Below are 144,179 nucleotides of genomic sequence, written 5' to 3'. Positions count from 1 at the left end.
AATCCTTCCTATAGAAGTAATAATCAATGGTCATAATAGCTTTGTAGTATTTAATATCATTAGATTTCCCTCTAATCCAGTCATTTTAGGTTTATTGTGGTTAGAAAATACAATCCTCAAATAGAATGGATTTCTCGAACTCTTACTTTGTCTAAAAGTATAACTACCAATGTAGTTAATCAAGTAGAGAGTCATAAGTCCAATTCAATTAAACATGTGTTTATAGGTGCAAAAGCTTTCTTACATGTTGCTATGAAAGAATCACCATATATTATTTTTGCCACATCCATTTCTAATGATGCAAAGACTTCATATAGTATTCTAAGCCAATATCATGAATTTTAAGATGTATTTGAAAAAAAAGTATGTGAATACACTCCTGAAATATCGTCCCTATGATTGCTTAATTGACCTTCAAGAAGAAGCACAATCGCCATTCGGACCAATCTACAGTTTATCACAAAATGAGTTGACTGAACTCAAGGAGTATATTGAAGAAAATCTAGCCAAGAATTTTATACGCCATTCTAAATCTCCGGCATGAGCTCCAATTCTATTTGTGAAGAAAAAAGATGGATCATTGTAGATGTGTCTTGATTATCGAGGACTCAACAAGATTACCATCAAGAATAGGTATCCACTACCTTTAATATCTGGACTTCTTGATCAGCTAAATCAAGCTAAGATCTGTACATAAATAGATCTTCAGGGAGCATACAATCTAGTACGCATCAAAGAAGGAGATGAATGGAAGACTGCATTTCGAACTAGGTATGGACATTTTGAATACAACGTCATGCCTTTTGGACTTACAAATGCACCAGCAGCTTTTCAACATCTAATGAAGGATGTTTTTTGGGAGTTTTTGGATGACTTTGTAGTCTGTTATCTAGACGACATCTTGATCTATTTTAAGAATCTAGAAAAATATGAATTTCATGTTCATCGTGTGTTACAAAAATTAAGAGATGTAGGACTCTATGCTAAGATAAAAAAATGTGTATTTCATACTATTCAAGTCGATTTCTTAGGTTACATCATTTCAAATGATGGACTTATGATGGATCCTAAGAAAGTTCAAACTATTATAAATTGAAAGATTCCAAAAATGGTAAGAGATGTCCAATGCTTTTTGGAATTTATTAACTACTATCGGATCTTCATCAAAGACTTCTTTTGAGTTGCAACTCCACTTACACGTTTGACTTGTAAAGATAAACTCCAATGGAATCAAGAAGCGGAAGTTACTTTTGAATCTTTGAAGACAGCATTTATTTTTGCACCAATCTTATATCGTGTTGATTTTTCTAGACCATTCTTTATAGAAATAGATGCATCAGACTTTGCTTTGTGTACGATATTGTCACAAATGGGAATAAATGACAAACTTCATCCAGTAGCCTTTCATTTAAGAAAATTCTCAGCAACAAAAATCAATTATGAGATCCATGACAAAGAACTTCTTGCTATTGTGGATTCTTTTCAAGAATGGCATCATTATCTAGAAGACGCTTCTAACCTAGTCACCGTGTATACAGATCACAAGAACCTCGAGTATTTCATGTCAACACGCATATTAATTCATCGTCAAGCTCATTAGAGCATGTCTTTATCAAGATTCGAGTTCATCATCACTTATCGGCCAAAAAAACAATAAAGTTTATCTGGTACCTTGTCTAAACTTTCTTATCTTGTACCAAAAGAAAGACATGCAACTTTTGAGTAACAAAGGATGGTTCTCTTGAAGCTAGAGCAATTTCATCTTCGAGCAATAAAATCAACATTGACTGTTGATTTAACTTTTCTCAAGCAAATTCAATAAAATATGTCTTCAAACCCTCTTGTCCATGATATCAAGAATAATTCATCTAAATTTTATGATCCCTCTAAATTCGAGTTTAAGAACAACCTACTCTATTTTGAAGGATGCCTATATGTTCTAGAACGAGAAGCACGTTTACGTGTTCTTCAAGCTCGTCATGACTTCCCAACAGCAGGAAATTTGGATACAATAAAACTTTGGAGTTGATATCTAGGGATTTTTGGTGGCCTCAAATATGGAAGGCAATCAAAGATTTTATACAACCATGTGATATTTGCTCAAGATCAAAAACTCCTCGTCATCGACCTTTTGGACTTCTTCAGCCATTATCCATTCTAGAACAACAATGGTCTTCTGTTTCTATGGACTTCATTACGGATCTTCCAATCTCAAGTTCTTATGACTCTATATTTGTGATAGTAGATTGTATTACCAAGATGGCACATTTTGTACCATGTGCAAAATCTATCGCACGTGAAAAAATAGCTCAGCTCTTTCTTGACAATATCTATCGCTATCATTGATTATCCAAAGATATTATATCAGATAGGAGAACTCAATTTGTATCAAGATTTTGGCTGACTCTTTTCAAGATTCTAAAAATGAATATAAAACTATCTTTGATATTCCATCCTCAAACTAATGGACAAACGGAGCGTGTTAATTAAGTTTTAGAGCAATATTTAAGATGTACTATTAACTACCAATAAGATGATTGGACAACTCTTTTATCATTGGCAAAGTTTGCTTACAATAACATGGTACATTCTTCTACAAAACAAACACCTTTCTTTACTAATTATGGTTATCATCCATGACTTGATACTTTTAACTTTTCAAAAGTTGATAATCCTGCTGCGAAAGATTTGGTGATTCATTTATCAAAGCTACATGCAACGATGAAGGCGCAATTAAAAGAATCTCAAGAACAACAAAAGGTCAATGCAGATGTGTATCGAAAGGAAAAACCACCATTTCACATGGGTGATAAGGTATGGCTACTTTGTCGCAATATCAAGACCGCGCGTCCTTGTGAAAAGTTGAACTATCGAAGGCTTGGACCATTTTCTATTTCTACACAAATCAATCCACTTACATATTGTTTACATCTATCGGAGTCAATGAAAATCCATCCAATATTCCACGTGTCTCTTCTTGAACTATAGAAGACAATGGACATACCAAGAAGACGACAAGCTCCACCTCCTTCTATAAAAGATAATAATAAAGAATTTGAAGTAGAAGAAGTCTTAGATTCAAGGCGATGCCAAAATAAATTAGAATATCTTATCCATTGACACGGATATGATATTAGTGAACACACATGGGAGCCAGCAAAGAATCTTGCAAATGTAATAAAGGCGGTGAAGGCTTTTCATCGATGACATCCATCAAAATCAAGATGAAAACCTTCTTTATAAAAGAAACAACATTAGGCAAGATAACATTCTACTTTCAATCCTTGTTTGTAGCTTCTTTGTAGTTGTGACGCTCAAAAGATGGAGAATCAATAACCAGTGGATTTGACTCAAGAGCCTTCATTTGCTGACCTGCAGGATGAGACATTACGATTGTCACAACCTTCAAGACGTCGCAATCAAGATGAAGATCTTTAGAAATGACATGTTCTTCCTCAAATAGATGGCGAGGTACAACGCATTTGGTATCACGACTTAGGAAGGGACTCCCAATGTTTGGTGATTTTACTAGAGGTAGGAACAACTCTTGATGGTATTCCAAATGTTCTAGTTCAAGGAAGTTATGAAGGCCTCAACAATGATCAAATAATTGGATGGTCTTCTTGCCCTAGTATGGGACACTACTGATGGTTTAGAGGCCCTATTAATCATCTTCAAAGAGAACAAAGATCAGAATATGTAGCGAATATAATTTGTCGCATCATAGATTTTCTCAATATATGATGACCGCTCCTCATGGAACTCATCTCTAAAAAAGGGGTAATGTCACGGACATACTCATGTAAGCCAGTAATTATATGTATAAATAGGTAGAAGTAAATAAAAGTAGATAAAAGTAGCTTAATTCTATAGTATTTGCTTTGGAAGCTTCCTAGAAGGTTTATAGATGCTACTTTGACTTTATAGGTATCTTTAATTGACTTCTTGGATAAGAAACGTGGTCAACAAGTTGGCTATGTACCAAATATGTTGTTAGCTTGAAGGCCAAGCTAACAATGTGATCCACACGTAGAAAAACTTGCCTTGTAAATCAAGGCATGTATCCTACAAAGTCAACACATATTGGAGGTCCTATAGAACGTCGCCACGTAGCTCTTAGTTAGATAGTATATACAGAGACAAGAGTGAAGCCTTCTTCACTCTTGTCAACTCCTTTCTTGTTTCCAGTCTAGTTTCAAGAGTCTTCATGGTTTCTAGTCTTTGGTAATAGCCATTCCAGTTTCTCTTTCAATATACATACTTGTTTATTTATATTTTGTTACCTTTCTTTGAGTGAAGGCTCACTTGTCTGAATTGCTTTTTCATCAAGTTCTTGTCCTTGACATGTAATAAGTTAGACTATCAAAAATTGGGGCCATTTTGGATTCAAAAGCAAATCAATTCAATAGCTTATTAGTTGGAGCTACCTATATTTATAAAGGTGCATCCAGTCTTTCATGCTTCTTTCTTGAAGGCTTATTCAAAATCAACTATTTCAGAAAGAATACAATGATCATTGCCTTACATTGAAATAGATAATCACATAGAATATGGAGTAGAAAAGATCCTTGATTCTTGATGAAAAAGAGGCAAGTTGAAATATTTTATTCATTGGCATAGCTACAATATTAATAAGTGTATGTGATAACTAATAGAAAATCTAGTTAATACATTGCAAAAAATATGGAAGTTTCATCAACACTATCTTCAAAAACCTATACTTATTTTGAAATGACTTTTTTCTATAAAGTTACTAATAAGATGTTGTATGTATCAAAGAAAGTAGATATGAAATCAATACTCTTTGAGGAACTCAAAATTAGAAGGAGAGGTGATGTTAGAGACATCCAATAAGAGGATTTTAGAAATATTCTTAAAATTTTCTATTAGATTCTAAAAGGTTTCAAAAGTTTCTAAAATATTATTAGAAGATTTTTAGAAGGTTTTAGAAGGTTTTTAGAATATTTTATTAGGTTATAAAAAGTTTTAGGAGGATTAAGGAAATTATTTGAAAAGCTTCTTAGGATTGCTTTATCTACAAGTAGCATAGAAATTTCTTATGAAGCTTCTTAAGATTGCTTTATCTTTAAGCAACAAAGAAACTTCTTGAAGAACTTCTTAAAGTTGTTTCATCTTCAAGCAACAAGAAAACTTTTTGAAGTGCTTTTTAAGGGTGCTTCATCTTGAAGCAATATGGGAACTTCTTGAGGAGCTTCTTAAAACCTTATATATATTAAAGTTGGAATTGATGAGATTCTTAGTCTTGAAAATACAACTTTTGGAGTTTTAGCTCACCCCTCTTGATATTGATCTTATACTTATTTGGTTAAATTAATTTCTTGTTAATTGTTTTATTGAAAATCTTCTATTCTACTTCTTGTTTGGTCTCTTGCATAGTGTATTTGTGACATTGTTCTGCTTCTTATCTTGTCCTAAACATCTTACTTGACTTTTTTAAATGCTTTCATTTTTGGCTCATAATTTGACCAAATCTTGTAGATTGCAAGATGAAGTCGACATTCAACAAATACTACTCTTCTAAACCACCATCAAAGCATGAAGCAAATCATTGTGCAACCATCAAACCTAGCTCTTTGACAAAAAGTCAAGAATTTAAAGGACAAATGTGCAGAAACTCATGAGCTTCATATGTTGGAATAACATTGTACTGTCCAATAGCCGGAGCCAAAGAAGGAAACAATCGGCGCTCCAACAAACCCAATATTCAATTACAGATACTTGAAATGAACAACTTTTGTGCCCGAAGGACAAGGCTGAAGGATCAACACTACAACACTGGAGAATTGCAACGACTCTCCAGAACATGAGCTATTGCTTCACATTGCAAACTAGCCAGAATGAAAGAAAATAAAAGAGCTTGGTGCCGAAGGTAGGAAATATTTTTCAAAACCCTTCATTGTTTTTTAGAATAAGCATTTTGGAAGTACAAGCGGGTCTTACCCTTGCTTGACAGGACGACTTTGAAGCCACAGGAGCATGAACATTTTTGGATTTTCACCCCTGTGACTAGGTATCAACCCTTATTCCGGGTCTGTTCTCCAGTTACTAGGTATCAACCTGTCCTCGAGGTTAGCAATTTTGTATTAAAGGCATAGCTCTCTACTTGAACAATCGTGAGATGTGGGCACTTGTACCGGTGACTCGGAATTACATTGAGGGTCACAGTTTTCACATGCTGCTTGAGTTTTGTTTATTTACTGTCCTGTATGTTGCCATGTGATGTAATGCTAACAGTATACTTATTTGATGCTGTGGTGTGAGGAAATTCGTTTCAGTACTCAGCACTGAATCTGTTATTTATTCGTTGCAGAAGGCTTTGCTTCGAGCTTCCACGCATGTTGTCGGAGGGGAAGAATTTCCTCTAGAGACATGATCTACAGCCACCGGGTTCGCAATGGAATTGATCAGTGAAGAGGATCTTGGGAGAAACGAGGCCTTCGCTAGTGTTGCTACTCTCATGTGTGGTGGCATCATGCACCAGAACGGTGGATCATTGCATGCTATTAATGGAGCTATTGAGAGCTTGGAATGCTGTTGTCGTGTGCATTTATCATCATGGGTTGCCTTGATTACCACTCATATAGTCAGTTCCACTTACTGTTCATGATCCTCGTTTTAATTTTTGTATTTTTTAGAACAGAAGGGCGTGTGTCCCTTTGCATTTCCTCGGTTCGAGGTAGTCGTAGAAATAGACACAGTAGCTCATGGAATTTGATTGCCGCGAATCTGAGGTGTAAGATTTCTCAAAGGTATTGTGCAACGAGAAAGATGAAATTCAATGACAGGCACTTGATTGAAGAGCTTGAGACTTGGCCTTCACTCAACAAATCTAATCAAGTTACGACTATCAACATGCAAAAATTCAGTTTTAAGGCTACCTTGTTTCCAGGTACGACCGATCACGTTCTGCCAGTCTTGGCGCTTCTGCTCAGTCTACGGAATGAGCCAAAAATGTATCGATTAGCTTCCACCTAACTCTGCTGCTCATCAAGGCACCAACATTGGAAGCGAAAGAAAAAAGGAAAAAAGAAGAAGGAATAACGGCGATAAAAACCACTATAAGAATTTCCTACCATAGACGCACCTGCTAAATTGTTCATTTGCATTGTGGACATCCCCTTCCAAAAGGGATCTCTTTTCTCCAGACCTCCTGCAAATCCTGCCGCTTCTCGTCATACCGAAACTCTTGGCTGAAGAAAGCATCACTGAAGCGTACCGAACTAGAGAAACAATTGGACATTTCTGCTCTCGCAACAAAATTCGACAGAGAGCCTGGTAAACTTCAAGTTCTCAAGGATATCAAGATGTATCACATCACACAAGCATCTTGATGTATATTTCCAACTTTTTTCCATTCCCGTACGCACGAGCACGTATTTGTAACGACGGGGTATTTTTCCCTTGTAACACATAGATTTTGTGTGAAAAATGAATAAAACTGTACTAAAGGTCAAATTTCTAAAGCCGGTTGCACAACGTCGTTTCCACTCCCCAAAAATGCGTACGTTAATTTCCAATAGAAGGATGACACACTTTCCTAACCCTAGTTTATGCACATTTCTCAAAACATTCCACAACAATTGACAATAAAATAATGAAACGCAGTTGTAGACCAATGGGAAGCCGTGCCTTGAAATCTCTTGCAAATGGTGGGAGGTCCATATTGGTTGGCCAGCTATTTTAAGCAACCAAGGCTAACAAAGTCACGAACAGAGTGTAGAGGGGCCTGTATATTGCATGGCGGGAGATACTGCAACGGCGCACGCCGGTAAAGGCAGCGGCAAGGGCAAGGCAAGGCAAGGCGCGTCTCCATCACAGGGAGAACTTGGAAAGGGAAAGGGCAATAGGGCGTCAGTGCGAAGGCGCGGGGAGAGTCATGCTCCACCTCCCTCCTGGACAGCTGAGATCGATCGGCGCTGCAGATCGACGGCCCAGCGCGGGCTGTCTTTAGGTCAGTGTATATAGCATCCGAGGTCTTACTGCACAACTCCTCCGCTTGCAACTTTCTTCTTGAAGGTTACTCTTTCTCCCTCTCTCTCCTCAGCTCCGCCTTCATTTCGTTTTGTTTTCATTTTTTTCTTCTTTTTTTTCTGCTTCCTCTTCGCAGTCCCCTTTCGTTGCGTCCGCCATAGTGCTCGTGTTCCACTCTGCAATCATGGCGCACGACGGCGAAGCCCTGGTGACGGAGGATTACGATCAGGCGCCTCGCTTGGAGAACAAGCGTAAGTTCGATGAGACGGCGGATGAGCCTGCGCCTGGCAACTTCAATGGGAACAGCTTGGACGGCGGGGAATCGGCCCCTACTTCCGCTGTGACGTACAACAGTGTGCCACCCCCGTTGTCGGAGTTCGAGCAAGCGAAGCAGAAAGCGGCGCTAATAGCCGCGAGGTTGGTCGGGGCTGAGGTCAAGCGTCCTCGGACGGAAGAAAATAGCGCGGAGGATCACAACGGGTCTGGGCGGACTAATGGTCTGGATCTGGGTCAAACCTTCGCTGGTAAGTATACCATTTTGCACAAGTCGGTTTCGCTTCTCCTATCTCGCTCTCTTATCTGGAGCTTGCTTTCATCCACAGCCCTCACATGTGCTCTGTGTGAAGTCAACCTGTTTGTGGATGACTGATGTCTGACGTATTGGTTTGAGCATACACCAATGCTTCTGAGGTAGGGTTGGTGTTCCTTAGACCACTTCTTGGTGTCTTTGGGGATGACTTTCTTGTGACACTGTGAGTGCTATATCCATATTTGGAAACGGTGAGGATGGTTCTTCTAACATGCGAGGAGTCTATTGCCTTGATCAGATGACAATTTAAAGCGCGACCACGACCAGCCTCCGGAAGACATTCCTCCTTTCCATCAGCTCCAGCAACATCAGGACTATCAACAACATAGTTCACAGCAGTATCATCAACCTCAACATGGTGGTCAAAATTTTTACAGCCCAGGGGGTCCTAATCAGTCCAGGAAGATCGATGTGCCTAACTCAAAGGTCCGTTGCCGTAAATCTCTCCTACCCCGAGAATAGTGTTGTCCCGATGGCGATTGCTCAAGCAAGTCTGGAGTATGGCCCTTATTCCCGTTTCGTCTTATTGACAGGTTGGGCTTGTTATTGGAAAAGGAGGAGAGACTATTAAGTATTTGCAGCATCAATCCGGTGCTCGAATTCAAGTGGCTAGGGATGGCGAGTCAGACCCTCGGTCTTCTACTCGACAAGTGGAGCTCATGGGTACCCCTGAACAGATTAGTCGTGCGGAGCAGCTCGTTAAAGATGTTATTGCTGAGGTCTTCTTTCAAACCCTTTAAACTTGGACAATGTCACTAGAAGCGTAATGCAATTTGAACCATCAAATTGATGCTAACATTACATAGATAATTCTGGTTGTTTTAATATCATGGAGAGCGAGCATTGTGGGAGTGAACGTCCATGAGTTGGTTTTAATGTTTTAATGTTGGATTCTCAGCAGGCCTCCGCGGGAACTCCCGGCGGTGGAGGACTCGGTGGTCGTGGTTTTGGCGGTCCAGTCGGTCCTGCTGGAGAGCAAGTACAAGTCAAAGTTCCGAATAACAAGGTCATTTTCCTGACCTGACGCCTATTACAAGAGATATGTTCGGGGAAAAATTCTCAATGCTTCAGACAATCTGATCGACAATATTGCATGGAATTTTGTAGGTTGGCTTGATTATTGGACGAGGTGGGGAGACGATTAAGAACCTTCAGAGTCGTTCTGGAGCCCGCATTCAGGTACAGTGTGGTGGTGATAGGGTGAAAATGCAAGCGCAACCGAACACATCGTAAATACATATGTATCATTGTAGTTTTACCATCGCGGCAACGGGAGCCTTTTTATTACGTACATGGTAATAGTGGATGGATTTTGTATTGCAGGTGCAAAATGATTCTGAGACTGAGCCTGGAGCTACAGAGAGGATGGTGACCTTAATAGGCAATAAGAAGGCTACGGACATGGCGTATGAATTAATCAAGGAAGTAATTGACGAGGTACAGTTGCCTTCAGTTCATTTGAAGTTCAAATTATATGTTCCTGTTTGTGCCTGCCGGAGTTGGTATCTGTGGTCTTTGCTACTGCGTTCGATTGTGCAAGGGAATTTCCTGATCGTTCTGTCACTTCACTGGTGCATATTTGCGAAATATTATCGTTGATTCGCCTTTTAAGTCCATGTAGAGGAAACTGCCGTTTGAGAAACCTATTCGTCACTTTGCCTTGGCTCAGCTTGCGGTTCCGTTGAGGATAATTGTATTGGCCATGTTTTGTTTGCGATGAGTTCTAATTCTGACAGCTCACTAGTTATCGAGGGTGTGTTGCGCCATCTGGAGCATCGGAAGGTACTGAACACAGCTACATGTCACGTGTTGGTTTTGGAGTTCTTAGAAGAACTTTTGCTGTACATACAGTTTCTACATCTCGCTGAAAGATAACTGCTAAACATGGTAGAACCGTTCTGAATCTTGTAGAGGTTAGAAACCTGTTTTTATGCACTGGTTCATTTAAAAATTGTTTCTTAGGTTCTTCATTGCTCATCAGCATATCTTTAGGACAACTAATTTCATCATAGATCAGGGCGTATGAGTTGTCAGACTTGAAGGTCCTGAAGTAGGGTTACTTGTGTAACAAAGCTGTCACCTTTTCCATGTTTAGCCGCATGGGACTCGAGTTTAAGTTCTAATTTTCATGAATTGGCCGCTGAGAAAGGGATTTGGACTTCAAATGGCATCACTTCTGATCTTAGGCCTCCCCACAGTGAAAGTCGAGATATGGGGAATGATGCTTTTCAGGTAACGATGGCGTGATATTATTTCTAAGTAATGGAGATGTATTTTGGCACAGTCTTGCTTATTTAAAATACGCAGAGTGCCAAAATAATGGGTCTGAAATATATCGTCTAGAAATTAGGATGTATATTCTAGCATATGAATTTCACGTACTACGACTGGGAGGTGCATCCTCTGTGGTTCTATAGTTATCATCGTATGTATGTATGTAAGGGATGGGCATATTTAGTCAAGCCTGGAACAGGTGCACTTTAATTGCACTGAGCAAGGATGGGGCTTCAATGTGTCGCCGGTAGCTTGAACGCTCACTCCCAAATTTGGATGAGGTGAGAGTAATTTGTCCAGCTTGTGCATATTGACTAACCTAATGATATCTGTGGTGTGATGACATTGAACTGTCAGCGTTGCCCTACTCGCCCTGCCTCTTGAACTTTGTATGCATAGTGTCATTGTTGGGCCGTGTACTTGCTAATCGCTTCGTATGCGGGTTATTACTCTTTAATTTTTACAACTTTCATGCCTCTAAAGATTATGCGGGTTTAGTTACGCAAGAATGTATGTCTTGGTTGTTGCTGGTTGCCATGTCGTGAGAAAGTGCATTTTGTAAGGTTCTATATTGCTGGTTTGGCGGATGCTTGAGCAGAATCGAACATCAAGGCCTCTAGGTGGCTACAACCAACAGCACGGTGGTGGATACAGGCCTTCTGGCCCTCAGCAGTGGGGCCCCCCAGCTGCCCCTCCACCTTACGGATACCAGCAGCCACCTCATTATCCTGGTCCCCCCCAACCCTACCAACAACCACCTCCCCAAGCCTATGGCCAATTTTCTCAGCAGCCTGCTGGAGGTTATTCCTCTGGTTGGGAGCAGCGTTCACCTGCGTCTGCTGCACAGCCTCAACAGCAAACCTCTTTTGACTACTATGGGCAGCAAAGTCAGCAGGTTCTAAAAAATGTTTCTGTTTATTTGACATTCTTTCAAGCATTTTGAGAACTGTTTCAGAGCATGTCGTTAGTTTCTGCTTGGTCGAACTGCGAATATTTTTTTTCGTAATTTCAGGTACACCAAACTCCTCAGGGGACAGCTACTCCAACCGAGTCCTCTGGTTATGGCTACAATCAGCAAAGTTATTACCAAGGTTATCAGCAGCAGCCTGCTCAAAACCAAACTTATGGTGACCCAGCCACAACGTATAGTCAGCAAGGATATCCCCAGCAGGGATATGCTCAACCTGCTTACAGTGGCTACTCGTATGCACAGCCTGCACAGGGTGATCAACAAGCGTTTGGTCAGCAAGGATATGGTTATGGACAAGCTCAATCTGGGTATGCTGCTACAACTGGAGACACAACGACCCCAGCAACAGCTACTGGGTATGATTATAATGCAGCTGCTGGAAGTGCGCCTGCTGCTCCAGCTAGTCAGCCTCCTGCTGTGTCAGCCACTCAAAGCTAGAAAGGTGGTAAATCACATCCCGTGTTTTGTTATCTGTAGTTTGTGTAGGAAAGATGTTATGTAGTCAGCTGCTCGTTTGTGCTGGATTTTAGAATTGAACAATGCAGATTATCAGAGCATGAGACGTGGTTTTTTATCCTTTTGAGATCATTTTGTCAGGACGTTAGTAGAAAATGGGTCATTCTTGCACAATACCAGCCAAATGAGATTTGTTACTGTTGGTTGAGGTAGAGTGTTTTTATTATTTGTGGCCCTTCGGAATTCTGCTACTTTTTGTTCTCATAGAATGCATATAAACTACTATTTGCTGTAGTCTGACGTAATTGATGCCAGTCTTACATTTGTGTCCAATATATTTTCTAATTCTTGAATTGCGTCAGTTTCACTGATTTTACTGTGTTGCCCGCTTCGGTGTAGCGGCCGATGAATGTGCCCTGTCTGCACATTCGTTTTAGTGTATTAGTCATAAATGACATTCTGTTTTTCCATTTACTGAGTGTGCAGTTGCATTCAGCAATGCTGTCTTGTATAGAGGTAAGTGAGTTAGCATTCTTTAAATGCCTTCTCAGGGTATTGTGCCATCATTAAGTGCGTTTAAAGAATTGTAACTTCATTATTTTCTCTTAAAGAATTGTGCCTTCATTGATACTTTTTCTGATACTACGCAATTATGTTAAGATATATGACTAGACGACGTGCAATGTCGGATAAAGAAGAATTTATATCGTTCGCTGAGCGTACTCCCTTAATACTATCTGATATCATGAGAATCTTCGAAAGTGTACTTCTTTCCTGTATACTTATGCGGACAACAGAAAAAGTCAAGAATCCTGTAATCATACAGTATGATGAACGAATAAGTAGAGAAGTTTTAGCTTAGCACGTGTAGTCTTCAAACTTTCCATTAATGATCAGAAAGTACTGGAAAGTTTGTTGCATCCACTCTCACTTCACATGTGTCAATCGCTTGTGTGCTCCCAACACATGTACTGAGACTCCCAGAGAATGCCTAGGGATCAGACCATCTTTACTCACTGTATAGCTTTGAGGCTTTCCAATCGAAACCTTGACCATCGAGTTGATCATGTCCACGAGACTCAGCAATACCGGCTAGCGACACTCATCCCGGGGTGATATCCGAGACATACCTTTTCTGCGTTCGACTTAATGCGGAACAGGTCATGGCATTCAGGTGAAAAACTGTTTATCTGTACCTCCGACGCGTACATCAGCTGTGAAGTAATCAATCACAATAAAAAGCTTTAGTGTCGCGAGGAAAGTGAGTTGTTTGATCGAGCTCTAGAGATCATTCTCGGAATATCTGCGCATGCGTGGTTTGCAATCAAAATATCCCATACCGAGCGTTTCGGATGTCTCTTTCTAGTTGAGAACCTTTCCTCTCGCTTTCTATTGAGCTCAGTTTTCCACGTGGATACATCTTCTGAGGGGGAACAGAAGGATATCTTGGACGTGCTGTAAAGGATTCTTCACAGTACCTCGCTCTTGGTTAGAACTCCTGGAGTGGCAAGACGATGGTCTTGACCTTTCGGCACATTGATTACAAGGGGCCGCACATGTCCATCATTTTCATTTCTTATCTAAATCACTCCTGCACACTGTGCCAATGCACTCATAGACGTCCGTCTGGAAGAAGAATAAAAAAGGAAATCCGAACACCTCATAAAGAGCAACTGAGAAGCTACACAAGTTCTGGTGCAAATGTCTCCGGTTTACATCAGAATGTGTACAATTACACAAAATTTACGAAGTGGAAGGTGCCCGATGCTCTCAGCCTGCGCAGAATTTCTTAACAAGAAATCCAATTGGCAAATGCCACCTGATCTGCTCATTGTGTTTCGGAGTGCACAAATCTCAAAAACGGTGTGACGGAAAATACCTACCATTTTTTTCTCATGGTGTTGACACCAGGATGTCGGCTCACATGAATTTTGCGATGAGGGGTTCAATGATTTCCTTCTGTTATCTTGTGCAGGGATCTCAATCGTCCAGACGGAGACAATCCAGAGTGAGGCGCCCTGCTCAGAAGCCTCATCGTGAAACCGCCCTCGATTTTTTCAATGGACAGCATCCTGCAGTGTCGCCTTGCCCATTGAGTCCAGTCATGTTCAACTTTTTCTCGCTTAAAGTTAGCGAAACACTGAAGGCAGGATGCAACAATGTCAGAGAAAGATAAACCAAGACAACATTCCTAAGTCGGATCAGCAGGCTCCACTTTTGGCACGAAACTCAGGTGCAGTGATTCCGTCACAACATTCATATCTAAAATTCACCAAGAGCAGGGTACTTGCATGTCGACAGCACGCAGTTAGTCCTCAGAATCACATCTCTTGATATGTGATTACTGTGCACACAGAGGTGCACCGTGCACTTTCTACAGATCGAAAGTCGAGGAACCCAACTTGTGCTAGACGTCTGTGGAGTCCAAGAGTGCGGTATTCATGGCCTTCCTTGTTGACATTTGCAAATCAACTCGCACGCCCTCAATTCTCACTTCGTGAAACGCACGAATTTATAGCAGTGATTCCCGCAGATGTTCGCCTAATTAACCGAAACCTCCCGAAACCCTTTTGAAAATCAGAAATCTCGTGCCACTACTAAATCACGCAACAGGACCAGGAATGCACCACACCCCCCCCCCTCTTTCCGTACCTTAAAGCAGAACAGCTTTGTTCACACATGCACACACCTTCACCGCATCAATCCAAGCAACAGTCCTCATTTTGCAGCCAATCACACGGCCTTCCACACTCAACACTGAAACACACACCAGATCAGACCCCAGCCGATCATCACGCTGCACATCCTGCCACTCCACCGATTCTCTTCACCCAGAGTCAAAGCAAGCTGCGCATGGACCATATTCCGGAACACAAAATCCATCCAGGATCTATCCACCACTGTAAGTCAATCGAGCGGCGAAATTCGTGCACTACGTGTGAGAGCGGGAAGGATCCAATCCGGGAGGGCGATGCTCCCTGCTGTTGATGTGTCGAGATTTTCATTCTCAAGCCCGACCCAGACCCCCCCCACCAGAATGCCATCCACAGGCATCGAGTTTGAATGTCCACTACTTTAGATTAAGCTTCCTTCCACCATCAACGATGGGAGTACATGTTCTGAATGTGGTCATGTGCCACACATGTTGTTAGCTTGAACGCTAAGCTAACAATGTCGCCCACACATAGAAAAACTTGCCTTGTAAGTCAAGGCATGTATCCTACAAAGTCAACACATATTGGAGGTCCTATAGAACGTCGCCACGTAGCTCTTAGTTAGATAGTATATACAGAGACAAGAGTGAAGCCTTCTTCACTCTTGTCAACTCCTTTCTTGTTTCCAGTCTAGTTTCAAGAGTCTTCATGGTTTCTAGTCTTTGGCAATAGCCATTCCAGTTTCTCTTTCAATATACATACTTGTTTATTTATATTTTGTTACCTTTCTTTGAGTGAAGGCTCACTTGTCTGAATTGCTTTTTCATCAAGTTCTTGTCCTTGACATGTAATAAGTTAGACTATCAAAAATTGGGGCCATTTTGGATTCAAAAGCAAATCAATTCAATAGCTTATTAGTTGGAGCTACCTATATTTATAAAGGTGCATCCAGTCTTTCATGCTTCTTTCTTGAAGGCTTATTCAAAATCAACTATTTCAGAAAGAATACAATGATCATTGCCTTACATTGAAATAGATAATCACATAGAATATGGAGTAGAAAAGATCCTTGATTCTTGATGAAAAAGAGGCAAGTTGAAATATTTTATTCATTGGCATAGCTACAATATTAATAAGTGTATGTGATAACTAATAGAAAATCTAGTTAATACATTGCAAAAAATATGGAAGTTTCATCAACACTATCTTCAAAAACCTATACTTATTTTGAAATGACTTTTTTCTATAAAGTTACTAATAAGATGTTGTATGTATCAAAGAAAGTAGATATGAAATCAATACTCTTTGAGGAACTCAAAATTAGAAGGAGAGGTGATGTTAGAGACATCCAATAAGAGGATTTTAGAAATATTCTTAAAATTTTCTATTAGATTCTAAAAGGTTTCAAAAGTTTCTAAAATATTATTAGAAGATTTTTAGAAGGTTTTAGAAGGTTTTTAGAATATTTTATTAGGTTATAAAAAGTTTTAGGAGGATTAAGGAAATTATTTGAAAAGCTTCTTAGGATTGCTTTATCTACAAGTAGCATAGAAATTTCTTATGAAGCTTCTTAAGATTGCTTTATCTTTAAGCAACAAAGAAACTTCTTGAAGAACTTCTTAAAGTTGTTTCATCTTCAAGCAACAAGAAAACTTTTTGAAGTGCTTTTTAAGGGTGCTTCATCTTGAAGCAATATGGGAACTTCTTGAGGAGCTTCTTAAAACCTTATATATATTAAAGTTGAGATGAAGGAGATCCTTAGTCTTGAAAACACATCTTTTGAAGTTCTAGTTCACCTCTCTTAGTGTTGATCTTATACTCATCTGGTTTATTAAATTCTTGTTAGTTGTCTTGTTAGAACACTTTCGTTCAACCTCTTATTTGGTTACTTGTATAGTATATCTATGACAATTGTTTTCTTTTAATCTAACCTACTTAATAGAATTTTGTATTTTTAATTTAAAAAAAAGATTTAATATAAATTTGTTTTATTGAATCTAATCTTGGAATTGATTTAGATTAATATCATAGTTTAATAAATATTTTTAAAATTTAGAAATATAAATATAAAAATATTCAAATTGACTTATGATAAAGTAAAATTTCATATGTGGAGATTATTGTTTTTAAAGTGGTTGGAGGCACTAACTTTTTTCAAAGTTTGTAATATAGTTTTTGCTTGATAGAATGCAAGGTAAGAATTTAATGCATTATTAGGTAGATTTTAATCATAAGAAATTAAAAATCCTATCATAAAAAATATTTGAAGTACCATATAAAATAGTTAGAGGATTTATATGAAATATTCACACATTTGTGTCATACTTCTCTAGTTTTGTTTCAATTTTTTGACCTTATGTTTTATTTATGGTTTGGAATGAGTGATCAAATAGGAATTATATTTCATATGTTATATGTAATTGGATTTGTAACTATTATTCTAAAATTAAAGAAATATTAAATATAAAATTTATCCAATTAAAGGAATTTATATAAACAAAAACTTTAGATGTATTTATTGTCTAAGTTTTTAAAATGACAAATATCTTAATTATAATTTTTCATATTTTAATCATAAAGATAATATTTTTAAATATTATATATAAAAAAATAATAATAATAATATAATTAGAAGAATATTTTTAAAATAATATCTAATATAATTTTTAATATGGTTCAAAAGAATTATATTAATTTTTTTAAATCATTATGAATATAGTTATTTTAAAAAAAATTATGGTGTGAAATGAAGGTATGTATTTTTAATTTTAACTTGTATTATAATTTTTCATAAGTTAAAAATAAAATTAAAATAAAATAACTAAAATAATATTGTTAGTTCTTTTTATTGATTATCTTTAATTATTGGTTGTTAATTTCAAGATGTGACTATTAATTAGGTACATTAAAAAAACAAAGATGTGTAATTTTTGGATTCATTGAGAGGTTTCCATGCTTAAACCCTAAATCAGTGTAAAGGAATAGAAATGTGAGAAAAAGGGTGTTTTTTCTCATAAAGATTGTTAGCATTGTCTATATATATATATGCATTGTGATATTCAGGAATAATGATATATATATATATATATATATATGCATGGAAATGATAAAGTGTCCCTAATTTTTACTAAATAGACCCCACATGTTTAAACCATGATTGTATCCTTTCAACCCCATCCCCATTTATATATTTAAATATTTAAAATTCTAATAATTATTTACTTTTACTATAAAAATTTTAAAATAGAAATGTGTGTGTATATATATATATATATATATATATATATGATCTTCAAAGTCAAAATTGTAATACTATCCCAATCTTCTATCAAAACTCATATTGTATCTATTTGGTTTAATCTATAATTTATCAAAAATAAAATTGGTACATATTTTAAATTGTACAAAATTTTAATGATCATTTTTATTTTTAAAAAAACATCTATTATCTACTAAAAAGTTAGTTCTTTTTTTCTTCTCTCTCTCTCTCTCTCTTCATATATATATATATATATATATATATATATGTTTATTTATTTATTTATTATGCACTTTATAATTTATATTATATCTATGAATGAGTAATAATTTTGTTTTTAAATTGCTTCATGAAATTAATATATATATATATATATATATATATATATATATATATATTTCAAATCAATAATAATTAATAGAAATAGGTATAAACTTATTAGATAGATAATGTTGTTTTTAATAATAAAGGTTAGTTTTTATAATAAAGATTAAATCTTTAAATTCTTTTAGATATGTCAAAATGCTTTAGAAACCTCTTTAATAATTTTATCACCTTTAGAAAGATACTTTGAAAGCAATTTACAACTTGTATTCTTCGGCCAAAACCTTGGTAGTTCTTAGTATGCTTCTACATGCTTCATTATGCAACTACTATTACTCTAATTATGGGTAATTGACTAAAATCCAAAACTTAAACTTACCTTTTTTGTACATGAAATAAAATATATACATTATGCACATAGTATACATTTGTACTCATTTAAGTATCTAAGATTCTTTTTAAGTACCTTTAACTTTAGTTGTACTTTAAATCCTTGATCATACATTCAAATCTATAAAAAAAACATAAATTTTTACTCTATGAATACTATTTTTTAAAGTGTTTTCTCCCTCTTTCTATATTTTGTAACTTTTAGCTTATAAGAAGCTTTTAGTAAAAAGGTTTTAAAGCTCCTTTCAAATATAAAACTTTGTTGCTTGTAAAATCAATTAATTTTCATTATGATATTGCTAAATTTTTATATTTTTAGATTTATTCTTAGAACTTTATTTATATATTACTAACAAAATTAATTATTTAATTTTCAAGCCTTAGAATTAAATTTATACATGATCTATATATATAATCTATATACAATAAATAACAAATTTAATTCTTTAAGTAAGCACAAGGTGGTAGTTTAAGTTAATTAGTTTAAGTTAATTAGTTTAAATTGATAATGATAGTATTTATAAATTAATTAATTAAAATTATAAAATTATAAAATTGACTATATTATAATAAATAACATACAAAAATTAGTGAAAGATGCAAAATTTTTATTTTTTGATAATACATGATTTAAGTTAATAATATTTTTATAATTTATATATAATATATAATATAAGTGTTGATGATTTTATATTTTATTCTTTTATTCTTTTGCAATCACCTCAAGCTTTATTAATAAAAATGTTGCTTATTACTACAAATTTCTATATATACATATATTATAAAATTACATATAATTATATTTGAATTATATATAAATTACAAAATTACAATCTTTGGTTGTAATTTAATATTACTAATTTTTAATATTTGATATCTCAAACAAAAATTATTAAATTGTAAAGGAAATCTTTTATTGTCACGGACATAGAAATACAGACTCGAGATCTAACAAGAAGTTCAAAAAGAACTGACAAGAACTAGATTAATCAGATGAGAACAACACCAAAGAGGTTAGCTAGAGCTCCAAGAGATGTGTTGTCGAGACTGAAGAACTCTTTAGCCTCGATTCCAATATATACTCCTATTTAAGAAGCTTCTCAAGCAACTTCTACCAACTAGGAAGCTTCTAGAAGGTTTTAAAGACTTACTTCTAGAAGGTTCTAGAAACTTATCTCTAGAAGGTTCTAGAACCTTGTCTCTAGAAGGTTCTAAGGATTATGTCCCTAACATCACCCCTTCCTTTAGCTTCGAGGTCTCTAAGAAGCAACGTTGTTGTTAATGAATTCCAACGCAAGAAAATGAAGATCTGTTGCATAACATCTGCTATGAACTCCAACTGTTGTTTACGAGGTAAGTGGTTCATCGACCCTTGAAGTCAACGGTAGTGGCCCACTCCTTCAACTTCTGACCAAGCATGAACTTCCGTGTCCTCATTGTGAAATTGTCCTGCAAACACGCCTTCTGGTTGACCGTCATAAGCAAGGTCGGACTCAAATACAAACACCAGTGATCGGTTACTCAGTATCCTCTGTCGTCGTCGTGGTGTAGTCGGTTCTTCATCTCGGAGTCGCCTTCGTGAGCTAATCGGTTGAGATAATCTGACTGGCATAGTATCTATCTCTTGGCTATCCATATCAAAAGACCAAACTATAGCTACTGAAAAAATTCTATTTTATCTTGGAAAAAATAACTACATCAATTACGAATTTTGGTGGTGCTCTCCCCCTTTTTTATATTCTTGGGTGAGCAAGCTTTGGAAGGAAGCTATCGTCAAACTGGCTTAGGTTTATGAGGATGTTGTTGATGAAACTCCTATAGCTTTTGTGGCGCATTGGCGAGATTTTCAACTGGCTCCCACATTCATTCTTTAATGTCATAACCGCACCAATGAACAACATACTCCAACTTGCCCCACCTTTGCCGTGAATCCAGTATCTTTTCAACCTCGTATTCCTCGTGGTTCTTGATCTCAATACTAGGTGGCGGACATTGTATTCTTCCAGAAAAAGACGACTCTCAATAAGGCTCTAACAGAGAAACATGAAAGACTGGATGTACCTTCATAAAAGCCGATAGTTCCAGACGGTACGCCATTGGATTGATTTGCTTCTGGATGATAAATGGTTCCAATCTTCGATAGTCCAACTTATCACATGGTCGCTTGGTCTTGATATTCCATCAAAAAAGCCATGCTTTATCTCCAATTTTGAAAGTAGGTGCTTGATTCCGAAATCTATCTGTTGACGCCTTGTAGGATTCTTGAGCGGATTGTAATTGAAGCTTCAATGTATTTTGAAGCTCTGATAGTTGTTTCGCAAATCCTTCAGCTGCTGGATTGTTATTTGTTGACGGACTCAATAAATCAAGCTTCGGATGATACCCATAGTTGGAAAAGAATGGTGTGTATTGAGTCGATGCATGGAGAGTGTTGTTATATGCAAACTCAACTAGCGGCAGATATGTGGTCCAATCGTCTTATTGATAGTTGATGCTGCATCGTAAGTATTGTTCCAAGACTTAGTTCACCTGTTTTGTTTGGCCGTTAGTTTGAGGATGAAAAGCCGAAGAAAGCTTGATATCCACCTTTAGTATCTCAAAGAGAGATCTCCAAAACTTTGATACAAACTGGGTTCCTCAATCTGATATGATATCATCTTGTAGTCCATGATATCGATACACATTATCGAGAAAGAGCCTTGCTGTGACTTCACTAGAAGATGTCTTCTTGCAAGGAACAAAGTGTGCCATCTTTGTAAGCTGATCTACCACGACAAAGATGCTATCAAATTAATTCGATGATGGAAGGTCCGTGATGAAGTCCATGGAAACTGAAGACCATGGTCGACGTAGAATCGGTAATGGCTGTAGGAGTCCATAAGGGCGATGTCGAAGATTCTTCGATCTTGAACAGATGTCGCAGGAGAGGACAAAATCTTTCACATCCTTCCACATTTGGGGCCACCAAAAATCTCGAGAAATAAGCTCCAAGGTCTTGTTGAATCCAAAATGTCCCGCAGCTGGATAATCGTGGCGAGATTGAAGAATTCGGAGTCGTGCTTGTCCTTTTGGGATATACAACTGTTCTTCAAAGTATAAAAGATCTCTTCCCACCTTGAATTTGTCGTCATTGGCACGCTGCTTGATATCAATGGCTACTGAATCTTTAATGGTCATGGCATGTACCTGATTCAAGAAGTCAGCATCAATTGGCACAATAGTAGCGCAAAGCCGAAATTGCTCTGGCTTCAAAAACGTCGTACATTGTTGATCAAACATTGCTTCTCCAGCCTTTGGTACAAGATACGATCTCCTCGATAAGGCATCAGATAGTCCTTGATGCTTTCCAGGTCGATAAGTGATAACAAAATCGAACCTAGATAGTAACATACTCTACCAAGCTTGACGTCAATTTAGAACTCGAGCCAACATGAAATACTCCAAATTCTTGTGATCTATGTATACGGTCACTAGGTGTGCAGTTCCTTCAAGAAAATGACGCCATTCTTCGAAAGAATCCACTATTGCAAGAAGTTTCTTATCATGGATCTCATAATTGATTTCAGTAGCAGAGAACTTTCGAGAATAGAATGCAACCGGATGGAGCTTCTTGTCTTCTCCCATTTGTGAAAGTACAGCTTCCAAAGCAAAATCCGAAGCATCAATTTCTAAATAAAAGGCCTTTGTAAAGTCTGGATGTACCAAGATTGGAGCCGTAGTAAATGCGGTCTTTAGGTCTTGAAATGCCTTCTCTACTAGAGGTCTCCGTTCCAACTTATCCTTGCATGTCAACCGAGTGAGAGGAGCAGTAACTTGAGAGTAATTCTTGATGAAGATCCGATAGAAGTTGGCAAAGCCGCAAAAGCATTGTATGTCTCTCACCGTCTTCGGAACCTCCCAAGACATGATTGCTTCCACCTTCTTGGGATCCATCTTCAAGCCTTCCGTAGTCGCAACGAACCCCAAAAACTCCATCTCTATTTGGTGAAATAAACACTTCTCTAACTTGACATATAATCCTTGCTCACATAGTTTCTCCAAGACCAAACGAACGTGCTTTTCATGCTCTTCCTCATTTTTGGAGAATATCAGAATATTATCCAAATAGATGACAACAAAATCGTCAAGGTACTCTCAGAAAATGTCATTCATCATATGTTGAAAGACCGCTGGAGCATTGATAAGACCAAAGGGCATGACATTATACTCAAAATGGCCATACCTTGTACGGAACATTGTCTTCCAATCATCTCCTTCCTTCATTCGTACGAGGTTGTAAGCTCCCCTTAGATCAATTTTTGTAAAGATCCTTGCACGTCCAAGTTGTTCTAAGAGACCAGAAATCAAGGGTAACGGGTAACGATTCTTCTTTGTTACCTTGTTGAAGCCTCGATAGTCCATGCACATCCGCAATGAGCCATCTTTCTTCTTCACAAATAAGATGGGTGCTCCAGTTGACGATTTTGAATGACGGATGAAGTTCTTGGCTAGATTCTCGTCGATGTACTTCCGCAACTTTGCCAACTCCGTTTGCGATAGATTGTAGATTGGGCCAAAAGGTGGTTGTGCTCCTTTCTGTAAGTCTATGGCGCAATCATATGGTCTGTGTTCCGGTAGCATGTCGGCATTTTTCTTTTGAAACACGTATTTAAAATCCTTATATTGCTTCAGTATACTTGTTGTCGAGATCTTCTCCCCGGTAGTTGGAGCCGCATAAATGACAAACGGTGTGCCTTCCTTGGACGATCTTATAAACGCTCTTGCTCCAATAAATAAGGATTTCTCTATTCGGGGTTTTCTACTAGGCTTGCTCTTGGGTGGTTTTGTGGGAAAGGTCATCTTCCGCAACTTCCAATCTATGGATGGGTTATGTTTTTTCAATCAGGAAAGACCAAGAATAATAGAATTTGATGGAGTTCTAATAATATTAAAAATAACATGACTACTATGGCCCTTAAATGTCACTTCTATAGGTTCTAATTCATAGGTGATACTACCAGACAATAAAGATCGTCCATCTATGACCTCAACATGAACAGGTTTAGATTTTTGTACTAAAGGGATCTTATGATGCTTCACAAATTCTTCATCTAAGAAACAAGCAGATGCTCCTGAATCTAATAATGCTAAGGTTCTCAGTTTTTGAGTGCCAATAAGCAAAGGGATTGTAAAACAAAGGGCAGGTTGAGCGGAAAAAAAGGAACCTGGTTGTTGTTGCGATATTTCACTGTCCAGCCACACGGTTCTTATTATGGCCGGGCATCCTAGTTTTCCTGAATAAACGCACTCCTAGTCTTGACAATACGTCGATTTCGCTTCTTGGGGCAGTTTCCAACTTTGTGGCCTTCTTCACCGCAACACAAGCATAGATCTTCCTCCATATGCCGTTTTTTTTCTTCTAGAGTAAGGAATTTGAAACGTACCGCATCAATTTGCATGTCTTCTACCTCTGAATGTGAATTCACGTTGTTTACTGACATAGTTGGGGCGTGGCGAATCGTATGTTGTCTTGAATGTTGGTCTGTGCGACATTGAAATAGGCAGTTATCGCACTTCACAGCTTGGCTAATAGCTTCGTTGAGCGTTTGCAGATCAGGAAGAATTAACAGCAAATCCTTCACATCGTCCCTTAAACCCTAATAGAATTGACTCATCAACGCTTCTTCGTCCCAATTGATGTCGCATGCTAATTGCCTGAAGTCCGATGCATAGACTGATGTAGAGCGCATCCTTTATCGTAGTGACCGGAACTTTGTTGTAACCCATCGAACCTTGTCGTGTTCATCAAATGCTTCCGCAAATGCCTCCAAAAAAGATTCAAAGTTGTTTAGTATGGACGATCATTTCTCAAACAAAGGAGCAAACCATGATAGAGCTTGTCCTATAAGTAAGGTTCCAACAAGCCCAATACGTGACTCCTCCGTTGGATAGCGTTCGAGCTGTAAAACTGTTATCAACCTGATTTAGTTGACGAATCCTCGAAACTTAGAACGCGTACCATCAAACTTGTCCGGAAGACTAACTCGGGGCTCCTTATATTATAGAACCAGCTGTGCTTGTCGAACCTGAGGCAAAGTTGCTTCTCTAAGTGCAGAAGTTTGAGGTTGGTGCAACCTAGATTGTGCCATCTCAAATGCTCCATCATTATGAAGCCTTGCCACGACTCCTTCAATCTGTGCAGTTCTTTGTGATAACGTAGCAAGGGCATTCATGATAGCATCCAACTTGGACTCCGAACTTTTTGTCATACTAATGTCTTGGCCCCTGGCCATTCTAAGAGAAGGACAGAAATGACTCTACAAGAAGAAAATATTGGGTTAGAGGAGGATACTCCACAACCTCTAAAATGCCTTAAGAGCTTTAAGAAAAGGGGTAATCCACTCTCTCCAAGAAGAATAAGACTCCAACATTATAACAAAAGAAGTATCAGTTTAGAGGAGGGTAATCCGCAACCTCTAAAATGCTAGTACACTTCTAAGCAGAGGGGTAATCCACACTCTAACTAAGAAGAAACTAGCTCTGATATCTGAGGTGAGTGAAGTCTCGACAAACTGTCACGGACACAGAAATACGGACTCGAGATCTAACAAGAAGTTCAAGAAGAATTGGCAAGAACTAGATTAATCAGATGAATATAAGAACAACACCAAAGAGGTGAGCTAGAGCTCTAAGAGATTTGTTGTCAAGATTGAAGAACTCTTCAGCCTCGATTCCAATATATACTCCTATTTAGGAAGCTTCTCAAGCAACTTCTATCAACTAGGAAGCTTCTAGAAGGTTCTAGAGACTTGCTTCTAGAAGGTTCTAGAAACTTATCTCTAGAAGGTTCTAAGGACTATGTTCCTAATATCTTCTACCAACTAAGAAGCTTCTAGAAGGTTCTAGAGACTTGCTTCTAGAAGATTCTAGAAACTTGTCTCTAGAAGGTTCTAGAACCTTGTCTCTAGAAGGTTCTAAGGATTATGTCCCTAACATTTATATGAAAGATGATAAATTGTATGAAGCTATACATCTAGTTTTGTCTTTAGTACAATGCTCTATATAGCAAATGTCTTAATTTAGATTTTAATTTTGCTTCAAAATTGCCTCAAAATTTTAACATGATTTGTATAGACAAAATTTTCTTTGATAAAGATGTGCTTGTAGTTGTAGTAGTTGTTTGAATTAAAATAAATCTTATTGATTTATTTGCATTTAAACTTTTATTATAAATTCTTGATACATCTAATGTAATTCTATGGCTATTATTGACTTAAGCTAATTATTTAATATCTATTGATTAGTTTTGGAAAGTACAAACATTATGTTGCAAGCATTATAGGGTTTGATATATTAAAGAATAAATAGATTTAATAGGATCAAAAAGTATGATGGCTTAATTAAGATCAATAATGTTTTTTTGGACTAAAAAATTCAACTTCAAAGTCTTCTTTGTCATCTCCATTTGCCTCCTCTTTTACTTCACCTTTAGATATAACTAATGCTAATAATTATTTCTTCAAAAAAATTATATATATTAGATCGGCTTTTTTGATAAGATTAAAGAAGATGTTAATTGATGTGGGATTTGTTATGTTCATATGTTGATTGGTGCCAAAATCTCTTTTATAGTAGCTTGTTCATTTGCAATATTGTTTGGCCTCAATAAAGCAACTTTTATCATGTCTTCTATGTCTTATATCTTGCCAAATAGCCCAATGTATCAAAAGTAATCAATAATAGTAATTATTAAGATTCTAGTTATTTTAAAAAATAATATAACTTTTTGAAATGACCAATGATAAATAACTTAAATTTGTCAAAATTGTCTACATTGATTATAGTGCCATAGTAAAACACAACTTGTCTTTTCTTAAGTCTTTCAATATAATACTATGAAATATTACAATTAGCATCATTGAATTGAAGAACTTATTCTTATACATGTTATAAATCTTTTGGATGGTTTTTGTTAATATCTTTATTTGAAAGCTTGATAGATGATCAACCATAGTTGTATTATTAGCATAATCACTTTAGCCACATGATTTGAACTTCTTTAATCTATAATAGTATTAAAACTTCTACGACCGATTGTCAAAGAAGGTTGGCACATTTTTGTCTAGTCTTAAGAATGTATCAAGAAATTTGGTGTATTCTTTAATTAAATTGATTGAAATCTTGACACAAAAGCTTTATATTAGAGTATCTAAAGTGACAATGTTCTATTAAATTGATAATTGGTAATAATGTGTTGTGTTTTAGAACTAAACTTAGCAAAATTGCGATTTTCTAATGAGTCTTTTTTAGTTGGAATGTTGCTATCTTTTCTAAAAAGTTCTTTTGAAAGATTAAATGTATTCTTGGTCCAAGCACAAAATGACTTCTAATTAATTAATGACTTACCTTAATTACACTAACATTTATCAATATTATAAACAAGTGTTCAAAGAACTTGTGTTGTTTAGAGATGAAATTATAGCAAATAAATATGAATAAATAAGAATTTATATGAAAAACTTATAATTCTATAAATGCAATACATTCTATTAATATTGTAAAGACACGAGTAATAAATACAACTACATTAGTGAAGTATAATTAAGCATCAACAATACTTGTAACACCATAAAAAAAGTGTAATTTTAATTTAGGTACTCTACTTCCATCAAAAAATATAATCTTCAATTCAAAAAATAAAAAAACTATTTATAAGAATTTTGTGAAATTAGTTAAAAAAAATAAAATAAACAAATAAAAAAAATTTCAAGCTAAGATCCTTTATATGACATATGTATTTATTGTTGTTATAATTCAAGAAAAAAAATATGATAACTTATTTCTTATAACAAATTACCTAAACAACAAATAGTCAAAGTCTTTGCAAAATCATGATTAGCACAAAGTATTTTAAATTGTAGTATACTATATAATATTTAATATCAATTTGATGAAAAAAAATAAAAAATAAAAAAGGTAGAGAATACCCTACTATATCTCCAAGTTGGTTCAATCTATATTTATAAATTATATTAAATAGTATAAGTTCTTTATAATTTGATAATCTCTACTATTGAATATAATTTTTTATTATAGTTTTTATTAATTTATGATAGTAAAACTATATAATTTTTTATTTCTATAATTAACTAGTTTTATCAAATTAAATATGTACTTATATATAGATATAGATAGAAATATCAACTACAAATGATTATGTGTGTATATTGGATATATTTGTAATTTTGCTAGTTTTTTCTTAATTAAAATAATAATAAAAATTAATGTGAATTTAAATGATGTAAATAATCCAATAAAAATCACAAAAATAAAATTCTTTAATATAAAAGTAAAAATAAAGGATAATGAAATGTCTACAACTAACTTGGATAAGGCTTTTAATTTGAGTTCTCTTAGAATTCTAAATAGTGTGGATAAGAAAGTACTAAAACCTTATGACAAAAAAATGGATGTGTTGAAGTAGTAAGATGCATTTACCATGGAAATAGAGGCTGGAGGGCAAACAATAGGAATGAATGAAAAATTTTAAAAGAAAACTTTACAAAAAAATTAATATCTATCTTTATTAATATAGAATAATTTTTGAAGAATCTTATATGTTGAAAGAATTATATTAATAATAATTAGATAATTTTACCTATTCATATTAACTTTTAAATTTTTGATTATCTAATTTGTATACAAGATTTATTCTAATTTAATATGTAGTGTATTGAAAATCTATAAGAAACTTAAAAGAAGTTTTTAGATGATCAAAGTTGAAAAATACTAGTAATTTCTTTAACATGTATAAATGTTAAAGAAAACTAAAATAATATTTGTAAAAAAACTCAAAAGATTTATTATTTAAAAAAAAATAATGCACATAAAGACAAATATATTGGTGCAATTTATCTTTGACAAAGAATTATTGTTTACATTTTTTTTGTGCTAATATCTCTAATTTCTCTAAAAATGCTTAAAATCACGACAATATAATCTATCTCTAATTTTAAGATGCAAATTGAATTTGTAGATGTTTGAAAAGTGACACATAGCAATTTGGTACAATGTAGGATGTTGTTGATGAAAAATATCAATTATATTAAGAATATTTTTCAAAACTAGTTTTAGAAGTTTTTGTAGAGATCAAAAATTTATACAATACATATTTTATAAATATTGCATAATTTGTCTATAAAGTTTATGATACAAAGGCAATTTTTCAAAGTAAAAAATTAGTAATACTAGTGGTATTAAGTAACTTGATATTAAAAGTGATCTTTATCTTCAAAAAAATAAATAGTTTTATCTAATTCAGTAGCAAGAATTTTAATCCTTAATGTCAAAAAATAGACTTCCATTATTTGCAAACCACATGTAAACAACATATCAAATATAAAAAAGAAGTTATTTAAAATATGCTTTAATGTAATTAGAAATAATATATTATATATGATAGAGTTGTTCCTTTTAAAATAATTTATTATATTAAAGGATGATTTATCTAGAAAGTTTTAAAAAGACCAAAAAAACATTCTTTTTAAAACTTCTATAACCATGGTTTAAAAGTTTTACCATTTAAGCTATTTCTTTTTTTTTAAAAAAATTATTGCTAAAATTTCAAAGTGTTCAATCTTTTATTTAAATTAATTTTTGATTTAATTTTATGTAATTATGTAAACTGAATTTTACTAAATAATTAAATTTAGAAATATTGTTAAATGCTATAAAAAAAACATTACATAAGTTGAAGCACTAGTAATCAACATTACAATTTTTGAAGTTTTGAGTTAAATATTATGGGTTAATATTGTTATTATTAATGTATGGTAATGATTTTTTTAATTTTAGAGATATTATTTTTTAGATATTAATTTTTTTCTATTGCAAAATTAGAATCTACTTACAAATTTGATCTCTATAGTTTTTTTACATGTTATTGTTTATTATAACTTATTTACAAGACTAAACCAAACTAATAGATCACAAAGTGAAGAAAATAGGAACTTTTTTATAATACTTGTGTTAAGTTAGAAAATAAAAATATTAAAAAATTGTATTAATAAAGCTAAAAATAAAAAAGAAATTTCCAGTGAAATTGCTATAAGTAGTTTGATGTATGAATAATATATTAAAACTTGTGCAATATTTTTAATAAATATTATATACATTGATAAGTTAATCTTAAATTCTTCTATTGTTTTTATGTTGAGAAAATAATGGTTTTCTATTGTAGATTCAATTTCTACCAACATGTAAAACAATTGTGCAACCTATTACATATAGTCTTAAAATAATCCTTCAAATAACATAATGCTACTTTATTAATTAAATTTTAAAATTACAGCTTCTATCAAAAATTTATAAAATATTTCTTGAAGTTAATGCAATAAAATAAAACTTACTATAAATGAATTTATTTCACAATTAATTATAACCAAATTATATGCAACTAAAATAACTGGCTGTCAGAATGACTTTTTATTTTTATTTTTATTTTTAGTGGATACTTTGCAAAATATAGTTTTTCACGAAGCATATAAATAATATTTTTTTTTTTTTTTTGGAGATAAAGAGAGTTAGATAAGACATTAAATACAATAAATACATTATATATTACTTATATAATAACTTGCTTTGTTGATAGTTTCTATAGCAAAACAATGGCCTCTGATCCTGATATGTTTGTAAGTATGTTTGTATGTATGATTGCATGTGTATATACATAATTTTAATATTAAAAAACCAAATGTATTGTGGTTATTGTTCAATATTAAAAAACCAAATGTATTGTGGTTATTGTTTAATATTAAAAAACCAAATGTAATAGTTTCACATTACATTGCTGTGAATTATGTTTGTGGTTCGGAGGCGAACGAGAGAAGGCCGAAGGTTCCGGGGTGCAGGAATAGGCCACCAGGGCTAACTGAGTACGGGCAGGGCAAGGGGGGCGGGCAGAGGGGGGAGCGGGCAGGACAGGACGGAGCAGGACAATCGACGCCATGGCTGGCCTGCTTTTCCCGACGGGGCTGCCTTCCCGCTCCGCTCGCTCGCTGTGTTGCCAGAAGAAGCGTTCACAAACCATCGTTTACCTTTTTTTCTCTTTCTCTCTCTCTCTCTGAAGCATTCTCTGTGTCTCGTCGTCCTCCTCTCCAGCCCAGGCCAGACCCGGGGGTTCCTCGTTCCTCGCCTCCCCTTCTCCTTCCCTTCCCTGCGTTGCCTTTCCCTTTCCTCGCTGTGCCGCATTGCCCAGGGCAGCCTCGGCAGCATCCGCCAACCGCCCCACGTCACGTTTCGTGCAGGTTGTGTGCCCTCTTCCTCAAAGCTCTGGGCATCGGGGTTTCTCTCTTAGTGAGGAGCACCAGCGCACGGTTGGAGCCCCCTGTGGAATGAGTCAGGGACGTCTAAACACGATGCACGCGGCAGCGTAGAGCCGTCGGTTGTGAAATGGATGCCCTAGTGTGAGGAGAAGCGGGTCATTCGTCTGAAGAAAACCTTGGTTTCCTCGTCGGGCGCTGTTGTACGGATTCTGGAGTTTCTGGATGCGGCCAGCTGATTTGCGGAGAAAGTCCGTGATTGTTGCTCCTCTTTTCTGCGCTTTTGGCATCCTTACATGTGTCCCTTGAATCGATTTAATGCGCTTGGAATATTTGTGATTTGTCAGGATTTTGTTTCGATCTCTGTTTTATTGTGGAGGTAGAGTGGTTTTTGAGTCTACAGTTTCCTATAAATACTGGGAACGATAAAAATGTTTCTCGTTCATGAAGCGTAGATCCCATAGCGCTGGCATGATTGTCAGCCGCACATGTCTTAGCTCTTCTTACGTGTTGCAGAAAGGGTTAGAATTGTCCTCCACAGTACCCGCGAAATGTCTTCGATGTATTTTCTTGGCCATCGGATTTTCTCATAGATTATCAGCGTAGATGGTGACTGGCAGCTTCTCTTTTTCTCTCGAGATTCTACATCCAGCTACTGCTTCTGTGTCTGAATCATCTGGTCACTTCACTTGCAGCGCCTCCCACCCTTAGGCCCCTGAGTGGAGTAGTTTTAGAGGAATGTGGTGAAGTTGAATCATCATCACAGATTGCAGCATGACGATGTTATGAACCATTCAGATGCTGGAGGAAGTGGTCGTGTTTACAGTGCCCTTTAAGATTTGAAACACACTGGTTTGGCTCAGTTTCGCTGAGCCGAGTTGTGAAAAGTTACTTGAGGATTCCAAGAAGTGAGACGGGTGAAGCCATTGCTCTTATTGTTATTCGAAATTGTCAGACGCGCAGACGTGGACGCGTTTGTGGAAGCTGTTCAATTCTTCCAAGTATGTTTTTGGTAAGACAAGTCTACACATGGACCACTGATAGTTGTTGCATGTATGCAGGAAATGGCCGATGCGGAGTTTTTTACCGAGTACGGGGAAGCCAATCGCTACCGTATTCTGGAAGTCATTGGAAAAGGAAGCTACGGGGTTGTCTGTTCGGCAGTCGACACACTAACTGGTGAAAAGGTGGCTATCAAGAAGATCAATGATATTTTCGAGCATGTGTCAGATGCAACACGCATTCTTCGGGAGATCAAGCTCCTCCGGTTGTTGCGACATCCTGACATCGTGGAAGTGAAGCACATAATGCTTCCTCCATCACGGCGTGATTTCAAGGACATTTATGTAGTATTTGAGCTGATGGAGTCAGACTTGCACCAAGTTATCAAAGCTAATGATGATTTGACCCCTGAGCATTATCAATTCTTTTTGTACCAGCTACTGAGGGCTCTCAAGTATATCCATACAGGTGGGCGTCACATTTTGTAGTGTATTGACTTTCATTTAGTTGTGGAGAATATTTAACTTGATCTTCGTAGGGCTTGGTGTCAGCAACCTATTCCAGCTTAGTGAGGATGCAACAGGTGTATTAAAGTGAAGCATACTCTTGAAATTACCTGGAGGACCCGCATTCTACTGTAGTCTTTTAGTGCGTAACTAATTTCTTATTATTGGTTACGTTGGCAGTTCCTGCAATTATAGTTTTACACGATCGAAATTCGTCCTAGATTCAATTTGGAGGAACTCATTGTTTTAATTAACTGTCCTTTCAAAAATACCGGTACGTTTAGGAGGTATGGTGTGACATCAAATGCAAATGTAGTCTTGAAAATGTAACTATATTTCAAGAAGAATAGTGGATTATGATCTAATGAATGTGTGTCTCGTTTGGATGTTGACGTGCTTCTATTTGGGTGATGCTTTAGCTAATGTATTTCATCGCGATCTCAAGCCAAAGAATGTATTGGCAAACGCTGATTGCAAGCTGAAAATTTGTGATTTTGGACTTGCTCGGGTGGCTTTCAGTGATGCGCCAACGGCCATTTTCTGGACGGTATGGTTTAACCCTGTTAATACAATTCGAAATAGTACGTTCGGAAATTGTACTTCTTTGCACCGAATTAATTCCTTTTAACTCTAAACTCTGGGTCAAATTTTATCGGAGGTAGAGTTTTAAGCTTGTTATAATATGTGTATATCCTATTGTTGAGTGCTTCAGGATTATGTGGCCACAAGGTGGTATCGAGCTCCGGAGCTATGTGGTTCATTCTTTTCTAAGGTAACACTAGTGCGCTCTCGTTCAGTGGAGGTCGTGGACCATGACACAAGTTATTGGGTAGAACATATTTGTGAGTGATTTTGAATAAGTGTTGTTATGTCCCTTTTTTTTACAGTATACTCCTGCGATCGATATCTGGAGTATAGGCTGTATATTTGCGGAAGTGTTGACCGGAAAGCCACTTTTCCCTGGGAAGAATGTTGTTCATCAGCTGGATCTTATGACAGACATGCTTGGAAGTCCATCTTCAGAAACCGTTCAAAGGGTAAGAGCACAGTCCTGAAATACTTTAACTTGGTGAGGCTCAATGCAAGTGAAAGAATCCTATGGAGAGTTTTAAGCGGCATAAATTCCTGATTCTGTCTGTTTTATAGGACAGTTCTGGATTGTTGTTTGCATCTAACTTGTAAGCAACGTATGGATGGTTGGCGCATCCCTCAGGAGTATGTTCTAGAGCTTATTGCATATAAGTTGCTAATGTACTGCATTGCAGTTTGCGTCGTAAAATCATTCTCAATGAATTTGGTCTTTTGTTACAGGTGCGAAATGAGAAAGCAAGGAGATACCTTAGCACCATGCGAAAGAAACTCCCCATGCCCTTTGGGCAGAAATTTCCAAATGCTGATCCCCTAGCTATTCGGCTGCTAGAAAGAATGCTTGCATTTGATCCCAGAGACAGACCTACTGCAGAGGAGGTACCTCATGGATTGTACAACATGGGATCGAATACAGTTAAATGCATGTTTGGACGATTTTGAAGTTCTTTTCAAAGTCTTTTCTGTTATTCTTAATGGAACTGAATTCCTTCTTTTGTAGTCATAATATGTCGCTTTGTATCTAAACTATATTGATGGGTGTAGGCTTTGGCAGATCCTTATTTCAAAGGTTTGGCAAAAGTGGATAGGGAACCCTCTGCTCAACCAATTACGAAAATGGAGTTTGAGTTTGAAAGAAGGAGAATCAACAAGGAAGATGTGAGGGAGCTTATTTATCGGGAGGTATGTAGCTTCAGTGGAATTCGTCATTGATTTATGGACTGGAGAGTTCATTTTAATTATCGGTGTGATATTCAGTTATTATGATGGACATCTCTGATATAGAAGTTTTGTTGTGTGGCAGATTTTGGAATATCATCCACAAATGCTGAAGGAGTATCTCAACGGTTCAGATAATGCTACTTTCCTGTACCCCAGGTCTGATTCAATCAACCATTAACACATTTCCTTTGCGAGCAAGCTTCATTAGAATGTTGAGGTTGAGGTTGTAACTGCATATTGGTGGTTGAGATTTCAGTGAAGGCTTGCTGATAATGTTTGTTTGATGAATAGTGCGGTGGATCAATTCAAAAGACAGTTCGCTCATCTCGAGGAACACTATGGCAAGGTTGGCAATAATCCTCCCCTTGAGAGACAACATGCCTCACTCCCGAGGTACCTTTTTTGTACTCCTGCATCTGAATTTACGAAGTGTGAAAGTAAATTTTTCATCTCAACGATTTGTAGAGTTATGGTCAGAGTCTCTCAAGATAGAAATGAAGTCTATTACTCGTTTGATTCACGGTGTATTTAAAATGCTAGAATGTTTGGAATGCTTTTCTAGGGAACGAGTCTTGGAGTTCCGTGAAGAAGCCGCGAAGTATCAAAGAGAGGAAAGTAAGTTGCAGGACAAGCATGGAGCTTCTGGTCAGAGGAACACATACTCTCAGAACTCTAAATCTCTAGATGGTAACTACAAATTTTCTGCTTTAAAACCCTAACGCTTTCAAGTTTTGGGACGTCTTCATTAATGCCCTCTGCACACCTTGGTTGTTTCGAACTTGATATTTGGAAGCTGTTCTTAGTTGTTACGATAAGGTCTGAATGATAAGGCTTAGGTTATTAATTACTTCTAGTTGCAGGTGGACAGAACAGTGAAGTGTGTAGCATTGAGGAGTAATTTCGATGCGGCTTCATTTGCTGGTACTGTTGCGGTTGATGTGGAGAAAGCTGCTGGACTCACTTATCGTGACCTCATATTTCCTCATTGCAGGTCCTGTTGGAAGAGCAGGTAATCCAACAAGTTTCATGGGCCTTTCCAACAAAGAGTATACGGATCCCCGCCGCGTGACAAAAACCGCTGCAATGAGTGCAACAAATTCTTATTCTGCTCCTCTTAACCCTTATGGAAGACGACACTCTACAAGCAAAAGTGATCGGGATGATCGTGAACTCAATGCTGTGCAGTCCAAGACGGAATCCATGGGCCTTGGATCTTCCCGAAAAGTTCCTGCAGCTCAGAGTGTTGGACATTAACTTACGACAAGGATCCTGTAGACTCTACCATTACTGCTTCCTGCCTTCAATTGCATAGATGGAGCATTCTAGTGGGCATGATGTCCATAGCTCTCGTGATGGTTTGGGAAAGCTTATGCTAGTAGGACCGATCGGGAGCATTATTTGCAGATTGTAGGTTAAGTAGCAGTGTGTCAGTTTTATCAGCATTCGTGTTGAATTCTTTTTCATATCTTCCAGCCGTGAATGGGTCCTCTTCTTCAGTGTAGTGGTTGTGAATTCAAATCTGAGATCCACATCGCTACAGAAGCATAGGGTGACACTCCTGTAGGTACATACAAGTCATGTAGATTGCAGCAATGATCCAAGGTGTTAACATAGCTCAAAACAAGGTCCCAATATCGGGCATTGGATGTACTAGTGACCCCGACAAGGTATCTAACCACCATATCCTGATTTCAACTCATAGTAGGCCAGAGTCTGGATATATGTTCTGACTTGAGTAGTCTTGAGTTTCTCATGTGGAAAACTTTTGCGGATTTGGTAAAGCATACTAATTCTGCTTGATGAATTAAATTCAATATTTTGAACTCAGCATTGCAAAGACGATTTGTAATCCTCTTACTCGTCGATTTTTATGCCCGACTTATTTGCGGATAGGCTCTTACACGATGTCTACTACCCTGTAGCATATACACTACTCCCAATCTGTGACAATGTGTGCGATCATGTGAAGGAGAGAACACGAAAGAGTTGTGAACAGCATTGACCTTTGCACATGCAAACTCTCCCTTTAGCTCTACGTTAACACCGACCACAGGGGCAGGATAGTCAGCATCGGAAAGAGACGGGAATGCGGGGAAATACAATCCCACGCTCTTGCGATGACGGCGAGCACGGGGCCTCGCAGAGAGAGAAAGAGGGCCGGGCCGGGGCGGGAGGAGGGGGGGGGGGGGGTGTGTGACCAGATCCCGTCCATATGGGGGAGTGTCTGCCCATCTTCCTACTAGTACAGAATATGATTTAAGCCGCGGGGGGCAGAAAGCCTATGAGAGAGGCGGAATGCCCATGGGAAGGAAGCAGCAGCACCTGGGCTAGAGGAGAGGGAACGGGGCAGCAGCAGCAGCGGGGAAGAGAGCCGAAAGCTAGCTCCCCTCGCCCTTCCCGTCCCACCCCACAACTCGACCGCCTCCCACACTGGACAATAGGGGAAGGGGGCGACGTGGCCCTCTGTGCTGCTCAAGTCTCCCAACTTCTAGACCCTGTTTGCGAGTGTGTTGTTTGTTGGTGTTTGGTTCTGCCTCCCGCTTTGCATCGTTGTACTCTCACTCCCAACCCTCCTCTACCACCGACCCCCCTCGGCATTGCTGTGTTGTTGCTTTGTCACCAGTCCCCTTCCCATCTCTCCTTCACTTCTTTCCACGAAATCATCGTCGCTTTACGGAAGCCTGCCCTGCCTCTCCCCCCCCCCCCCCGCTTTTTCTCAGGTTCATGTCATCACTTACACCGAGGAATATGTGTTCGTCTCGTTTCGGTGTGTGGAGGACAGGAGTGGAACTTGGGAGAGAGATACAGTGAGGGCTGTGTAGGGTTTGGTGATTTCTTGGTTGTTACTGGCGTGCTTGGGGTAGGTTTGAGTGAGGTTAGTTTGCTATCGAGAGACAGAGAAAGACAGGGATGTTGCTTTCCTTTGCTGAGTGTGTCAGATTGTAAGGAAGGATGGATGTCTGAGTGAGGAGCTTTTGGCGTTTAATAGCCGTGAATTTTTTTTAATTTTATGTAGAGTTTGGTGGTCGTTGGGCGGGTGAGCTCGATGCTAGGTCGGTAGACCGTCCCTTGTGTGCAGAGTTAGGGAGATTGCGTTGAGAAGAGTTGTCTTTTTATTTATTTAGTCTCCTAAGCCGTTTCCTTCTTCTTTCTTTCTTTTCCCTTTCTTTTCCCCCCCGGTTCCTCCCTTATTTTTTCCTTTTTCTTGGAGACTGGAGGAGAAAGAGGTCAGGTTTTCAAAGACTCAGGGGTTTTGAGGGTTTGAGAAAGGAGTACTAATGACAGACTTTGATGAGACCCAAGGTGATTCGAAGGTGCACTGTGAAGCAGATTCCGAAGCAGATCATCCTTCTGATTGTTACTCGTCAGAATCTGGTGATGAGACCGATGCTGAAGTGCCAGACGTGACAGATCCTTTGGCTTGTGGCTCTAATCTACTGCAAGGTACTTACTCGTCTCTGGGGTAGCTGCTGGTATGATTTGGCACCCGGACGTTGTGGAGGCCAGTCAATCTATGTTAAAGTTTACTAGTTGTTAGGGTGCTAGGATTGAATGTTTGTTTGGCTGTAAGTTGCTCTAAACCTTTCGAGCAGAAGATGCTTATCTTCACGAGGAATGAGATGGCTTCTCGTTTGATCCATGAATTATTAGGCAATTTTTGAATACTTATCAGGACTCGTATTTTGGACATCTAACGTCGCTAAACGATGCCTGGCTGCAATGAGTCATATAGCGTAGTTTAGATGTAGATTTTTTGTAAAATACTTGAAGTTTGACAGATTGTCCCCTCCTGTCTTTCTCTGTGTCTCTGTCTCTGATTCAAATTCTGGCGATGGTCAGAGTCTTTTCGCACCCTCCTGTTTGTTAAAACAGTTACGCTTTCATGCTCGAAGGGTTGAATTTCATATCGCTACATTGGTTCTGTTATCGGAGTATGTAGGGAACACGTAGTTTGATTCTGCTGTTTTTCTATTATGTTCGTTATTTCATTGCTCGGGTTAGCTCAGTCTTTTCTACACAATGTAAATTATCCAATTACTAGTTAAGTGAGATTTCCGTATAGGTACTGCCTGACTGCGATTTATGAGTGCGCTGCCCTGAAGACTCTGGATAACATTTATAACTTATCAAACAAGGATTCTGGGGGGTATTCATTGGACCATGTCCAGCATATGTTACAGTAAAAGTTTCATGGCTTCCTGTCAAAATATGGTTTACCAAACAGATGAAACATTCCATTACTTTGGACTTTATCCAGAAAGCCTAGATTTATGCTGTATGCAAACACTGAGTTTATCGAAGTGCTTAGGGTCCCAGTACTTGCATAAGTTTAAGCTACTTCTACACAAGTCAAGGGTACCTTGAAGTCTAATATTAGACTTTCATCTTGAAGTTTATTATTCATAATTTAGGGGTCTGTTGTTGACAGTGTGAATCTGGCCTGGAAGCTTATTTAGACATTAGTCTAGAGTGCATAGATTATCGAGAAGTATCTTACTTGATTTAGGCTCGGCATCTATTGTAGTCTCGGGGAAATCTTTGTTTCTGCTATAAACAGTGTAGTCCTTATTACACCTTCTCTCACAAGTCGGCATCCCATTCTGTAGAATCACATCTTCGAGCCTCACAGAATTTTAAAGTGATCACATATGAACGTGAGACTGGTAAATTTACTCAGTTGGTATTAGAGGGGGTTGAGGAGATCGTCTAGGCTAACAGTATCAGGTTGCTGCTAAAGCTTGTAGAAGTTCATGGTTAATAACAGTACAATGAATATTTGCAGATTAGTGATAGCACTTTAGTGGATGTATTCGATGTTCAACGTGCATGTTACTTTCATGAATTTACCTGAGTTCAGACACTTGTTGTACTTCTGTATATATCTTGGGACAGCAGCTTAGTGGCTGTTGAAATGAGAGGGTATCACTTTCATGTAGCGAGAGTTTTCGGCTATATATATTTCCTTGCAGTCGGAATCGAACAGTGTTGGAAAGATAGACAGTGCAACTGAATGAGCAAATGGGATGTCAGGCGCAGGAAATGGAAAGAGATTTCCAAAGTTGACATCGGTTGTTGGAAACAACAGTAGTGTTGCAAACAGTAGCAGGAGGGGTTTCAGAGAAGGCGTTGACATTGGCCGGAACTGGAAACCTGTGAATTTTGGTGAGCACCAAGGCTTGGAGGGAATTCTACCAATGCAGGTCTCTAGTGTGGGTCCTGGTTCGTCTCCGGCTTCTTCGAAGCAGCAGACGGGCACTGACATGTCAGTGTCACCTCCTTTGGCCAATGCAGCCGTTGACAAACTCATGAAAGATGGTATTTTTTCTTCTCCAATGCTTCAGCACCTGTAATGACTTCGGATGGTGTGATGCATTGGAGGTTTTTTAATCATTTGGGTTCGGAATGGCAGGCAATGAAAGCGATTGTGATGTTAGGAGAGTGCCCGAGTTGTCTGCAAAGACAGGTGGAGGGGTTGCTGGGTCACACACCCAAGAGAAAGGTCCAACTGGATCCTCTCATCGGAAAAGAGGCGGCGCTTCTGCCGATAAAGAACATAAGCGCCTGAAAAGGTTGTCGTTCATCTATTGAATGCAAAGCTTTTTTTGTCGTGCTCTTCGTATGTCTAATGGTTTCTTATCTACAACCGTTGCGTGTGCGATGTTTTTGTGTTTTTTTAGTAGTCAATGCTCTGATGGAGTAACTCCTTTTTACTTTTTCTAAAATGTTGTCTTTATTTATCTTTTAGTAGTTATCTTTGTTTTTATAGATGAATTCTACCGAGAAGGATGCGAAATTTCGAAACACGCTTTTGAGTTGCGAATGAAAAGTTTGCTGTTATTGATCTCAACCATGTTAGTTTTGTAACATTGCTGTTTAGAGTGGTGAAGTTTTCGCGTCACGAGCATACACGTAATCGAGTGTGTTGTATGTTTGGGAGCAGGCTGCTTAGAAATCGTGTTTCAGCTCAGCAAGCTAGAGAAAGGAAAAAAGCATATCTTAGTGAGTTGGAGATCAGATCGAAGGAATTGGAACATCGAAATGCAGAACTTGAAGAGAGAGTGTCCACCCTTCAAAGAGAAAACCAGATGTTGCGACAGGCAAGAATTTCTGACTACACGCTTCTCTTTATACAACCTCTTGTAGAATCAACTAGTGACCTGAGGAACTTAAGAATGTGCAGTTGTCATCACATGATTAATTTGAATGGTTTTAGGGTAGATCTCATGGGTATTGTTTTACATGCTGCTGTTTAGTCTTCTTAAACACAGTTGGAACGGTTTTCTGTTTGTTGATCGTTTCTTTTGTGGGTCGGCTGCAGATTGTTAAAACCACTGCTTTGAAAAAGACTTATAGTGGTGGAAACGCTGAGGGAGGTGCACAATGATGGGATATTCAGGGCACATTTTTCTGACCGTTTTCTGTTCTTCAAAATCAATCATTTAGTATAAAATACTAATGTAGTTTTTATTTCAAGTGTGCTCCGTTTCGCCTTGAGTTCTAGGTTAGTTTGGTCGATTACTCCACGTCAAAAATCTCTCAGCATCATCGTTCACTTCATTGACTTCTGCTCGTTTGTGGAATGACTATTTCTTGGACACCGCTTGTTACCACAAACGCAGTGTCTGTATTTACGTTCTGGGCGAGCTTTGCAATCCACATTGAATAACAGTTAGCCTTTTGATGATCTCTACTAACTGAAAGTTTATTGAAAATAGAAGTTACTCTGATCCTTAGCACACTGAAGAAACTAGAAGTCGAGATGCCTTTTTTGTATCTTTTACTTATAACATTCTTTTGCCGATTTCAGGCTGTCCGCCATGCCGCATGGTCATTAATTTAAACCACCTTTTCTGTGCAGTGTTCTGAGTGAGGTACCTTGGGTTGCACTTGGAGTGCTCCTGGTGAGGCTTGATTTTTTAAAATTTGTAAGAATTGTGAGGTTTTGATCAGAAATCGAAATTTGTTGTAGCTACTGAGCTGTAATGCTGTAATAATTATCCATCCTTGATGACTAGAATGAATAGTTTACTTCCATAATTAGGAAATCGAGGATTGTATCATATCGCGTGCTCAACAGCGATCCACCTCGGTACAATTCACGTACTGCTGCAGGTACGTGAACACATGACAATGGCCTTGGAACACATGACACGTGCACCTCAAACCCCTTTTGAATGGAATATAAACCGACTCCAGAGAGTGTTCTCAAGTAACTAAAAGAACCCTGAAACAATTTAAATTGTTTTTCGTCCATTTTCAGATAATTGTTCATCTTCTTTCTCTTCCATCCCCTTATTTTGCACCGAGATTGTACCGAAGGATCACATTTTTGAGAAATCAAATAAGTACACAACCACACAAACTTCAATTAATGTCTAAATCTATTGAATATTACATGTACAATTTATAAAATTCGTAATTCGCATTATAATTTTTCGGACACAATTTCTTCGTGATTTAGTTCGACATGGGAACTTAACTCTTTTACTAACGTTACATAAATCTTACACACTTAAAATAGTGATTCCGACCAAAAGTTAGGATAGATATATACATATATACAGTAATAAACTGCCAATTCACTGAATCTGAATGCAATTATCAAATTTTTTTGTAGGATTGTGGGATAAAAGAGATTATAAGTGGCACACCCTATGAATTAATCAACATATAGACTAACATGATATATGTGAGGTTGCTCTATTTTTTAATCATTTAGAAATACTATAACCTAATAATCAACAAAAGACAAGTAATTAATATATAGTCCAACATGACATATGTAATGTCATTCTACATTGTAATCATTTAGAAATGCTATAAGCCTAATAATCAACAAAACACAAGAAGCATGATGTGACAAATTATTACAACTCATAATGAATATAAGAGAAATCTATTATTTCATTAATAGAAAAATAATGTTGCACAATATATTATTTTGGAATGAAGTAATCATTTAATTTTTTTGGCATAACTAGATTTTAAGAATTTTTTGGATTTTTCATGTAGAGAGAAGGTAAAATTGCAACAGAGAGCATGTCTGACTTGTGTTCAACAAAATCACCAAATTAACATTGTTGCAATCGTTTTAGCATTTGCAATTTAAGTGCTATGTATGAGTTGTTGCACTTAATCAAGGTGACTAAATTTATACAATTTTAAATATAAAGTACAATAAGGTAATACACTTTTAAAAAAATTAATCTATTGTTTTCCCTTGTGCATAACTTGATTACTTTATTTTAATTGTACTACCAACCCACATTTGGAACATATTTAATATTTTACATCATTATATCAAGTCTTGAGCTCTTTTTATGGCATACCCAGTTACTGCTTTAATTTTAAAATTTATTTTATCAAGAACATTGTGCTGTGGATATGCAGGAAATATAGTGTTATCATGTGTAAGCTTGTCTTAGGGGCTGTCTACTTATGCCTAAATATATTGGGATTTAAAAACATACACTACAAAAACACCATACATGCTAGGATGATTTATTATTTAAGAATTGAATGCTACCTGTAACTATAAAATTATGTTGACAAAAGATTCTTCATTGAATGTTCATGTCCATGCTTTAAATATTCAAAACACCAAGTGTGATGTATTTGCATAGGTTCTTTTTAACGATTATTTCTGTCTGTGCTGACAAGTAAAATATACTGAAGAAACCTGATACAAATTCTGATGGAGTATGCAAGTTTCTTTACCAAGAATGATATTGGACAAGATGTTTTTAATATATATATATATATATATATATATATAATCAAATATAAATATAATCAAGCACTTATTAAAGAATATGATCAAGCATAAGTACAAGTAACTTCTTATTTTATCACATAAACATGTGTGAGTGTGTTTTTACTTTACATATATTTACTTGTTTTCCAAATGAATTGTTGTTGCATTTTTATTTTTTCATACAAGGATGGAGAGGCTAGCTCAAGAATGGCGCAAGGAATATTTATTCTATAAAATAACTAACAGAATAACTAAGAGGAAACAAAAACCATCTCTAATTGGGTGCATCTCTCATTCTTGTCATTGAAAATTTTCATACAAAATGAAGCAAAAGTTGACTTCACAAGGCCTTAACAAAATTCATACTAAATAAGATAACTTGGAGTGATTTTTGAGGGTGATTTTTGATTTTTTAGAGTTATACAGAGACAACTTGGAGTGATTTTTTGACTAACTTGACTAATTTTTTTTTCCTCTCTGGGCATTGATTCAACTGTAGGATTTGGTTTAAATTCCATTGTATTGGATGATGTTCTGAGTTTTGCTGTGCAAGGCTAGACGTGCTCAACATTTGAAGGTTCTTGGCAATGTTGATGGCTTTGCCATTTTTGCTCATATGTTGTGTGTGGAGTTTTGTGGGAATTAATTGCGAAATGAATTGTTCATCGCATTGAATTATTTCGGCCTGTTTATGTTGATTTTTTACATGATGATTTGTTTATTTATTTATTTTTCCATCTTTACGCAAATCAATTCAGCTAAACAATCTGATGCATGTGTTGAGGTGTTTGCTTATTTATAGGTTAAAATAGTAGAGAGGTTTTCTGGAGCCAATTTGTTGTAGATAATTTTGTTATAAGGTGTTAGTGATGAGTATACAGTGATAGAGAGGTGAAAAGAAGAGCAAGAGGAAGAAGAGGAGGAACGTGTTATAGACAAAAAGATGTGCATTGCTATCAGGAATAGCACCAACACATATATGGATGGTAGATTGGAGCGTTTTGTTGAAAGATTCATGTTGAAAGATTCTTGTTGAAAATTAGCTTCAAAGAAAAGAAAAGATAGAATGTTGAAAAGATTTAAAAGTAAGAAACGATATAGATCCTTACTTCTTCTACTCTTAATTAGTCAAATTTATGCTTCTCTAATATAAAGCATCTTAAGAAAGTTGCACGGTTTCTAGAGAGATTTTGTAGTAGTATATTGCCTTGTCATTATGACTTGGTACATGTAGGTGACTTTAGGCCTAATTGTAATAAAGGTTTAATTGTGCACTTTTGAAACCGAGTTCTTTGTTAATGTTGTTCATAGATAAGGAATTATATCATAGGCAATTGTGGATAGAAGTAGGTCTAATTCACATTGTAACAAAATTATTGTATGTATGTGTATACATATATATTTTTTCTTACTCAATTTTTGACTTAGCAATTGCTAATTAAAATTTCACATCTTTTTGTGGCCAACCGCATGGGTTTCCACTTGTATATATATAATTGTGTTGGATGTGGTTAGGTTTAGTGTAAGCAAAGATGAAGGCCAAGTCGGGCGGGGCCGGGCAGGAGGAGGAAGAAGAACTGACGTGGAGTACCAACTAAATTGTCAAGGGGCTCGTCTGTCCGTCTGCATGTCCGTCCGTCCGTCTCTCCTGGGAGGAAGGGGAAGAATGCTCCTGCTGTCTCCGCAGCCCCCTTCAGTCCTTTTCTCTAGGGTTTTGTCGGTTTATTCCATTTTGCCAGCGAAAAATGTTCTTTCCGGCAAGAATTTGCTGGCAAGGCGCTCTTGAAATCCCAGCTCCAGCTCTTTTTTCCTCTTCATTTCATTAATAGCGTCTCGTTACGTCCGTCGCAATCTAACATAGTTCTGACACCCTAACGCTGTTCACTCGGTCCGACATCTTTTCTTGCTAGTCGCTTCCCTCACGCTTTCATTAGGGTGTCGAATTTTTCTTTTAGGTTTGTAAAGTAGATCCCTGTTTTCTTTCTTTACGTTCTGATGCATTTAGTAACTGCTGCTGCTGGGCTGGGTCGCGATAGGTAATATGGTAGAGTGTGTTGTAGGTTTGCGACGAAGACAAGCTTAGAATTTGTGTTGACTAAGTTTAGAGTCGTTCAACGGCTCCGTGCGCAAGTTAGAGAGCATCGTCTGCTGCCATATTGCATTTGGGAAACAGCCGTCTGGATTTGTAAGTATTAATAACAATGCGAGGAAGGACAGTGGACACCACGAAGGATTTTGGAGTATTTGTAAGCACTTGCATCATCGCAGGCAGAGAAGTGCACACATAAGTAGATATAAGTAGATGTATATTGAAGATACTTGAAGGAGGCTCTTATCGTCGTTCACGAAGGGCCTAGGGTAGTAGGACACGGTGGCTGGGTCCAGTAAGAGGGCGAGGCTGGACCTTCTACGGCAGTCCTTCATGAGTGATCCTGAGGACGAAGAAGACAGCTTGAGACTTACACTAGGGCCGCCTGGCTCATCGTCTCGGCTGTCATCTTCGCAAGATCTGTTTCTCCGCTCTCCTACTCTGCAACAACAAGGGCCACTACTGTCGGTGGTGACATCGCTCTCCGAAGAGGATGAACATTATCGCCCGCGACGCACTCCTGTGCGCACTTTGCCCCCTGGATCAATATGTCCAAGTCAGTTTCATGTCCTTTACCTCTCATTTTTCGTATTAGTCTTCTTCTGTTGTACTCTAATAATTTGTGTTGGAGTAGATTGCGCTCAAGCGATGATATGATAGAAAATTTATGCTATCTAGTTTGTCTTTTTTTCCCTCCTCTTTGTGGAAATCCACGATTAGGTCACCGTGCGTTCCTCAGATGTTTTAATATTTTTATTTCATGCAGTAGATTTAGTGGTAAGAACTATGATTTATAATTGCGTTTCGGAGATGATTCTCTTGACTTCTCGAGATGCTACATGATGCGCGCATTCTCAATGACTTCCCTAATTTTCGCTCTTTTCCGTAGATATTTTGCTGATAAAACCACCTCGAAATGTGGTGTGACGAGATGAAACTTTGGGTCTGCACTGTTGTACATGATGAGTTTTGCCATACAGTCTCCAAAGTTAGTCGCGACTTAATTTCTTACTTCAGAGATATTCTTAGTGTGCGTTTTCCTGCAATGACTCATTAAAGGGCCTTGGTTAGTGTTCAGTTTGTGAGGATGACGCACATCTAAAGATGATTTTGCGAACGTTGGATAATTGTTTATGGAACGCTTCGATGTGATCATGAGAGCTGGGATTTTGTTCGTTTTTGGTTTTTCTTTTTCTTTTTTGTGAGCACTCGCTAGTATGCGTAGTAGTTTGAACTTATACAGCTTCTCCGGTCGGTCTTGGAATAGTCCTGAGCTAATTCAGCTTTATTGTAACAAGTAGAAACGGCATGCTGTTGGTAGATTTAGGATGTTATTTATCTCTTATCCACTTAACTTCGTGAATTGGAATTATCAGATCAAATAATCTATTTTTCCAGATTAGGTCGTAACTTGAAATTGTAAACGAATGATGAATGTCTGCGCTTTGTGTCTAAAAGCTTTCTTGAGTCTCTCCTACTTGGCAGTATGCAGGGGAGACGATTTCTCTAGTGCATGCCTTGTCTCTGATTTTCATGTATGGATTGTGGCAGGTGAACGGTTGTCAGCAACTAGTGGCAACCTAACGAAGAAAGGTCCTCATGTCACACCTCCGTTTCTATGGTCCACAGAGTATCGTGCGAAGAACCACAGCCTTGAATGGATGTTTAGACACGGGTTAACCAGTATCAGTGGTGAGGTGCAGTGTAAAAGGTGTGATGGGATGACCACCGTCGAGGTCAATCTACAGGTATTTATTCCTCATTTTTTCAATTGTATTTTCAGTAGATTTTTTTGCCTTGTAACTCTGGTGACTAATTTCTTCGTGGTTGCTTCTTTGTTTTGGAAAATCTAGAGCCATAAGTCTTGCTAATTTTGATGTTGGATGAACTCAGGCAGCATTTGTTCAGCTTGAAAGGTACTTTCTTGAGAACAAGCACTCTATGCATGATCGCGCACCAAAACACTGGATGGTCCCACGGCTTCTTGATTGCACACTGTGCCATCAAAATGACTGTGTGAAGCCAATCATAGCTGAGAAAAAAAGGGAAATAAACTGGCTATTTCTCTTGTTAACTCAGACTCTTGGTCTTTGCACTCTTGACCAGCTCAAGTTTTTCTGCAAGCACAATGATAAACACCGAACAGGGGCAAAAGATCGCGTCCTTTACTCCACATATGGGGGCCTGTTGAAACAGCTCAATCCGGCCGGTAAATATTTGCCAAATGACTAGTTAAACCAGTTTTTTTTTCCTGTACCTACTTATGTTTGCAAAGTATCTCTCTGGGAAGCGATGGAAAGCTTACAGCATACCAGGGGGCTTTCTGTTGGTGACGTCTGATGAGATTGTGGAGGAGAGAACGCTTGTTGGTACATCAAGTTGTATGTCCTTTTAAACCTGTTTTAAGGTCATGTTCCTATCATGCTGAACGTGGATATAATAAAAGTGTTTCAACAGTAAGATGATAGTCGATTCAGTTCTTAGTTCAGGCAGGCTTGACAGCTGGCAAGTGTCGAGAATCTCGTGTAGTTTTTCAGCGATATCTTAGTGATGTAACTAGCGAGTCCGTGGTGATGGTGCAGTTAGATTTTGGTCTGCTCTTTTCACCCTACGGGCAGCTTTCGTACTGTCAGATCTGCTTTGCAGTTGACGTGTTTAAAGATGCTTAAGAATAATAAATTTCTTGGATGATTTTCAGGGAATATTACTTGTTCTTGTTCTCGACGTAGTGTGATCCTTGCTTGTCTGTGTAATGCATTTATGATCAGTATGCCTGCATTGCCTCGCATATTTGTGAAGTTTCATATTTCCTAGAATGAAGTCTATTGTGACTTTCGTGCACATATATAGAAGAAAATCCTGGAAAAATCAACAAACCATCAAAATATATATATATAAATATATACATTTTGTCTTGAATGGATACGTAAAAATACGTTAAACAAACATATCAAAAAATAAAAATAGAATGAGTCATATCGATTGTAATCAAGGTTCATTCTCCCAAAGCAAACCAATCTCATACCTGCAGGTTCCATGCGAGCACGTTTCTGAAGCATTCTATATCTATTTAATTTTGTGCTATTAATTATTATTAGAAAAAATAGACAGTTTCATAATTTAAAATTAGCAAGAGGAAATGCCAAATAAGTAGACGGAAGTGTTATCCATGTTTAAGCCCGGAAACAGATTTCATGAATCGACGTTGAATAAAATAAGAAAGGGATTCCAATACCGTGACACGGTAGTAAGAGGCTTCTGCTGCTGCTGATGCTTCTCCAGGACACGTGAAACCGTGGGCTGGCATGAGGACCCGATCACCTCCGAAGCATCCCTCCCTCCATGTTGATGCTCACCCTTGAACTGTCCCGCTTCAATCCCCCCCGGTTTGTTGTCGTTCTTGGTGTTGTAATGTTGCAGATACTGAAGGTCTTGCCGAGTGCCGAAATGCTTATCGCCGTTGAAATTATCGAAGCTGTTGCCTGTGCTTAAAAAGCCTGTTCGGAGCTCGCAGTGAAGGACCATGTCGGATGAGCACCGGGTAGGATCTAACGGAGCTTCGGGGCCTCTTTTAGACGTGCGCGACCACAACTCACGTGGACGGTCTGGTAATCTCGTACTTCTTATCTCGTCGTCGCCTGCATACCTTTCGGAGACGTCCGCGCTGAAAATTGCTGTATACGAAACGCGTGATGAAAGCTGGTCATGTAATATTTGTTCCGTGCTCATTCCCAAGACACCTGCACCATTCTTACTTTTTATATCTATTTTTTTCATTTTCTAGGACAGTATAGCATTCTCGCGGATGAATCATTACTCGTGTACTTCTTCTCCTTTTCAATCACATCATGCAGGCACAGCAGTTCCAAATTTGACATTGCCGTTGGAGCTGTCATGATTGTGTAATCAAAGTTGGCGTGGTTGGTTCTGCTGGCTTATAGATGAGGAGGTGAAAGACATCTACGTATATGGAGCGGGTTTGCACTCCACGAATGCAATTATTGGACTGTCGGATTTTACCAACCTGCAGACCTTGAGTTTGCATGGCAATCAGATTGAGCTGATTCAAGGGCTGGAGGTGCTGCACAAGCTGATCTCTCTGAACTTATCATCCAACAAGATCACTTTGATGGAGGGTCTATCCCAGCTGAAATCTCTTAGGGTTCTTAACCTGTCGAACAACCGAATCAAAGAAATTAAGGGATTAAAGGGATTGGTGTCCATCCGAAAGCTTATTCTTTCCCACAATCAGATCAGCCTTCTTGGTGGACTATCATCTCTGCAAGGACCCTCGTAAGTCCCTTTCCTTGACCTTGATACGTTATTTTCAAAGAACATGTTCTAGGGTTTATGCCCCAGCACATGTGGTTTACAACATCTGTTAAACATGCTCGCAGGTATTCATTGCAGTATTTGGATCTACGGGACAATCTTGTCGAGTGTCTTAGCGAGTTATGGATGTTGGGAGGTTTATCGCACTTGGAAGAGCTGGTTTTGCAGTGTGGTGGTTACACCAATCCTGTTTGCAAAGCAAATGAGTATAGATTAACTCTATTTTCTGTTGCTCCGCACATACGTAGTTTAGATGGTAGCTCCTTCCTGGACAGCAGTGCTCCCTTAATAAAACTAGATTCTGTCTCTCCCCTTCGAAAAATTCAACATTTATATCCTTGCCACCAAAATCCTGCTAATCCGGAGCCTAAAACGATACGATTTTCGTTAGGTGATCGACATCTTTCCTGCACTCTAGGTACAAAACCAGCACCAGTCGTTCAGCACGAACATACTGAATTCCCTGTGAGGCTAATGTTTGATAGTAGCAAAAACGACACTGGAACCGGCCGGAGTAATTGTTGTGAGAACGGCTGCATTCTCCAAAACCAGAAACCGGTCGGTTGTTATGTACTTCGCCACAAATCTTCGCAGCATGAATCTGATCCTTATCAGGTTTACTATGTACAAAAGGGTCATGATCCAGGCGGCAATCAAATGCAAGGATCGGAGGGATCTGTGCATACCAACACGCAGAACTTGACGTTCAATGCAGACTGTAACGCATCACTTCGGAAGGGGAGCAGAGAATACGAGGTCGTGCTCAAGGAGCCTGGAAATTCGGTCTTGAATTTTGGAGCCCAGCATCCTGAGGCAACTGTGCCCAAGGATGAGTTTCGCAATAAAGGTGTACACTACAACACACATCCACGGAGTATCCCAAAGAGTGTTGAAGACCGCGAAAACTCGTTCGCAGGGGCTGCTACCAGGGCTGATGCTGGTCGGTATGTACGGTTTGTCGATCGAAGTACTAATTCACTGCTGGTATATTCGCATCTCTTTCTAATTGAAGCAGTTCTAATCAACAGTCGAGTATATTCCAAGGAATCCTGGTATCGTGCTTCAGTTCAGCAAAAACCAGTGTTTTACTTCTCGAAAGTACTCGAGGAGGGGGTTGTGCACATGTCGATGATATCGTTTTTTCAGACGCAGATTTAATTTGTAAATAGCCTACAGTAACAGCTTTAACTCAATATATTAGACACGTATGCCTTTGTAGTGCAGCTCTACCATTTGAAAGTCTTAATCACAAATTTTTCATATACTTCAGGAAAAAACAACTTGTACAATGAGGGACTTAGCGACCCAGACGGAAACAGAGATCATGCCTGCTTTGGATCAGGTTTGTCAGGTCTGTTGTCTCGTGCGCTCATTCCCAGTTTTATTAGCTCTTTTCATGTCTCTGCTGGCTGCATGACTTTCATCAAGTTAAAGTGCAAATTAGCTTGTGTAGGTCAACCTGATCTACAGGATATTTACGAACATGCGGTCATGTACAGGTCGAAAGCTGCTTTTTTGGCTTGCTAAAACTTGTAATGAGCAGTTGGCATGACGAAGACTCGAGAAAACTCTGCCACAAAAAACTGAGCTCATCTGTTACTGTAGTGATTGCTTTTTTACGTATTTAATTTTTCATAGAGGGGCAAAGGTCATTTTCAGTCATTCAGCACTAATTGAATTTTGATGTATTGTTTACAGACCAACTGCCTGCAATCCAAGTTGAGTAAGATTAGTGTGGGAATAGATGGAAACTCGTCCTACACCGAGATTGAGAAGCCGCAATATCCAGCAAGGTTAGATATTTATGAGAAGGATAATGAAATACTATACTGCATTAAAGAGAAGAAATTGTTAGAAGATGAGTTTGCGGCATTCAAGCTACTGGTGGATCAAGAGAGGAACAATTGGCAGATTCATGACGAGCACAAGTTGATGGCTTTTGCAAGTTTAGAAATAAATCTTAAGGTAAACCCTCTGAATGTGAGTTCTAGGTTTTCCGTTGTCTGCAATGTATTTTGTACTGCAGTTCATCCGGAGTCTTCTTCTTGTGTGGTTCCAAGACTTTACCATTTGAATCGAAGTACCAATATGTATGACCAACTTCGATTGATTTCTAAATTGACTGCATGATGTTAGATCATATTGTTTTAATGTGGTATATTTGAATGTAATGGACTTGCTGATATGAAAGAAATGAATTGTATGAGATGAATGCAAAAAATTTAAGCATATATCATTGCGTTGGTACTGCAGGGTTGCCAGTTGGAGTTAAGAAATGTGCGAAACACAGTGGCGCAGACTGAGAGACGATTGATTGCAGAAGTGAAAAATGTTGAATCCAGCCTTGTATCGGAGGAGACTGTAAAGTTTTGTGCTTTAAATGCTGAGATTATGGCCTCTAAGGAGGCTTTGAACTCTGCAATGAATGCCTCCCAGGTTATCAATGCTTCATATCACTTCCTTGAAATGCCCTTCGTTGTTGGATCCAGTAGCATGTGAATCCTGAACGGTATGTTGCACAGCAGATTGTTACACAAGGAACACGTTTAAGTGTATTTGTTTTCAAACTCTGTTTTGTATTATCACGGAGAACAAATGCAGAAGACAACTATTAAAATCTTTTCACCAACTGCTTGCAGACAGTTGGCGAGGCATTAACTGATGCGAATCATCAGAAGGAAAGAGCTAAGCGGGCACTTGTATCATTAACAGCAGCTCTAGACGAGCAACGCAGTAAAGTCAAGTTGGTTACAGAGCTGCTGGTACCCCTTTGCTTTTCTGCAGTTCATAATTGATTCCATTTCGAGGAATACATATTTGAAAAGATCTTCCATGATCTTTTTACGAAGTCCAATGTGGTTTAGCATGTCGCATTTTTTCTCTTTCGTAAGTTTATTTGATCTTGCTTCTAATTTTGTTTGAGGATCCACGCTGTATCTGCGAAGATACCTTGTGAACCATTCTTATCGATTGTCGAGTACCAGTACATTTTGATATCCTCAACACGTAACAACTCTACTTTCAAATTTGATAACACAAATTCACTCCCGTATGAAGGTCTGCTAATACTTGTGATGTTGGTTATGGTTGTTGATGTTCAGGATAAATGCACCCAGGAAGAAAGAAGGAGCAGACGAGAATGTAGTCGCCTTAAAGAAGAGTTGAATTTTGTGTGTCAAGAGTTGAGGAAGTGCGGAACCTTCTGATTTTCTGTCTCTCTGAACCTCTTCAATTGTGTGTCCTATGTCAATATTACAATGCAATGAAGTTAATAATCATGTTGGTTTTTTTTCTAACTAGGAGTACTGCTCATCATTACTGACATTGGATTTCCAGCTTGTGTACTTTGAACTAAATTCTCCGAGCACGAGTTTTCATCGGGAACCCCTTGATGGAATACTAGTGGCCAAGATGTTGGTTACTAGAATGGTTTGTTTTTAGACAGAAATAAATTTTTCCAAATTAACATGTCCATTTGTGAAATTTCGGTGCAGAAACAAGCAAAGTGGTGTAAGGGATCTGATTCAGGAGAAAGCTCGTTGCTGGGAGGAAGTTGAGAAGGAATCGCAGCAATTTGCGGATGAGTTGCATCATCGGCTTGTAATTACTCACACCATGATTTGTCTCTTCCGACAAGGTGTGCCAAAATGTTGATCTCGGATAGATATCTTTTCTTCTTAGTCTCCTTGATTCTCAACTGAAGCGCATGAAGTCAGATAATGTATGTTCAAAAAAAATCAGTAAACGGAAGTCCTGACAATGAACTCATTTAACAATTGACAGAAAACGACAAAAGTCTGTCCAATATGAGAAAATTGCGGGATATGATGAATGAGAAGATGGAGGAGCTGAGGAAAGGATTCGAAGCAGCCATTGAAAAGGTCACAGTGCATCACACTTCATCTGTTTCGCAACTTCTAACGGAAAATTATGTCTGATTATTCAGATATTAGGTTTCTGCTGACTGCTGTTAACAGAAGTCAATCTGAAGGTTAGAGACCACTATTTTTAAGATGGAGGTACAATACCAAAAATGGAAATCAAGATGCAGGTCAATGAACTTAATTGTGTCTGCCACACACGTATGTCCCAAACTACTCAGTTAGTACCGACATGTTTGTGTGTCTATGAAAGATGGGATGAGTATACATATCACTGAACAATCTCACCCTGTAAAGATCATAAACTTGCCGTGTTTAGCAGCTTTATGAATGAAGTGATAAAGTGGTTGTTATTTAGGTCTTAAAAATTGTCCAGAGATAAGTTTGATCAATCTTCTGAAATCTCTTGGCTTGGCAAGGCCCATCATTGTGCAAGAGATCCAAATATTTCCACTGAATGTTTGTGTGAGCAGGAGAGAGGAGGTGATGATCTAATCGCAGAATTATCGTACGTAGTTTCTGCTCAGGTTAGTCCCTTTCCTCCATTTTGCTAAGTTTTGTTCGCTATAGTTTTCTTTCCTCGTTTGATTTGAGAACTTATGTGGGCGGTCGAGTTGCTCGTGACTTTTAATTTCCCTGTTAACACATGTTCGTGCGGACGCAGAAAAATAGGTTGGAGCGCATGCAACATGAATTGGCCTGTCTCGTTGCAAACAAACAGGTGAGGGATTTGTCAACTTTGCAACTGCTAATGCAAAAATAAATTGTCAGCCCACGACCGATGTTCTCTAAATCTCTCAATCTCTTTGCTACAGTTTTAAAAAATCTAGCATCTTGTGCGCTTCATCACTATATTTACATGCCCTGCGTGATCATCAGGCAGTTGAAAACCTGCAAGCGGAGATAGTTCAGTTAAAGCAGAAGATCAGTGCGTCAGAACAGAGAGCAGTGGAAGTTGAGGCACTGAAATGTGAACTAGTAAATGCGACTAGCATTGCAGAGAGAGAGCGAAGAGCCCTTGAAGAAGCAACTTGCGCGCGGTTTTCATCCCTAGTAAAGGAGAATGAGAGGCTTGCTGCCAAAGCTTCTTCCTTGGCTCTCAAGTTCCAAGAGACTCAGAACGTTATCAAGGTAGTCATTGGCCTCAAACTTTGGGATTTTTTACAACAAGATTGAAATGTGGATGCAGTGAATGAAGAAAATTTAGAGCTTACTTAAGAGTATAATTTCTGTTTCAAATAATCCCGTATTTGTCCTTAAGAATCAACTGAAACGTGCAAGAACCGCCGTAATAAGTTTATTTAATTACTGTTGACATGCCAATCATGAGGAGTTGATTGTTTAAATACGTGGCTGTAGGTAAAAATTGAAGTTTGTGAAAGTCAGGAGGCCATGATACAGCAGCTGAAGACTGAGCTTGTGGAGGCCAAGAATGCAGCCCGCATATCAGAGGCAAATATCAAAGTAATTGAAGCTGACTTGGTTAAACGTCTGCATGACGAGGTGGAGCAGGTCAGTCCTATTTTTGATGAAAAATTAGGGAAATGAGCATTGGATTGGATGCTTCTTATAACAGGAAGACTAAATTCGACGTTTTTTGTTATCTTAGTGGTTTCGACCGCCACAAATTTCTTAATAAGGGATATAATTTCAACTGATTGTTACATTTTCAACATTAGGGGATTCAATTTTTTTTGTCATTACGTTTAATAGCTCACACTTCACGTTGCCATTGTTTGCAGAAATGTGAGTTGCGTACTGAACTGACTTCTCAAGAAAATACCATTTCAGATATGGAGGAAGAACTGGAGTTAATGAAAAGTGCAAAATGTGCAGCTGAACATGCCTGTAAATCACTTCAACATAGAGTGAAGGACGTCGACCTATTACTGAGGTCATTATCATCCTGCTAATACTCAGTTGAAGCTCAGTCTAAGGCTCTGTCGATTATATCTGCTCAGAATACGAATGCACATTTGTAGGTTAAGCCCACGCTGAAAGTTCTTCAGCATCTAATCTTACTTATTTTGTGCGATTTCTATTCTCACTGCATAATTTTTAACTTCAAATTTCACAGTATTATTCAGCTTTATCAGCAAGGTACGTATATGACAGGCATGTGGACGAGGAGATCAGTAGTGTGAAGTCTTTATACGAAGACAGAGAGAAATCCATTGCTTTTGAAAGGGATAATGCCCTCGCAAAGGTTACAGCTATACAGAAGGTTTTTCTCTAGCTACGTCTGTTAGGTGATAGGAAATGTCAAATTAGTACATCACAGTATTCGCTAGTCCCGCATCATCACACCATAAATATAGCACCTAACAGTGATACATCCTAGTCTTCTTATTGCGTGTAGCATGCTATAATAAGATTATTTGTCAAAGATTATAGTAAAATTGCTAACATATTTGCAGTGACCAAATTATGTTTAATGCTGAATAGCCCTGACAGATTAATGAGATTACTGTGATGAAAATTATATCGTATTGGGGTACATCCAACTATAAGAGCTATTCAATACAGCTTTAGTTAAAAAAGCGTTCACTTGTCACAAATCAATAACAATATGCATGAGCATTGTGTTCGCAGAAATTGGAAGAATCAGAGGCAGCAACTGCGGCTGCAATGCAAGCACATTTTGAATCAACCAAACTTATGGAGGTTTTTTTTAATCAAACATCTGAAGATCAGACTAACTTGTCATCCTAAATTTTCATAGATTATTTGAGTGAAACTATGTCATCTATTTGAATTTTATATCTTGCTCAAGAATTAGAACACTTATTTAATTGTTAATTCTTTATTATTATTTCCTAAAGTTTCGTTTGTGATTTCGCTATTTTGGTTTTGCCAGTGATACATGCTAAAGCTGAACATTATTTCTTAAATTGCATCTCAAAAATCAAGTGTTTCAATTTATATAGAAGTCTTAGATTTTAAGACCCGCTTCTTCTATTTACTTGGGGGATTAATATCGTTGTTTGCTATGTGCATGGGTGAAGGCGAAAGAGCACAAGACTGCGACCTCTTTAATCCAGAAGGATATTCTCATTGAGGATTTGAAGAGAAAAGTTCTTGAGGCAGAGGAAAAATTGCATGCTCGTGATTTGGCTTTAGAAGCTCAGAAGGCAATATCTTCTGCTAAGGTCAGCGTACTAATCTCATCCTTTGAAACGGAACTTTGACCATCTTGTAGCAACATTGACAAATTCCATTTCCAATTTACTCATTATAGTCTGAATACTTACCTTTCATTTCTGAAAAAATAACCTATTTTTTGCAAAAAATATGCAGTGAAGGGTACAGAAAAAATGTTTTTTGAAAACAGGGTCAAATACATTCAATCTTTTATCTTTATAAAGATACTGACTACATATGTCTTATTAACGGCGCTTCTATTTATAATTTTAAGAAATAAAATAAAATAAAATAGAAAAAAAACAAAATCAAGCAGTAGATAAGGAGTCCAACAGACGTGATTTCCGTAGCTCGAAGTGCAATCTAATTTTTTGCAATATTTAATTTGTGAAGATAAAATTAGCACAATTTTGGTTTTAGAAATGTCTTGTGCCTGCAGAGCTTGTATTAATTGTTTGCACAAGCCAATAAGACAAGATTATACAGAAAATTTTAACAAGCGAAAATAAAAAAGATAAGTAATATTAGGGAGATGAATGCATGGAACTTTTGAGTCAATAGATGGAATTTGTTCTTTTCGATTCATCATTTTTGTTTAATGATTGCCTTCATCTTTTAATCATAGAAAAGCGGGCTTCTTTGTAAATATACTCCAATATGTGCATGTGGAACTAGCATAAGTGCAATAATAGTACATTTGCTTACAGTTAGACTTCCTTTGGGTATATTGTTTGTTAACAGGTGAACCAGTTGGGAAAAGTTCTCGAAGAACTACGAAAGGTGACGTGATTCAAAAAGCAGACAAGATGAGATGCATTCAACGATTGGAACACCTTCAACGAGATTTCAGTATGGGTACTTCCAGTTCGATTTGGTCGCCCAAAGAGAAAATGCTCTCACAATAGTTTCTTTCTGCGACCAATGGACTACCTAGAAGCTCTGAAAGAATCTGATCTGGCGAACGTCTTCTCTAAAGCTTTCAAGCCAGTCATGACCATGGAAAGTTTTAGAATCCAAGGCATATGAAAGGAATTCGACATACAACTGGGCTGAAGTTTTGGAACAGACACCAAACGAAAATCAACAACAAATGTATGTAGATAAATGTTACACGGCACGTGTTTTCACTCAAGGCGCAACACTGAGCATCTCATTTTGTAAAAATAAACTAAGAAATAAGTGTACCTATGCACTTCAACAATGCACTGAAGGAACGGAAATGAATTCCTCAAAAGTATCTTTCCACAGATCTTTTAGATAGCCCGATTCCGACCCTGAAGGCGAAGAACTGGCAATGGACAAGGTTAACTGAATTCGGAACTAAATTTCGCAAGTCCCTGCTCTAGAGCGGTTGGCTAGCAGATGAAAACCAGTGAAACAACCGTGCAATAGATCCACTGACCTCCATGGGAAAATCTAAGTAGAATTTCAATGTCGGGATTTTCTTCCTGTGCTCTGACGGGGGTGTTTCATACTAGCACGACGTGCAATATCCCACGACTTCGCTGGTGGAGGCACACCAGATTGCTGAGCGAAGAAAGACTCAAATCCAGGCGAATCAAACGAGAAACCTGTGTGTTTAGATCTTTCTTTTGGAAGTTGTGCCATCTGAATTCTCCTCTGTTCTTCTACAGTTGATGGTCGATGATCAAGCAATGTACGGCTTTCATAGTCGTCACTGTCAAATTTACCATGCTCTTGCAGAATTTGAAAGTCATATGGAAAGAACCAGCGTTGAAAACTGCACACAGCCATCCATGTCAAAGTCAGAAGCCTGCAGAGCAATGACACTTCCATTCAATGCACTCCGTTCTGTCACAAAACCATCTAATATATAAAATATTAAGACATGACAAACGACTGCGGGCCAAAAACAACAAAGAATGCCAACATGAAAGTACATATCAAAATATAAAAGATTCGAAGTGCAAAATTCCAGACACATTGAAACCTAACGAAGAGGTTTGTTAGGTTTTTGTTAGGTTTCAAGGAGTAACTTACAGTAAAACAAGAAGATCCAAAGATAAAGCAACAACGGGAACCAACAGCAAGAGAAACCAAAAGAACCAGGTGCCTAACAAAGTAAACATCACCCAGTAAATGTTCTCCTGCACATGAAACGTCAATTAGATTGCGATTCCAATAAAGAAATATAGTACGCATCTCCATTCAATGCTAACATAAATACACATAGTGACGTATACACTTATACCAATGTAAATACCATAGATATCATATACACCGTATATACCAGCGCAACATTTTTTTCCAAAATTACAACGTCATTGATGATATGTTCTATCATCATTTCTATAAGCATATGGATTCAGGAAGTCTAAGCAATACCCGCGCCACACTAAAATAAACCCCTCGTTTCAGGAATTAAAATTGAAAATCAGAGACCTCGGTGAACAATCATTACCTGTATGAAGCTAACCTGGATCCCAGAGTACACAGAAGCAAACACAAACCAACCTCCGATACTGCCACCAACGCTAATAAGGTGCCACTTAGTCAGAGATGAGGAGGCCATCATAAGACGTAGATTAACTGTCATTAATATACAAGTGTAAGCCAGAGTAGATACGTCCCAGACTCCAAGCATTCTTGCTGAATAATTCTGGGCACTCTGGGCGACAGAAATCGGAAAATAGAAGAACACCAGCGACTGATAAGTAGCACCTACAAGCCACAGCATAATCACACGCCACTTGAAAAACAGATTATATATTCCTGCTTTATACAACTCTGGAAATTTGATAGATGTCTTCGCATTCACGTCCTGCCAGAGGTAGAACAGGGTAAATATATGAGATTAGTTAAAGGAACAGGACAAAATAATCAATAACTACAATCCGTCGAAAATTTAAAGCCTAGATCAAACATTCCTGGTAAACCAACACCTAACCTAATCAAGTCAAGATATGAAGGAATCACAACGTCAGTCCGCTCGAACAAATATCAAAGGAACAAATGACTACATTACCTGGTCGAAGATACCAACAACGATCACTGGAAGAGCGGTGAAGAGAACATTGTAGAGGGACTGAAACCAGTCATCATAAAAACGTTGGCCCGAAAATCCCGTGTAGAGTGTAAACCAGAACTGAGTAAGTGTAAAAGCCAGATTCTTATAGAAGAAATACGCAACCACCTGTTACCATAATCACCAAAACCGAGATTAAAAACTGGCATAAATTTTGGTAATCAACAAAGTGGATACCAGTTCTGTTGACAGTTCCTCAAGCTGACATATTAACTTCAAAAACTAATAGAGAGCAAGTAATTCGTACAAGTGAAATCATTCCCACCTTTGTTATTCGAATATAGGACCATCTCCCATGCACCAAAAGCAATTCCTTCAGATATCGAAATTGGGCAATTGCAAAGTCGCTTGCCATCACAGCTTGCATTCCCTCTTGCCCACTAATTCCTACTCCAATGTGAGCAGCCTGAATCATACTAACATCATTGGCTCCATCACCAATGCTCAAGGTAATCTTCTTAGCATCGTCCTTGATGAGTGTTGTCACCTGCATACAAAAATGGAAGTGCAAACGAATAATGAAAATTACATAACATACCTAAGCTAGAACTTGAACTACACTTTTCAAAAGTGTGAATACTCAGAAAATATGAATTCAACCGAGAAACATTTTTCACAAACTCCAATAAATCCCAGAACACGAATGGATGGCAAACACAAAGAATATATTGCAAGTCAGTAAGAACTAACTGGAGTTATCTTTAACACTACGCAAACGTGATGTAAAATCACATCTCGTTTGTTCAGTCTTAGCAGTGGTATTTATTTGCAGGCTGGGCCTAAGAATAGGCCAAGAGGAATACCTGCGCTTTTTGCAAAGGTGAAACTCGGCAGCATACTACTGCTTTGCACAGCATGCACAGCTTGAGCAATGTTCCTCGACCAATAAGTGGATCCAAAGCATACATAAGACATCTTCCATCAATAACAAGAGCCATATCCACATCATCAGCGACCCTCTCAGCCTCATCAAGATATTCCTCCATGCGCTGCTTTACAAGAGAACTCACAGCTTGAGCAGTCATCACAGCATCACCCTGCACTCAAACAGTTCGAGACTTTGAAAGGCCGAGACGAAAATTGGTAACGATGAACTCGAGTTAATCATTATCTACAATACGGGATTGATAGTAACATGATAATAAACTCCCAACTTCACGAAGAGATGGCAAGGCAACGCACCCTGTCTTCAATGTCTCGGATTTCTTTCACATCTGAGTTCAACACGAACTGTTTCGTTTCGTTGTTGACAAGACTGCAAGCTGGACACTCGTAACATTAATATTCAAAACCCCTTCAACACGAAGCTAAACCCACAAATAAGTTTTAACAATACTAATAACATAAGGCGTGATCTAGTTTGAACATGAAAACACCCTTAACACCTTGGGTTTAGTCACAGAGAGTTAGAAATAACCATATGCGATGTTGATGGCCGTTTCCAGCTTGTCACCAGTCAACATCCATATTTTGATGCCAGCTCTTGACAGGGTTTCAATGCAGTTAGGAACTCCTTCTTGCAATTTATCTTCAATTGCAGTACAACCAAGTAAAATTAGATCTTTTTCGATAAGTTCTGCAACCTGCAAAACATTTCATGTGTCGGCCAGAAATCAAAATCAGCACAACTAATATTGAAAAAAAAAAAAAACTAGCAGCATACGATAACGTTCTAGTGAACCAGCACTTCAAAACAAACCCTTGAATGAATACAGACATCATATCAACTTCATCGACAGGGAGTAAAAAATAATATCAGCAATCCAATAAATAACAAAAAAAATCGATAATTTAAAATCTTGGACTGCAAATTTTGGAAAAACATTATGCACTACCCACTAGACGATGCGCTCCTCAACAAATGAACCAAGACTCTTCCGTCGTAATGACTAACCCTAGATAACCATTGATTCCACCCTCTTTAAAGGGAACAACCCAAGTTCATTACTGACCTCATCTATTTTCTTTTCCCTGTCCCGTAGTGCTGATTTGGCCTGAATGAACTTTTCATTCCAACTTTCGTAAACCTCAGCAGTCAAACGACGATACGCCAAACATAGGGTTCGAAGCCCATCAGCACCGAACTTTTCAAGATGGTCACGCGTGACCTCCCTGTACTGGTTACTTGCACCTTCGGCCATTCTTTCGTATATCACTGTATCAGCACCCTGTAAGCAATCATTAACAATATGTCAAAATATACCACCTCCGATGGCTTCCCAATTGTTCCAGATGAAGTAATAAGGACTAGACGCGACAGATAAGAGAGCACGCGTTGCTCTAGGTAATGAGAACTGCGAAGGCATAGACAGCACTCATACAATGCGGTAGATATTTGAGATTCGAATCCAAATTCTTACTGAAAAAGAATAGTCGCATCAGTACTCGCAGTTGTTCAAATAATGTATTGCAATAAAACAAATAAGATAACAGACAACTATGGTAGAACTCAAACGTTAATCTATCCATACAATATCTTCCAATTCTAGCGACCATAGGTAGTGTATAAAAACCAGCTAAAAAGTAGATATGAGAAGCTTACTTTGCAATACAACACAAGTTGACCATCTGGATATCGGCAAATCACAGATTGCCGCTTCCGAACGCTGATACACCAACAATTATAACACGTATAAGGACGTTGTACATATAATATGCAGCTAACTATCGATTCATATCAAAAAGTACGATAAGACTTGTAAAACCCAATAATACAAGCCAAACTAAATAAGGGAGACATTGACGTCTCTACCCGTTGCCATAGAATCGGAAAGGATGACAACCCAAGAAATAGTAAACAGTGCAAACACACCTGTTGAACTCCAAAACATTCAGAATCTCGTACTCTACATCTTGCAGTTTGTGAAGCTTCTCAACATGAGCCTCACGCACACGAATTGCGGTTGGTGACCGCCTGGCACATTGAGTACAAAAAGTGCTATATGAGACTCACAATAATCAATTAGAAACGTTGTACTCAAGAAGCTCTCTGACACCAATACCTGTACTGAACATAAACTCAAGCCAAAAAAGCGCAATTGCAGTAGAAACAGGACCAACTTACAGGATGTTTCCCATCATGAAGATGGAAGCTTAACGCATTCACTATACGTATTTTTACACGAATGTCAGCACTGAAAAGAGAAAGGTTCTAAAGCTTACAAAATATTGTGCACACAGAATCTCTAAACTAAGAAACTAACTGAACGTTTACCGAAAGATTGAAATTCCCGCCAATAATAAACAATACATTCAAAAAGAGAAGGCCTTACAAATAGAAAAAAAAACCAAAGTTTTTGGCGGCAGTGACTAGAGCAGCTTCGTCAGGAGAGGCTGCTTGATAAGTGGTGCTATCAGGAGTGTCTCCGCCCTCAGGAAGCACAGTATGACAGATGGCCAAACATCTGAAGAACTCCTGTGAGCACAAACGAGTATACTCTAGCTATTTAAGACAAAATCTCTTTTACTTTTCTTTTATTTTAAAAAAGTAAGCTACAAAAATGAAATAGACATTATGCAGCATTACTCCAAGAATGACCATAAATGACGTGTTACCAGGCAAACATCTGCGTTACTCTCATTACGCCATTGGCCTTTCATCAGCCTCCTGTCATCGAAGTTAAAGCCTTTCTCACATATAGCATCTTCTGATCTTGAAATCTTAAATATAATCAAGAAAGAAAAATATCAGTCCCAAAATTTGTTATAAACTCTAGAAAACACACATTGTTAAGCAATATCTTTCAGCTAGAACATTCCCATTCGTGGTAGGCTTATAAATGCCAACGAAAAACAGTATTCGATCGACCCGAATAACTAAGAAGAAATATATCAGTTTCAAAACGCAAATTATCATCAATTCCAAGGTCCATACTTTGTCTCTGATTTGACACAGGGAATAGAAGAGCCAGTATCAAGTAACTTAGGAGATTTAAGGATATCGAAACCAAGGAATGAGATCATAAATACGTTCATAAATGTTCAAAGATATGTATCCTGTAACTTTGACAACAAATGACAGCCACGGGTTGAGCTACTTTTTAAATTAACATTCCCCTTATAACGAATTACCTCTTCGAGCAGTGAACCATTTCGACGTGCAGCTGCTCTTTGAATTTCTGTAATCCCCGTCCCGTACATGGTCCCAGCTATGGAGCACTTGAAAAAATCCATCAAATTCCTCGTCAGAGTACCTGTCTTGTCCGAAAATATATATTCAATCTGCAGATCAAGTAGGACAAACGCAAGCAGCAAATCGACTTAGTAATTTTACTTGTAAATCTAAAAAGACAACAATGACTACAAATGAGGTGAATTGCAAAAAAAGTTAACCTGGCCGAGCTCCTCATTCAGGTTTGATGTGCGTGCCAAGGCAGGTGTGTTACTCTCTTCATGATACATAGAAGCATCGTTATTGATGAACCAATTTGACTGTATGAATTTGATCATCTGAAAAACAGCCAAAAAGTGCACACTTACCATCGTTCGAAACCAAAGAAATATTAAGTGGAGACGAGAAGAAAACTACCAAGACGCAAAAACCGGCCACAGAAGATTGACGACACCCAATCACATAACATAATACCAGTGAATATAGGATAAGATGATGCTTTGAAAAACATGATCTAAGGAATAAAAGAGAGGAGGAGTTTAAAACAGGACTATGCAGCTCTGTGTAACACGTAAAGATAAAATAAAGATAATCATACCTCAATAGACACGTATAAGGAAATGGGAATGATATTTGCATATAGGGTCAAAAGAGTAAAAAATGTCAATATCACCACCTGTTCACCGCACACAACACAAACTTAGACAACGAATTGGGTCCATCACGTTGTCCATTATACTCTCTGTGGTCTTGAAATTGCACGACTCACACGAGTCTACAACCACTTTCAACAACAATCAAAATAAACAAATCCTCAAATTTAAAAGCAGCTCAAATCAAAGATACAAAAAACAGACCCTTCAGGCACAAATTTTTAACGTTTGAGGAAGTAGCTAAGAAACATGATGGGAAAAGAAGTTATCATACCAGAAACTTATTCCCAGGATCATACTGCCCTTCAATGCCAGGAAGAATCAATCCCAAATACCAATATTCCGTGCTGATAAACACGCCGCTGCATAGACGACGATCAACCCACTTTTAGAAAAAACAAAGAAGTGGAAAATAATAAAATAAAAATAACCGAGTATTACACTTAAACTGCTGAACCACTTAAACCGCTAATAAAAACATGATCACTTTCAGGAGCTAATCTAAGCTTTTGAAGTCACGTGAGACAAAAAATTCTAGCAAACTTTGTCAGTGTCATTTTCCCGGAGAAGGGTTCGAACAAGGAAATGTTCGGTGTTGAATAGAATGTTCCAGAGACGTCTTCAACAAACAACAAAATCACAGAAGCTACTAATCAGCGAATAATACACTTTTGAGGTGCTGAGTAGTTTCAAACGTATTAAAGATCTTTAGGTCATTCGTATCAGTCCTTACACTCATCCCTCGAGCTTTGAAAAAATTTAAATGACACGGTTACTTATTCAAATTAAAGTGGAGGCAAGCTTTAATCGAGATTCATTAATATATGCCCCCATTGCAAAGAAAACCGCAGGTATTTAACATAGACTGAACAAGGGTCTACTTCAAATTTGACTTTGAAACTAGAATCGGAACTGATTACGTTTTCCGTTGTGTAGCATGAATCGTAATTAGCATATGAAACAAATCGTAGTCAAAAGAATTAAATAAGATCCAACCTGCCAATTGCCCCAATAAAACAAATCGAGAATAGTATCCCGAATAGCAGCAAAATTAACATATCCAACTTTAGCTCCAACGTGCTGCGCTTTGATGGCACATCCATGGAATTCATCATCACCTGCCACCAAAACGAAACACAGTTAAACTCATTGGGCATGTCGAAGGGAACGTACTTCAAAACTTAGATAACTGGGATCACCTTAACATGAAAAGGAAACATAGATTCTGAATGATACATTGCTGACATAAGATATCACTGCAAATGGAGCTCAGAGCTCCTCCATCTAATAATGTGATATTGAACAAAAGAGAAACAATTCAGTGGTTTTACACGTGTCTCATTCGGAACTAACCTTTGTCTCATGCCCAGTGAATGTCACTGCGCCAACAATAGATGCCGTGTTTCGTAAGCTACATCCCTGCCAAGCACCCACGACAAGATAATCATGACTATAACAAAACAAAAAAAAATGCTAGCAGATAACTTTAACATACCTAACTGCAAATGAAATAATTGAAATAGCTGCAAAATTCAAACTTACACGAAGAAGAATCTGATTTGGAGTAATTGGAATTGTTTGTTTGCTGATTTCGAGGTTGCCAGTAAAGGTGTAGAGCGAATTGTTCGGGTGCTCGCAGACAATTACACCTGCCTCATGAAGAATAACAATAATCGAAAGCATTGAAAGGTTATTTACACAAGCAAAGGTGTCGACCATATAGAGCACTTATGAAAAGAATATTACATTCTCAGACGAAGTTAACTAGTCCCAACGTGCACACGGGCGCAGACTGCCGTTCGTAAGTGGTTCTTCACAAGCTTCACAATACCAAACAAACCAAAGTAGTATCTACCGTGGCATACACGGATCAGGTTAAAAAATACCTCTGAAATCCACAGCTTTCTTTTCATCAATATAATCCCAAGTTCGCTCAAGTGCTTTTCTAATCTTGAGGTTTGTTTCTCCATCCAAATTTGAAGTCTGCTCCCAGGACAATAAACTTAGCAGAATACAACAGTTTCAAAACTAGATCGTACTTTAAACAAGAGTAACTTCGTTTGTCATGTTTACAAATCATGTTTACTTGATTTGACCCAAATCACTTAGATTAACTTGTTATTAAACGCTCTTAGCAACCGAAACCGGTGGCCTATTTCTCAAATTCAAAAGTAAATTTTGAAGTGAAAATACCTCGATGTAGCAGACACCATCCGCGTTTGTGCTTGCAAGTAGTAGCAGGTCCGCTGGGAAAAACTGGTCTTGCGTTACCTGTCAGGAAAAATCGAACAGGAATAAGGAAAAAACTAGATACAATTGCACCTGAAATCGAACATACTGTTCCATTCAATGCCAAGTACTCCCAATACCAACAACATTAGAGCTACCAAATATCCAATGAGAATTAAATCCAGATAACAATATAGTAAAAAGCTCAATAAGCCAAGAGGCATACCCGAACAAGATCCCCAACTTTAACCTCGCTCCATGGAACCCTCGCCCACATCCTCCCCTCGAGCCTATCAACCAAGCTCGAATTTACCACCTTGTCATTCATCCATCGTTTCTGGAATTAAGCAAGAAAATTAGTTTAGCGATTCATATGTAGCAAAGTATAAAGCACAATGCATGACAGAAGCAAGACCATTTATGCTAAATCGATTCAGACTAGCGTCATAAACAGATTCACATAATTACTAATGCAGACGGTTATGAAAAGGTTGGCGTAATCAAGCTCTTCTACAATAAAATAAGTGGACCATCGATACTGACATGAAATGAAGGGGCGTCAAAGAACATGTTCTATTCAAATGAGACAATAATTCTCTAAACTAACCAAAAAATTCAACCTTCTATGGCTCAAGTATGATTAACTGTAAAAAACTGCATCATAGAGGATAACTACGACACGATTCATTACATGAATCGAGGAAAAATGCATTCTACAACTCCAGCCTACAAGAATAATTGCTTACGTGATCCTCGAAGGCCTCCTTGATAAGTGAAACAGAAAGAACCAAAACCAGCGGAACAATATTGGTAACTGGCTGCACAGGACTACACATGGACAAAAGAGTCATAAAAAGCAGTCTCTTCAGGATATGCCTTGTGTGCGGTGAACAAAATGCCTGGTTAAAGGTATGAAATTAACAACATGACCCAACTTGATGCTCATAAACCCATCAACAGCACTAAAAAAAGTTTAACTCCATATTCCTCAAGTTACGAGTTCAACTTGGCAGGGAACCAAAGCAATAAAAAACTTGTGCACGACTTACACGAGGCAATAATGCTTTATCAGAAGAAACTATTGTTAGTATACGGTGCATTTATCATCTAGTAAGATATAACTTTCTTTTTCTTTCTTATCATTGAACCTGTTGGGTAGCATGGTGCGTCACCATTAGCATACTAGCATAATGTGTATAAACACTGTGATTGTAGTTTGAAACACCTTGTCAAATAACAGAATACTGAACTTCACAAGTTCGCAGCTGACGACGGACGGTTCTAAAATTACGCCTTCACCACCGATTTCACATATTCGGTCCCAGAGAGATCCAGTCATCTTACCTGACAGGAGTTGATGATAAAATTGCTATCATCAGAAAATACAGATTAGCCACACGCCGAAACTGCATAGGAGAGAGCATCAACAACTACTTTTAATCGAAGGAAAACCCGTAGGGCAGTCTAATTAACGTACATATCGGCCCACTATCTTCCATGGATGATTGAAATCTATAAAAGATCGTAATCAACATTGTCAATGAGAAATGACCTCATAATGGGCAACACGCATCAAGAAAAATATGCTCATTTCATACATAATATCCTACCAGGAAGCAGTATGTAAATACCTGTTCAAACAGACCCTTCGGGAAAAAAGTAAATATATTGTATTTCGTTGTCGAAACCGAATTGTTCTGCAAGAGAATCACAACGGAAAATATGATAAAAAATAATATAATGTACCCAGGGAAGCTTATTATAGTAAGAAATCCAAGACAGAGGTCAGAGTACAAATTCCAATGGAAATATTCTGGAGACATGAATAAGGTTAGGGCTGCAGAGTGTAAAAATAATTTCAGCATAGGTTTGCGATTGTTGGAGTATATGATGTATCGAAAGAAAGGATTCACGATGTTTTCAATTGATCACCCGATCAAGTGCCCAGCAACTTTGTGACAAGTAAACCTTGCAAACCCTTTCTCGTAGAGGTGGTCTGAGGTTCAAAATAAATTACGCCAGGATCCCAGATCCAGCAACTTTTGCTATTGTATCCCACTCTTGTTCTGCTAAAGTAAAGAAAAGAATGCAGTCCTTGAGGTAAAATCTGACTTGTGCCACTGTCTTCTCGTTGTTTGTGGCTTGAACCACTAGAGCTTTGGAATAAGACTCTCTAGGCCCTAAGGGAGCCAGGATGTACCTATCATCTAGGACTATGGCAAACTAACGATTCGAGTAATACGAGTGGAGTGTAAAATTAATCCAAAGAGAAAAATTATAAAAGTCGATGCACGAATGGCGTCAGTAAATCATGGACTTCTCACGCCATCCACACTGTTTAAGTTTATACGTTCCCAATAAACATGCCAAAACATCAGCGATTTTTGGGTCCAATAACCTCCACTTCCTGATTTGGTATTCACTGAGATTAAAACCCGAGAACTGTTTCTATAATACTCAAAACTTCACCATAAAAGAACCCTAAACCCTCGTCATATCTCATCCGACTCTTGCCTCGACTTCTCATCATATGCACGCTCCCTTTGAGATCAAATAGTTTAGCAAGAATCGTTTTGCAACTTGCAATCACCTACTACACTAGAAGTTCACTCTCGTCTTTGCATCAGGCAACAAGTGACGGTAAGTGATAACAAGATCCGTGAGATGACCCCACGGGTCGTACCACAAATTTAAATGGCTTGTGGCGAGCTGGATCCGGATCATTGCAGTAGAGCGTGCGGTGATCCGCATATCCATCATCTGCGCCCGCCATCGACATAGCGACCAGCTGCTGCTGCCGTGCACTTACAGATCCTGTTCCACCTCCCCCATACTCTCTTTCCCAAACCCTAATGAAAATGGATCACGCCAAGTGCGCAAGTGGCCTGCAGCATCAACACACCTCCTGTGCAGCACAAGAGTGGCACAGGGGGCCAAACAAACTCAGAAAGAGCAGCGCAGAAGGGAGAGAAGGAGGAGGAGGGGAGAGGGGGAGTGTGGGCTTGCAAGGAATAATCTGATCAACAACACTGGAATTGATGGAATGGAGGGGGGAGAGAAAGAGGACGAGGAGGAGGGAGTGAGGTAAAGGGGAAGCCGAGGGGGGAGGCAGGACAGGGCATGACGACGAACGGGGGGGGGGGGGGGCTAAATATAAGCAATATATAAGTGGGAATGAATGCGGAGGAACAGTGGTTGAAGTGGTAGTAGGAGTAGTTGTAGTAGTGCCAGTACCAGGGGTACCAGAAGGATCAGGAAGAGGGAGGAGGAGGAGGCTTGGGTTAACACCCTTGGCCAGTTGAGGAGGAGGAAGAAGGAAGGAGAAGCCAAGTTGGGCCACCCCCACCCCCTCCCAACCCTGGTTCTATGGAAACCCAGCATCAACATCACCAACTACATCATCTACTACTACTACATCATCATCATCATCCCATCGCGCCGCACGCAGCCTCCCCCTCCCCCCCAATCCCCACCGCGCGATCCCCCCCACCCTGCCCTCCCTCCCGTGTGTCTGTGTGTGTGTGTGAGAGAAATCGATTCCTTTCTTCCTTCCTTCCTCCCTCCCACTCCCGCGCTTGCTCGTTGGCTGGCAGGCAGGCAGGCAGGGAGGCCAGCCGGGTCCCTCGGGAGATCGTGTTACCGATCCGAGAGAAGAGAGAGAGAGAGAGAGAATTTCGGAAACGGCGAATGGGAATCCCCCCTCCGTCCCCCTCCGTCCCCCTCCGTCCCCCTGGCGCTCCAACGCCCACCTCTCATTCATCCAATGACATGTTCATCCTTCGCATCCTCCTCCCGCTTTGTATGTTCTTACCCTTTCTCGCTTTCTTTGTCTCTTTTTCTGGCTGTTATTCATTTATGAGGCACGTAGTGATTTCATTGTATGCTTGTTGGCAATTGGGGGGAAGGGGAAGAAGAAGGATGAAAGGAAGATATACCCCCCCCCCACCCTCCCCCCTCATATTTATTCATTTGTTCATTCATTCATTTATCCTGCCTTCCATTCAGCATGATTCATTTTCTCATGACCAGTTTGGGGATGGACTTGATAAAATCAACAAATCTTACATATGTATATATATATATATATATATATATATGCCCTATTACTACGCAGCAGTTTCAAACTCTCTTTCAGGCGGTGTCTACACATGGTAACATTGGTACCAAGTTCCTCATTTATTTGTTGGTTTATTTATCAGTTCTAACATTCATAATATTATTATTTCTTACATTCTTATTCTAATTCTTATTATTATTTTTATATGTGCACTTACTTGACTGTGTTTTGTAGCTGGAGTATAATTATTATTCCATCATTCTTGGGAACGATAAATTTCAAAACTAAAATGCATCTATAAAATAAAAGCACTTCAGTAATTAATGAAGCCTCGTTTACCCAATATTAGCATAGTAATTAGAATAGTGATGTTTTTTTCATATTAGATTTTATATTTCTTAATCATACATTTTATTTTTCTTTTGATTAGATACAATCTAATATATATATATATATATATATATATAATTTAAAAATAAAATAAAATGCAACATGATGTTTTGTGTATATCATGTTTGTCATATGAATTGAAGTTCAATAATCTTTATTCAATTTATAATAGAGAGCTATTGTTTCTCTCGAACTGCAATCTTTTGTTCAGATTTCAAGTTCAAAGTGGAAATAATTGTATCATGAAATAATTAGATAAGAGGATGTGTTAAGTAAAAATTATTTTTACAAAAATGAAAGTTTCTAAGATTTAGCCAGCAATTATGCATCTCCTTGTGCATATTATCACCTGACAGTACAAGATAAAAACTTATTTAGTAAGCTAAATGATTGTATAACTGTTGCAATAACCTTAAATCACTGATATTTGTATATAATAGAGATGTTTTTGTGATAAAAATGTATCATAAGAATTTTACCAAAAAATATTACAATCTTTAAAAGTTGTACAAATTTTCTTTGGTTGAGAATGAAGTTTTTATAATAATTTAAAAAATATCAAAAATTCAAATAGATGAATAAACTTACATAAATAAATAAAGTCTATTGAATCTATTTTATTTTATTTTTACATGAATTTATTTTTTAAAAAAATTGTTAAAAAAATCCAAATTCATACACAATATATATGTATGGAAGATATATTAAATAAAAAGACAGAAAAGGGGGGTTGGAGATTATATTTGTATATATTTATATAAGAAAATATCACATGTAGATTCATATATTATTTTTCACCAAGAAATAAACAATATATATTTTTTGAATTGCAATATACGATCATGTCTAATAAATCTACTTTTTAAAACTTAATAGAAGGGGAAGTAGTATGAATTTTAACATATTTTCTAACAATGAATTACCACTAGTAAATTTGTTTGAAAGTTTATTTAATGCATACTAAGTTAATCAAATATTCATATAGCGTGAAATAATGATTTAATTAAAGTTTAAGTAACTTTTATAACAACAGTAATGTATAAACAAAAACATACGTTTATGATTTTAAAACTCTAGTTAGTTTTCTTAAATTATATATATATATATATATATATATATATATCATCTTGAGTACTCTTCAAAAAACCTTGAAACAAAAAACAAAAACAAAAAAGAATCCACAAAAGCAATTATGCATGATATTTTCTTTTAACCATTTGTATTTAACATTAATGATGAATGCTAAAATTCTCATTTCATTTAGATGTTGCAAAATAATGTTGAGTGATGGAAGTTTGTATAATGTTGAAGAAGTTGGAATCTCACATAATTTGTCAAAAATCACAAACATTTCTACGGCTTCAAAGGCTATAATAAAACTCTTCCTTGCACAATGCATCTATGATTTGGATGGTGATTGTGCTTGCTAACTCCTTTGGCATCCACAATTAACTTTGCACCACCGTATGACCACTTCTAAATGGTAAATTATTTGATTTGAAAAAGTATTGAGAATTCTTACAAGAGTTTTTCATAAAAGAATCATGCAGTGGGTGTATGTACAATAATTATTCTTATTATATATATTTTTTCAAACTAGACATTTGATTCATAATAATTTTATCATACATTGGAATTTTTATTATTCATTTTTAATACTTTTTGATATTTTTATACTTGAACATAAACTACCATTCATGAAAAGTAAAAAGTAAAAAGTAATAAAGGGTAAAGATAAGAAACCAGAAGAATAAATAAATATATAATTGAATAAAGGTTGATGATTTGAAATTTCTTATGTTAGAAATTTATATATATTCAGTTAATAATATGTGAGTAGGAATTCAGTGAAGGAATTAACTGAAGTTAACAATTACCCTTTAAGAATTAGAATTTAGCCAATCAGAGAATTTTACAATCAGACATCATTTTTTTAAAATACATATGTAAAGTGGATATATATATATATATATTTATGTGTGTGTGTGTGTATGTATGTATGTATGTGTAAGAAATGTATATAAATATTTATATTTACATGTATTATCTTCATGATATTTTAATAATAATAATAATAATAATAATAATAATAATATTTAAAATAATGTATGTCTTGCATGCATCATATTGTGAGTAAAACCATTCAATTTTACTCTTATTTATTGCAGTGTGATATATTCACATTAATAATTTGTAATTTTAAAATTAAATAACAGTATAATTCTTCAATAATTTTCTTTGAATAAATGTATTTTGAAGACATTCACATATTGAAATTTTAAAAATCTTAATGCATCCAAATTGCTGTGGGCATGAACCTAACTTTGGTGGATGAACTTTTTTATTTTTATCATCCCAATGGAAGTATGACTAAAGGTTGAATGCAAGTGATGTAGTTTTAAAATAACAACAAAAATTTGTAAAGAAGAAGAAGAAGAATGGCAGCACAAGCTGATTTGTAGTCTTGTTCACAACCATGGTTGCCAAAAAAGGTCCCAACAAAAAACCAATAGTCTCCAACGTGTTGGTAAATAAATCTGAAGGTAATGTCACTATGTTTTTAATTTTAATTTAAAAAAAAATCCTTTCAAACAACCTCTATTATTGTTCTTATTAGATAGGATTGTAATCATGTACATAGAGTGAGGATTAAATGCTAGTTGGTATGAGTATTGTTACTATAATTTGATTCTTTGGAAGTCATGCCCTGTTCCTTGACATCATATTCTCAGGGATTATTTACCTCACAAAACCCTAATATCTTTGGGATGAGTTCTGATAAAATATCAAAAAATAAGATTTGAATATAGTTTTCAAGTATTAAACTTGATGTCAGTATTTACATGATGTTTTCAAGCTTTAGAAACACTTTACAAGACTGTAATGTTTTTACCAAAACTTGAATTTAAATATCAAGAGATTACTGTTTGTGTTTGTTTGATTATAATGTAGTTACTGTACAACATTTTATTCACACTGTATTTACAAGAGATTTTATCTTAAACATTTTTTTCATATCATTCACTTGAAAAGAAAATCCCTGAAAAATCATTGCATTTTATTAATTATATATTAATAGTGTTTCTCAAAACACATTATCAAATTCTGTACCCATTTCCTTTTCATTATACAAATTTGATTACTCAAGATTTGTATGTAAATAATAAAGTTATTCAAAATTTTCCAAACAGCTATATATATATATATATATATAGGACACATTATGTCCTCTTGAAATTTGACGAATGAATTCACATTATCAAGCACATGAAAATTGTTATCATAAAACTCCTCCATATTATAATTCATATTATAATCTTTGAATGTAACAGGAGAATGCATCTCAGGAGCTGGGAAATTTTTTTATCCAACTGGTGCAACATATGGTAAGCCCAAACTACTTGAGATGAACTTATTCTTAAAAAATTTAAAAGGCAATGTATTAATTAGGATGCAATTTTTTTTTTTTTTTTTTTTTTTTTTTTCCTTTTACCATCAATTTTCTATCTTGCAAAAATGTGTCAATTTACATTGAAAATTCTATGTACAATCTTTCATTATGGTGATTGCATGACATGAACAAGTTTACTGATATGAAATTACAAATACATTTTAACAAGGTTTTGACTTAATTGTGAACTTATATTTGATGAAGTTCAAACCAAACCATTCTTTGTCACAAAAGTTGGAGTAGATAGATTTGTATGTTTGAAAATCTTGCTTCTAATTTTATCTACATTGTTTTAAGCAAATTTTAATACATATTCAATTATTTTAATTCTTTAATGATAATTAATTAATAAATTATATATTTATAGAGAATTGTTAATGCTATATTTCAATTTCACATTGCTACACCCCATGCACCCTCTATAAGACTTTCTATGCTTAGGGCGCATTTGAGAGTCTAACATTTAACTCCAATATTGACCCAAGATTAGAATGAATTAAAAAATGTATTTTTGTGTGTTTTTGGTAGCCAAATTATAATGATAATAATAATAAAATCAAAATTTTAGTTACACTAATTTTAAGGCAAATATATATATATATATATATATATATATATATATTTTAAAAATAGCTTGCAACTTGTTTTTTCATAAATTATTCACTATCTCTCTCTCAACCACTCCCCTTTCTTAAAGCAAAGAAAGGAAGAAATGCACAAAAGAAAGAGACATGTTATTAGCTAGTTGTCTACACAGAGATCATGGGGTATAGCAATATCAATTGGGGATTTAGTGTTAACAATTTTCTATTTATATTCTAAGCTTGTACTTAAACAAAATTTATTAATATCTAATTTGCGTATGGATAATTTTCAATATAAGTCAAAAAAACATGAAGTAGAAATAATGCTGTCTAGTGATGTACTTAAACTTGTTATTCTATTAAGAATCTTGTAACTGCAAAATAATAAAATTATATTTAAGTAGTTGACATATTTTGATTTAAAATCATGATGAATGTTATATAAAAATGCACATTGAACATTCATATAGAAAACTTTTGATTTACAAAAACATTAATGCTTCATAAGTACTATAAGATTTACGTGCTGAGGATTATGATAAATTGTAGGCCGTGCTTCTTGTTCTTCTTCTTTTTTTTTTTTCTTTTTTTTTTTTTTAATTTGCTATTATTATTTTTATTTCCATTGATATTGATTAAAACTAAAAACTAATTTTTTTCATATAGCAACAACTTCATTTCAACTTTCACTATACATAACTTTTTTAGAGGTATATTTATAGTATAAACAATAGTTTCAATCAAGTAAAAGTAAATAAAAAATATATACTTATTTTTTTACAAGATAATACATATCTATCTATTCTAAAAGCACAAGTTGTGAAAGAATGTTTAATCACAGCTGTTTGAATTTTTACAAGGTCATTTTTTCAAAATCAGTTGTTTTTTGAAAATCACATCAAAGCTTCAAAACTGCATGGACACTTTTTCAGCAAAAAGAGTTCCTAGTACTGGATTTAAATAAGCTCTGCTGAGGTGGCAACTGCAAAAGGGAAGGGAAAAAAATTATAAAAGAAAAATAAAATAAAATGTACCAATTGAAAGAAAGACTTGGTATGAATTAAAAATGAACCAGTGCCAAGGAGCTGACATGGCAGTGCTGACGTGGGTTGCACAGAGGGAGATTGGGTTGTGGTTGCAGAGGTGGACGAAGGGGTCCCGGCCACTCCTCCTCCTCCACCTGGAGGGGGGGCTCCACCTCATCCCCCACTTGGTGAGTGAGTGAGGAGTTCCACATTTTTAATGAAAATTCCTTTTTAATTTTATTTTTTTTGGAGATGAATCCCATTGAATAAAAGATTATGAATACCCATGATATGTTATAAAAAAGGAGGTATTCCAAACAAAACACAAGAGAAGAGGAATAAGGTTGTTTTATTGAACATTATTATTATTGTTATTATTATTACTATTTTTTACAAACAATGTCGTGTTTTGAACTCATAGAACAAATGCGGCCAAATCGGCAACGTCATGGGAAAGGTGTGTACATTGATGGAAATTATCAATATAATGGGGAATGGAAATATGACAAAATGCATGGTCAAGGTGTGTTTCTTGGTTACAAGGATATAACACATTATTTTTTCCTTTAGTTTAAATTAAAAAAAATCTACACTAAAAAAATGTCTATGTCTAAAAAATTATTTTTTTGGGTCACTGCTGAGGCATTTTGTTTTTACTGTTTAGCACAATGAATAAATAGATGTAAGTTTTCAGATTGTAATCATAAAGTCCACATTGCAAGTTAGTATTTCAATATTATCATCTTTAATTTTTTTTAAGTGATAATAATTTGATTTACTGTAGATACATGATGTAAGTTGAAATGATAATAATTGATTATACTTGGTATGGAATTTATGAACATTGTTTAACTCACTTACACACATACATTGCAGACTTTGTACTGACATAATATTCTCAAAGTTGGACCTACTAATCCTTTGGCATATTTATTTATTTAAAAACATTTTGGTGTATGGTAGCAGTGGATATTCTTCCATGTCCTTTATTTTTAAGATCAGGATTATGATTTCTTGAATTGTGTAAAACCATATCAGATACATTATTTTACAGGATATAGTCATAAACATTTTTAAAAAATAAAAAAGGAAAAAGGAAAAAAATAAACTGTAACAAGTTCAAGTGTTGAACATGATTTGGTGGACAATAGGTTGCTTCAAGTATGAGAGTGGAGCATCATATGATGGACAATGGAATAACAATGTGTATACCGGACTTGGAACTTACATGGTTTGAATCCACACATCCTATTCTTTGTTTAGTGAAGGTCATTATATCTTTAATCCTTCTCTCTCTCTCTCTCTCTCTCTCTCTCTCTCTATATATATATATATATATATGATTATGGAAACTTATATCTGTCATGTTTTCATTGTAAAAATTATATTTTCAAATTGTGTAAATAAATATATATATATATATATATATATAATAAAAAATTATAATAGCTAGTGTGGTTATTATCTATTTTTGAGGATACACATGAATTATATAGTTTTATGTATTTAACTCAAATATGAAATCATTATGTTGACGTGTTGTATATTTGATATCTTTATTTTGCTCTCTTTAATGCCTTCTAAATAAATGTAATTTCATTGCATCTTTATAAACACAATATAAAATAAATTAAATATATATATATATATTTTTTCATCAAGAAATTATATACATACACTGAGATACAAAAATCATTTCAATGTCTGTTCTCTCAAAACCTACTCTTATCTCCCAACAATATATTTTCACAATCATTTCAATCTACTTCTTGCTAAATTGTTTGTGCATTTGCATGTGTGTATATATATATATATATGTATATTTATATGTGTGTGTGTAAATGCATATAATTGGTTGATGCTATATTATGATATTTTGTTAGATCTCCTACATAAAAGTAAACTCTGTTGATTTATGCAAATTAGCATTTCATGTCCTGAACAACAGACATCCATAGATTTCGATTTATCAAGAAAATCAAAAATTAAAAAATAACATAACATTAATTGTTCTTTTACATGGAATGTTTGGGAACTTAAAAACTATATAGTATACATGTTGTTTATTTATTGATACATATGCACATATTTTGATACAACTTGCTGTTCTATATATACATAGTCTTTAAAAAAAGTTCTAAAATTTATAAACGATTTAGTGAACATTGTGGTGTATGAACAGTGGCCAAATGGGGCCAAATATGTGGGTGGATGGCTTGAGAATAAGATGCATGGTGATGGAATGTACAAAGACAAGGATGGAAACTCTTGGACTGGCCAATTTTTTAATGGAATTGGACCTGGCCTCATTATGGAGATTCAATAACATCATAACTACAAAATGAAAAATGAAAAAAAAAACAAAACAAAACAAAACACAACATTGATCACAGTTATAAATTAAACACCATCCTTTGACCTTCCTATGATTACTCTTTTTATTTATTTACTTCATAGATATCAATTGTGGGATCACAATTTTATAGAGTTGAATTTGTATGTATGAATATGTGCTTGTAGTTATGAAGTTGGTGATTCAATGAACCCAAGCTTTTTGATTGTTAGATGATTCATAATTATTTGTGACATATAAAATTTCCACTTTGGACCTTAAATTTAATACCCAGAAAATCACACCAAAATCTTGTTTACATCTTGAATCACTTCTATTTCACAAAAGATAAAAACAAAGTGGATAAATGTGATGCAAGGATGGATGGAAATATCTACTAGAGCTTGTCCAATTTATCATGTATTCTTGTGCTTCTCAAGTTTCTTGTTGTGTCTGCTGTGGTTTCTATGCATTAACTAAAACTTGCACAATCTGCTATTCATAGTTGCTAATGTGAACAAAGTTCTTAAGCATTTTTATTTAGCATTAAATGAAGAGGTATCTGATGTTGTCTGGATTTATTTATCCAGACATCTTTATTTCCATTTATGCTTACATGCATTCATCCAAATTGTACTATTTTTTTTTTTGTTACATTCCAATGACTTGTTTAACATATTATTCTTGAAGCAAACTGAAGGTCTTCTATGCTAGTTATTTATTGTATACACCAAAGGGTGGTGCTACTAAATAAAATATTTAAAATTAAAATTAAGAGTTCAAAAACTTGTAAATATATGTTTAAAATATTTAATATCTTCAAATATTTTTCATTTGAAAGATATAATTTTAAAATCATTGTTAATAAATCCCAACATCACTTAATGTTAAAAAGTATGTAAGTAATGAAGAACATACTTTTATAAACTATTGAGCTTTAATTGGTGTAATTAAAAAAAGATTAATTTTTAATTTTTTTTAAAAGTGAGTTATTTAACATGGACCTTTGTTTATAAACATATAATCAATATTTTAACAAATACAAGGAAGATTAATACTTGATTCCAGATTTAATTTAGTTCTGGATATTTTTTTTAAATAAAAAGATATATTAATCTAATAATAGATATTTTTCTTTAAATTTTGTACTAAGTCACATTTGTAGCCTCACAAATGTTATGTACATTATTGATGATGTTATTGCTTCAACATTTCAAAATAATCCATTTAACACAAACACATGCTTTCCTACATATGTAATATATTTTGATTTATTTTACCTAATATATATGGTCACTGATTTTCTTTAAATTCATATATATATATATATATATATATATATACATATATGATTTCTTAGTGCACATAATTAGAAGTCCAACTGAGTATTTGCTGTGTAGAACATTGTTTACCCAAATTTTGTACTCAACATGCAATTTCTGTTCTTTGCATTAAGCTGAGTATGTTAAATGATGCATATGATTTGTTCAACATTAACAGTAATTAAACTTTGTATGAATTGGTTGCTTTTAAAAGCAATTATGGTTGTTACTGTTTGTGATTTTTGTTGAATTTTGTATTCAATAACATAGTTGCTTGTATTTCAAGTAAATAGCAATAAATAATGTTTTTTTTCCCATATCATTTATATTCATTTTAAAAAGTATGAATATTAACAGACATAAATTTTTAATATATTTATATGCAGTACAAACTTTTGGAGTCACTAAAAGTGAAATGTATTGTGGCGTTATACATTTTAATAATAAGCGACAAACTGAAAACAAGCAAGCAAAAAAAAAAAAAAAAAAAAAAAAAAAAACATAGTAAAACCAATACAACAAAAACCATCAAAATAATAAAACCAAAGTTGTTAGCAACTCACAAATGTATTTTTTATCGTATAATTCTTTCAAAGAAGTATACCTCAGACTACGTATTTGAACTGTTAAATATTCAGTACAAATTTGTATTCCATAATCTTGCATACAAATCTAGTAAAGGAATAATCATATCCGTATTTAAAATTATTTTGAAACAATATAAAAAAGGAAAAAACAAACAAACAAACACACACACACACACACGTGATTAATCACTGCTGGAACCAAATCGTAGTGGAAAGATTTCTTCCTCATTCTTCACTATGCACGTATATTATCATATTACAACTTTTCAAGTATATTTGAATTATTCCAGAGATAGCTCAGACATAGTGCACTGAAAAATGAGTTGGGCATTGATACAAAATTTAATTAGTTAATTCATTAGTATGTTTTTTTAATCGATAAAAATTGAAGATTGGTTTAATGGTTGTATGTGCATGAAAGGGTTTCAAGTTTTTGTTTGTAGTATGTGGAAGTGTGGGAATAGATTGGCAGATCCAATATAATTTGTTTCATTATTTATGAAATTCATATGTTTTTGTAATCACCATGCTAAGACTTGGAATCAATGGCTTTTTGGAACATGCTACTTGTAATAAAGAGCCAGATAGATTTAACTCTGTCTCAATATAATTAACAAGGATATTTATAAAGCCTTGAACATTTTATTTTTATTTTTATTTTTTTTATCCAAGAAAAAAAAGAAAAGAAAATACTGTATTATCTTGATTTATGTTAAAGGTAACGATATAGAAGAATATATCTGAAACAAAATGGTACAAAGCAAGTTGGTGTCGAATATTGGTGACACGTACCCCTTGAGGAAGGAATTTTGCCTCAACATTATTTTTGATACAACGTACTAAAGTATTATACATATGCTGGGTTAACTGTAGGGCCCATGCCTCAAGCCTAAAATAACAGTCCGAGTGAAGTTGGGTGAGCCTCACTGGTAATAATCTAATCTCTATTCATTTGCGCTCAAAAACAGTTAGCCAAAAGAACATCACCACAGAACAGAGGTATTTTATTTCCAGACCTCAGACTGAAGAAACATTAGTGAAAAACCAGACTAGCTCTAAACATTTCATTTAGATCTATACCATGATGTGATAAAACTGGAGACAAATTCCTAAAAATTAGTTGTATGCATCGTTTCGTTTTGATTGAATTCAAGTAAGTCAACACCTTATTTTCCACAATGATAGGCTCATAAATTCTTATCAAATCACCTGGACAATTTCTTCAGTCAAAATGTTCGTCATGCTGCAACGTGCTTGAAAGATTAGAATATTATGCTTCATTCCATTGTGCAATGTGAGAAGGGAGGTCAGTTTCGTCAACTTCACGCGAAGTATGGTGTGAAGTGGATAGATAGTGCTCAGAAAAAAGTATTCCAGTAGTCAAGGTTATGTAAACTAGTTCTTTCAAGACTTGAATGCATTGTGAGACGCTTTCTAAGATCGAAGGGTGAAATACCCTGGAGGGTATCACCTGATGACATATCCTCTAAAATGGAAATACTTTGAAATCGTGCAGTTTAAAACAATTTTAGATGGTTTAAAATATCCAAATGGTTTCTTACTCCAGCATATTCGAGATATGTCAACATGTTAGGGAACACATTTCAAATGAATCTTCCATTTAACTTGACCGAACATTCAAGAACTACAAACAACATTCGACGATTGCAATCCACTGCATGGAAAAAGAGAGAGTATATTTATAGAAATGACAAGTGGCCAACCATTGCACACACAGCACATCTCAGTGTATACTAGCTTCAAAAAACCATCTCTCAGCCAAACAATTTTCCCTGTGAAACCTACATCAAAATCACTTAAGATATAAGACACTAGAAGGCATACCTCAAGCTTCTTGCACCAACTGAAGCAGCACAGCCTGCTACAGTCTGTCTCTTATGAGCTGACAATAAATAGAATCTGAAAGCAACTTAACACAAAACAATCCAAAGACCCCACATGAAAATTGAGGTCTTCACTAATTCATACAGAGAAATTTCAGACTGGCTACGTGATTACGGCCTACACCACTCATTCTCCTTGATACCCTCCTCCTTGAGGAGCAGGTCTTGCTGACAACAACGGTTGCAGTGCCTTCACAACAATGCTCATATTGGGGCGAAAATCTGGCTCATACTGGACACACAACGCCGCAACAGCTGCCATCTGCAACTCAGGTTAAAAAAACAAACCATTACCACCATTTCCAAAACAAAATATAAACATGGCAAGCATACCTCCACTACATCGTATTTATATTTACAGCTCTATAAAGTACATGATATGAAACTGACCTTGGCAACAGCCTTTGGAGGATACTCCGACCTCAATTTTGGATCCACGCACTGCTTCACCTTATCTTCACTCAACCTCGGTGTGGCCTGCACGTGAAAACACAGCAAGTTACAGTCCTCTGAATACACTGTTGTGAAGGTTGGAACTGAATTTAGTCATCTTCACCACGAATTAAATGAATATAAGCACAACAGGTATATATCAAATCTGCAAGGCACGACTACTTCAACATCACAATTGCACCGGAAATGCGGATTGATCCATTACCCAGGTAACAAGACTCTGCTGCCCGCGGGGCATCGTAGGATCCACTGGTTTCCTTCCTGTCAAAAGCTCCAAAAGTACCACGCCAAAGCTGTACACATCGCTCTTCTGAGTTAACTGGCCCGTCATTGCGTACCTGAACACAAACCAGCGCGTCAGTGCTTCAAATCAAGCTCATCACGTCATTTTTTTCCAAAACCTATGCACTCGTTCCCAATTGCTCTACAACGTGAGTACCATTCCAACTGGGCGCTTGGTTTCACGTTGTATCATAGCACTGCTTGCTTCATGCAGTAGGACAAATAACCGTAACCGCGTTCATTCAAAGCACACAACGTTTGGCGTCTATAACCTCGCTTCTTTGCTGCAACTCGACTATTGTTTCCATTCTTGTCTGCCATCCCAACTACCAAGCACCCAATGATACTACATACTATGAACACCGACTAGAAAACTCACTCCGGTGCGTGGTAGCCGAAGGTTCCAAGAACACGAGTGGAGTGTAGACGCGCAGCCATGTCGGGCGCCTGGTTCGACAAGTTGAAGTCGGCTATCTTTGCCACATACGAATCAAACAGCAAAACATTGCTCGACTTGATGTCCCGATGAATAATAGGTGGCTGTGCCTTCTCGTGTAGATATTCCAAACCCCTGGCAGCTCCCACTGCTATTTTTACTCGCTGCATCCAATCCAACACTGGCCCGGGCTGAGCACCCTTCACACCTTTCCGTCCTGCAAGTCATGAATCTCAAGTTCCCACCCATGTCAGCTACCAATTCTCACTTCCTTGCGTTCCAGGTACAAGCAGACAAAGTACTCAGTACTCCACACTCTTGGAAGAACACCGCCGTATGATCACTTCCACGATATCCGGAAAGTGAACACACCAACAGGCTCTTCTTTGTACCTCTTCAAAAGAGGGAAATGAAGAAAAAGGACTAGATTATGCTGCGCAAACAACAGCATTTACTACACGCGCTTGCTCGTTCACGAAATCAGATTCGACACTTCACAGGTGCCTACTGCAAGTCGTCCATCGGTTACTCTCTGCTATTCATCGGAGCACGCACCGTGGAGAATATCGTGCAGAGATCCCATGGTAGCATATTCGTAAGCGAGCACCCGCAGCTGCCCATCCAGACAGTATCCAATCAGCTCAACCACGTTCTCGTGCTTGAGTCTGGAAACAAGTGACACCTGCACGTTCAAGAAGGCACGTTCAGCCTCGAACTTGGAACACGCACTTACACAAATCAGTGAAAGAGGCGACAAAGAACTGACACACATCCTAGTCCATTCCGGCACTAGCACAACATGACCTAGCGGGTGACGCATGGGGTCTTGGTCCTGAGTGAGTGATATCACAGATACTCCAGTATCGGACTCCCAACCTACGTTATTATACTTTCATGACTACATCCAAATTTTCCAATGGAAACATCCTGAACCTTGACAGAGTAAGAGTTTGGGAGAAGAATCAGTTACCTGCGAAAGAAACTCCGAATCCGGCTGGGAACTTACGTCCAATTTTTTGATGGCAGCAACGCGGTCTGGAAGGGATGCATAATATACCCTAGCGTATGATCCTTCCCCGATCAAAGACTTTGGACCAAAATTATCTGTGCAGTCTCTAATTTCATCGAGAGACAACTGTGGAGCAGAAATAGGTTGAACCCTGGTAGGGCCCTGCCCAGTCCTCTGTGGTTGTTCGCCGGGAGTGGATCCCGACATACCTTGGTGACCTAACAGACATCATGGATTGTGAGATGTTTCCCCTCATAGGACTGTGACGAACGCAGAGTGATGAAATGATACATTGCATCGCAGTGAGTTTGGCGGAAAAGAATAGCGACTGCATTGAAAGAAGAAAACAACCCAGAAACCGCATTGAGAGAAGAAATCGAGTCCAACCTCTCACCTACTTACACAAGCGTAACTCATTAACTGTAAAAGATGGAAGACGTATCCGCTGACACCAACTTACCCATGTTTCCATTGTGAGGAAGGTAATGACTGTGCGGATCAGTAGATTCATTGTGGGGTTCCTTGTCGGGCCAACACCAACAACCCATTTCTAATCCCAAAATCAAAACTGCGCACGTTGCTTCAGCACACCAGCTTCTTCACATGCCCTGCAAGCGCAGCAGATTCGAAACCTTCAGAACACGAACGTGAGTGCGAAGACATTCCAGCTCCCCAAATCACAACCCTGGTCCTCGAGGCTCTCGGACTAAAAGAGCATCTACACTGAAGTCCGTTGCACCGATTGATAAGCGCTATTCAGAGGGGTCAACGGCATTATCAAACAATTTGAATCCGACCCTGACCGGCAAGGTGATGAAGAGGGTGGTGTCCTGATGCCCCTTAGAAAAACCTGGTAGGGAATCTTATGCAAAAATCCCGTTATCCAAAATCGGTTGCAATGAGGAAGGACCCAGAACTTTGAACGTCCATATTTTAAACTACTTTGAGAAACGCTTTCAGAATCTACTAGCTCTCTTTAATTACAAATATTCCCAGAAAGAATAAATTGCATCACGAAGAATGAACAGTATGGATAAACATCACAATTTCGTGGTTAGCATCACGCGACACAGGTTTTTGCGGTGAACAGTTAAGCAGGTATCCCTGATAAAGACTAGCGATCCAGCAATTCTTGCAAAATAGCAAATGAATTCCGCACCGACTTCCGAATTAATTCTAACGGCAAACGTAATCACTACCGCCAGAACTTGATGCTGATAAATGGTGACAACGTTGATTAACGTCATTAATGTTGGTTATCGGCATTTCGAAAATCACTTAGCTGAAATGAAATAAAAGACATAACACAGTTCTCGCAATCGACAGAGACCCTGACATCCGCAAAACAAGAGCTTTCATCACTACGAACCTTCCGCTGCAAAATAAATAGGCAGCATGAGTACACCCCTTCAAATGGAAGTCATCCACCAGCTAGACAATTCCTTTTGATGATTCTATGATTTTGCGAGCCGTTAACACCTGGGCGAACTCCTCTCACGCCCCGTAGAATCGTCGCTCACCGTATAATTCTCTGCAGCTGCTCTGAACGAGTATGAGAAATGTACGCCCTCGAAAATGTCGCAGGAAGAAAGCCCTACGACAAACGGCAGCCTACGAACCATGTACCAAAAACAAAGTTCCGTACGGTAAAGGCGGAACAGTAGCTCCAAGGCTCTGATCGAAAACGATACACAAGTGTCTATCACCAGCGCCAATCAACCGAACTTGGACCAATAAAATAGGACAATGAAGCAGAGATACACTGCAACGAGTAGAGAAAAAATTATCCTGAGGGTATACGACCGGAACCACCTTGGTAACCTTGAAAAACGCGAGCACAGAAAACGCGGATCTGAGCAAGACGCGCTTGCACTCGCGACCGAACGGCAAAGCTAGGTGAGCATGGGAGAATAAGCGACGTTCTTGCAAGCAAACGCGACAAGGGGGAACGTAGAAGCCATAGCGAGAACAATCGTAGAGGGGGGCGGGGGGAGAGGAGGAGAAATAGCGGCGAGAGACGGAAGCTAGAGGAAGGGGAAGGCTGCAAACCTGGAGCAGAGACGGGACGGAGACGAGGAGGAGGAGGGAGCAGGCAGGAGGAGAGGAGGAAGAGGAGGCAGGCAGGGAGGGAAGGAAGGGAGAGAGGGGGAGTTGCGAGGAGGAGGAGCAACAACAGCAGGGGAGGTGCGCACAGATCGAGGGAGAGGGAGGGAGAGAGCAGAGAGCAGAGAGCAGAGAGAGAGCAGAGGGTGGTGCTTGTGCGGCAAATGACGGAGGAGGTCTGGGTCTCCCCTGGCGCGCTTGCTTGCGTTGTAGGGCTCTCTCCCACTGCCTCTGTCTCTATGGTCCCTTGGCTTGGCCACACCCCTCGCCCTGCGTTGGCGTTGGCTTTGGCGTTGGTCGGTCTGCGCAGGGCAGGGCGGGGCAGTCATTGCAGTGCAGTCGAGAAGAGAGGCAGGGCAGGGCAGAGAGACGCGAGATTAGCCACACTCTTGACCGCTTCTCTCGCTCCCTCCTCTACCCCCCCTCTTCGTCCTCCCCCCTGTGCTGCCCTCTGCTTGCTGCGACCAGAAAGAAAAAGAAAATGGAAAGGAAAGAGTCCGTCCGTCCGTCCGTCCGTCCGTCGGCTTCGTGATATCTTTCCGTTGGGGGGCGCCGTGGTGGTGTGTCTGCACTCCCCTCTCTCCCTCCTCTCCTGCCAGACTGTCCCCCCCACCTGCCTTCCTGCCACCCCCCTCCCTTTCTCTCTCTCTCTTCTCTCTATCTCCGCTGTATCGTCTGGTGGTTTCCGGGCTGCTCGGCTGGCTCCCGGTACCGCCCTGCCACGTCCACATTCTCATTCCTCGGGGGAGGGGGGGAGTCTACGTCGTCCTGCCTGCCTGTTGCCTTGACATCCATCTCCTTCATTCCTTTCTTTTCCGTTCCGTTCCGTTCCTTCCTTCCTTTTCATTCTTTCCTTCATTCTTTTCTTTTCCGTTCCGTTCCTTCCTTCCTTCCTTCCTTTTCATTCTTTCCTTCATTCCTTTCTTTTTCGGTTCCGTTCCTTCCTTCCTTCCCTTTTCTTTTCCTTTCCTTTCCTCAACTTGTAAATTCCGAAGAGGAGGAGGAGGAGTTTCCCTTTCTCTCCTCTTTAGCTTCTCTTTCTCTTCACCGCCTCGCTCACCATCGGACTTATAGGCTTTGGAGCTGTCGTCGATGCACGTTCGAATGAATAAGTCATTCGGGATGTACAGGAAGGGGGGTGTGTGTTTTCTCATCACAAAACATTATCCATGAAACTTGGATATGGAGTTCGTTCTTCCTTCCTTCCTTCCTTCCTTTTACAAATGGGTTGTTCCACTTCCACTCATGTCATACATTGTCATCAATTAAGTGCGCTCATCGTTGAGTTGTATGCTTTTAAACATATACGTCATTTTATGATATGGCTTTAATCTTCACGTAGGGTTCTGCAAATGAAACCTGAATTTATTTTTATTCTGAAACAGTAAAGAATTGTCATATTAAAGGATAATAATCTCTAATTATTTTTAAAAGTATCATATATTTGGCTCTCCTAAAAATATCATTTTAGCCAATTTATAGATTTGGTACTACCAAAATATCTATAGAGATTGAATTTTTGCTAATACATGTTCAAGCTTATTTAATGTAGGTATTTTTTTATTAGGTTAATTATAGAAAAAAATACTTGGTGGAAGCATCTTTATAATCTTCTTTTGACATTTATTTGAAAACTTTGTTATTAGGCCATATGTGTTTTAATGAAAATGAGAGATGAATTTTTTCATATATTGGTAGAGAGAATTGCAATAAATATAGGATTTAATATTGTTGGTTTTTTAGACTTTGCTTTTAAATTCATGCATAAAACATTATATATAACATCTTTTCTTGTGTCTATTTCAAAATAATTTATGCTATTGCTATTGAGAACTAATTTTATTAATATTAGAGATATGTAAAAAAAATTAGAAAGTTATAATATCAAACTTTAATAATTTACATTATTATAATTAATTTGACATTATTAATGCAAGAATAGATAAAAAATTTGGTTGAAATATTTTTTTACAATAGCACAAGTTATATTTTGACTAATGCATTTTCTTGTGCTCCTTGATATAAAATCCACTTTATCTGCAAAATTAGTGATTAATTTAATAAACTAATAAGATTATGATGAACCTCTATATATTAATCTCAAGAATTTGTTTTCAAGAATATGGATTTATTTTTAAAAGTCTAAGGTAATAAAAATTATTACATTATTTTGATACTTTATTATCAATTCTAAAATAATAGTCTCTTTCAAGGTAATTCCAAGGTAAGAATATAGGACAACTTAAGAACAATGCTACCATTTAAATTATATATATATATATATATATATATATATAGATTGATTGAATACCAAGATAATCAACTATATTTAATATGTTGATATTAATATATTAATAATACTAAATATTAAATATTAAATATATTAATAATATCAATATATAATATTAGAGATTTGTTTTATCTTATTTTTAATATTTAATATATTTTTTTAAATGTTCTAAATACTAAATTACAACATATTTTACTAAGTGTTAGCATGCTAATCTTTATTGATGCTTCTATTTACTTTGATGTTGTGGATGTAGATGTAAGACAACATTTATTGTTGGCATCTTATCTATCATTTATTTCAAGAATTGAGTACTTCTATGCATTTTTGAGATACTAGATTTATTCTTAAAAAAATACCAAAAAATCTACTAATAGATATTTGGTATATATTTTACTATTTGTCATTGTTAAGCCTGTCTTAAATTAGTTTGACAATTATTTTGACTTACTAAAGTGATTCATTCATTATTCAAGAGATACCTAAACTTCAACCTGTAGAAAAAGTACGACACATGAAGTACATCACAAACAAAAAAATGAAATAAAATAAATAAGATAAATGTACATTACTTTTTTTTCTTTTATAAACCAAATGATTGATGAAGAACAAGGCACTTTCAAGCTTGAAAAGATAAGAATAAACCCAGAAACCAAATTCTAAAAATAAAATCTGCAATCAAGTTGCAAATCTTAATTACAAACCATTCTACATGGGATGTACTAACTAGTTTAGGAATGACATGTGGGAAATGGCAACAACCTCCAAGTTAAGGACGCATTAACAACCTGGTTCTTGTGAAGCGTAGAAGAAGCCAAACCGCACTCCTTGGCAACGAACATTTATCCCAAAGGTATTGACTGTTTCAAGCGATGACAATTTCAACCTTTCCATGTCTCCTGCTTCACAAACACACACTAACAGGGACCCATGTGCTGCGAACGGCAGCTTGGGGGAAGGGAAGGCCAGCCAACTATGGGGGCTGTAGCACATATCCTTCAACGAACCTCACCAAACAAGCAACAGTTGCTGCAACTGATGTTGTTGTTCCTGGAATAGTACAGCGCAGACAGCAAGTGGAGCGCAGTCTATGTGTCCTGGAACAATCCTGGAATCGAAGTCCAGCCTTCATGAACCCGCACTCCAACTGCGGAGGATCTAGCTCCTGCACTGCCGCTCTCCTTGAGCTGCTGCTGCTCCGAGATCGAGGAGCCAGACGGAATCTTTGAGCTCGTTGTCGATGAATTGCCACACTTCCTGCTTTACCCAGTCATAGTTAAACTAGAAGAAACCGGTGCGGGTCACTGCAGCCGCTATCCTTCCGCACTACATGTCTAGTTGCAGGAACACAACAAACAAAGAGAGAGAGAGAGAGAGAGAGAGAGGGTGTGTGTGAGTGTGAGAGAGTGATCTCTCTCCGCTGCTCCTCCGCATCCCTCAGTGTGCATCACACTTCTTGCACCTGGACTTTTCATCCATAAGGCTGTTCGGATTTATCTATGAGAGGGCTTCACTTCTTGGTTTTTTGGGTCTCTATCTGCGATTTCGGCGTTCGGTTCTGATGCATCCGCCCCACTCTTGCTGTTCAAGCTCGTCATGACGACTTCAGCTTGGCATGACGTGTAATCTCGACACTACTCCGCTTTTTCAAGGTAAGGTCCATTCCATCCCCATTTGTTGTCATCAAAAGTGGCAACAAACTCACGAAGAAGCTGCCCTTTTCATCATTTCCCTCCTTTCTACATGTTCTATGCTCGTCAATTTTGTCCATGACCTCAATCGGCTTCAGGGTGTCGATAGTGACACCGGATTGAGATGATGAATTCGACGACAGCAATAGTCGGTGAGTCTGTGACGTTCTCTCTTCTATCACAAAGAAATCGCCCCATTCCGTCTTCGAACTGATCGAGACTGTTATCCACCTTCAGAATCTGGAAACTGTCCCAGTTATCTCTCAAACCAACGCCTAATCTCCGAGACGATCTTTCCCTCAAACTCAACTGTAAAGACTCAGCCTTCTCCATGTTCATCGGTTGAGTAGTCATCTCCATAAAGTCGGGCTCGTGGAAACCTTGCAAGTTCATTTGGATGCCAAAGGATACTAGATCTTCACCATGGATTACATCATCGTCAATGAAGCAGTTCTTACAAGCAGAAGTCGAGTTCAACGCTGAAGTCGCAGGCCGAGTGCCGTGTGTTGAATCTTAATATGTTTGCGACATTTGCAGTGCTTTCAACCTTCTACTCTGCATCAAGTTTGGTTCTCACTTCATCTTCTACAACCAGATTCTTCTGAAGCGATCATCCACCGCATGTCCACCTCCGTGACAATGCCCCACAGTTTCAGAATGGTCGTCTGCATCCTAAATCTCCATCATTATCCTGCATGCAACAACACAACGGTCATGCAACTCTTCTGGACCAACACCCAGTTCGTGACTGTGAAGAAACTGCTTGATTGTTAGACTTTTCGATTTCATGACATGTACTCCGTCGTCACTGGCAGTGCTGCCTGTATCATCTTGATCCTGCTGGATTATTGTAGACTTTGAACACATCTCTAGGACCAGAGGAGGCATTCGCACTACACTCGGCGTAAAAAGTAGCCAGGAAAGGCACCACCAGCAACCCAGCACATGATAGAGAGCTCTCATGGCCACCAGTATTCCAATCCAAAATTGGAGAGGTTTGATTCAGGATCAAACTCAAAGAGCTCGAATCACATGTACGACATCTATTTCTAACAGCACCTCAACAATACTTCACTAATTCCATGAATTCCTCAGAAGGAAACTACCACGGAGAAGCTACCACCACCACACACACTCAACTTCTATTATATTTTCTTCCTCAATTATAATCCTTCAGGGAATGCATAGAGATTCCGTGTCTCCTTCAACATACTAGCATGAGGAAGTTCTTCATAGCCACTTTGGTTTTTTATTATCAAATGCCATCAGACTTCATCATCTTTTGTTCTAACAAATGCTTGGAGTACTGAGTCGCTTTATGCTTCCAAGTATTTGAGGTTCCATGGACTGATATACTGTTCTCCGACCATTCACCTAACCCTTCAATCCATTGTCATGCTTTATAACCCCTGTAATTCTTGTCGATTGGGTATTAATTAAAAAACTAAATTTAAAATATTAATGTTGTATCATTTTAATTTTTCTTGGCCCCTTCTAATTTTCTCACATCATCTTTTCATTCATATGTGTCAATTGATGCAATAAATAAACATGAATTTAGTTGATTTACATAATTTTGTATCGAATTAACTATTAAGTTATTAATTAATTAATTAATTAATCATTTTTTCTTCTTGATCACCTAAAAATATTGGAAAATTATTTTAAAAAAAAAAACAAACTAACACACACTTTTATTTATTGGACTAATTATGATGCTCATTCTTTCTTAAAAAGAAAAAGAAAAAAAAGGGAAAAAAAAGAAAAAGAAAAAGAAAAAACAAGAAAGAATCATGTTTGTATTTAATTTTATTATAGTTTTTTAATTTACAGAATTCTTATTCAATAGAAACAAATTTAATTTGTACGAAATTTACTTTATTTTAAAATAAAAAATAATAAATATTTTTAAATAAAATAAAACAAAATAAAATTTGTGTTAAGCTGTATTTTATATTTGTATCAATTTTTTAATTTTTAGATATAGTACATATTAAAATCCTTATTATTTTAAAAATATGTATTTAATACAAAAGGTTTAGGTGAAGATTGATCTGAAAATTGAGTCAATTGTTAAATTTAGTTATAACCATATCAAAGATCATTCTTTGTAAATCTATTTATACAAAGTACTTAAAACCTCTATAATTGTATATCATCCCTTCAACTGTTTAATTATTTATTTAATTAATTAATTTCTAAAGGAATATTACTCTTTAAAGAAGATCAAAGCTCCTTTGCAATTTCTTCTGCTATGACAAATAGTCATATATGAATTGTTTATTGTTTGCAAAAGCTCATAGTCAAATTGAGAGTTGTAATAAATTGAATCAATTTTTTTGATCATGATCTATGAAAAAACAGTCAAGTCTCTATGCATAAGAAAAGAAAATAAAATAAAACACACTATGTGTACATTAAGAGGTTTTTTTGGTTTTCAAATGTAACTTCATGGTTGTCAACTAGCTTTTAAATAAAAAAAGTTCCAGCTACATTTTACTATAAAAAAAAATGGAATTCCACTTTTGTTCTATTTTTTATGCTTCTTATTATTGTAACATGCTTAAATACTAAAAACTTTTATAAATTTTACAAGTTTTAATTCAACTTAAAGTTTTATTATTAAGATTTAGCATTCATTCAAACTAGACTCTATCATATTTTTTAACCAATGAAGGTTTTTATCTATCGTATAATCATTCTTAGTTCTTTTTAAAACTATTCTAGGACCTTGTAAACTAAATAAAAAACTAATTCATTTCAATTTTATATTTAGTCTTTCTTTAGTATTTAAGTTCTACTTATTTTTTATTATTTATTCTAATTATATTCCAATCTCCTTAATTAAGTAATATTAATTCATCAAGATGAATAAGTTAAGTCAAATTTATTTAATCAAATTAGATTATAAAAGCATTTACATAAATAATAAAAAAAAAACTTGTTGTTAATAACCAATAAAGAGTAATTTTGAGAGTAATTTTTTAAAAATAATAGTAAGGATAAAAATCTTTAATTATTGATTAACTCTTTAATATTTTTAAAAAAGAAGATATATATCTTTTTAAATTTTCGCCAGTTGGTATTATAATTGAAATTGCTTTTATAACTTAGTCCAATTGATGAGATAACAAACTTTGTCAAATCATCTTAACATTTCTTATTTTTTGGTGATTCTATTTTTATAAAAAAGATTCTTTAGATTTTTTAATTTTAATTCAATTTAATTAGAGATTTACAACTATTTTAAATAAACACAATATTAGTGACTTATTTTTAAAATTACTGATTTATTTTTAATTTCTTTTCCAACACTAGTAAAGTCTTTCCGCTATTCTTGTTTGCATTATTTACTTCCATTTTTATTAGGCGCCATAGTTCTTGATAAAAGTATTATATTCAGTCTTGAATTGTACCAAGTTTTTAAAGCAAGTAGAGACAATATCTTGTGTCATACTTAAAATACTGGTAAATACTATAGTCGAATTGTCAACAACCTCCAGTTAAATTAAAGTGTAATTGTTGATGCAATATAAGGCAATTTAAGTAGAGTAAGTCTCTTTTATAAACATGCTAGAAGAATAGTAATAGTCTCATCTAATAGATTTTTGTATATCTTTATAGATTTTGTGCAATATTTTAGAATTCTAACTATATGAATTTTTTTTTCCAAAAGAGTCACAAAACATATAAAAATATTTAAAGAGATTGATTTAAAATAAGAAGTATAATTATATATTTCTACTAAAATAAATTAAAAACTTTTTTTTATTAAAATTAGATTTGTTCTTCAATGGATTTATGTATATTACATTTTTAAGAATATATAAATTTAATTTTAAAGCACTCATTAGAATTTATTTATTTCGAAATAATTTTGGCTTTGAGTTTGAGATTAATATAAATCTCTATCTTAGAAATAACCTTTTATTTGAAAAATTCTTTAATAGGTAAATATATAAACTAATATAAAAAATGAAAATAAAGATAATAATAATAATAATAATAATAAATTCTATAAGAACTTTTAAGATAATAAATTTTATAAGAAAGTTATAATTTCTTATAAAAAATATCTTATTTAAAGAAGTTACATATAATAGGTAAATATTATATATATATTAAAAATAATAATTATCATTTTAGTAAAATTTATAAATTCTTGTCTTAATATCTTTATTAAGCAACTTTATTGATTTGTAATAAGCTATTTTGCATCTTTGTAAATACTACTCATTTTTTAAGACTTAATGCAAATTCTAAGAAAGCTATTTTTCAGTTTTAAATACATAAATATTAGATAGTAATTTTTTTTAAAAAAATTAATTTAATAAACTAAAAAATATATATATTATATTTATAACTTAAAAATATTAACTTAAAAAATCTTTACCAAATTTAAAGTTCAAGAACTAAAATTTTCTATTTGAATAATTTCAATATCAACCACAATGTGTTATATAATCTTTACTATTAAATTGTTTAAGAAAATATATAAATATAGAAAATAATAATTATAGATAAATAATAAATTTTATAAAGGATTATATTTATAAAATATATAATTACTTAAGAAAACTACCATTGTATACAAAGAAACCAAAGAGATTTGAATTAAAATTAAAATAAACAGAAATTTGTTGACAAGAACAAAATGAATTTATTCTTATCACTATATATATACTAGCTAATACAAAGACTAAATAGAAGAGTTTTGGTAACTACAGAACTTACAAGATAATTTCTTAAATTATATTAAAAAATTTATATAAATTAACTTTCACATTGTCACATCTATTTTTTTAAGTTGGTAGTATTGAATCTACTTTATAAGAGGTCATTTTTAGAATAAGTTCATTTTCACCAAAACTGCAAATATAGTAGCTAGTTTAAGAATTTTTTTAAGATAAAAAATATTTATATCAAAATATGAAATATAAAAGTTATTATTAAAAAAAGATATAAAGTTACAAGTTCATAATAAAAATCAAATCTTATTTATCTTTTGGATCTTTTTTTAATCTTCTAAAATATTTTGGAGTTTTCTTTCTTTCTTTTTTCTCACATATCTTTTAGAGATCTTATAAACTTCTTGAACAATTTTTAGTTTCTGAAATTTATACAAAAAAACTTCTATAGCATTCTATAACCATTTAAAACTCATTATACTCTTTTAGATGTAATTAAAGTTCTAATGATTTCTTTTAGAAGCTTTTCTAGGATCTAATTGCTATACAATAAAAAGATAAATAAGATAATAGATACATAAACCTCAAAAATATAAGTTTTATTATTTTCTAAATATAACAAAGTCTCTTGTTAAAACATTAGTTAGAATTAGTTTTTTATCTTAATTTTTTATAAAAATTCAAATCTTTTCTTTGAAGTTCTTTTTATTTGCATTTGCAATTGAATATGGTCATTTTCAATACGTATTTTATTTTTTAAGAATTTTAAAAGTAATAAGTCAAGATAGTGCCCTTACAAATTTTATTATAAAACCTTTGCTAACTATTATTTTTAAAATAAATAAAAATAAAAACTACCTAATTTATTTTTTTTATTTTTGAAAATTTTTTATATACCTAGTTTAAATACACTCTTATTTAAATCTATATTAATCTTAATATTTTAAATTAAAATTATAAAAAATTAATATTATCAAAAATTATTTAGAAGATATTATCCTTTAAATAGATTATATATATATATATATATATATATATATATCAACTTTAAACAAAGTCATATTTTTTTATAATATCCTAATTAGAATCAATACATCTTACAATATAGCTTTGAAACTCTAAATTTAAGAGACAAGGTAAGAAATTATAATTTTTAAATCTTTTGATTGTTTAAAATCTAGAAGTCTCACTTTGTTATTTCTATTGTAGAACAAAATATTCCAAAGTCCTCAAAATAAAAGACTAGAAAGAATATTATTTATAATATATAACATGAATAGTGTTGTTTCTTAGAATACATTTGGATCCATCTAAAGAGGTGGTTTTTAGAAAAAATCGAGAGCCTTATCATATATTGCAAAAAACAAACTATTAATAAAATAAAATAAATAAAAAACTTTTTTACATTTCTTATATTTATTAGAACCAAGATATAAGTTGATATGATTTAATTTATAATAATAAAAGAATGATTTGGATTATTTCACGATCTTTGCTCACTTTACATTATATCCAAATATTGAAGTTTCTAAATGAGGTTTTTTTTGTTTTTTTATGTATTAAACAATGAACCCTATTCAGACTTTTGAATCATGATCTTTAAACGTGAGCTTTTAGATATATAGTCAAACTTAAAGTTGCTTACAGTAACCAAAGTATCATTAATATCTATGGTTCTTTTATCTTTGGGTTTCATTAAAATTCTATTTAACTCTAATTCAAACAATCTTTTTAGTATGAGTAGACATATCAACCTAGGTAGCACATCTCCAATTTTAAAATGTAACAAACAAATAATTACATTGTTTTATACATTTAAAAACTTTCAATAATATGCTTATAAAATTTCAAAGATTAATATATATACATATATATAGTTGAAGAATTAAATTTCTTTTCAGCTTTAAGAGGAAATTATTCGAAATTACAAGCAGAAGAACAACCACTCTGCAACATACTGTAACTACTATTGAACAAATTAAATCTTGAAGCAATATCTTTTTACCAATTATTTTTTCAAGAATGGTGGAAAAATCAGTGAAGTGGGTACTGATCTTACTAACATGTACAACAAGCTCAAACTGGAATTGCAGAAGTTATGAACAAATATCGGGACTGTCAAAATGATATGACTTCTACAACAAAGCATTTAGAAAAGAAAAGAAAAGAAAAAAACAGCTATAATATAAATTAAATCGCTACAGCTTCAGGTCTTCTGAGATCTTACAAATTGGACCGATCAATTACCGTCTAAACCATACACTATACAATCTTAAGTAATTTTCTTTACTTCTTTGTTAGAGCCCGATATTTATTCTTCCGTGCCAAAAACTCTTCCACTAAGTACTAACTCCGAAAAAGAATTGTCTGAGCCAAACAATTTTCCATGTGAAACCTACATCAAAATTACTTGAAAATAAAAGACACTACAAGGTATACCTCCAGCTTCTTGCACCGACTGTAGAAGCATAGCTTGCTACCGTCAGTTTGTTATGAGCTAAAAATAAATAGAACCTGAAAGCAACTAAACAACAGACAATCTAAAGATGCCATGTGAGGATTGAAGCCTTCACTCATTCACACAGAAATATTTCAAGCTGGGTACGTGATTAAGGTCCATACCGCTCATACTCCTGGAAGGCCTCCTTCTCGGGGAGCAGGTCTTGCTGTCAACAACGGTTGCAGTGCTTTCACAACAATGCTCATATTGGGGCGAAAACTTGGCTCGAATTGCACACACAATGCTGCGATTGCTGCTAACTGCGATTTAAGTGAAAAAAGAAAAAGAAAAAGAAAGCAAACAATTACCACCATTTTCAAAACGAAAATATGAACATCTCGACAATATGGCATCGAATTCAGCATTAGGAAAACCGAGAGTTAACAAAAGGCCCCCCAGTTCTCATTTATCGAACTGTGCATCTTTTTCCAGAAACTAATGAAAACCACAAAAAATTAAAATCTTAAAAAATTAAATCAAATCCTCAAAGGCCATCTTGCTCATATTTACAGCTCTATCAAGTGAATGATTTGAAAATGACCTTAGCAAGAGCCTTTGGAGGATACTCCTTCAATTTTGGATCCACGCACTGCTTCACCTTATCTTCACTCAACCTCGGTGTGGCCTGCACGTGAAAACACAGCAAGTTACAGTCCTCTGAATACACTGTTGTGAAGGTTGGAACTGAATTCAGTCATCTTCACCACGAATTAAATGAATATAAGCACAACAGGTATATATCAAATCTGCAAGGCACGACTACTTCAATATCACAATTGCACCGGAAATGCGGATTGATCCATTACCCAGGTAACAAGACTCTGCTGCCCGCGGGGCATCGTAGGATCCACTGGTTTCCTTCCTGTCAAAAGCTCCAAAAGTACCACTCCAAAGCTGTATACATCGCTCATCTGATTCAATTGCCCCGTCATTGCGTACCTGAGTACAAACCAGCGCGTCAGAACTTCCAATCAAACACAGCACGTTACCTCTTCCATAAACCTGTCCACCTGTTCCCAACTGCGAGAAAATGTGAAAACCGTTCCCACTGGGAGACTCCACTATCATTTTCCATTCTTGTCTGCCATCCCAACTACCAAGCACCCAATGATACTACATACTATGAACACCGACTAGAAAACTCACTCCGGTGCGTGGTAGCCGAAGGTTCCAAGAACACGAGTGGAGTGTAGACGCGCAGCCATGTCGGGCGCCTGGTTCGACAAGTTGAAGTCGGCTATCTTTGCCACATACGAATCAAACAGCAAAACATTGCTCGACTTGATGTCCCGATGAATAATAGGTGGCTGTGCCTTCTCGTGTAGATATTCCAAACCCCTGGCAGCTCCCACTGCTATTTTTACTCGCTGCATCCAATCCAACACTGGCCCGGGCTGAGCACCCTTCACACCTTTCCGTCCTGCAAGTCATGAATCTCAAGTTCCCACCCATGTCAGCTACCAATTCTCACTTCCTTGCGTTCCAGGTACAAGCAGACAAAGTACTCAGTACTCCACACTCTTGGAAGAACACCGCCGTATGATCACTTCCACGATATCCGGAAAGTGAACACACCAACAGGCTCTTCTTTGTACCTCTTCAAAAGAGGGAAATGAAGAAAAAGGACTAGATTATGCTGCGCAAACAACAGCATTTACTACACGCGCTTGCTCGTTCACGAAATCAGATTCGACACTTCACAGGTGCCTACTGCAAGTCGTCCATCGGTTACTCTCTGCTATTCATCGGAGCACGCACCGTGGAGAATATCGTGCAGAGATCCCATGGTAGCATATTCGTAAGCGAGCACCTGCAGCTGCCCATCCAGACAGTATCCAATCAGCTCAACCACGTTCTCGTGCTTGAGTCTGGAAACAAGTGACACCTGCACGTTCAAGAAGGCACGTTCAGCCTCGAACTTGGAACACGAACTTACACAAAACAGTGAAAGTGGCGACAAAGAACTGACACACATCCTAGTCCATTCCGGCACTAGCACAACATAACCTAGCGGGTGACGCATGGGGTCTTGGTCCTGAGTGAGTGATATCACAGATACTCCAGTATCGGACTCCCAACCTACTAGATCATCCTCGTCAAGCTACATTCGACTTGTCCATTGAAAACATCTCAAACAGCCATCCCGTAAGAAGAGATTGAGAGGAGAAACAGTTACCTGCGAAAGAAACTCCGATTTCGGATGAGTATTTGCGTGCAACAGTTTGATGGCAGCCACGTGGTCAGGAAAGTTGGCAAGATACACCCTAGCGCATGATCCCTCACCGATTAACGACTTTGGTCTAAAATTATCCGTGTTTTCTCTGATTTCATCGATAGACAACTCTGGAGCTGTAATGGGTGGAACTGTTGTTGGCCCTTGAGGGGCCCTCAGCGGTGGATCGCCAGCAGTTTGTCTCGACATACCTTGGTGACCTAACAGACATCACAGCTCTTGAGATGTTGCATGAATAGGACAGTGACGAACGCAGGGACTGTGATGAAACGATAAACTGAATCTCAGTGAGTTTGACTTTCAAAGACGGATACTGCATTGAAAGTAGAAACAACACAAAAAAATCGTGTTCAACCTCCAAACTTTATGACACAAGCCCGACTCATAAAACAGAAAAAAACTAACAAAAAAAAAAAAAAAAGGGCAAACGATCACGTGAGCACGAACTCACCCATGAATCGATCGTCAGCAGGAAATAGGCTGAGTGTATCTGGATGATCCAAATTGGGAAAGGTATTGCCCCGAGGCCAACACCAACAAGCCATTTCTATTCAAAAAAAAAAAAAAAAAAAAAAAAAACTGCGCACAATACTCCACCACACCAGCTTCCTCCTCACAAGCCCTGCAAGCCCAGCGGATTCCAAACCTGCGACCAAGGGACTGTCAGTGCCAACAGATTCCAGCTCGCAGAATCACACACAATTCATACCTCCGACAATCTCCAACGCCCTCACACTGAAAAATTGGCTAAATTAAATTCTATTCCACCTATAGATCAGCCCAATTGAGTTCCAACAAGTAGCCTGATCGAACACCTTGAATCCACACACACCCCCCCCCCCCCAATCGACACGGTTATTAGGAACAAAGGTGGTGTCACGAGGTCTCCAAGCAACTCCGCACTAATCGACAAGCTGGGAAATTTGTTACAGCAAGAGAGAGACGAGGAACAGGGAACGGGAAGAAAGGAAGGAGACCACTTCTACTACTACCACTACAACAACAACAACAACTGGGAAGGAAAAGGAAAAGGAAAGACGACGACGACGATGTAGTGGCAAGTAGATGAAGAGCATGCACAGAAGAAGCACCACAAGACCCACTGGGAACGAACGAACGGGCATGGGGCCGACACGGTCTCGCTCCGCTATGGTTACAGGGGGCACGCGGAGGCTTTGACTTGGGGCTGTCTGGATCCACTAAAGGTAAGGACTTGGATCGGGCCGGACCAGGCCGGCTACCGTTTTGACCCATTTCTCGGATGCACCCGCGTTTATTGTGTGGGAGGGAGCTTGTCAGAATGCGCCTGGCGGCTGGGTCTCTCCGTCCACTTATACATACATATTTTATTTTATTTATTTATTTATTGTCTTTAGACTATTTGGAATGTTCGAGAAATGCTCGAGTTATCGAACAGTATGATTATATGGTAGGGTTTTTATTATTATTATTATTATTATTGTTATTATTTTGATATCGATGAGGTCGTTGAGCATGAATGGCTTTGTAGAATTTGAGTGCCTCCCTCTTTGAAAATATGGGTTTGATCGATAACACCGACATATGAGGTATGAAAAAGAAGGTTCGGTTTGATTTTATGGATGTGACAAATTTCAATGTATTATTGTGATGTGAAGCTTGATTTATTTAATTTTTTTCAAACAAACGAACAATGAAGCCGTTATCTTGTGTTTGGTGCGTGTCTAGAACTATCTCTTACAAGCCCTGGATATGCAAAAGCAATAAACATTTATATATATATATTCTATGAACTTGTGCTAGAACCAATAACACTAATCAATATGTCTTCTATGCTATATTAAGTCAGACAATATTTAAAAATATAATATGCATACTTAAAAACATTACTATTAATGGATACTAAAATTGGGTGTGAGAATAAATATTCAACCTTGAATAAAACATTGTCGAAATTAAAAAAATGGGGTAGTTTGCTGTTAAAACATGATAATCTCACTACCAAATAGTTCAAATGAAAAGATGTGGTATATCTAAAGTGCATCAAAACAGCTGTGAATTCATATGAGCCATGAATAAAAAATTCGCAATAGATAGTTGAAAATAAAATTTAATGAAATAAAATTGTTGGAATATATATATTTTTAAACCATTGTTGTGCAGAAAATTATTTCAGCAGTGCAAGTACAAACTCCACTTACGTTATCTTTTCTGATCTCAACCAAAACGTACCACTTGATTTATTATTCGTATTCATATGTAAATTGTATGTTAAGATTATCCTACCAAGAATAAGTTAATACAAAAATATACTGTCATAACATATTTTGTCTTTTATTATTTTCATTCATAAAAAGTTTTATACTTCCTTTCTGTACAATATCAGACCATGTTAAGATTTGACTAACAGCCCAGAATAAATTATTGGTAATTCACATCACATAGAGGTTCCAGGTCACGTGTTCTTATTAGACCGCATAATACGTCAAATGGTCGGGATGATGAACACAAAGTGGCCTAATTCCTGTTTAAAATAATAATTATTTCAAATCTTCACTCCGAGAGATTACTATGCATAAACAGTTTTTCCACTTGAAAAATATACCTGTAATTTCAGCTAATTATCCAAGATCCATTGATGGATTGGTGGTTCTCTGAAGCATTGGATTCGAAGTTCAGTAGATGAAATGTCAAATTTTGGAATCTGTAGATGAACAACATTTAACTTTACTCAAGAATATTATCCATCTGTTTCTTTCTATTATCGATATATACATATATAATTTTTAGTATGAGAACTTTTATGATTATTATGTGAAGAAATTGAGTATCTGCAACACAGAATTGTTCAAAGTGAGTTTAAAAGAATCAAGATTTTTTATTAAATTTCGTGTGTAAATAAACGTTTTTTTTTTTTTTTTTTTTTTTTTTTGCTAGAGAAAATGGTTTTATAAAATAATAAGATAAAAAGTAAAAATAAAAACTAAAGAGTTTCCATTAAAAATGTGCAAATATTCATGATTATACACGCATACACAGAGTAAAAATCCTGAAATTTTATGCTACACCAAGTAAAATGTTTGATTCAGTTTAGAAAGATATAACAATAATTATAATTTTTGACAAACATTCCATCTTTTTCCAGTTTTAGATGTTTTTGAAACTTTGAAAGCTCAATATTTTTTCACAAATTAATCATAATATTTATGAAATAATTAAGTGTGCTCATATTTTAATGTTTATTTACAAAAAATCAATGAGTAAATTGTACAAATATATTTAAAGATGGAATTTTTTAAAACACTGTATCTAATGTTCGAAAATTGGTATCTTTTTGTACAAACGTTGTTCCTTCCAAAAGTAGTATTGGTATTTCATTTCTTTGATGTGATTAAAAAATTCTGTAAATATTTTTAATAATCAGGCTACAATATAAAGTGATAAACCTAATGATGTAATAGGAGAAATCACTTGTACCTTTGGACAAAAAAATGCAAATCGACACAGTAGAGTGCAAACCTTGATTTATTAACCTCAATTAAACATTTGAAAACAGATAAATCTATTAATGATAAAAATAGATTTGTATAATATTTCTTACCAAACAAGTAAAAGTGCATATATTTTGTTTAACCTACAAAACATCGACTTTTTTTTTAATCACCTTTACATTAGAATACCATTAATTTCTATCATGTCAACAATCATTGCTTTAAAGTAGCAGTAAGATCTCAAGCCTCATGAAGTCACATTAACATAGATCCAATCAAGCATCTTATTCTGTATTGTGTGATAACAGATATCGTTACTATTAAAGGAACCCGTAGAGTATTGATTCCACAAATACATACTTTCAGAAATATGTGGTAAGTGACAGTTAATCATGCCAAATCATAGACCTCAGTGCAATGATGTCTACCATTTTCTATAATACAAAAGTCATTCTTAAAGAATTACAATGCATAAAAAGTAACAACTGGTTTTATAGCAACAATGAACGTAATTACAGTGAATACTCTTTAAAAATAGCTAAGTATGTCAATATGTACTTTAAGTAAAAAATTACTTACAAGTATTTAAAAAATCAATGAATATATCTGAAAGATATGTTAATTTTTAACTAGTTCACTAATTATATGTATGAATATACTTTTTGTTTTGATTTTGTCCTAACTACTAAGTAAAGATCGTTTATTCAACTATATAATCTATGATTACATTATGATTTTTTTAAAGGATAATCATAAAAAAAACAAAGTTAATCTTCTATAGTTGATAAATTTAATTAACTATTGTTAGTGCCATAGATGATATCAACAATTTTTAGCAAAAGATGAGACATTGAAGGTTATTATATATCAATATAGTAAAAAGATCAAATAAAGTAGTGATAGCAAAAACTATTAATAATTAGTGATAGAATTTTTGCAAAAGTATAATAAAAGTAGTAATTAGGAAAACCTTAGGTGTTACAAACACTCTTAAAGAAACACACTTACTTTTTTTTTAGAATTTGGATATTTAACAATTAGTGTTGTAAATATGACATGCTAGTTTGTCAATTTTTTCAAGTATTTTGACTAGGCAAAACTATGTATTATTGTTGCTTGAAAGAATAAAAGAGAGAGTATTGGTTCATTGAGTTTTGGATACTTGTAAGCTGTGTGGTGTTTACATAGAAGTACCATAATAAAATAAGTGTACATATTTTGAGTATATCAATGTTTCACAGTTATTGTTCCATAACGTGTCTAAGACCATCACTACCTATAAACAAATATTTTGGCAACCATGATTGGTATAGTTATTTAATTCACAACAATGAACACAATGAATGGTATCTAAGTCTATTTGCTTAGAAGTACAACTCAATGAACCACTAGTACCAAAGGATATAACTCTAAAAGATGACATATCTAGAAGAGAAGGTAGTAAAGGCAAATTACCTCTCAACTTTGTGGAAACATCAAAAGAAAGATTGAAAGAAGAAGAGTCAAGTAGAAATCTCTTCAAGTAGGTGAAGCACTAAGTTCTAGCTATAAATACTAGAAATGTGGAAATAGATGTAAAGATCTAAGAACTTGCAATAAGAATACAAAGTCAAAACATTGTCATGTTAAAAAAGACTTCTATACTTATTCTATCTCAATTTCTAGCAAAATTGACCACAATAGAAGTTCAAATGTTCATAATGACATTGATTATTATATCAATTATAGTAGAAACAATGATATTGTTTAATAAGTTATAACTCTTAGTTTTATATCTAAAATTTTGAATAAGTAATAATCTAGATCAATACCTGTAATATTTCAAAAATTTTGCTACAATTAATTAAGTCATTGATCTAATAGAACTTTAAAATCTCTTTTTTATGACTATAAAAGAAATGGCAATTGATTAAGCTTATGACATTAAAAAACAAAACCTTGTTGCATCTTGAGAGAAAATAGAAAAGAGATTTTTAAAGAAATTTCATATTTTTAAAAGCAATAAAGAAGTATTGTAAGTATTGGATGTGATTAAACAACATCCAAATGAATTAATAGATACCTTTTATAATTTATTCAAGAAAATATTGAACAAATTAGAAATACTAGTTAATGACTCCATATTGTGTAATTGATTCTTACAGGGTTTTCATACCTTGCTCTAATAATAATTAATTTATATTTGAGTTATCATATTATACAAAATAATAGACATAACTATACGACCAAGTGATATTGTTAGTCATAATATACCGCCACTAAGATTGGTATCACAATTGTCTATGTGTAACATATGTAATTATCAACATTCATTGCCTAGTAGATAGGATCTTCATAACCTTAACAACTACCTTGAAAAACAAATATTAATTAAAGCAAAGGCATTACAACCAAATAAAGTCCACTATGATGCATTTTAACCAAATTAATAGCCATGTACAAATGATAGTTGTTAAAAGTAAGGTTCCATCCAACATTACTATTATCATTTTCTAATGTATAAACGATAATAGCCACCATTTTTGGTAATGACATATTATATATATTATTGCTTGATGATGCATTGGGCACCTAGCTATAGAAGGTAAGTAGAAAATACAAAAAAAATCCTATTAAGTCTAATAGAATCTTAAATAAACTTTAAGTTAATCTTAATAATCTTAATTAAATTTTAGCCAATCTGAAATAAATTTAAAAGAAGTTATAAAAGAAACTCAAAGAATGATAAATTTATTTTAAAGAAAAATAACACAAAATATTTAAAAAATATAAAAATAAATCTTTAAAAGAATAATAATAATCTTAAAGAAATACTAAAAATAAAAATCTTAATTAAATCTTGACTAATATTTAAATCAAATCCTAATTGAAATCTTAATTGAACCTTAATCAAATATTAGATCAACTTTTAATGAAATCCTAATAAAATCCTAAATCCTAAATAAATCCTAGATAAACCATAATCAATTATTAGTCAAGTTCTAAACCAAATCCTAAGTAAATCCTAATTCTAACCAAATCCTAGACCAAATCCTAAGTTCTAATCAATCATAGACAAACCTTAAACCAAATCCTATAGTAAAATGAAACCTCAACAACTAATGATCAAACCATTGATATCAACTCAAAATTTGCATACTTCTTAATATCTTAGTTAGAAATAAGTATTAGAAAGATGAAATTGATCACACTTACTAATTAAGAGAAACACAAGATAATCCAGTTAAGTGTTGGACAACCTCCTATTCCAACCTAAATGCTAAACTTCTAACACTAATACATCCTTCTTAAATTATTGAATTACTCTCAAATTTTACTTAAACATTGGAAATTTAGTCCAATATCTATACAAAAAGTTTTTACTTCAATCCAATTGATAAATTGCTGAAGATCCTAGAAATACTCACTGACCTTCAAACTCTAATTTTTGAGACCTCAATCCACAAAAATCTTCATATACTTTGATCTAACCATTTGATTAATCTCAAAATTTGCACACACATTTACAACTAGTACACCAACGTATTGATCGAAATTCACTCATATACATACAACAAAACTCAAGAAACCCTCAAATTTGTAAACATATTTTTATTTCTCAAAATCTAAACTGACCGAGAACATTACTAATCTTGAAAAATCAACCAAGAACATTATTCAATATTGATTCAACTAACATAAAACTAATGCTCAAAAATATCTCTTCAAGTCTATTCTCAAATTCCACTCTTTGATCTACCAAAGAACCCCAAAGTTGCCATATGGAAGTAGTTTTATGCCTAGGGGTTTGATTTCAATCGGGTTGATAATTGGTCTTCTTTGGATATCAATTTTTGATAATTTGAGGTAAATTTTAATTTTTTCTATTGTAAACTCTCTCTTTAACAAGTCTATATCAATTTTTTATCTCGTTTATTTTGATTTGGCTCATTTATGCCCCAACAAAATAAATAGAAGTTCCTTCTACAAAAAGGCAGCATTAAGACTAAATCTTTTACTACCTTTCTATCTTTTATTTTTATTTTTCTACTACATATTTTTCTTAGGCTCTTCTATAATAAAATCCATATTTTTATTTTTTACTATATAGTCATGTTATTACATGACAATAAAGAGCCAAGATTACAAAGATGGTGTCACAATTTTTGAGTTAAAAGATGAAAGTACAAATGTTTCAACCATTTCTACATCAATAATTCAATTGCAAAAAAAGTAAGATTTTGAAAAAATAAAACATCATATGAAACCTCAAAAATCATTTCTTTTATAATATTAGAAGGACTTTATAATCTCAAAATAATAATATAAAAAGAATTTAAAATAATATAGTTAAATATTCTAAATTAGGATAAAATTTTGGATACTACAAAAATCACTATTACATTAGATAAATTACTAGAACTCAACCTTGACCTCCATATGCATCTATAATAAGTACACAAATTAATAACTATGATTTTAAAAGTTGTTGACATCAATGCTGCAACTATTGATCCAAACTCTATAGTAATCCATATTGAATTGAGACAACATAAGCTAATTAATGTTTTAGTCCATGGAGGTTCCAAAATTAATATTGTGACCAACCACATTTGCTAATATCTCGAGATTCTAAAACCAAAAACATTGACATTTATACTTTGCATAGCAAATGATGCACCAATAACTTTATTAGAAATTTTTATTGACATATCAATGTCTATACATGGTGTACTTATACCAATTACTTTTACAATTATTGAGATGCCATAAGAAATTCATTTTTTTATCATTTTAGAAAGACCTTGGTTATGGGACATAAGTACTACTCATGATTGGAGTAAGAATTGCTTAATATTAACTAAAGAACATAGATACGTAGTAATCTCAATAAATAGTTGTATTACACACAATAGAACATAAAATATAAGATATATGATAAGAGCATAATGGATATAAGAATTGATAACAAACAAAGTAGTGTTTCTTTTACACATTGACAAAAATCTAGACTTATTAGCAAAAATCTATTTAGCAGCAATATTGATCCAAATATACAAACATCTAGATATTCAATTACTTTTTTCAAAGATAAACATTGCCACAATAGTATTAAACAAGGCCCTAATTCACATAGTATCATAAGAGATGCCAGTTATGGAATAATCATACAATATCACTAAACGTATGTAATTGGTCAATTTAAAAATTATAGAAGAATTGAAGAATATTAAAATCTTTACAACTTAGACCTTCTAAAATCAATTCATATTTGTCTCAACTTTCTTCTTTTTATTATCTGTAATGTTGATTTATTTCATTTTTCTATTACTTAATCTATTCGTGATGTAATTTGTTCTAAGTCTTTTTATTGTTCTTCATCCATTGCTTGTTCTATGATAAGTGATTCTACTATGATGACACTGCTAACTTCCAAGACACAATCAAGGTTTTATGTTTAAAAGACATTAATCTCATGGAAGTATTGCTTTAATACTACTTTGACAAAAGCAAAAAACTTCTTAAAATATTATGACAACTTCTAAAATAATATATATGTCAGTTGGTGCAATGACTTTGTCTAATCAATGACCCTCAATTCAAAATATCCTATTGATATTATTGAAGAAATTAAGGTAAAATACACACCTCAATACTTACATATTGTCAAGGATAAGAACTCGATGAAAAAGCAATTCAAACAAGTGAACCTTCACTCAAAGAAAGGTAACAAAATATAAATAAATAAGTATGTATATTGAAAGAGAAATTGGAATGGCTATTGCCAAAAGACAAGAAAACTAGAGACCGTTGAAACTAGATTGGAAACAAGAATGAAGAAGGCTTCACTCTTGTCTCTATATATACTATCTAACTAGGGGCTACGTGGCGACGTTCTATAGGACCTTGAATATGTGTTGACTTTGTAGGACACATGCCTTGACTTACAAGGCAAGTTTTTCTATGTGTGGGCCACATAGTTAGCTTGGTCTTCAAGCTAACAACATGTGTGGCACATAGCCAACTTGTTGATCACATTTCTAATCCAAAAAGTCAATTAAAGATACCTATGAAGTCAAAGCAGCATCTATGATGCTTCTAGGAAGCTTTCATATCAAATACTATAGAATTAATTTACTTTTACCTACTTTTACTTCTACCTATTTGTATATATAATTATTGGCTTACATGAGTATGTCTGTGACATTACCTCTCCTTCTAGAGACGAATTCTACGAGGAGCGGTCATCATATGTTGAGAAAATCTATGATGCGACGAATTGTATTCGCCACATACTTTGATCTTTGTTCTCTTTGAAGATGATTGATAGGGCCTTTCAACCATCGGTAGTGTCCCATACCAGGGGGAGAAGACCACCCAATTATTTGATCATTGTTGAGGCCTTCATAACTTCCTTCAAATAGAATATGTGGAACACCATCAAGAGTTGTTCCTACCTCTAGTAAAATCACCAAACATCGAAAGTCCCTTCTTAAGTCGTGATACCAAATGCGTTGTATCTTACCATCTATTCGAGGAAGAATATGTCATTTTTGAAGATCTTCATCTCGATTGTGTCGTCTTAAAGGTTGTGACAATTATAATGTCTCGTTCGGTAGGTCAGCAAATGAAGGCTCTTGAATCGAATCCACTAGTTGTTGGTTCTCCATCTTTTGAGTGTCACAACTACAAAGAAGCTACAAACAAGGATTGAAAGTAGAATGTTATCTTGCCTAGATGTTGTTTCTTTTATAAAAAAAATTTTCATCTTGATTTTGATGGATGTCGTCGATAAAAAGCCTCCATCACCTTTGTTGCATTTGCAAGATTCTTTACTGGCTCCCATGTGCATTCACTAATATCATATCCGCATCAATAGACAAGATATTCTAATTTATTTCAGTGCGGCCTTGAATCAAAGACTTCTTCTACTTCAAACTCTTCATTATTGTCCACTTCTACAGGAGGAGGTAGAGCTTGTCGTCTTCTTGGTATGTCCACTGTCTTGTATGGTTCAAAAAGAGACACGTAGAATACTGGATGGATTTTCATTGACTTTGATAGATGTAAACGATATGCAAATGGATTAATTTATGCAGAAATAGAAAATGGTCAAAGCCTTCGATAGTCCAACTTATCACAAAGTCAAGTGGTCTTGATATTGCGACGAAGTAGCCATACCTTATCACCTAAGTGGAATGGTGGTTGTTCCTTTCGATAGACATCCGCATTGACCTTTTGTTGTTCTTGAGCCTCTTTTAACTACGCCTTCATTATTGCATGTAGATCTGACAAATGAATCGCCAAATCTTTTGCAGTAGGATTATCAACTTTTGAAAAGTCAAAAGTATCAAGTCGTGGATGATAACCATAATTAGCAAAGAAAGGTATTTGTTTTGTAGAGAAATGTACTGTATTATTGTAAGCAAACTCTATCAATGGCAAAAGAGTTGTCTAATCATCTTGTTGGTAGTTAATAATACATCTTAAATATTGCTCCAAAACTTGATTAACACACTCCGTTTGTCCATCAATTTGAGGATGGAATGCTGAAGATAGTTTTATATCCACTTTTAAAATCTTGAAAAGAGTCCGCCAGAATCTTAATACAAATTGAGTTCTCCTATCTGATATAATATCCTTGGGTAATCCATGATAGCGATAGATATTGTCAAAAAAGAGCTTAGCTGTTTCTTAACCTATGATAGATTTTGTATATAATAAAAAATATACCATCTTGATAAAACGATTTACTATCATGAATATAGAGTCATAATAACCTGAGATTGGAAGATCCGTGATGAAGTCCATAGAAATTGAAGACCATGGTTGTTTTGAAATGGGTAATGGTTGAAAAAGTCTAAAAGGTTGATAATGAGGAGTTTTTGATCTTGAGCAAACATCACATGATTGTACAAAATCTTTGACTGCCTTCGACATTTGAGGCCACCAAAAATCCCTAGATATCAGCTCCACAGTCTTATTGTATCTAAAATGTCCTACTGTTGGGAAGTCATGATGAGTTCGAAGAATATGTAAACGTGCTTCTCATTTTGGAACATATAGGCATCCTTCCAAATATAATAGGTTGTTTTTGAACTCGAATTTAGAGGGATCATGAAATTTAGAAGAATTATTCTTGATATCATGAACAAGAGGGTTTGAAGACATACTTAAGTAGACTTACTTGAGAAAAGTTGAATCAATAGTCAATGCTGATTTTATTGCTCAAAGATGAAATTAATCCGGCTTCAAGAAAACCATTCTTTGTTGCTCAAAAGTTACATCTCCTTCTTTTGGTGCAACATAAGAATGTTTAAACAAGGCATCAGACAAACCTTATTGTTTTCTTGGCTGATAAGTGATGATGAACTCGAATCTTGATAAAGACATGCTCCAACGAGCTTGACGACGATTTAATACGCGTGCTGATATGAAATATTTGAGGTTCTTGTGATCCATATACATGGTGATTGAATTGGAAGCACCTTCTAGATAATGAAGCCATTCTTGAAAAGAATCCACAATTGCAAAAAGTTCTTTATCATGCATCTCATAATTGATTTCTACTACTGAGAATTTTCTTGAATGAAAGGCTACTGGATGAAGTTTGTCATCTATTTCCATTTGTGACAAAACTGCACCTAGAGCAAAGTCTAATGCATCTATTTCCATAAAGAATGCTTTGAAAAAATCAACACGATATAAGATTGGTGCAGAGACAAACGCTGTCTTCAAAGATTCAAAAGTAACTTTCGCTTCTTGATTCCATTGGAGTTTATCTTTATAAGTCAAACATGTAAGTGGAGTTGCAACTTGAGAGAAGTCTTTGATGAAGATCCGATAGTAGTTGGCAAATCCCAAAAAGCATTGGACATCTCTTACCATTTTTGGGATCTTCCAATCTATAATAGTTTGAACTTTATTAGGATCCATCATAAGCCCATCATTTGAAATGATGTAAACTAAGAAATCGACTTGAGTAGTGTAGAATACACACTTTTTTATCTTGGCATAGAGTCTCGCATCTCTTAATTTTTGTAACACATGACGAACATGAAATTCATGTTCTTCTGGATTCTTAGAATAGATTAAGATGTCATCTAGATAACAGACCACAAAATCGTCCAAAAACTCTCAAAAAACATCATTCATTAGATGTTGAAAAGGTACTGGTGCATTTGTAAGTCCAAAAGGCATGACGTTGTATTCAAAATGTCCATATCTAGTTCAAAACGCAGTCTTTCATTCATCTCCTTCTTTAATGCATATTAGATTGTATGCTCTCCGGAGATCTATTTTTGTATAGATCTTAGCTTCATTCAGCTGATCAAGAAGTCCAGATATTAAAAGTAGTGGATACGTGTTCTTGATGGTAATCTTATTGAGTCTTCAATAATCAAGACACATCCGCAATGATCCATTTTTTTTCTTCACAAATAGAATTGGAGCTCATGTTGGAGATTTAGAATGGCGTATGAAATTCTTTGCTAGATTTTCTTGAATATACTCCTTGAATAATATCTCCAGAAGATTTCATGAGTAATATCTCCAGAAGATAATGGACGACCATCTATGACTTCTACATGAACAGGTTTAGTTTTCTTTACTAAAGATATGCTATGTCTTTTAGTAAATTCTTTATCTAAGAAACACGCTGAGGCTCCTGAATCTAACAAGGTTGAGGCTTTGTAATATTTAGGTCCTAAAATAATATTTAATGTAAAACAAGGAGAGGGCTTCGAAAAGAGAATAGGACCTTTACTAGATGTTGTGCAAGGTTCCAGCCGCACAATCCCTATTGTAGCTTGACAAACTCGTTTTCTAACATATTGTCTTTTTTCACAGCCGTACTCCTTATTTTGTGGTTGCGTCATTTCTTTGGAGAATGTTGAGCAATGAATTTTGATTCTCCACAATATAAACATAGTCCTTTTTGACGATGACGAGTCTTTTCTTGCTCAATAAGAGGTTTGAAATGTACTGCATCAATTTGCATATCCTCTACTTCTGAATGTATGTGTTGAAGAGGTATTGGTGTTGCCATTGAATTATAATAACGTTGAGGTCTACTTATACAGTTCTTAGATCAAAATTCAAAAAGGTGATTGTCTCACTTCATAGTAAAGTCAATTGCTTGACTCAATGTTTGAGGATCAGATAAATTGAGCATTAATTTTTTTTATCTCATATTGTAATCCGTAGAGAAATTAGCTAATAAATGCAGCATCATCCAACTTGATATCAGTTACAAGTTGTCAAAATTGTAAAGCATACAACGTTATTGATTGATTGCCTTGTATTAAAATACGGATCTTATTGGTTGTAACATAAATTACATCATGTTCTCCATACATGGATCAAAACTCCGTGAGAAAAGCCTTTAAATTATCCAATATTAGATCTCATCATTCAAGAAAAGATAAAAACCACGATAGTGCTGAACATGAAAGAAGCGTACCAATGAATCTAACTTCTAATCCTAGAGTTGGATAGCTTTGGGATTAAAGTTCAATCACAAATTGATATAGAAATGATTAGAGCTGCTTCAAAATTTACACCAAATAATATCCCTTCTCCTATGGTCGAATGTCCTTCTAGTGTTAAAAAACCTAAAATTGTCCTATCTGAAAAGTTTGATGGCATCAGATCAAAATTTAGAAGATTTATCAATCAAGTATAACTTTTGATTGAATTTCAACCCCAAAGCTATCTAACTCCAGGATCACAAGTTAGATTCATTGGTATGCTTCTTTCAGGTTCATCATTATCATGGTTTTTATCTTTTCTTGAATGATAAGATCTAATATTGGATATTCTGAAGTCTTTTATGGCAGAGTTTTGATCCATGTATGGAAAATATGATGCAATTCGTGTTGCAACCAACAAGATTCATATTTTACGACAAGACAATCAATTAGTAATGTTGTATGCTTCATAGTTTTGACAACTTACAATTGATATCAAGTGGAATGATACTGCACTTATTAGTCAATTTTTCTACGGATTACAATATGAAGTAAAAAAAATTAATGCTCAACTTAGTTGACCTTCAAATATTGAGTCAAGCAATTGACTTTGCTTTGAAGTGCGACAATTATCTTTTTGAATTTTGATCTAAAAACCGTACAAGTAGACCTCAATGTTACTGTAATTCAATGGCAACACCAACATCTCTTCAATACATACATTCGGAAGTAGAAGATATGCAAATTCATGTGGTACATTTCAAACCTCTTACTGAGCCAAAAAGACTCGTTGTCATCATGAAGGATTATACTTATATTGTGGAGAACCTAAGCACATTGCTCAACATTGTCCAAAGAAGCGATGCAACCATAAAATGAGGAGTATGACAATCAAAGAAGTTAGTATGTCGAAAAATGAACTTGTTCAACTACAATAGAGACCATGCGAGTGGAACCTTATACAACACCTAGTGAAGGTCCTATTCTCATCTCAAGATCCTTTTTATAATAAATGTTATTCTATGACCTAAACATCATAAAGCCTCTACCTTGTTAGATTCAGGAGCCTCAACATGTTTCTTAGATGAAGAATTTGTTAAAAGATATAGCATATTTTTAGTGAAGAAAACTAAACCTGTTCATGTAGAATTCATAGATGGTCATCCGTTGTCTTCAAGAGATGTTAGTCATGAAACCCTTTCTATAGAAGTAGCAATTAATGGTCTTAGTAGCATTGTAATATTTAATATCATTAGATCTCTTTTTAATAAAATCATTTTAGGTTTATCATGGCTAGAAAAATATAATCCTAAAATAGATTGGACTTCTCCTAGTCTTGAATTTTTTGAAAGTATAACTAAGAGCATAGTTAATCAAGTAGAAAGTCATAAGTCTAGTACAATTAAACCTGTATTTGTAGATGTAAGAGCTTTCTTGCATGTTGTAAAAGAAGGATCACCTTGTGTCATTTAGGCCACATTTGTTTCTACTAGTGAAAAGACTTCAAGTGGCATTTCAAGCCAATATTAAGATTTTAAAGATGTATTTGAAAAGAAAAATGTGGATACTCTTTCGGAACATCATTCCTATGATTAGTCAATTGACCTTCAAGAAGGAGCACAAGCACCATTTGAACCAATCTATGATTTATCACAAAATGAGTTAGTTAAACTCAAAGAGTATATTGAAGAGAATCTGGCTAGAAACTACATATGCTATTCCAAATCTCCAACAAGAGCTCCAATTTTATTTGTGAAGAAAAAAGATGGATCATTGCGGATGTGTGTCGATTATCGAGAATAGTTATTACCATGAAGAATAGATACTCGCTACTTTTGATATGTGGACTCTTTGATCAGTTGAATCAAGTTAAGATCTATACAAAAATAGATCTACAAGGAGCATATAATCTAGTACGCATCAAACAAGGAGATGAATGGAAGACTGCGTTTCAAATAAGATACAGACATTTCAAATATAACATCATGCCTTTTGGACTTATAAATGCACCAACAGCATTCCAACATCTAATGAATAATGTCTTTTGGGAGTTTTTAAATGATTTTGTTATCTGTTACTTAGATGACATTTTAATCTATTCTAGGAACTCAGAAGAATATGAACTTCATGTTTGTCGTGTGTTACAAAAACTAAGAGATGCAAGACTCTATTCTAAGATAGAAAAGTGTATATTTCACACTATTCAAGTCGACTTCTTAGGATACATCATTTCAAATGATGGATTTATGATGGATCCTAAGGAAGTTCAAACTATTATAGATTGGAAGATCCCAAAAACGGTAAGAGATGTCCAATGCTTTTTGAGATTTGCCAACTACTATCAGATCTTGATCAAAGACTTCTCTGAAGTTGCTGCTCTACTTACATATTTGACTTGTAAAGAAAAACTTTAATGGAATCAAGAAGCGGAAGTAGCATTTGAAGCTTTGATGACAGCCTTTGTTTCTGTACCAATCTTGTATCACATCAATTTTTTTAAACCATTTTTTATGGAAATAGATGCATCAGACTTTGCTTTGGGTGTTGTATTGTCACAAATGGGAATAGATGATAAAATTCATCTAATAGCTTTTTATTCCAAAAAAATTTCAGTAGCCGAGATCAACTATGAGATCCACAACAAAGAACTTTTTGCAATCATGGATTCATTTCTAGAAGGTGCTTCTAGTCAAGTCACCATGTATATGAATCACAAGAATCTTGAATATTTTATGTCAACATGTATTTTGAATCGTTGTCAATCCTGTTGGAGTATGTCTTTGTCAAGTTTTGAATTCAAGATCACTTATCGACTAGGAAAACAACAAGGTTTGTTAGATGCATTCTCTAGATGATCTTACCTTGCACCAAAGGAAGAAAATGCTACTTTTGATCAATAACAAATAATTCTTTTGAAGCTAAAGCATCTTCATCTTTGAACAATGAAATCAATACTAACTGTTGATTCAACTTTCATTCACCAAATTCAATTCAAGTATGTCTTCTGATCCACTTATTCCTGATATTAAGGAAAATCCTTCAAAGTCTCATGATACTTTCAAGTTTGAATTCAAAAAGAATCTACTATATTTTGAGGGATGCCTATATGTTCCAAAAGGTGAAGCTTCATTACGTATTCTTCAAGCTCGTCATGACTTTCCAGTAGCAAAACATTTTGGGTACAATAAAACTTTGAAACTAATATCTAGGGACTTTTGGTGGTCACAAATATGGAAAGCAATCAAAGATTTTGTACAATCTTTTGAAATTTGCTCAAGATCAAAAATTCCTTGTTATTGACCTTATGGACTTCTTCAGCCATTATCCATTCCAAAACAACCATGGTCTTCTGTTTCTATGGATTTCATCACAGATCTTCCAATCTTGGGTTCTTATGACTCTATATTCATGATAGTAGATTGTTTTATGAAGATGGCACATTTTATACCATGTACAAAATCCATCATGGGTGAAGAAACAGTTAAGCTCTTTCTTAACAATATCTATCGCTATTATGGATTACTTAAGGATATTATATCAGATAGAAGAACTCAATTTATATCAAGATTTTGGTGGACTCTTTTTAAGATTCTAAAAGTAGATATAAAACTACCTTCGGCATTCTATCCTCAAACTGATGGACAAATAGAGCATATTAATCAAGTTTTGGAGTAGTATTTAAGATGTACTATCAACTACCAACAAGATGATTGGACAACTCTTTTGCCATTGGCAGAGTTTGTTTACAATAACATGATACATTCTTCTACAAGACAAACACCTTTTTTTGCCAATTATGGTTATCATCCATGATTTGATACTATTGACTTTTCAAAAGTTGATAATACTAGGATAATATGAAAGTAACAAGGTAATATTAAATATGAAAGTAAGAAGGTAACATTAAATATGAAAGTAACAAGGTAACATTAAATATGAAAGTAACAAGGTAATTGGGATTTTTTAAAACAACATGTAATAATGAAGGCATAATCAAAAGAAACTCAAGAACAACAAAAGATCAATGGGGATGTCTATTGAAAGGAACAACCACCATTCTACATAGGTGACAAGATATGGTTACTTTGTTGTAATATTAAGACCACTCGTCTTTGTGACAACTTGGACTATGGAAGGCTTGGACCATTTTCTATTTCTGTACAAATCAATCAAGTTGCATATCATTTACACCTATCAACATCAATAAAAATCCATCCAATATTCCACGTTTTTGTATTACATGTTGTTTTGCTCAGGAATGCACCAAGCACTTAGCTGTAGAAGGTGAGATTATGTTTCACAAGTAGCCAAAAAATCCTAATAGATTTCATCCATGTGAGAAGAATATAATCTAAATTTTAATTCAAAAGTGCTTAAAACACTCTTCTTGGTAGTCTTAACCATACATAAATTCCAATTACCTTGTTACTTTCATATTTAAGCAATTTAGATTTTTCTTGTAAACTCCAATCCTAATTAGTGAGCTTTAAAAAGCTATAACATCCAATTTGAACATCCAATTCATGTGGAATTTTTCATGCAATTTTTAATGCAAGTCTTCTAAATGCTCAAGAATTTTTAGTCCAATCCAACTTCTTGATTGTGAGAAAACCTCCAAAAATTACACCAATGTCACTTGGCCGCTCTCGTATTACGTGCTTTCCTGCTCGAGAACGCGCCGGGCGTCTGGCTGTAGAAGGTAGTATGGAGATTCGCCGATAGTCAAGCAGTCTATCAGTTTTTGACTGTTGGAATATAAACGACTGCAACGATGTACCGTAAATCTATACGGGTGCTCTTCGACTGCTTGTCGAAGTCCTTTTTGCCCCAGCCGGTAGGTCTCTAAACGTTACAGAGAACCCCGTACAACCCAAACCGTTAACCTTCAATACTGCTTTGTACTTACGATCTTGTATCCACTGACTGTCTTGTTAGATTAACCCAATAAATTTCATTCACTCCGCATACTCAATCCTATAGACACCCTTTTAATCCTTCAATCACAGACGTAACCCGATTTCACAAAACAGTCAAGAGTATTCAAACCCACTTCATTTAAAAATCTCGATTCACCATTACAACACTGACTTCAGCAGCGATTGCCTCAGTCTTCCCAAAAACTCTATGAAGAAGAAAAATCCAAATTCTATGTCTTTCCTTCCCCGACCCGAAGCATGAAGCTCCTCTCTCTAATTCCCTTGATCTTCCCAAAAAAAAACCTCCAATGAAAACCGAACTGGTAACCTTGCAGAAGCTTGAAAACTCGCTCCCCCCTCGATTCCCCCTTGAAAAAAAACCCCCCACCCCAAAACTATATCCCCCTTAACCTTATCCTCTGAATTTCTTCAATCTTCCGTCTTAGATCCGGAATTGGCTCCCACCTCAAGCTTGGATCCGAAATTGGCTCTCACCTCAACTTGGATTCGAAATTGGCTCTCGCCGCCAAGCTTTCTCCTCCGTTTTTACCTTTAAGAAATCCATTTACCGAAAACAACGTTCCCTGAGACGGCACAGAGAACAGGACAGCCTGAAACAGAATCGAACCCCGTAATCGGGACCACATTGAGTCGCCCGACCAATTCAGGTCCTATATTGGGAAAGATGCCCGTAGTAACCTGGATATTCCTGTAATTGGGTCAAATTGGTCCTCGCATCAGATTGGCTAAGACCCATAGTAAGACCTGGATTTCCCGTAACTGGACTGCATTGGGTTGCCCCACCAATACAAGTCTCATATTGGGTAAGAGGACCCGGATTGGATTATCGAAATTGGATCCAATTGGCTCCTCGAACCCGTCGTGTGAATTGGTCCTTCTCTTCCTGCTGACTCCCGTTATTGGAATCGAACGGGGCATTCCAGTATGCCCCGGCTGACTGTAACGGAGTCACTGAACCTAACCACTCAGTATTTGTACTGGAGTTGGTCGATGCTCCCAATATTCGAGGTAACTGAATATTAATAAAATTCCCCTTTCTTTTTTATTTTCACTGTATACTCGTGTTACAACACGACATCCACCCCCTCTGAACCTGTGCATCCTCCGATATGCACCAATTTACCCAATTGCTGTTTGATTCAGAATATATCCCCTACGTCTTTGTCCAGTTCGTCTTCGTCACCTTCATTATTCATATCACTTTCATCTTCTTGCTGCGAAATCTCTGTACCTTCATTAAGGTCTTCCATATTCATCTCTGCGTGTCTTCGTTTAAATATTTTTACTCTCTTCCCTGCAATTGGTATTTTCAATTTTGTACCATCTAACTCCCGTAATGAGTAAGTCGCATTATCATGAACAGTTGTTACAACATATGGTCCAAACTAACGTTTTGAAAATTTCCGCAAAGTACTATGTTGATTTTCCAGACTATTGTCATAAACAAGTACCCAGTCACCTTCCTCGATTGCTTTTGGTCTCAATCGATGTTGCTTATCGAATTGCGCCTTGTTTTGTAACCTTGCTCTTTTTAACCTTTCCAATGCTATCTGCACATCTTCCGTTCTTTGCTCCAATTGTCGAATCCTAATAGCCAGAAGTTCTTCTCTTGTCAACCCATCTTCCTAAGGTAGCATACTCCAAGTAAGTACCTTTTCTTCAATCGGCATAATTGGTTTTTGACCTGTCATAAGTTCTACTGGCATATATCGTGTCACCGAACTATGTGTTGTTCGATCAGCCCATAATGCAAATGACAAAAGCCGTGGCCACTCTTTAACCTTCCCATTACAAGCTTTAACCAATGCTTTCACAATCGGCGGGTGACCGCGTTCGCTTTTCGCATTCCCTTCCGGATTATAAGCAGTAGTCAGTGATAGTTTAACTCCACATTTTTCAAAGAACTTACGAGCTTCTTGTGCATTTAATTCTCCACGATCTGCAGTGATTTTTCCTACGCACCCGTAACGGCAAATGACATCTTCAAGCAAAAACCTACAAATCCCCTCTGTAGATTTTGTCCTCAATGCTCTTCCTTCTACTTAATTTGATAAATCTTCACGAGCTAAAACCAAATATCTCATCTGCCATAACCCAACCGGCATAATAACCAAATCAACAACCCATTTAAAATGAATAGCCAGAGGATACATAGGATGAAGACCATCTCGATGTCGGATATTAGAATACGATTGACAGATTTCACATGACTCTACAAATGAGAGCACATCTCGATACATATTTTTCCACCAATATCGTTCCTTGAGTTTAGCAAAAGTAGCCCAGATTCCTCTATGCCCTGCCCATAAACTATCATGAAACTCCTTTAATAATTTTAGTTTTTCTTCCCTTTTGCCTATCACTCGTTGTGGCATCCCAATTCTTTTCTTCGGTCTCTTCCATAAGAATCCATCTCGAAGTAAAAATCCATATGCTTATTTTCTTATTTGTTTGAATTTTTCTGTAGACCAATTCCCCTGCTTAGACAAGGTATTCAAATAATGACCAATATCCAATAATTCTCCTTCATAAGCTTCTTCAAGAAATAGCTTGTCTTCTCTGTTGAGATTTGATATTGAATAAAATTTCAATCCGACATCATCAATGTCTTCAACCATTTCGTCCTCCCTCTCGTATCTTGCTCGAGATAGCATGTCTGCTACTAAATTGTCCTTTCCAGTGATATGCTTAAATTCTGGATTTAGTGACTTAATATAAGCAATCCATCTCAACATTGCAATATCTGGCGTTGAACAGTTAATAATCATTCCAAGCAATGGCAAGCAATCTGTTTCAATTACTACTACTGCCCCAATCAAATAGTCCTTTTCAGCTTTCATAGCCGAAACGACTCCCCAAAGTTCTCTTTTGACTTGCGAATATGCACGCTGACGAATACTTAAAACTTTAGCTCCAAATCAAACTGCAAATCTACTCCCATTCGAATCATCTTGATCCACAGCCCATCCAACGGCAATTGGACTAGTGTCTACAGTAAGAATCACTGGTCTATTGCACTTATAATCAACCTTCCTCAATATTGGAGGTGACATCAATAATTTCTTCAATCTTTGCATTGCCTGAATATGCCTTTCTTTCCATTCAAATCGGTAACCCTTGCGTAACAGTTCATATAATGGATCCGCTATGTGAGCAAAATGAGGGATCCAGATTCGATAAAATACACATGCACCCAAAAACCTGCGAACCTCTGTTAAAGAACCACAATCCTCTTTCATCCTTCTAATTGCATCAACTTTAGTCGGATCTGGTTTTCTTCCGTAAGATCCGCATAAATGTCCAACAATTACAACCTCTCGCACTCCAAATACGGACTTCATACCCGATAATGTAAGATGAACTTCTCCAAGCCGAGTTAAAATCTTTTCACAATCTTGTATATGATCAACAACATATCTGCGACATTCCCTCGTATCTAAAGTTTCATCCTTGTCTCCTTCTCTGCACCCTTTTATAGGAACATCATCCAGAAAAGGCATAGTCTTTTCCGGGATAAAATCTCTCAATACCTTATTCATCCCATTCATCATATGCGCAACTGAGTTGGTCGCGCCTTGAGGAAGAGTGCACATTCTAACCAATCCAAGCGGTGTCCTCATCGTTGTCATATCTCTACTTCCTTCGGCAAGTTGAAATTGATCATAACCTGAATACAAATCACCCATTGAATAAATCGCCCTTCCAGCAAACGCCTCAGCAAATTCATCCACAATAGGTCCAATTTCTGCATTCCTGACAGTTACAGCATTCACCGGCTGCATATCTTGAATAAACCACAGTGACCCATTCTTCTTAGGTACCGTAAACCATCGACTAGAATACGGCGCAAATGAAGGTTCTAATATTTTCATCTTTATCTTTTCTTTCAATAGTTCCACCAATTTAGGTAAATGTGCCCTCGGTACTGGAATCGGTCTTAGATTCCAAGGTACATGCGGTACAGTGAAGATAACCATAGGTGTTATAATATTTGGATCCACACACCCAATTTCATGAGATTCGAAGGCAAACGATCTACCTTATTTAGCCAACATCTTTTTGAAGCAAGTAATTTCCTCCGGCAATAAAGAACCATCAGAACCAATCTTCAATTCTTCAAAAGTCTCTTCAGTAAACTGATGTCCAATACTCATTGGATCTCTTAAACTTGCTTCTTTTGATGCTTCTCCCATTTGTTCTTTAGAATCCTCTCGTAATGGTCCGGCAACAGGCTTTACCTTCTTATCTGCCGTTTTATATCTCGTCTCTACTGTGACTTCTGGTGCTTGAAAAGATTCAAGCATGGTATAAACCTCTCTCGAATGAATTTCAACAATCTTATCATTATCTCCTAACCCAATAGATGTAATCAATTCCAATGAATCTTCCAGCCCATTTTCTTCATAAACACCCAAAATCCTCTCATCATCTTGCAATGTACCTATCTTGCGTAACTGTCCTTCAATATCATATAATCTTTTTCTTTCTTTTCTTTTAAAATCATCAACTTTCTTATACATAATATTTCCATTCTCCAATATACCAATAAAACTCGCATCAAAGGCACCTTCATCTCGCGAGAGTACCTCCTCTTTTGTACCTCCATAATCTCGCTTTACAGTGGTACCTCCCCAAAATCCTTAAATCCTTCAACAATCTTTGGCAATGGTTTCTCCCTCAACCTATCTCGATTCCGTTCATGGTTAGGAGGTACTGTTAGAAATTGTACAACTTTCCTCCCATCTTCGCTCCGTACCCTTGCATAAGCAGAACCATCGTCAAGTACCTTTGTTTCCATCCGTGTTGCCGTGATATAAGGTTGTCCTAAAATCAACGGATAAGACGTTGTATCTTGAACGAAGAAATGTTGCTCCGTAGCAACATCCCCAATCCGAATTTTGACATCTGGACAAGCTCCATATAATTCGCCTCGTGTGTTATTAGCTGCTCGTATTGCCCATCCATGTTCCATATCAATTGGCCATTTTTGCTTCTTATAAAGATCTTCAGACATGAGATTTATTTCAGAACCATGGTCCACCAAAGCAACTATTGGTTCTTCTATATCTCCTACCTTCACCAATACCTCAGTAGTTGCCCTTGCCCAATGCTTTCGAGTATAATGGCTCAAAGTTTCCATTTCCTTGTCACTAGAATCTTTGAAACGTACTCGCTGATTATACCCATTCTTTTCATTTGTTGGTTGCTTGTAACCAATATCAACCTCTTTTTCATCTCTACATATTCTTGCATCAATAGCATGACTCATTCCAGTTTCGCTCATTAATTGCCTCTTTCGCTTAATGCTGTCAATGATAACATCATGAAACTCCTTTACAATTCCCAAGACTTCTTTCAATGTGAATTCCACCTTAGCGTTTAATATACGTTCTTCCAACACCCTTTTCAAATTTGTTGCCGCTTCAATGTCAGAAAGTAGCTTATAAGCAATTGATTTGCCCTTATCTTTTGTCTCCGTTGTTTTTTCTCCCAATGATGATGAGGTATCCTTTACAGGCAATTCTTGTGAAGCTGCCTCCCGAGCCTTGTCTCCTCGAGTTTGCCTCTTAAAAGAATTTCCTTCTCTAGTATCATCAAAATTTCCTCGTCTTTTTTCTTCCATCAAAGCTTCATGTTGGCTCTTAGCAATATATGCATGAACTGAAAGAGACTCAACAGGATCTTCCCAACCTGTTCTTCCTCGTATTGTAGCTGCAGTTCTCAATAACGCTTCTCGAGGTAATTTCCCTTCTTGCATTGTAGAAACGGTAGAAGCCCAAAACTCACTAGTTTCCGTACTTCCACCAATTTCATCATCTACTCTAGCACCATAACTTGCACTTTCTCGTGCTACTGTTTCATGCCCTTTTAAGTAATCTTGAACCAATGCTCTCATTCCTCCCTTGCCAAAATTGGTTTGAAGAAGATCCTCCCTATCTTTCAATGCTATTTTCCCATCTTTCCAGCAAATAATTCCCTGCCGTATCATATTATTAAATTCATTGCAATCTTTTCTAGTGTGTGAAGCATCATCACACCGAATGCATCTTTGTAGATATCCTTGTTTTGAAACATTCTTCGAATTGTTTATAGAAGTATTCTCTTCAAGTCTTGCCAATTTGATTTGAAGATCTCGCATTCCTCGTATAATTTCTTCCATACCCATATCTGTTTTCTTTGACAAGGATGTCGAAGGTTGAACTGTAGGCATTGTCGGTGGTGTAGTACGTACTGGAGCTTTGGGTGCTTGTACTGTTTTCGGAATATTACTCCTATCCTTCCTCCTTTCTTTTTTTGTAAGCAACCCCACCGCATCTTCAACGTTCTTCCACTTCGTTGTCAATCCTTCATCTTCTTCTTTGTCTTCAAGAAGGGGTTCTAATTTCTCTTGCAATTCTCCATCAGCAGCTTGAAGAAATAGATCAACTTTGTTCGGCTCCAATGTCAATTTTTCTACCTTCGATAATTGAAAGTACTGCCTCTCAAATTCCCTTAGTAGCTCTGTTGTTGCAAATTCTTATTCGGCCGTTCAATCCATCCCAGAAATAGCTTCTTAGTAACGCGATCAGCATCTTCTAAGAAATATTCGTCTTTCAATGCATGTGAAAAATCCTCCCATGAATTCCCACAATGATCCGTAATCGATGTAATGTGGTCCCTTATCTCCGGTATCATGGCAAGTCCAAATAGTGCAACCATTTTCTTCTCAGAAACCCGATTTAATTCCATTTCACGAACATAACATCTTAAATACCTTGAAATATTCCTCCCATCAAATTGATCAATTTTATTGACCACTGCTTGCAATGCTTTGGTTGCCAAAGCTTCCTTTCGATCATTGCTTTGCTGTTGCTGCATTGACAATGAAAAGGCTTGAAACAAACTAGCAATAGACGGATCCATGTGCATACCTTGTCCTTTAGAAGACTCCCCACTAGAAATTTCTCACAAAAATCCTTCAAAATTTTTATTTTCGTTTTCCATAAAAAATAAAGATAAAATCAACCGAAATCCAATACCTTCTACCTCAAGCTTTCACGTCGGGTTCACCACTTACGTCGTATTACGTGCTTTCCTGCTCGAGAACGCGCCGGGCGTCTGGCTGTAGAAGGTAGTATGGAGATTCGCCGATAGTCAAGCAGTCTATCAGTTTTTGACTGTTGGAATATAAACGACTGCAACGATGTACCGTAAATCTATACGGGTGCTCTTCGACTGCTTGTCGAAGTCCTTTTTGCCCCAGCCGGTAGGTCTCTAAACGTTACAGAGAACCCCGTACAACCCAAACCGTTAACCTTCAATACTGCTTTGTACTTACGATCTTGTATCCACTGACTGTCTTGTTAGATTAACCCAATAAATTTCATTCACTCCGCATACTCAATCCTATAGACACCCTTTTAATCCTTCAATCACAGACGTAACCCGATTTCACAAAACAGTCAAGAGTATTCAAACCCACTTCATTTAAAAATCTCGATTCACCATTACAACACTGACTTCAGCAGCGATTGCCTCAGTCTTCCCAAAAACTCTATGAAGAAGAAAAATCCAAATTCTATGTCTTTCCTTCCCCGACCCGAAGCATGAAGCTCCTCTCTCTAATTCCCTTGATCTTCCCAAAAAAAAACCTCCAATGAAAACCGAACTGGTAACCTTGCAGAAGCTTGAAAACTCGCTCCCCCCTCGATTCCCCCTTGAAAAAAAACCCCCCACCCCAAAACTATATCCCCCTTAACCTTATCCTCTGAATTTCTTCAATCTTCCGTCTTAGATCCGGAATTGGCTCCCACCTCAAGCTTGGATCCGAAATTGGCTCTCACCTCAACTTGGATTCGAAATTGGCTCTCGCCGCCAAGCTTTCTCCTCCGTTTTTACCTTTAAGAAATCCATTTACCGAAAACAACGTTCCCTGAGACGGCACAGAGAACAGGACAGCCTGAAACAGAATCGAACCCCGTAATCGGGACCACATTGAGTCGCCCGACCAATTCAGGTCCTATATTGGGAAAGATGCCCGTAGTAACCTGGATATTCCTGTAATTGGGTCAAATTGGTCCTCGCATCAGATTGGCTAAGACCCATAGTAAGACCTGGATTTCCCGTAACTGGACTGCATTGGGTTGCCCCACCAATACAAGTCTCATATTGGGTAAGAGGACCCGGATTGGATTATCGAAATTGGATCCAATTGGCTCCTCGAACCCGTCGTGTGAATTGGTCCTTCTCTTCCTGCTGACTCCCGTTATTGGAATCGAACGGGGCATTCCAGTATGCCCCGGCTGACTGTAACGGAGTCACTGAACCTAACCACTCAGTATTTGTACTGGAGTTGGTCGATGCTCCCAATATTCGAGGTAACTGAATATTAATAAAATTCCCCTTTCTTTTTTATTTTCACTGTATACTCGTGTTACAACACGACACCGCCAACTTGAAAAGTGAAGCAAAAATTCTAGCAATGATTTCTCCTTCTTCAACTGTTAACTTTGTTTCAAAATTGGTGTATAGCTTGATCTTTAAGTCTTCCAAGTCTATGCCAATTTTCACCTTAATCCGACTAATAGATCTTCAAATATCATAGAAATCCTATCCAACCTCAAACTGCCACCTTCTGAAATCCTCTTGTGCTAAAAACTAGATATTTCTAAACCATGCCTTTAGATTATTACAAAATTTTGTATAAACTTAGAACACCCAATGATCCAAAAAATATCAAATTTTGAACTGTAGATGTTATGCCAATTGTACGAATTAGCCAAAATTGGTAGTCCTAATTATATTATATAAAACCCAAATCACTAATACAAACCCTGACTTTGAACAATAATTTCTAAGTCCTCCAAAACCTTCTCAAAACAATTCTTATGTCTCTGAAAAGAACTTCAAGCTAGCTCTCAAATCCTAATCTCCTACCTTCAAATGAAACCCTATTTTATCCTAGGCCATCGTTTTAGTGGTTAGAGGTCTGATTTCGACCTTGTCTCACAAACGGTCAACCCCCGAGTATCAATCTATCCTATCCTAAGGATTTTTTAGCCCAACCCTACTCTCAACTTAATCCTAGTATCAACTATACTAATTATTTATCTCTTCTAATCTGATTTCATCAATTTATGGTCTTTCTAAGGTAGTAGAAGAGTCTCTATAACCTAAAAGATAAAATTACTAACTAACCATCAACCTACTAATTATTAAGATAAAAAAATAATCTAAGAAGCTTTTATAAAATCTATTTTTAGATACTTCAAATTATTATTAAACTACAAGAATTAAATATTAATTAGAAATTTAATTTTGATTATAATTTTATTATATAGTTGTATTATATCACAACATCTATCCCCTCTTAACCTGTGCACCCTCCAGCATGTGCCAAATAAACCATATGTCATAATTGGCATCACACCATCTCTTCATTTTCTTCATCAAATCCTTCATTTTTATTTTCACCATCCTCTTCAAAATAATTATCATCTTCAAAAATGCCAATATCTTCAACATGATCTTCCATATTGATTTTTCCATCTCATCTTTTAAAAATCTTCACTCGCTTTTCAGAAATAAGTATTTTCAACCTCGTACCATTTAACTCCCTTAATGAATATGTGACATTATTATGAACTATTACTACCACATATAATCCAAACTAACATTTCAAAATTTTTTGCAAAGTACTATGTTGGTTATCCAAACTGCTATCATAAACAAGTACCCAATCACCTTCTTCAATTGCTCTAGGTTTCAATCGATGTTGCTTGTCAAATCGAGTCTTATTTCCTAACCTTGCCTTTTGTAACCTTTTTAATGCTAATTCCACATCTTTCAATCTTTGTTCAAGTTGCCGGATTCTAATGGCTAACAATTCCTCTCTTGTTAACCCATCTTCCCATGGTAGCATACTCCAAGTTGGCACATTTTCTTCAATCGATATAATTGATTTTTGACCTATCATAAGTTTCACTTGCATATATCCTGTCACCGAACTATGTGTTGTTCAATTAGCCCACAATGCATAAGATAGAAGCCGAGGTTATTCTCTCACTCTTCCATTGCAAGCTTTAACTAAGGCTTTTACAATTGGTGGATGTCCACATTCACTCTTTGCATTCTTCTCTGGATTATAAGTAGTAGTCAATGATAATTTGATCGCACATCTCTTAAAAAAATCACGAGCTGTATGTGCATCCAATTCTCCTCGATTTGTAGTGATCTTTTCTACACATCCATAGTGACAAATAACTTCCTCAAATAAAAACCTATAAATTTTCTCTATGGACTTTGTTCTTAGTGCCCTACCTTCTACTTGGTTTGATAAATCTTTACAAGCCAAAACTAAATATCTCATTTGCCATAGTCCCATCGGCATAATAACTAAATCCACAATTCATTTAAAAAGAATAGCCAAATGATATGTTAGATGTCACCCATCTCGATGTCGTATATTTGAATACATCTGATAAGTTATACAAGACTCTACATACAAAGTTACATCTCGATACATATTCTTCCACCAATATCGTTCTTTCATTTTAGCAAAAGTAGCTCAAATTCCTCTATGTCCTGTCCATAGACTCTCATGAAAATCTTTGAGTAGTTTTTGTTGATCTTCTTTAGTATCTACTACTTGTATTAATATTCCAATTCCTTTCTTTGGTCTCTTCCATAAAAACCCTTCTTAAAGCAAAAATCCATAAGCCTTCTTTTTTATTTGATTTAATTTTTCTATTGACCAATTCTCTTATTTTATCAAGGTATTCAAATAAAGACCAATTTCTAGTAATTATCCTTCATAAAGCTCTTTAAAATATATCTTGTCTTCTTTATTAAGATTTGATATTGAATAGAATTTTGTTCCAACATCATCAATATTTTCAACCATCTCGTCTATTCTTTCATATACTGCTTGAGATAACATATCTAATACTAGATTGTCTTTTCTCGTAATATGCCTAAATTCTAGATTTAGTGATTTGATATAAGCAATCTATCTCAACATCACAATATCTGGTGTTGTACAATTGGTAATCATTCCAAGTAAAGGCAAAAAATCTGTTTCAATTACCACTATAGTTCCAATCAAATAATCCTTTTCAACTTTCATAGCTGAAACAACTCCCCATAGTTCCCTTTTAATCTGTGAATATGCACGTTGGCGAGCACTTAAAACTTTAGCTCCAAATTACACTACAAATTTGTATCCATTTGAATCATCTTGACCTACAATCTATCTAATGTCAATTGGACTAGTATCCATAGTAAGAATCATTAGTCGATTGCTCTTATAATCAATTTTTCTCAACACTAGAGGTAATATCAATAATTTCTTTAATCTTTGTACTACTTTAACATGCTTTTCTTTCCATTTAAATTGATAGCCCTTGCATAATAGTTCATATAATGGATCCATTATATGTGCATAATGAGGAATCCAAATACAATAAAATACACATGCACCTAAAAATCTTCGAACCTCTATTAAAGAACTACAATCATCTTTCATTCTTCTAATTACATCAACCTTAGTTGGATCTAGTTTTCTTCCATAAAATCCACATAGATGCCTAACAATCACAACCTCTTGTACTCCAAATGTAGATTTTGCACCCGATAATATAAGATAAACTTTTCTAAGCCGAATCAATATTTTTTTATAATCTTATATATAATCAGCAATATACTTGCGACACCCCCTCTTATCTAAAGTTTCATCCTTGTCTTCTTCTTTGTATTCCTTTATGGGAACATTATCTAGAAAAGGTATAGTCTTTTCTAGAATAAAATCTCTCAATATCTTATTCATGACATTCATCATATGGACAACTGAGTTGGTTGCGCCTTTAGGAAGAGTACACATTCTAACTAATCCAAGTAGTGTTTTCATCGTTGTCATATCTCTACTTCCTTTTGCAAGTTCAAATTGGTCATAGCCAAAATATAAATCATTCATTGAATAGATTGCCCTTCCTGCAAATGCTTTAGCAATTTCATCTATTATAAGCCTAATTCATGCATTTCTAATAGTTACTGCATTCATTAGTTGCATATCTTGAATAAAACGTAATGACCCATTTTTCTTAGGCACTGTAAACCTTTGACTAGAATATGGTGCAAAAGAGAGCTCTAAAATCTTCATCTTTATCTTTTCTTTTAATAATTCTATCAAGCTTGGTAAATGTGCCTTTAGTATTGGAATTGGCCTTAGGTTCTAAGGTACATGTGATAGAGTGAAAATAACCATAGGTGTTACAATATTTAGATCCACACACCCAATTTTATAAGATTCAAAGGCAAATGATCTACCTTGTTTAGCCAACATCTCTTTGAAGCAGGTAATTTCCTCCGGCAATAAAGAACCATCAGAATCAATCTTTAATTCTTCAAAAGTCTCTTTAGTAAACTTGTGACCAATATTCTTTGGATCTCTTAAGCTCCTTTCTCTTGATGCTTCTCCTATTTATTCTTTAAAATCTTCTAGCAAAGGTTTGGCAATGAGTTTAACTTTCTTATCTATTGTCTTATATTTTGTCTCAATTATAACCTCTGGTGCTTGAAAAGATTCAATCATATTATAAACTTTTCTTAAATAAATTGATATAACTTTATCATCATTAGTTAATCCAATAGACGTAATCAATTCCAAAGGATCCTTCAGTCCATTTTCTTCATAAATACTAATAATCTTTTCATTATCTTCTAATATTCCTAACTTATACAATTTTCTTTCAATGGTACTTAATTCTTTTTTTTCTTTTGTTTTTATGTCATCAATTTTTTTATACATAATGCTTCTATTTTCAAAAATGCTAATAAATCCTCTATTAAAGGCACCTACATCTTGCAAGAGTACCTCTCCTTTTGTACCTTTATAATCTCGCTTTATAGTGGTACCTCCAAAAAATCCTTGAATTCTTCAACAATCCTTGGCAATGGATTTTCTCTCAATTTGTCTTGATTCCGTTCATGATTTAGAAGCATAGTCAAAAATTGTATTGTCCTCCTCCCATCTTGACTACGAATTCGTGCATAAGCTCAACCATCATCAAGTACTTTTGTTTCCATCCAAGTTGCAATAATATATGGTTATTCCAAAATAAGAGGATAAGATATTGCATCTTGAACAAAAAAATTCTGCTCCATTGCAACATCACCAATCCAAATTTTCACATCCGGACAAGCACCATATAACTCCCCACGTGTATTATTGACTACCCGTATTGCCCACCCATATTCCATATCAATTAGTCACCTTTGCTTCATATAAAGATCTTTAAACATAAGATTTATCTCTAAACCATGGTCCATCAAAGCAACAACCGGTTCATTTATATCTCCAATCTTCACTAATATCTCTGTAGTTTCTCTAGTCCAATGCTTTCGAGTATAATGACTTGAAACCTTTCTATCTATATTGCCTTGATCATCAAAATGTATCCTTTGATTATGACTCCTCATTGTTTTTGTTGTGTTCAAGCTTCAATTTACCAAAGCAATTGAACTAATAGAGGTGGATTCGAACACGGAAAAAGACTAGTTATATGAATTGGATCTATTAGTGTCACAATTGATTATACTCTGGCTATCTGAAATCATTTATTAACTACAAAATACTAAGGCTTACTACTTCCATCTTAATTCAACCTATAATCCATTCTATGACTATCAATTCAATAATACTTCTATATTCTTATCCATTCATCTTTCACTTATTCTCTTTGCAGTTTATATATATTCAATTACTGATCTTCAACTTACCTATTGTATTCAGTTTTTCAATTCATCACACATAATTCAATATCTCGGCTTACGACTCTCACAGTTTGGCACTCCAGACTAACTTTTCAGTATTCAGAAACTATCCATTACTTGTCAACAACAAAGAAACAAAAAAGAAGTAGCACCAAGCTTGCCCCAGCTTACGACTATTATAGTCTGGCACCGATCTCTCTTTCCTCAACCTCTTTATTCTACCAAAAGATAGACCGTCGGCCAACAAATTTCAAAGGTTATGACCCTTTGAATTCTTAACCATTTATTCTACTAACAATCTACTGTTACCAACTAAACTACCTAACCATCACTCTAATTTTTAAGGTTATCAATAATCAACCAATAACTTATCACAAAGTTTATTTACCTATTCTACATAGCCCCACTCCTATCTGTGCAGCGTCCTCGCAAACATTATTTAGCCTCAACTTATAAAGATGTAGCAACATTGGCTTCTTCAGTCAATGGCGTTGGCTTACCACCCTTTGAATTGGTGACCTTCTCCTCTTTACATCTTTGTCATCTCCCTTAGTATTCGAAGGTTCTCCATCCAAATGTGTCGCCAAATCTTCATTCAACAAATCCAATTCCCATACTTGAGATTCATATCAGACAATTTGGTTGTCACGCTCCTCCAACATCTTTTGCTATTCTTTTGTCGATTTCAAAGGTAACTTCAAAGAATTTGTCGTTGAAACTTGCATATTGGTCTACACTAAATTATTAGCCTCCTTTACTAATGCGGCTAGTTTACTCTGCAACATCGCATCCTCTACCTGCAGCCGTTCTTGCGTTTCCTTCCAATTGGTCTCCAACCTTGCTTTCTCAAATACCATGTTTGCCATCTTCTCCTTAACCACAAAAGAAAATACGATGCTTATTAAGAGTCCCCCTCCTACTTCTTACTATGGTCCAATCAATTGGATCGACTCTCCCTTGTTTTCCACGATTCGTCATGATGAAATATCCTATCACCATCATTATTTATCCCCCCTCTTTTTTTGGAACAGAAAACCTGTTCCGACTTTATGTATAGTAAAGTTTAAGGCGATCGCCATTGATCCGTGTCGTAAATTTAATACCCATAAAATCTTACAATTGCACAAAAGCATTTGGAAATCCGTCAATAACTCGATATAGCCCATGTCATCGAACTTGAAATTTTCTTAAATTTTTTTAAATTGACTATCGTAAAGAAATACCAAATCATTTGGCATAAAAGCCTTTGGTCTATGCTTACTATCATAATAAGTCTTCCTTTGTTTTTGTGTAGTTTCCATGATCATTAATGCATTGGCTCTAGTTTCATCTAATTTTTTCAATTCTTCTAAACGGTGCCGTAATGAAACTTGATCTTTCTATCTAGTATTTATAGCAATTCGTAAACTTTGGACTTCCAATTCAATAGGTAATATTGCTTCCTGGCCATAAATCAATTGGAAAGAGGTAGCATTGGTAGTAACTTTATATACAATATGGTATGCCCATAAAGCTGCAAACAACTTAGTGTCCTAATCTATTCCTGCTCCTGAAAATATTTTTGTTAAGATTTTACATAAAATTCTATTAGTCTTTTCCGTTTTTCCATTGGCTCTAAAGTGATACGGTGTAGTCTTCTAATGTTCTATCTCGTATTTAGCCGTGAGTGCTTCGATTGTACTATTTATAAAATGAGTTTTTCGATCACTAACCAATTCTTGTGGACAATCGAACCATGTAATAATATTTTCATACAAAAAGGTTGCTACTGTACTTCTACTATCAGTTTTTGTAGCTACGGCTTTAGCCCATTTTGTTACGTAATCCGTTGCTACCAATATATATCGTTTTTGTCCTTTTCTTGAGGCTGGTGCAATTGGTCCCACAAAATCAATTCCCCATTTTTCAAAAGGCGCTTGAGCCAGAATTGGTACCAATAGCATTGTTGAAGTTCCAGTAGGTCGACCCGTTCTTTGACATGGGTCACAATGATGGATGAATTGGTGGGCATCTGCAAACATTTTTGGCCACCAATAATCAGTCTGTAAAGCTTTACGAGCCATGCTGTTCCCCACAAAATGTCCACCACAATTGTCTAACTGGCAACCTTCCAACATAGTACGCACTTCAGTCTGATAAATATAGCATCACAAAACTCCATCCTTGCCTTGTTTATATAAAGCTTCACCAATCATCGTATAAGGTACACATTTTAATATTAAGCGTCGTTTAAGCTTTTCATTAAAATTAGGAGGGAAGGTTTGAAATATCAAGTATTGAATTATTTCACTATACTCCGGAGTAATTACATCTACTACAAATAATTCCGCATCAAGTAGTGCATTGTTAATGGATTCATTATCCAATATATTGGATAACCGAGATAAATGGTGTGCATTGGAATGTGATTTTCTTGGTCTTACCTGAATAGTAAAGTCAAATTCTTGCAATATTAAAATCCATTGTCCAATATGACCATTCAATTGAAGCTTATTAATCATATATTTTAAAGCATCATGGTCGACATGGAAAACAAATTTATAACCAAGAAGATAATATCGAAACTTTTGTATGGAATAAATCATTTCCAATGTTTTTCTTTCAATTGTTATATAATTTCTTTCAGCTGCTACCAATTGACGACTTGCATAATAAATAGGGTGATAAAAATCCCTGTCATCTTTCTGGCTTAGCACAGAACCAATTGCGATATTGGATGCATCCACATAAACTTGGAATGATTTTGTCCAACAAGGTGCCACCAATATTGGTGTTGAAACTAATTTTTGTTTCAATGTTTTGAATGCAATTCTACATTCTTTTGTCCAAAATGGACTAGTCCCATCAGTTGGTGGTTTTTTCAAGAGATTTGTCAAGGAAAGGCATATAATTGTGAATAGATAGATAAATTGCCAATAATAACTGACATGACAGACAAATACTTGAACACCAATAACAGTGTCTGATTGCTTTAATTCTACTATAATCTTTATTTTATCCGGATCTGTAGCAATGCCTGCCATCGAAACTATATGATCCAATAGTTTGCCAAAAGGCACATCAAATTGGTATTTTTTTGAATTTAAAGAAATTCTATATTTGGTACATTGATTCAAATATTGATCTAGACATTCTAAATGTTTGACTCTCGTACTAAATGTACAAAAATCATCTAGAAATATTTCCATTGAAATTCATAGATAATCTTAGAACACTTGTGTCATTACCCTTTGAAATGTAGCTAGTGTATTACAAAGCCCAAATGGCATAACCTTATAGGCAAAGGTCCCCCAATCCGTAGTAAAAGTAATTTTTAAGTAGTCTTCTTTTGCAATCTTAACTTGATTATAACCGGAGAATCCATTAAGAAATGAATAACATTTATGTCTAGCAATAGCATCCAATATACTACCCATGAATGATAAAGAAAAATAATCCTTCTTAATAGCCGCAGTTGATTTGAAGAAATCTTAACAAATGTGAATTTTTCCATTCTTTTTCGATACTATAACAATTGGTGAAACCCATTCACTCAAAGGAACTGGATAGATAAATCCAACCTCCAAGAGTTTATCTAGCTCTTCTTTTACCATAAGTGAGTATTTTGGATTAAGTCGATGTTGTCTTTGACGTATTGGTATAGCGTTTGCCTCCAATGTAATTCAATGCTCACAAACTTTAGCTGAAATTCCTTTCAAATCTGCATACGACTATACGAAAGTAGTTTTATGCATTAAAAAGTAATCCACCCAAATTTCTTTCTCCTTGCCTTTTATACCATCGTAAATCTGAATGATTTGGAGAGCCTTCTTTGTACCTAAATTAATTGATTGACATCGTGGAATTTTAGGAGTCTCTATAATAATGTTCTGCTTAATTCCAAAATCTTTCATAAAATCCAACCAATTAGAACTTTCCAACTCCAATTCTATAGCACTAACATGATTAATATCCTATCTATTCATGCAATATGCAATCATATGATCAGAATCGTCAATAACATCCAGAGGAACTAAGTACTCTCTCAGTCCCCTACACTGGTATTTCATTCTAGTGTATTCAACAACTTACCTTGTATCAGCATAAATTGGATCAGGTCCACCAATTTCTTCTTCTATAGACTTATCTTCACAATCCGACGTGAATTTTGAACTGGCAACTTGAGTTTCTCCGTGATATTGGACAGGATACATTTGAAGCACAATTTTATCATTATATTTTCCAATTGTCAATATACCATGGCTCTAGTCATTTCGAGCTTTAGCTTGATACAACCATGGTCATCCCAATAAAATTGGATATGATAATATAGAACTTTACAATCAAAAAATAATATAATTAATTTTGTAGGTAAACCCTACAATTACTATATCAATATTTCATAAAATACCCATAGGTTTAACTTGACTAGAGTCAGCCATTCTCAAAACTACTGTAGTAGACAATAAGTGATCCAAATCCAACTCATTTATTGTAGCGGCATTCATAAGATTTATATTAGATCCTCCATCTACTTGCACTCTTGATAATAACACTCCATCAATTGAGACATCAATCATTGGTGCACCCAGATCGGAATTCAAACTTACTTCTCAGATTTCTTTATTTTAAGATCTCCGATGAATTAATGAGAAATTTAAGATAGTTCGACACTCAAGTGCTACCGCCAATAGTTGCTTCATAGAAATCGTGCGTTGTATTGTACCTAAATCTTTTAGAATATCATATGGTTCTGTATTAGTAGTAATTCTCAATGTCCATTTCTTCTTCCCAGTCCTAGACACCGATGTAGGTAAATTGATTTTTTCTACATTGAAAATTGATAAAGCTTTTGGAATTGAATTTGATGGAGCCTGTAAAATTGGTTCTTTCAATGGGTAAGATTATTCTCACAATTGGGTTGATATTGGTTCTTTGGAATTCACGCCTCTTAGAGGATCTTTTAACGGAAAAGACATTTCTCAAAATTGTGTAGAGAACAGAACAGCTCGACACGGAACCAAAGCCTCCGTAATTGGTACCTCATTGGAGTGCACAACCGATTTAGGTCTTATATTGAGTAAGGGGCCCATGTCAGGACCTGGATTGGATGGCCCTATAATTGGGTCCAATTGGCCCTTTGCTTTAAGATCATCCAAATGTTGAATTGATACTTTCCCCTTTTGCTAACTTCTTGTATGGATAGCTTGGACTACTTCTACTTGATGAACTAGTGATTTCTGTGTCCCATTATTTTTTTCTTCTACAATTTGCATAGTCGATTGTATCTTCTGATCATGATTATTAGGCTTAAATGGAACATTGCATTGATAATAAAAATGACCCAATTGCTTGTAATTTCCACATACTAGAGCATATTCGTCTATAAACCTTGGATTAGAACATTCATTGGCATAATGACCAATTTGCGAGCACCGGTAGCAAAGTAGTGATTTTCGACTCACACCATCAGGTATACTTGGAGTCTCCACTGGAATATATCTACAAGGCCAATTCCAGGTAGCCATAGTAAATGATCTTGGTTGACCAGTTGTTACTGGTCAAAAATTGGACTACTGAATTGGTATAGTTTGGAAATTACCCCCTTGATTATTTCAATCGTTCTGCATATTTGTTCCATAAACCAGATTATATTTAGTATTTTGAAAATTTCCAAAGCCATGATTAGGTCGTTTTGAGCGATTATTATTCCAACCATCCATATTTCCAGTCTGTACTTGATTAACATCCCATTGAGTTGGCTGTATCATCTGGTTATTGAACTGTTGTTGTTTTTGTAAATGCCAGCAATTTTGGAAAGGGTGCTTTCTTCCACAAAATATACATTGAACACCCGTTTGTCTAGATGATGGACATTCCGTATCAAAATGACCTTGTCCCTTACAATTATTACACCATACATGAGGTCTCGTATTAGACGGCTTATGTCGTTTCTCCTTGTCTTTAGTCAAATTCACATCCAATTCTTTTATCTTCTTTATTAGATTTAATAATAAGGCTTGATTTGGATCTTTAACAGTCGTATTTGTGAACAATTCTGATTGTTGATAGGTTGGCAATGTACAATAAGGTGTCATTGTTATTTGCGCTATTGCTTGGAGTGGTGTAGTATTAATTGATTTTTGCAACATAACATTCTTCATGTTGGATGTAGCCATTTGTAGATAATTATCGATCAACACATTTCCAAATTGTATTTGTTTGCTTCTTAAACTTGGAATCATCGTGGCCCCCACTATTAATAATTCGTCATAATGACATTCTTTCCACACCTTGGCTCATGCCAACGATACCTCTACCATAGCTGGTCGAGCCTCTTTTACAAAAAAATTCAATTCTGGTAGATGTAAACCATTGATTAATATCGACAATATAAACGCATCTGGTATTTGATTATTTGCCCATTTACAAAGTATATCTGTGACTTGGCCATAATAAGAATCCATTGATTTCCTTGTAAACATCCTACTATTCATAAAATTTTCTTGAAGCTGATCTTCAAATCCAATTGGTCTAAAATGGATTAAGAAGGCATTCCTCAAGGCCTCTCAATTGAGAAATCTATTCATTGGTTGTCGAATATACCATTCAAAAGCTGTATCTTTTAAAGTTGTTGGCAAACATTTCAACCAAATGTCTTCAGTTCTACCATTGTTAGCCATGCAAGCTCTCAAGAATTGAAATATATGGTGATCGAGATCAGAGCCCGGCTAACCACTAAAAGTAGGTAATGGTGCCATACTTGTAGTTTAGTCTCCTATTACTCCCATTTGTACTGCAATTGGTACTTCTGACACTCCCACGGCCATTGGTATTATCAATGGTCTCTTTGCTATTTGAATTTGAATTTTTCTTCTTTTGGTTTTACTTGGATCTACAATTCCTTTTTGTCGTTCCCGTAGGAGATTTCTTATGCATAATCGCTCATGTCTTTCTTTTGCTTGTCGATTAATTCTTTGATAATCCTCTCTTTCATGATTATCACTCATAATCTTTCATTCTTCTTTACAAAATTAATATTGCCTTGAATTATAACTCACATATTTGTAATCCTAAAACTTGTTATTCTCACATTCTCATTCAACATATAATTCCATCTTCCATACAATCAATTTCTTACATTTTACATTGTTATCATTTCTCCGATAGCAGCGCCAAAATATTGTTCTTATTATATTCAAGCTTCAATATATCAAAGCAATTGAACTAATAGAGGTGGATTCGAACACGAGGAAAGACTAATTATATGAATTGGATCTGTTAGTGTCACATTTGACTATACTCTGGCTATCTGAAATCATTTATCAACTACAAAATACCAAAGCTTACTACTTCCGTCTTAATTCAACCTATAATCCATTCTACAACTATCAATTCAATAATACTTCCATATTCTTATCCGTTCATTTTTCACTTACTCTCTTTGCGATTTACATATATTCAATATATGATCTCCAACTTATCTATTGTATTCAGTTTCTCAATTCATCACACATAATTCAATATCTCGGCTTACGACTCTCACAGTCTGACACTCCAGACTAACTTCTCAATATTCAGAAACTATCTATTACTCGTCAACAACAAAGAAACAAAAAAGAGATAGTATCAAGCTTGCCCCGGCTTACGACTATCACAGTCTAGCACCGATCTCTCTTTCCTCAACCTCTTTATCCTACCAAAAGATGGACCATCAGCCAACAGATTCCAAAGGTTATGATTCTTTGAATTCTTAACTATTTATTCCACTAACAACCTATTATTATCAACTAAACTGTCTAACTATCACTCTAATTCTCAAGGTTATCAATAACCAACCAGTAACTTATTACAAAGTTCATTTACCTATTCTATACTCCTCCCTTCACTTTTTGATTGTTTGTAATAATTATCAAATATATCTTCTTCACCTTCATATATGTGTGCATCAATACTATGATTTAATCTAGCTTCTTCTATTAATTGCCTCTTTCATTTAATACTGTCAATAATAACATCATGGAATTCTTTCTTGGTAATTCTTAAAATTTCTTTCAATGTAAACTCAATCTTAGCATTGAGCACACGTTCCTCAAGCACTCCCTTTAAATATGTTGCCACTTCAATATGAGAAAGTAGTTTATAAGTTATAAATTTATCTTTATCTTTCATTTCCTTTGTTTTTTCTTTCGATATTGTTGAAGTATCCTTTGTGGGCAATTCTTGTGAAGCCTATGCACGAGCCTTATCTCCTCGAATTTGCCTTTTAGAAGAATTTTCTTATCTTGAATCATCAAAATTTCCTCTCTTCTTTTCTTCCATTAAAGCTTCATGTTGACTTTTAGCAATATATGCATGTACTGATAAAGCTTCTACAGGATCCTCCCAACTCGTAGTACCACGAATTGTTGCAACAATTCTCAATAAAGCTTCCCGTGGCATCTTCTCTTTTTGTATTGTAGAAATAGTAGAAGACCAAAGTCTACTTGGTTGAACATTTCCAATAAAATTTTGGCTGCCATCATTATCCACCCTAGTTCCATAACTTACAGCTTCTATTGCCACAATTCCATGTATTACCAAATAATCTTTAACCAATGCTTTTATGCCTCATTTACCAGAATTGGTTTGGAGAAGATCACTAGTATCTTTCAATGCAACCTTTCCATCTTTCCAATAAACAATGTCTTGTTAAACCATCTCATCAAATTCACCACAATCTTTTCGAGAATGATAATCATCATCACACCAAATACATCTTTGCACATATCCTTGTTTAAAAGTAGCCTTTGAACTTATTGTAGAAGTCTTTTCTTCAAGCCTTACAAGTTTGATTTGAAGATCTCGCATCCCTCATACAATCTCTTGAAGTCCTATATCTTCTTTCTTTGGTGTAGCTAATGGAGGTTGGACAATAGGCACATTCAATCTTATAGTAGGCATTGGGGTCTTTGGTACTTATACCACTCTTCTAGTACTAAATCTATCCTTTCTCTTTTCTTTTTTGGCAAGTAATCCAATAGCGTCTTCAACAGCTCTCCACTTTGTTGTCAATCCTTCCTCTTCTTCCTTATCTTCAAGAAGAACCTCTAACTTCTCTTGTAATTCTTCATTAGCAGCTTGAAGAAACAATTCAATCTTGTTTGGTGCTAATGTTAACTTTTCTATTTTTGATAATTAAAAAATTACCTTTCAAATTCTCTTAATAATTCTGTAGCTTACAAATTTTTGTTAGGTTGCTCAATCCATTCCAAGAATGATTTCTTGGTAACTCGATTAGTATCCTCCAAAAAACACTCATCCTTCAATGCATGTAAAAATACCTCCCATGAACTTCCAAATTGCTCCATAATAGACCTTATATACTCTTTTATCTTTGGTATCATATCAAGCTTAAATAATTGAATCATCTCCTTCTCAAAAATGCGATTCAATTCCATTTCTTATACATAATATCTTAAATATTTGGAAATATCCCTCCCATCAAATTGATCAACCTTATTAATCACTGCTTGCAATGCTTTGGTTGCCAAAGCCTCTTTGCGATCATTACCTTGTTGCTATTGCATAAATAATATAAATGCTTGAAATATTTTTGCAGTGTTTGGGTCAAGGTACATATCTTGTTCACCAGTAGAAATTCCATGTGAAATTATGCTTCAAGATCCACTTGAAGTTCCACTCAAAGCTCCATCAAAAATTCCAAATTTAACCTTCTAGCCTTCTTGCGCCATCAATTCCAAATAACCACAAATATAATGCAATACCTTCCATCCCAAACTTTCATGTCAGGTTCACCACTTATGTTGTATTTCATGTTGTTTTGCTCAGGAATGCATGAGGCACTTAGCTATAGAAGGTGCGATTATGTTTCACAAGTAGCCAAAAAACCATAATATATTTCATCCATGCGAGAAGAATATAATCTAAATTTCAATTCAAAAGTGCTTAAAACACTCTTCTTAGTAGTCTTAACCATACATAAATTCCAATTACCTTGTTACTTTCATATTTAAGCAATTTAGATTTTTCTTGTAAACTCCAATCCTAATTAGTGAGCTTTAAAAAGCTATAACATCCAATTTGACCATCCACTTCATGTGGAATTTTGCCTACAATTGTCAATACAAGTCTTCTAAATGCTCAAGAATTTTTAGTCTAATCCAATTTCTTGATTGTGAGAAAACCTCCAAAAATTACACCAATGTCACTTGGCCGCCAACTTGAAAAGTGAAGCAGAAATTCTAGCAATGATTTCTCCTTCTTCAACTATTAACTTTGTTTCAAAATTGGTGTGTAGCTTGATCTTTAAGTCCTCCAAGACCATGTCAATTTTTACCTTAATCTGACTAATAGATCTTCAAATATCATAGAAATCCTACCCAACCTCAAACTGCCACCTTCTAAAATCCTCTTGTGCTAAAAACTAGATATTTCTAAACCACGTCATTAGATTATTACAAAATTTTGTATAAACTTAGAACACCCAATGATCCAAAAAATATCAAATTTTTAACTCTAGATATTATGCCAATTGCACAAACTAGCCAAAATTGATAGCCCTAATTATATTATATAAAACCCAAATTATTGATACAAACCCTGACTTTGAAAAATAATTTCTAAGTCCTCAAAAACCCTCTCAAAACAATTCTTATGTCTCTGGAAAGAACTTCAAGCTAGCTCTCAAATCCTAACCTTCCACCTTCAAATGAAACCCTATTTTGCCCTAGGCCATTGTTTTAGTGGCTAGAGATCTGATTTCGACCCTGTCTCACAAATGGTCAATCCCCAGGTATCAATCTATCCTATCCTAAGGATTTTTTAGCCCAACCCTACTCTCAACTTAATCTTAGTATCAACTATACTAACTATTTACCTCTTCTAATCTGATTTCATTAATTTATGGTCTTTCTAAGGTAATAGAAGAGTCTCTACAACCTAAAAGATAAAATTACTAACTAACCTTCAACCTACTAATTATTATGATAAGAAAATAACCTAAGAGGCTTTTATAAAATCCATGTTTAGATACCTCAAATTATAATTAAACTACAATAATTAGATATTAATTAGAAATTCAATTTTGATTATAATTTCACTATATAGTCATATTACATCACGACAACGTGTCTCTTCTTGAACCATATAAGACAAAGGACATACCAAGAAGAAGACAAGCTCTACCTCCTCCTATAGAAGTGGACAATAATAAAGAGTTCGAAGAGGAAGAAGTCTTAGATTCAAGGCGGCACCAAAATAAATTTGAATATCTTATCTATTGGCGCAAATATGATATTAGTGAATGCACATGGGAGCCAATAAAAAATCTTACAAATGCAACAAAGGTGGTGGAGGCTTTTCATCGACAATATCCATCAAAATCAAGATAAAAACCTTCTTTATAAATAAAACAAGATCTAGGTAAGATAACATTCTACTTTCAATCCTTATTTGTAGCTTCTTTGTAGTTGTGATGTTGAGAAGATGGAGAACTA

The 144,179-nt window shown here is 35.7% G+C and overlaps 9 protein-coding genes and 1 long non-coding RNA gene across 31 annotated transcripts; 6 read left to right on the top strand and 4 right to left on the bottom strand.

Annotated features, from left to right (window-relative positions):
- Positions 1-6,257: 6,257 nt before the first annotated feature.
- LOC149988542 (uncharacterized) lies at positions 6,258-7,245 on the bottom strand. Of its 2 annotated transcripts, XR_016504161.1 has the most exons (3): positions 7,106-7,245; positions 6,900-6,954; positions 6,258-6,395 (listed from the first exon to the last, which is right to left on the bottom strand). It is a non-coding gene; the product is annotated as an uncharacterized LOC149988542 (long non-coding RNA). The 2 variants fall into 2 exon arrangements; XR_016504160.1 differs by lacking the exon at positions 6,258-6,395 and having other exon boundaries at positions 6,732-6,954.
- Positions 7,246-8,025: 780 nt separating this feature from the next.
- Positions 8,026-12,575, top strand: LOC112284352 (uncharacterized). Of its 2 annotated transcripts, none has more exons than XM_090251874.1 (8): positions 8,026-8,516; positions 8,820-9,007; positions 9,115-9,300; positions 9,483-9,587; positions 9,689-9,760; positions 9,905-10,018; positions 11,454-11,750; positions 11,868-12,575. In XM_090251874.1, exons 1-8 carry the CDS (start codon positions 8,177-8,179, stop codon positions 12,261-12,263), a joined length of 1,698 nt encoding a protein of 565 aa, XP_090108000.1. In that variant the 5' UTR covers positions 8,026-8,176; the 3' UTR covers positions 12,264-12,575. The 2 variants fall into 2 exon arrangements, with proteins under 2 accessions (XP_090108000.1, XP_024379846.1); XM_024524078.3 differs by having other exon boundaries at positions 9,480-9,587.
- An 18,351-nt stretch (positions 12,576-30,926) lies between these two features.
- Positions 30,927-36,347, top strand: LOC112284922 (mitogen-activated protein kinase 15). Of its 3 annotated transcripts, none has more exons than XM_024525305.3 (11): positions 30,927-31,458; positions 32,269-32,677; positions 33,135-33,262; positions 33,428-33,487; positions 33,603-33,752; positions 34,027-34,182; positions 34,348-34,485; positions 34,607-34,680; positions 34,816-34,917; positions 35,087-35,211; positions 35,516-36,347. In XM_024525305.3, the coding sequence occupies exons 2-11, from the start codon at positions 32,272-32,274 to the stop codon at positions 35,776-35,778; spliced, it is 1,602 nt and encodes a 533-aa protein (XP_024381073.1). In that variant the 5' UTR covers positions 30,927-31,458; positions 32,269-32,271; the 3' UTR covers positions 35,779-36,347. The 3 variants fall into 3 exon arrangements, with proteins under 3 accessions (XP_024381073.1, XP_024381074.1, XP_024381075.1); XM_024525306.3 differs by having other exon boundaries at positions 30,963-32,124; XM_024525307.3 differs by having other exon boundaries at positions 31,013-31,192.
- Positions 36,348-36,826: 479 nt separating this feature from the next.
- Positions 36,827-41,382, top strand: LOC112285085 (uncharacterized). The gene is made up of 5 exons (XM_024525618.3): positions 36,827-37,968; positions 39,556-39,840; positions 39,935-40,094; positions 40,466-40,622; positions 40,844-41,382. The coding sequence occupies exons 1-5, from the start codon at positions 37,803-37,805 to the stop codon at positions 40,907-40,909; spliced, it is 834 nt and encodes a 277-aa protein (XP_024381386.1). The 5' UTR covers positions 36,827-37,802; the 3' UTR covers positions 40,910-41,382.
- A 3,537-nt stretch (positions 41,383-44,919) lies between these two features.
- On the top strand, positions 44,920-48,070 carry LOC112285238 (uncharacterized). Its single transcript, XM_024525936.3, has 3 exons — positions 44,920-45,924; positions 46,920-47,116; positions 47,262-48,070. The coding sequence occupies exons 1-3, from the start codon at positions 45,702-45,704 to the stop codon at positions 47,598-47,600; spliced, it is 759 nt and encodes a 252-aa protein (XP_024381704.1). The 5' UTR covers positions 44,920-45,701; the 3' UTR covers positions 47,601-48,070.
- A 669-nt stretch (positions 48,071-48,739) lies between these two features.
- On the top strand, positions 48,740-58,337 carry LOC112284540 (uncharacterized). Of its 10 annotated transcripts, none has more exons than XM_024524422.3 (19): positions 48,740-48,976; positions 49,310-49,661; positions 49,766-50,684; positions 50,971-51,051; positions 51,399-51,665; positions 51,954-52,136; positions 52,340-52,462; positions 52,802-52,890; positions 53,195-53,337; positions 53,484-53,581; positions 54,055-54,108; positions 54,246-54,302; positions 54,461-54,712; positions 54,941-55,093; positions 55,324-55,475; positions 55,697-55,805; positions 56,174-56,245; positions 56,587-56,730; positions 57,464-58,337. In XM_024524422.3, exons 1-19 carry the CDS (start codon positions 48,892-48,894, stop codon positions 57,509-57,511), a joined length of 3,381 nt encoding a protein of 1,126 aa, XP_024380190.1. In that variant the 5' UTR covers positions 48,740-48,891; the 3' UTR covers positions 57,512-58,337. The 10 variants fall into 10 exon arrangements, 7 of the variants coding, with proteins under 7 accessions (XP_024380190.1, XP_073391297.1, XP_073391299.1 ...); XM_073535196.2 differs by having other exon boundaries at positions 48,740-49,075; positions 50,971-51,042; XM_073535198.2 differs by having other exon boundaries at positions 48,740-49,075; positions 52,802-52,881.
- LOC112284539 (phospholipid-transporting ATPase 3) lies at positions 57,799-70,225 on the bottom strand. Of its 3 annotated transcripts, none has more exons than XM_024524419.3 (27): positions 69,445-70,225; positions 68,393-68,458; positions 68,106-68,167; positions 67,508-67,589; positions 66,988-67,098; positions 66,726-66,803; positions 66,419-66,515; positions 66,075-66,181; positions 65,886-65,951; positions 65,529-65,650; positions 64,807-64,894; positions 64,478-64,555; positions 64,101-64,217; positions 63,840-63,989; positions 63,324-63,428; positions 63,041-63,183; positions 62,581-62,682; positions 62,311-62,374; positions 61,721-61,936; positions 61,186-61,351; positions 60,951-61,030; positions 60,572-60,805; positions 60,034-60,255; positions 59,709-59,876; positions 59,145-59,504; positions 58,724-58,830; positions 57,799-58,463 (listed from the first exon to the last, which is right to left on the bottom strand). In XM_024524419.3, exons 1-27 carry the CDS (start codon positions 69,538-69,540, stop codon positions 58,151-58,153), a joined length of 3,600 nt encoding a protein of 1,199 aa, XP_024380187.1. In that variant the 5' UTR covers positions 69,541-70,225; the 3' UTR covers positions 57,799-58,150. The 3 variants fall into 3 exon arrangements, with proteins under 3 accessions (XP_024380187.1, XP_024380188.1, XP_024380189.1); XM_024524420.3 differs by lacking the exon at positions 68,106-68,167 and adding an exon at positions 67,987-68,105 and having other exon boundaries at positions 69,445-69,872; XM_024524421.3 differs by having other exon boundaries at positions 66,075-66,185; positions 69,445-69,789.
- Positions 70,226-73,407: 3,182 nt separating this feature from the next.
- On the top strand, positions 73,408-78,910 carry LOC112284955 (uncharacterized). 2 transcript variants are annotated; one of them, XM_024525374.3, is made up of 6 exons: positions 73,408-73,751; positions 74,541-74,594; positions 76,361-76,456; positions 76,690-76,725; positions 77,420-77,499; positions 78,451-78,910. In XM_024525374.3, the coding sequence occupies exons 1-6, from the start codon at positions 73,685-73,687 to the stop codon at positions 78,592-78,594; spliced, it is 477 nt and encodes a 158-aa protein (XP_024381142.1). In that variant the 5' UTR covers positions 73,408-73,684; the 3' UTR covers positions 78,595-78,910. The 2 variants fall into 2 exon arrangements, with proteins under 2 accessions (XP_024381142.1, XP_024381141.1); XM_024525373.3 differs by having other exon boundaries at positions 73,421-73,751; positions 76,690-76,791.
- A 3,275-nt stretch (positions 78,911-82,185) lies between these two features.
- LOC112284954 (pto-interacting protein 1) lies at positions 82,186-86,841 on the bottom strand. Of its 6 annotated transcripts, none has more exons than XM_024525370.3 (9): positions 86,406-86,841; positions 85,963-86,130; positions 85,054-85,201; positions 84,555-84,811; positions 84,140-84,266; positions 83,528-83,801; positions 83,072-83,204; positions 82,804-82,890; positions 82,186-82,675 (listed from the first exon to the last, which is right to left on the bottom strand). In XM_024525370.3, the coding sequence occupies exons 3-9, from the start codon at positions 85,139-85,141 to the stop codon at positions 82,541-82,543; spliced, it is 1,101 nt and encodes a 366-aa protein (XP_024381138.1). In that variant the 5' UTR covers positions 85,142-85,201; positions 85,963-86,130; positions 86,406-86,841; the 3' UTR covers positions 82,186-82,540. The 6 variants fall into 6 exon arrangements, with proteins under 6 accessions (XP_024381138.1, XP_090107997.1, XP_090107996.1 ...); XM_090251871.1 differs by having other exon boundaries at positions 85,963-86,124; XM_090251870.1 differs by having other exon boundaries at positions 85,963-86,135; positions 86,643-86,841.
- Positions 86,842-97,527: 10,686 nt separating this feature from the next.
- LOC112285187 (protein CYTOSOLIC ABA RECEPTOR KINASE 7) lies at positions 97,528-101,159 on the bottom strand. The gene is made up of 7 exons (XM_024525816.3): positions 100,550-101,159; positions 100,042-100,298; positions 99,624-99,750; positions 99,012-99,285; positions 98,672-98,804; positions 98,407-98,490; positions 97,528-98,125 (listed from the first exon to the last, which is right to left on the bottom strand). The coding sequence occupies exons 1-7, from the start codon at positions 100,641-100,643 to the stop codon at positions 97,991-97,993; spliced, it is 1,104 nt and encodes a 367-aa protein (XP_024381584.1). The 5' UTR covers positions 100,644-101,159; the 3' UTR covers positions 97,528-97,990.
- Positions 101,160-144,179: the final 43,020 nt, after the last annotated feature.

Source organism: Physcomitrium patens, chromosome 7, assembly GCF_059467195.1.
Source record: "Physcomitrium patens ecotype Gransden chromosome 7, ASM5946719v1, whole genome shotgun sequence".
NCBI lineage: Eukaryota > Viridiplantae > Streptophyta > Bryopsida > Funariales > Funariaceae > Physcomitrium > Physcomitrium patens.
The sequence above is the reverse complement of the archived record's forward strand: the minus strand, read 5'-3'. Positions and strand labels throughout refer to the sequence as shown.

Bases quoted from the DNA above. Each gene is read 5' to 3' on its own strand.
- LOC112284352 (XM_024524078.3), top strand. From the start codon at position 8,177: ATGGCGCACGACGGCGAAGCCCTGGTGACGGAGGATTACGATCAGGCG. The intron at 9,008-9,114 runs GTCCGTTGCCGT...TCTTATTGACAG, and splicing joins TCGATGTGCCTAACTCAAAG to GTTGGGCTTGTTATTGGAAA. The intron at 9,761-9,904 runs GTACAGTGTGGT...TTTGTATTGCAG, and splicing joins GTTCTGGAGCCCGCATTCAG to GTGCAAAATGATTCTGAGAC.
- LOC112284922 (XM_024525305.3), top strand. From the start codon at position 32,272: ATGGCCGATGCGGAGTTTTTTACCGAGTACGGGGAAGCCAATCGCTAC. The intron at 33,753-34,026 runs GTAAGAGCACAG...CTTTTGTTACAG, and splicing joins CTTCAGAAACCGTTCAAAGG to GTGCGAAATGAGAAAGCAAG. The intron at 34,918-35,086 runs GTACCTTTTTTG...ATGCTTTTCTAG, and splicing joins CAACATGCCTCACTCCCGAG to GGAACGAGTCTTGGAGTTCC.
- LOC112285085 (XM_024525618.3), top strand. From the start codon at position 37,803: ATGACAGACTTTGATGAGACCCAAGGTGATTCGAAGGTGCACTGTGAA. The intron at 39,841-39,934 runs GTATTTTTTCTT...TCGGAATGGCAG, and splicing joins TGACAAACTCATGAAAGATG to GCAATGAAAGCGATTGTGAT. The intron at 40,623-40,843 runs GCAAGAATTTCT...GGTCGGCTGCAG, and splicing joins AAAACCAGATGTTGCGACAG to ATTGTTAAAACCACTGCTTT.
- LOC112285238 (XM_024525936.3), top strand. From the start codon at position 45,702: ATGAGTGATCCTGAGGACGAAGAAGACAGCTTGAGACTTACACTAGGG. The intron at 45,925-46,919 runs GTCAGTTTCATG...GGATTGTGGCAG, and splicing joins CCCTGGATCAATATGTCCAA to GTGAACGGTTGTCAGCAACT. The intron at 47,117-47,261 runs GTATTTATTCCT...GGATGAACTCAG, and splicing joins CCGTCGAGGTCAATCTACAG to GCAGCATTTGTTCAGCTTGA.
- LOC112284540 (XM_073535195.2), top strand. From the start codon at position 48,892: ATGTCGGATGAGCACCGGGTAGGATCTAACGGAGCTTCGGGGCCTCTT. The intron at 52,463-52,801 runs GTACCCCTTTGC...GTTGATGTTCAG, and splicing joins AGTTGGTTACAGAGCTGCTG to GATAAATGCACCCAGGAAGA. The intron at 55,806-56,173 runs GTTTTTCTCTAG...TTGTGTTCGCAG, and splicing joins AGGTTACAGCTATACAGAAG to AAATTGGAAGAATCAGAGGC.
- LOC112284539 (XM_024524419.3), bottom strand. From the start codon at position 69,540: ATGTCGATGGCGGGCGCAGATGATGGATATGCGGATCACCGCACGCTC. The intron at 67,590-68,105 runs GTAAGATGACTG...GTCCATGTGTAG, and splicing joins TTATCATCAACTCCTGTCAG to TCCTGTGCAGCCAGTTACCA. The intron at 59,505-59,708 runs GTAATGTAGTCA...TACCTCTGGCAG, and splicing joins TTGTTGGTATCTTCGACCAG to GACGTGAATGCGAAGACATC.
- LOC112284955 (XM_024525373.3), top strand. From the start codon at position 73,685: ATGGTTGCCAAAAAAGGTCCCAACAAAAAACCAATAGTCTCCAACGTG. The intron at 76,457-76,689 runs GTGAGTGAGTGA...TTGAACTCATAG, and splicing joins TCCACCTCATCCCCCACTTG to AACAAATGCGGCCAAATCGG. The intron at 76,792-77,419 runs GTGTGTTTCTTG...GGTGGACAATAG, and splicing joins TGACAAAATGCATGGTCAAG to GTTGCTTCAAGTATGAGAGT.
- LOC112284954 (XM_024525370.3), bottom strand. From the start codon at position 85,141: ATGGGTTGTTGGTGTTGGCCCGACAAGGAACCCCACAATGAATCTACT. The intron at 84,267-84,554 runs GTAACTGATTCT...TTGAACGTGCAG, and splicing joins ATTCGGAGTTTCTTTCGCAG to GTGTCACTTGTTTCCAGACT. The intron at 82,676-82,803 runs GTCAGTTTCATA...CCTGAGTTGCAG, and splicing joins CTCCAAAGGCTGTTGCCAAG to ATGGCAGCTGTTGCGGCGTT.
- LOC112285187 (XM_024525816.3), bottom strand. From the start codon at position 100,643: ATGGCTTGTTGGTGTTGGCCTCGGGGCAATACCTTTCCCAATTTGGAT. The intron at 100,299-100,549 runs GTGAGTTCGTGC...GATGTCTGTTAG, and splicing joins TGCTGACGATCGATTCATGG to GTCACCAAGGTATGTCGAGA. The intron at 98,491-98,671 runs GTAATGGATCAA...TTTCACGTGCAG, and splicing joins AGCAGAGTCTTGTTACCTGG to GCCACACCGAGGTTGAGTGA.